Consider the following 126,180-nt stretch of genomic DNA (forward strand, 5'->3'; position numbering starts at 1 on the left):
GAACCAGTCGCACCTGGCTGCTATCACCACGCAGTGAGCCTTGAGGATGTGTCGGGACTCCATACGCTCGCTGGACTGGCTCTCTATGGGCTCGCCCTGTGTGTGGTCTACTACAATGTCTGAAGGCTCCTCTGTACGTTCACATGAGAAAGAAAAATATTGGACAAAACTCATGAATAATCCAGAAACTCTGCAGGGAAAATGAAAAGGGTGTAATTTAATGAACTGAAATATCTGCTATTTTTAGAGAAGTCAGCATGGCAGACAACTTACATCTATGTTTTAAAAAACTAAGCCCCTCCCCCCCCCCCCCCCTCCCCCGGCTATATAGGGTTAAAGGAATACTTTGTATATTGACCAGACCATTGATATCATTAATTAGTACGCATATTGAAAACAATAGGCACTGATTTCATGAAGTACTAATGACATTACTGCTCTTCAGCAACTTCTATAGCTTTGATTTTGAAATGTTTCAAGCGTTGTTTTCAGAATAAACGATAAATTAGTTCTTTGAGACAACCTGACATAAATAGAGGCTTGGGAATCAATGAACACAACCGAACCAGTTCTATTTCATCAGCCCCAAATGATTGCGACCATGATGAAGTATGGGTTTGTCTCCCCATTTTTCTTTAGTATATTAACAATAATTATCATTCTCAACATACCTGTGAAAGTGACCACCTCAAAGCACATGTCTGTGTTCACTCCAGACTGAAGCAGTTGCCCCATAGCCTTGGCCAGTTTGCTCTCCGACGAACTGGGTGGCACACACAGAGATTCTACCGTGTTGGGCTGTGGGCACAATATCAAACACACGCATACAGTCAAAATGACATAGGAACAACATAAATCATTTCATAATACCAACTAACATTTAGTAGACATGCTCAAGTGATGGAATATGAAACCAAATCAGACATATCAGCTTGATAGCCTTTTGCCTACCACTATTGTATGCTGTAATTGTATGCTGTGCTTGCTGGACTGTTAATAGACTTGCAGACAACTAGATGGCCAGGTTAACGGAAGATCCACAAGTTCATTTTAATGACTCTGTAACCCATCCATCACTAAGCAGTCACACATTTTAGCCAGATCAAAGAGTGAGAAAAAACAAGAACATGCACAAAAATACACAGCACATGAAGGGAAGTATCCCTTTTTACAAGTTCTATCACTCTTCATTTGTTGAATAAATAAAAAGTCACATTACCTATAAACACCAGAACCATGCATTTAACCATAAAAGTCAAACTATTTTCGAAGTTGCTTCTCGCTATTTTCCACTGCTTGATCCATCTTCTAGTAGCCTTCATAAAAGAGCATCTATTTGATCAAGTGAACAATGCAGTGGCATCACAAAAGGACTCTTACATCATAACTATAAAAAAAAAAAAAAATTGGGAATACGCATCTATCACTTACCCTTCCTCCCCCCTCTCCCCCCCCCCCCCCCCCACACACACACAACTCCCAATCCTGAAAAAGAAGCTCACAAACCCCCAAACTGGAATTCTTGCCTGTTTCCCTGTGGCCGGTTTGCCTGCAGACTCTGCCCCGACGGAGGAGTCTCCCATCTGCGACGCCCCACCCTCGCCCCCCTCCTCCATGGGTGTGGGAGCCAGGCAACCCAGCTGGACCAGTGCCGATGTGAAGGCATCCCTGTCAATGAGTGATGCTATGCGCTCCACAAGAGGCCGGAAGGTGTCGCGGTGGATCACTACCTTCTCTAACGACCACATCTGAAAACAAAAAATGGTGACGTATACATATACAACTTATATTTTTGTCCTGTTTAACCCTTTTGCACCTGAAGTATTCGTAGCTGCCCCTCTCCAATATCACTGACCAATCCACTACCATTTTAATGCTTGTGTGTGCATGTGTGGGGTGTGTTGTGTGGAAGTCTGTGTGTGTCTTTACCTCGTTAATATCATTGTCATATCACCCTAATATGCCATTCTCCAGTAACAGTGTGAAATTTTCTGGTTCCTTTGGTGAGCATAGATGGATACTAAGAATTTTTCAGGTGGGAAAGGGTTAATGAGCACATATGCTTTAATAAGAGATACTGTAACTTGCCATGGTATTTCACTGACATTTAGAGGAGTTCTCCTCCAAATGGGCCGCCATGTATTAACGAGCAAACATACCAACTTCGGTGAAACATTGTGGAAAAAGACCATGTTGGAGGATTAAAGGTAAACAGGATCATTTAATGCCAGTCTCAATCATTTGAATAAAAAAAGGCACCTCTTTGTAACAGGTCATTGCTGAGCTATATACATGTAGCTATACGAAGTGCCCCTCTGGACAACACTACCTAAACAATCCCATTAGTTGCCCTGTATATCAACCTGGTTGTCATGGTTACAAGCATAGCATACAACTGCCTTCAAATTGAAAATCTTTTTGGTAGATTACAAGTTGATGTTATAATTTATCACGGTGTAAAAAAGCTAAAATGTACTGCTTTCTATGACTGTAGAAGAGATGTGTATGAGCTTAAAGCACTGCACTTTTTCAAGTGCTTTATATCAAAAGCTCTTGAGGTGGTGCTAAGCATTATCACGGTAGAGGTGGCCCTTGTACGGGCGAACAACAACAGACTTTACATCACTCACCACTTTAGAGGTTCCCATCTTGAAGACAAACTTCCAGTTCTTCATGGAGAATCCCTCGTTGACCTTGGCGTTCAATTTGTTGATCTTCTGCAGGATTTGCGGAAACTGAGGAAAGACAAAATATACATAATTTGTTATTATTTTGTCTTTCATATCATCTTGAAGGCGATTTGTTGCTTCTTGCATAAAATGTTTAACCTGAGAAAAACTCTGGTTGGAACTGAAAACTCAGGTTGGTATGATGCTGCCATTGACTTAAAAGGTACTGTTTACCATTGGGAGAAGTGATTACAAAATGTTAAAGATATCACATATGATGCATATGTGTAGGTCAGTTGTATCACAAAACATCGTACCATGTAAAAAATTTGCAGTAAAGCCTAAAATATAAGGAGATATCATTATTTTTTCAATAAACCATAACTGTACATGGTTTAGTCTAGAGACATTTTTATTAAAACTATTCTTCACATTTTGTGTATTCAACAATACTTAACATTGATTATACTGATTTAAATTGTTACATTGGTTGTTCTATCCCTAACTCACATTTTAGAATTATTCTGAAGCACTAAAGCTGGGTTTCTGTTTCACCTGCAAATGGAAAACTCTGTTAAAAATCAATCTGAGTTTTCTCAGGTAAAAAGTTTTACACAACAGGCCCCTGATCTCAACTCAAATCTGGGTTTGTTTTAATGTAATAACCACTTTTCAAGGTACGTATGGCTGTGACATCTATTATCTCAAAGTCCTTCATAGAATGGGACTTTAAATTTAGAGTTAAGCTATTATTGGTATGACAGGAGTAATAAAGACCTTTCAAATATTGGAGTTTGAGCTTGAGATGGAGTTTAAGATGGAGTTCAGGATTTATTTTACATGGTCACCATAGAAGCATTTCAATGGTTAAAGCAAGTACTGGTAATCACAGATCGAACAACTCTATATCCCTTCAAAAGGATTAGGCAATGAGGATAGAGAGCCTTACTTGGGACATTACCACTGCTGGCTGCTGACTCAAACCAGAGACCTTCAGATAGTTCTTCAATGCACCCACATACTATAAAACAAACATCTTTACTTCTGTAAGTCTTGGGAAATTGAATCTCTTTTAATAACCCTCTGTGTGCTTTGAATGTTTACTGGCACAGAAAACTGCATAGCACTGCACGCATTGTGTAAAGTCCCTGGCACAAAAAGGATTAATGTACAATGATATCCTGGAGAAAATGAATTGTTGATTGGCTCCTGGTAAAAGATTTGTTGATAACCTTCCTACTGCTTCAGTTCTTTAGTTACATCATGATGTGTTCACATTTAGTGCTATTATCATCACATCACTTCCTCACCTCTTCCTCAACCTGCTCAATGTTCTTATTGACAGAGAAGATCTTGTCGTCCATCGACAGACACTCAAAGGCCTCCTGTCTCCACATCATGCTCTGGAAGAGTTCACACATCTTCTCGTGGGCACCCTTCAGCTGCTTCATTTCCTTGTTGTACATGGCCTGTGTGAACACACCCACAAGAAAACACAGTTCTCGTTCACACACAACACCTCAAAACAATAATTGCTGGGTTTCGATCACCAACACTGCTTAAGATGACATTTTCATAACTGGAAGTGAAAAAAGCCACAACTGCAAGATGACAGGATACTGCTGCAAAACTGAAACAGCATGACTCTTAGTCATAAATATTTTTCTTTTTCGTACTACTACCAATGTGACTTGCGATATTACGTCACAGAGATTGGCCAAAGTGTTGGGAGAAAGCCTGCAGATAACACCTTCTTAATAATGCTCTGCACATAGTATACTATCAGAGATTCATATTACCTAACGCTCAAGCAGCAGAATTGTGATGGTCTATTTCTGATCATCATGTCATGGTTCTTTATGCATTAAAACACCATAAAATGATTAACACTCTGAGACTAAACTAGATAGAAACTTATGTTTTCTCAAAGGAATGGTTGATAGTTCTGAACTAATATCTGAGGATTATTTCACACAGACAGGGTTGAGTGGAATTGGGGGAAGAGGGATAGCAAAGATATGTCCATGTGGTAATGTTATACTGTATGTGTGAGAGGATTGAGGTTTAGTGGTCGAGGCTAAGGACTCATAAACAGGAGGTCTGAGGTTTGATGCCTGCTCAGGAAGTGCTTAGACAAGAAATAAAAACCAGCACTCTCCATCTTCATAATGGGGTCAAAACTGGTAAATGGCACTGCTGGGCTCTTATGAGGGCAGTCCATTTGGAAGAGCAGTGCTAATATTTATGAGGCTATCCTACATAAATGAGACCTACATTCAGTGAGGCAATGTTGAAAGAGAAACACCACATATACATGTAGCGGAAAAATGAGCAAAGAAAATGGGATTCCATCGGGATTCAAAGCTGCATCACTTTGGTGATCCCTCACATTTATCCCCAAATTGAATTATCCTTCGGGTTTATGCCAGGTTTAAGTGTGCAGCGTGTGTATCACACACTAGCACACTGCTACAGCTTCTGACCATTCGAGCATTGAGAATTAAGGGTTTCTGGGACGAACACTGAACTAGGGCTTTCTATAGCTCAGTCGGTAGAGCACCGGGCTAGCAATCCGAAGGTCTCGGGTTTGAATCCCGATGGAATCCCATTTTCTTTGCTCATTTTTCCACTAATGAATTATATTCATTTCTGGTCAGTTTTCTTCTGTTTGCATTTGTTACATATACATGCAGTTACATCCAAACAAACATGAAAAGTTACATCCAAACAAATATTTTTCTGACAGAGCGGTTGGTGTAATAAACTTGATTTGATAAATAAATACACTTGTCGATTGAAGTTAGCTCAGCCATTAACAACAATAAACTGTGAATTTTTTCCACATCTGCAGTATACAACTTGTAAATGGACAGAGCCACTATCACCCACACACTTAAATTCCTTTATTTTGGGCACTAGATAACTGTCCACTCACATTTTTGACCAGCCTGTTGAGGTAATCCACAGTGGAATTCTTCTTCTTCTCCTTGGCTTTCAGCCCCCTTAGGATGGTCTCCAGGGCATTCTTCAGCATCTCAACCAACTCTGATGACAGGTCCAGGGAACGCTCCATCTGGTTGGGCGGGGTGATAACACATCAACTCTTTAACCATATAATTACGGACTGTGCCAAGAAAAGAAGGAATTAGGGCTTCGCTACTATTTCCACAGTACTTTCCACCAACAATTCTGCTGGCTGGGAAATTAATATACAGCTCATCACAGTCTAAAATGGAGACTTGCAGTGTGAAAGTGATATGAAATTTATGGATATAGATACTATGAAATATGTTAGCTTTCAATCCTGAATGGACATTTCGTGATTTGATTTTGTAGCGTTGCGTGTGATATGACCACAGGGCTCACAGGGGCTCAGTGGAGGAATTACCCTGCTACAGTCAAGTGCTTAATTCAGTATCATCATAAGCTGCAAAATCATTATTACGAGGAGCGTCATCATTCTAAATGTCCTAATCTCATCATAATCCACATTTCCAATCTCATCGAGGTCATCATTGCAGTTGCCAGTTACTCTCACCAGTGTAATTATCATCATCACTATCAGCTTGCTCATCTCTATTTTCATTGACATCATAGCCATATTATCATTCACATCTAATTATGGATATTTTCTAAAGATCATCACCATTCATAAGTTCAATTCAAATTCAGATCACTGTTGGCCATATTTCCATTCAGCCTTTTCTCAAACACAACCCTACGGAAATGACTGGATCAAATATACTCTAGTAAATCAATTTTATCAATCAACTGCCACAAGTTACAAAGTCACTGCCCCTGATTGGTTATGCAATGCCACTTAAATAGATGCATCTTTATATCTATTTAGCATGGACAACATTCTGGTAGCCAGAAAACTGTCATTCTACTAACATACACAGGGGCCCTGTTTCATAAAAGTTACTGTTCGTAACTTACGAACAACTTACGAACTGGTATCAGTTCATGATGTGCTGTACTTCTATAGCACATCAATACTTATTTCAATAATTCAGCACATGAACTGAGTCACCATTCGACGGCAAAGCTTCATAATACGAACAGCTTTATGAAACAGGGCCCAGGACTGCCAAAAGTTCCACATTACAACTTAGGGAGATTCCAAAGAGCAATTAGGAAGGATAATGCATAATGCATTTAAATACATGAAAATAATTCCAAATTCTGAGAGGCTTTTACATCTTCTTGTCAGGACATGAGGACAAGGAATAATTTTCCTAATATCACATCGCAAATTTGCTATGCATATTTTATACCACTGCTGCACAAACGCATCTTTCCTGTAACCATTTTCTACCATAAAAGTGTACAGGATACCGTTTGAAATATCATTCATATGCCAATGTTGCTAATCAAATTTCAGCTGGAAAATTATTCCCTGGAGGATATATCTCTTAGAAAAAAAAGAAGAAAAAAAAGAAACAGTTTTCAGGGGCCATACACAGAATCAGGGAAAGTTGACAACTCTGACTCATATATCAGCTATGCACTTTAACCCTAAAAAGACTGGGCTATTTTGGTAGCTCGAAAGACTGGGGGGGGGGGGGGCCTAAAGGGCCCCCCCTTAAGATCTCGGCCGTGGATCGCGCGATCGTCGCGGAAATTTGCACAATGGTAGTGTGCGATGTAATCTACAAGACCGTATATTTAAATTTTACAAAATAGTCTTGTTTTATTTTATTTTGATTAATTATGCTAATTTATGCAAGAAATCAAACTCTTTGATCTAAATCAGTAAATAAAGCTCCAAAAGTGCTCATTTTTCGTCTAATTATTCTTTGTGGCATTCTCAGCAAATGTACTTGAAAAAAAATTCGGTATCAAAATTAATTTCTTATTTATTTTATTGTTTTATGAATTTCTTATGTATTTCTCTGTTTTTTCGACCTTTTGTTTCTGTTGTTTTTTTTAAACAAAATTTGTGGCAGACACTTTTTGAAGCATAATACTCCTAAAAGAAATTAATTTTAGCCATTGAGAGTAAAAATAAGCATATTTATATGAACCATGTGAAAAAAACTCAATTTGCATTGACTTTGTACACAAAATCACATTTTTGAGCCATTTTCGGCCTCACGTGCATGTACAAAAAGTTATGTAACTTCAGAACCGTACCCCCGGGCGTCACAAATTTGGTGTCAAAATGTGCGGGAAACTCGAAAGAAAAAAGTCATAGAGCATCGCGGCGAGAGCATTGCGTGTTGCTGAGTAATCGCGCGAAATGTCGAGGGGGGGGCCTTTTAGGCCCCCCCCCCCCCAGTCTTTTTAGGGTTAAAGAAAAAAAAAAGCAACAAAAAACAAACAAATAAAATCTTAAATCTTATGTACACTCTGGAGATGAGATGTGTCTTATCAATAAAGAAGTCTTAGGACTGACTGTAGTTGTGACCATTATGATATAAAGACTGATGAAAACTACTCACCTCTGGGACAAGATACACTGCCACATCTTGCTTCTGACTTGGGGACACATCTCTGGTCAGCTGCTCACGGAAATTCTCAAAGAATTTGTACAGCTGCTCCACAAAACGGGGTAATCTGCATAAGAAGCAACAGGACCAAGGACGATGTTATGAAGTTTAAACTTAAACAGAAGGAAACTGACCAGAAATGAATACATACTACTGAAGTTTAAACCTTTCACATTTAACATTCTATGTTTATTTTGCATAAAAATAATCATTTAAAATACAATGAGAAGAGATGTAACACCTTAAAAAGTAGCTTGCTTGTCTAGCAAGGTACATCCTTTCTTTCAAATAATAACAGAGATAGATACTTGACATATGCTGTATATGAATTTTCAAAATGAAATGATATATCAGATTCAGAAGACAGCCTAGACTTTTATTCAGTGTGTCATTGCCATATGTCTATGGGCCATGCAGGCGTACATTTCTCCCTCCATTACTATACTCTGGATCTTGAATTAAATCACTCAAAAAAAAAATGGTGGAAAGTCCCGATTCGCAAAAAATAAGACTTGCTAAGTGCACGACATGTACAGTATACAATGGAATGAACTGAACTGAACTATACAATGGCATGGTGGCATTTCAAAGTCCCCTCAAATCATCCACGCGAGTCTCACCTTGACTTGACATACTTCATGACCTCATGCCTCTCATTCTTAGACATCTCTCCCTTCCTCTTCTGGAAAACATCACAGACCATGAGAAACTTGACTCCAGCTGAGGAGAAAGAGAGGGGAGAAGTAGGGTGAGGGGAAGGTTTGCAGTAGAAGAACCCAAAGGAAGCTATTGCTGCCCCTTATGCAGGGATCAACACTAATTTTTTTCTCTCTGGTGGTTCTTTTGGACCACTCAAATCTTTAGATTTAAAAATTTGTTGCCCATAAGAGAATGTAGTGGCCAGACATAAAAGAAAACATTATGACTCTAAGTTTCCAGATCTGGCAAACGAAAGGTAACATATTTGGAAGTTTGGTGGTCCGACATCATTTTTTGGTGGTCCCGGGCCACCAGGCCACCAGTAATGATGAGCCCTGTCGTATGACACTGTGTCCTCTGATCAACAGATGAGGGCAGTATTTGCAGTGGCCCAAAATCAGAATTTGTGTAAAATGACAATGTCTACATACACATGAAATCTGGTGCTTTTATCAAAAAATGCTCAATTCCCCTACTTTTTCAAACTGTGCCGCTCTCTGATCAGCACACCCTGTGAATCTCATCGTCAAAGGTACAGAAGACAGAAACAATATACCTTCATAGAAAATGGACTAACATAATCCCCTTCAATTCTTATGGCATTACTATGGCTTCCAATGCAGTACTGTCAGCCCTAAGTGGGTGTGTCCGACTCAAATTATGGCCAAGTTTGAGGGGTTAGACTAAATGTCAATAAACACCCAGTCTTGTCACGGCATTATAAGTGTGTTGGCATTATTTTCCTTTTTTTTTTTTTAATGAACACATGATTACTGCAACCACTCCCAATTTCTCAGAAGGCATTTGTTGCCTGCATACCGGTATTCGATCTTCCAGAATCAAACTCTGACTCTCTCTTCTCTTGGAATATGTTTTTGCTAACCAAGTCACTACTATTTATTTGTTGCTACACATCACGTACAGACATTCCTCTCATTACATTCTTCAACATACCCTTGGTAGGCATTTTCCAACTTCATAATTTGGTATTCCTTAGAACTATAAATTTCATGCAAGAATTCACTTTATAGTAACTTCAGGGAATCTACTCCTTACAAGCAATACTTCTAACTTTATGAGATTCCCTATACTCCACACGTATTAATTCTCTTATTTCTTGTATTCTACCATTTGCAAATTAAATTCTTGATATGTTTATGATCTACTTGTAAAATGTAGAATATGGGACAATAGAAACAAACAAACAAGTGCTGCATCTATGAAAAATAAATATTTTCCAGTGATGCTCTGGGATCTTACCAATTGCAGCTTCCCTAATGGCCTGCTTGAGGGCATAGACAAGCTTGGCAGGCTCTTCCATGAAATTCTCCATTCTTATGGAGCCCTCCATCGTGGTCGTCTTATTGCTGAAGATCTGGGCGAGGCGGTCTCCACAGGTGTGCATGTCATTGATGTAGCTGATGATTTCTGCAGCAGAGGTCGAAAGGTCACGCAGTCACGAGTTTGATGATTTTACAGCTAGAATTCTACAGAAGAACAATCTACAGCTTTGATAATTCATGAACTTACTTATAACTTTTTTACAACAAGAGCACTAGTTGTAGAAGTTGCAGCCATTGAACTGGAGAATCATTTTAACAGCCTCTTAGACATGCAGCACTGATCATGCAGTCTAAAGAAAAAGATACCACTACTTCATATTTTTTAGTTGTTTTCTTCTTTTCACACACCACAGGACAACGCATACAATTGTGAGGAAAGAGCTCATCTTGGTTTTGTACTTCCTTCAGTAACTGTCTTCTTCATATCACCTTCTCCTTATAGGCAACTGAAATGTCTCACAATCAAAACTTGAAAATTTGATGGTAATCCTCACTCTTACTATCTCAGTGTATATAGACTCCCACAAACACAAATTTCTAGATCACACTTTGCATTTACAACAATGTGTATCAGTTCTTGCTCTGTTTTGACGTCAATGATACACTAATGGCTACTTCCTAATGTTACCAGGATCTATGCTCTTGCATTACATCCTTTCTGCCACCTGGATCTTGGTGAAAATCCTTAAAAATGTGATTTTTTTCTCTCTCTCTCAACTTCCAATCATTTCCTGCTCAACTACCACTTGCTTTTCCATGACCTTTACTATTAATCCAATGATATTTAGGTTTAAAAAAAAAAAAATCCTTGCTTGGATATTCTAAGAAACTTGGAATCACTTTCCTTCAGTATCTGTATCTCACTTGATTCCAACTGTCCTATTACCATCTCATTGTCATATCAGCCACCAGTTTGCTGAATCCATCAATAATTCTCTCACTGTTAGGTCCATTATTCTAACATGACATATTTTGCGACAATAAAAAAACTATGGGCAGTCATAAATGGGTTGAACTTGAATCAATGACCTCCTGATTGCTTGACAGGTGTCATATCCACTATTTTAAGTTACAGATGTCGAAATGTGGACTACAGCAAATAAAGGAATAAAACAGTTTTGGCATATGCATCTGTAATTGAAAGCAGGGCTCGGGATTCTCAATGCCAGTTATAGGGTGTGTTCAAGTGTTCAAAAGCGAACAGAAGCAAACAACACTGTGCCATTGCTACTGTATATTTGGAGTGTTCGAGTGCTCGGTGGAGAAAGCGTACCTCATGAGTTATTTTTAGAGGTTGTCACATATTTTGTTGCAACAGGGTCATTCACCTGGCGCGCTTAAACTACTTACAGATGTCCCAAACTTTTGGTACTCTTTTGGAGCACATAGGGAAGTGGTCCACTTTTGGCTCAGTTCGGTTTGGTTCGGTAAGGTACACTTTAGGAGCATTCGAGCACTCCTCTGGCATGGGTTCGGTATGGCTTGGTTGGCTTTAGGAGAGCGCTCGAACACACCCGTAGATTGCCACATACAGTGCAAAGCTCTGGTGTCCCCACCACTTACGGTTCTTGACTGCAACATTCTTCAAGTAGAGCTGGCAGAGGTTGGCCAGCCGGCCGAAGCCGGGCAGCTTGCTGGCAACAGCTAGGCAGCGGCGAGCGGTCTCCTCCTGGATGCTCTCTGGCAGGCACTCAGTGTAGAGGAAGTGGAGGACAGCGGTCAGCACGTCCTCTGGGTGACCGCTCAGTGGGGGCGGGGTCTGGTCCCATGCTAGCTGGGGGCAACTTGCCTTCAAAATTACCTTGTGAACAGTGAACTGTGAGTGAGAGTGAGTGAAAGCAAGGGAGAGATGGATACACAATGAATGTCACCCTCTTCTGTTACCCTTTTACCCTACTTCAGCCAGAGGGTATCAGTGCTGGTAATAGCATGCTAACCCCCAGCACTAGGCATTTATTTTGAAGCTAGATATGGGATGAATGTGTAATTACCAGCATTATGATTCCACCCAATGCTGAAAACTTCAATGAGTATGTTTACACGAGTGATATGAAGCATTTCTGTTCTTACAACTGATCTGCACATCACAACAGGCAATACACACAACTGTTGAAGTATTGAGGGTACATGACTGCATAGCACTCTGGTGGAAACTACTTGGTAGTATCTTTGAACATAGCACAATATTTTACATGACTATGCATACACACAACACAATGGCTCTACAAGCCTATCTTCTATCAATAAAAGATGGTATACATCTCTTGAGGAGTGCTCTTGTCAGAGGTTCAGATAAATTGCATTAAGTGTGATAATCACCATGAGCTAATGAGGTCTTCTTCTTTTCTTTCCTGTCATTTACTTTGCTAAAAGAGTACTGAACCTAAGATAGCAACAGTGTTACTCAAGTAGAATATCCTGCTTTTAATTCAATGTAGTATGGCCAATACATGAATTATTAATCCAATTAACATTTCATGAATAATCAAATAATCACTACAATTTAGTAGTATCTATTTTCATTGGTAAAGCCGGGCCTTCATCATCTCCCTTTCCCCCCTCTCCCTTCTCCCTCCCCTTCTGGCCATTACCTTTCATGTCCATCACTGTCCACTGTAATGGTCAAATCAGAAATCAGAGGAGAATCCCTTTTGCGGGTATCAAATACTAAATCATCAATACCAATGAATCTTGAATTCAAACTCTGGTAAGCACTTCAACCTAGAGGTATTTATTTCCACCAGTCCAACAGGGTTTTCTTCATCCCCTCCCATCCTCCTCCCCCCCCCCCTTCTTTCAGTCATTACTACACCACTCTACCATTGCCCCCTACAACTTACATATGAGAGGAAAATCCTGTCTGCAGGTATTAAGGATTGAATTATCAATAAATTGAATACCAGTACCAATGAATTCAGTCTGATAAGCACACCTCCCCTCTTTCCCTTCCCCCTCTCCTTCCCCCTCTCCCATCCCCACCCCCATCCCCATCCTCCATCCCGACCCCCACCCCCACCCCCCCCCACCCCCAACACACATTACCTTACCTCTTTGCCACTGTCCGCTTTGATGGTTAAATCCGTGAAGAATCCGATATGTAGGGCACTCTGAAGACTGTATGGGGCCTCTATGGCACGTTCTATCTTCCATACCTGAGGAGAGAAAAACACATTTTATGCAGTCTTAAGCAGTGTGATGATACATATTATACATATTATATATATATATATATATATATATATATACATATCATAAGATTCCATTCCTTATCATGCTTTGATTAAATACCATATCAACAGTCTACAGCAAATGGGTGCAATTTTTAAACCTGGTTCTGCCCCTTTCTCCTCCCCTCCCCCCTAAAAGGACCAATACCAAATAATCTCACTCTCATGCCACGATATTCAATGCTGTATTTGCTTTCTGAAAATACTCATTCAACCAATCTGCAATAATCAGGGGTATGCTGACAGTTACACTCCTATGGATGCAATACATGGCAGTTCCTTATAGCTTTTACACAAAGTAAAGAGGAAAAACGACAAATACCTGAATGATTTAGAAAAAAGTTTTCCATATTATCACTTTTAGTAATAATAGGATTATTACTATTGATGATAACAATGATGATGATGATGAAGATGATGGTGACGATGAATGAATGATAGTAACAACAACAATAACACTAACGATAATTCAGCATCAGTAGGACAATGAAAGTAACTACTCTCCTACAAATGTCTGCATATCCTGCAATGTGAACACATCAATTCCACAAAATGATATGAGAGTCTAAAAGTTAATTGACATCTGTCATTGATCCAGCACTTCTTTGATTCTATTCCCTTTGGTTAATGTGTCCCTTTAAATATTCAAGCAAGTATATCACTTGAATTCAGAAGAAAGTGGTGTGGTGGAAACTAGCAATGATGCAATCTTACCTTGGAGCACTGAAAAGTGAAGTCATCTTCATACTTGAGATGCAGCGTGTCTGGTCTTTTCTGTGTGGCCTGTAAACATGCACAATGATATGGGTCGATAGATAGAAACATGTAGATTAATAGATGAGGTACATATCTATACCCTACATATATGAAAACATGAATACTTACACATCAACAGAAAGATAAATAGAGTAGCGAATCGATACATAGATTACAGACGTAGATGATTGACAGATGAATAGATCAGAAGAATATAGTAGACAGATGGAAAAATTGAATTATATACATGAGACAAAGGACAGATTGATGAATAAATTACTAGACAGATGAATAGATATGAACACAGAGAAAGATACACAAACATATGAAAAAGTGACAGATGGATAGATAGATAGGTGGACAGACTGACAGATAAGAAAGAAAAAAATATAGATTGGGACAGATAAGAGAGATACATACACATACAAGAAAAAGTGACAGACAGATAGAGAGACAGGCAGATAGTTTGATAATAGCTTGATATATAAATCAAAATAAAATATAGATGAGACAGATGAATAGATGCATACAGACATACAAGGAAGAGTGATATATATGCAGATAGACTGACAGATAAATAAGAATGAAACATACCGTACATTATAGATAGGTACAAATAGGGAGATACATAAATTGGTATTAACACGTACAAGAAAAAATGACAGATGCATATAAAGCTGAATACATACATACATGCATACATACACACATACATACAAACATATACATACCTACATAAATACATATTATATATGTATGTATGTATATATATATATATATATATATATATATATATATATATATATATATATACATATATATATATATATATATATATATATATATACATATATATATATATACATACATACACACATACATACATAAATACATACATACATACATAGGACCTACATTGTAGATACACAGGCTGATAGCCTGATCTAAATACAATTGAAGTACAGATAGATGTATTATTTTTTAAAGAGAGACAGTTGGACAGATAGAAACAGAAAGAAGGGAAGACAAAATGGATCAATCCTGATGGCATAATCTGGATATTACACTCTGCGCATATCTAATCATGTAACGTAATTAAAACATGCATTGAGGGAGGGAGACTGCTCTGTCTACCCCTTTCCACAATCATGTGAAAAATTCACCAGTGTTGCCTGGCTTTACATGCCACTCTCAAACCCTTCAATTCAATCATAAAACATCTAATGAGTGCACACCTTTCATTTACCGTGCCCTTTTTAAACTTGCCATAACGCAAAGGACATAAATCTTCATCTACATTGCACATTGGTTTCTAAACCGAGCGTGCTGGAAATGATGCTTCCTAATTCCATTTATACCAACGTTGCCCCATCAATTTTGTTGTCTTTCTGTCAACATCTAAATGGTTTGCTAATAGTGTCATATGCATCTCCTGGCCAAGTGCTGCATATGCCATAATGTTTAGCGAGTCTTATTTTTTTTTTGCGAATTTAAATTTCCCAACATTTTTGCGAGGGTTCACATTCACGATCGTGGATTACAATAATAAAGGGAGACATGTATACGTGCACGTCACATCCATGGCAAGGTCAGATTTAATAAGTTTGCGCACTGTTAAATTTACGAATAGTACCCAACTCGCGAAATTCGTGAAAATAAAAACCTCGCAAAATATATGACATTATATATATAATATAATAATATATATATAATATAATATTATATATAATATATATTATAATCATAAATATATGAGTATGTGAAAAATTATGACAGAATGCAGTTTTAGGGTTGCTTCTTTTGTATGCTAACCCGTGGCAAATGTAGCACAATGTCTTCATCTCTCTATACGGACTCTTTCTTGTGGACATTGCATACATTTGCATACTAATTTGCACGCTTAATGTACTGTCCTACGAAGAACTGACTGTAGTGTAATTATCATTATCATAAAACTCAACGCACTTTACCTGCATCTCAATCTTGTCTCCACTCTGGCTGCCAACAAATTTAATACTTTGAATCTTCGTTCCAGTAATCTGCATTTACGACACAGGGAAAAGAAAACAGCCAATAGCCTCACACAGATTCATTCAGAGAGGTGTCAATGTGAATATTTCTCCAGCAATGTCATCCTACCTGTCAGCTCTGTAAGCATTGTATGATTATTCATGATGAAAACAACATACACCTCTTGCAACTTCTGCAAGAATGCCTGCCACCCGTGCTACAAATCTAGAGACCAACTCTAAACATTCTTACATTGAAGTAAAGCAGTAATATCCCTACTCATATCAACAACTCGATATCCCCTCTGTACGATACAGTAAAGTAATTCCGATGGAAGAAGTTCTGTTTCGCAAACTATTCTGGCTTGACAAAATTTCACCACCTGTATATAACAGATATGACATCTGACTATGCAAAAATTCTGAACAAAACTGTGATAAAGATTCTTGGTGGAAAAGGCCTGTTGCATGATTTTCCTTGACATGCACACTGTACATGTACAGCATCTTATGACAGTGGGGTGCTTATTGCTATATGAGATGGTATTTGTGACTTGTGATTTTTCCTGGTACTTTCTCTAATCTATACACCTCGTATCCATCACTCTCTTCTGATATCAATGTATACTACTTACAAAGATTCTTGCTGTAAGTTACACAACTGAAAACAAGAATGAATAAAACTAAGAAAAGCCATAAGATTAAAGGAGTTTTGGTTTATATGCAATATTGTAAAAGTCAAGACTGTCACACAATATAGTGCAATGCCTTTTCTATACTTATCATGACATGCAAGGGAAACTGTGCTATTTTCTTTTCGAGAAGATTAGTTTCTACAAAATACGAGGACTCTGAATTCATGTTTGTACTCACTTCATAGAGGTCAAAGTTGGAGACAAAGAAAGGAACTTCGGCCAACCCAGGGGGGAGCTTCCATATTATGTCTCCGGTATCACTGAGGTGAAATTCCACACTGTTTTAGGCAAGCAAAACACATCAAAATAAATGAAGAATATTGTTGAGTTCATATACTATCCAATAAAGCCCTGTCTGTCTCTTTCTCATGTGTAAGCTGCAGAAAGAATATAATTCTACACATGTTGCCAGGCACTAGTACATTACCACAATCACAGCATGTACCATATGTCCTGGTTTCTAGAATTAGCCTAATTGGTGTAGATCCCCAACATACTACATGTACATGCAAGTACTGTGCATATTAACTGCTATGCCTACCACTGCATGCTCCCATAGAGCTCATTCATGAGTTGGCAATGCACCCATGGGATGAATCTGTGATTGGAGCTGGTGAAATAATCCACACAATATCCAAGTTGCATCTAAGTAACCACAATTTGGTGGATTTGTGCTGTATATTCTAATTACAATTTTCATTATTCATTGTTAGCAATTTATTTGGTAGGGTATATGTGTAACATATTGTACTAGTACTACTATAAGATATCTTAAGACAAAGTATCTCATTATGCTTGTAATGAGCTTTGAGCCCACTATGAGCCCAGTAATAGGCCCAGTATACTTGCATGTTAGAGGGCATTATTGTGGAGACCGTCAAATAAACTTATCTGCTTGAAGGACAAAGACCACCTCAACCCCTTCAAAAAATTAAATGAAATAGAATTGAATGGAGTGTGTGAATTGTATTCATACAAAGATAGTTGGTTGCGCTTGCCTGAGTTGGCAAGTTACGAATATCAGAAATATCCAGATTCATTGATATCAAAATTCCTGACCTACTGTAAGATAACAGATCACTACTCTAGGTGTAGACAAAGTAGCTTGACATCACTGCCTCATTGCAAGTTACATGTACATGCAGAAACTTACAACCCGCCACTTAGACCCCATGGGACAAAAGCACATCATATTCTGTCAGACAAAGATATTGTGTGCAACCTTTGTAGCCCACGAGGGAGTGTGTGTGGCAGAATGGCGGTGAGATCAGAGTTCACTTGCATGCCATACACACATTGAATATACACTTCCTTTGTCATGCAGATTGACAAACGATTGTACACGGGACAAAAGTTAGCGTGATAACAGCGTTGTGGGGTCAACAGAATTTCTCTTAAGCACTGGGCCATAACTATGAAATTATTCATCCTATTGCAAAATGCCAAAAACTGAAGATATTTTATCATCAGCAGTACATGTACGTCTACATATGTCTGCATCGTAGAACCTGGACACATTCAGTGGAGCCAGGCAGTGCGCACACATGCATCTACAATGTACCCTGATATATATCTGAACATTCAGTCTGCAGGTTTTTAATTGACACGTAATTCATGACACTGCTGGCAAAGAGAGTTCAGCTTTGTTACCACGATCATCTAATGCTTACGCATTGTACATTGCACAAATTTGTATGGCACTTCTAGTAATCTACAAAAATACTGATCGACTGGAGTCACCATGTAAATGTATAGCACAATGTATTTCTTCCGAACCACTCTCACAGAAATTTACATTACAGACCATCCTAGAAATACATCATTTATATTTTGACCAAGCACATTAAAAGTTAATAACTGTCTTTCAGTGAAAAGATGTGTTGCTTCCTTGTAAAAATGGCTAGATTAACAGGGACAGAGGGAGAAGTGTGCAGAGATAGACTCATTATAATTTAATGCATGTACACAACACCATTCCAATGGAAATGATGTACACATTGTATTAGAACCAATGTAAGCTTAGCCATATAACAGTAAGCTAGACTGCACAAGACAGAGCTCTCTGACTGTTAAAGGTGGTTTCTGAGAAATGACTCCAGCCATATAAATATAGTACTCTTGTTATATTTGCAGCCTTGTATACTAGTACTACACACACTGGTTTCAGTTTTCGGTAATAGACAACATGTACTCAAAGAAATATTCAGTAGCTGTTAATGGTTTCTCTTTTACAAAGAATATATTGCAAAGAGAAATATGGAAATCCAGCATGACTTCATCAAAAAGGTAATTTGATTAACAATTGCCTGTGTGCAATTCCACATGGAGCAACTCTCAAGTCTCAATGTTGACAGTTTTTGAGCATACCAGATACTCACAGTACATAACACAACTTTTAAAGAAAAACAAATACTGTATAATTGATGCAATAAATACAATGTTCTTGATATGGTGAGCATACATTAATACACACTTTATTGGATAGATAAGTTATTGTTTAGAGACTGCGGGATGGCAAAAATACACATCGATATCATATTATTATATAAAACAACAACTAGTATTTGCATAAAAAACTATTGAATGAAGATATCAATACAAAATATACTTTTTCCATTTTTCCAAATACATTGTACATGTACCAAAAAGTATACAAACTAATATTGCTGTTCAAATAAAGTTCATATTTTTGCTTGAAAAGGATTTTCCCATTAAAAAAAACCTAGTAAATAGATTGATCATCTGATCAGACAGTATCTCATTTACTGTGGAACATGTACAGTTGAATGTAGCACTTCTCTTTAAGATAAAAATATAGCAATTAGCCAATGAGCACACTTAGCTTAAAAAAAAATGCAAAGAAAAAAAGGCAGATATGATTAAATACATGTCTATTGTGGTTATTTTTGATTACCCAAAAACTGCAAAGTCACAAATCTGTTTGAAGAAGCTTTGGTAAGAGTGACTTTTCCCATTGATTTGGAATACTACTTATCCTCTCACACTGCAAGAAAAGATTTGAATCTTACATATAAGACTCATAAGATTCACAATGGTTCCACAAACTGTCTCACAGCCTACACATTGCTTTAATATGTGAAATAAATTGGCTTGACCCTTGAACTGGTAATCTTTATAATACAGAATACCGACTTTACTCCAGTTGCTAGGTACAAAAGGTCTACACATACTATGAGTCATGAATAACCATTGCATCATGGAGAGATAAAATTAAAAAAGAAAAATGCTAAGTCATCCATGATATATATTTTTTCTTGTACATGTTTTTAGAGGAAGCAGTTGTTTGTTCCTCAGACCGATCTAAAGACATATTTCTGATGAAACCAGAGGGAACCAGAGTCCTATCCATATAGTTGAGTCACCTTTCTTGAAAAGTCCTAAAATCTAAATTATACATAGAGTGAATGAAAATAATGTGTTTCTTTTCTTCTTCTTTTCAGGGACACAAGACTAGAGGACAGTGTGCAACTCCCAACTTCAAAATGGCAGCAAACTGAATCATCATACTGTATGAGGTTACACCCCAATCCCATAATATCATGCATTTGACCTGAGTAGTCAATAGAAGTTCTCTATGTAGCAGATAAAATGTATAAAATAGAATGTAGTCATGGATATTTAAAGGAAAAGCAAAAATGCCTTCACCAGTCATGGAAACTTAAAAAGAAAAATACAAGTATCTGAATTCAAAGTGATTACATACAGAAACAACAACACATGAGAAGCTTTTCTGTGGAAGAGGAGGGTACTTACTGATGATGGTTACTTGACTGTTCTTAATGTTCATCCAGATGATGATACAATATGATGGGATTTCTGTTTGTGCATATTAACAATTTTTACACGATCATACAAAAAACAATTTGAAATCAAAATTGACCATAAAGAGACTGGGTGACAAATTTGTGCATTGTGGCACAGACAACATCTGAGCTCATAAGTGATATTCAAGTGTGTGAAGCAATAAGATGGATATGATTTCAAAATATTTGAATCTGGACAGTTATTTGATCGGGTCAAAGTTTTTACCCCCAGGTGATCCTGATCTGGACAGTGGTGACTATTTTTAGCTGGCTCAAGTGAGCAATTAACATACAAATACAAAGAAAAAGAACATAAAAGAGAAATTATTACATCTTTTCTTCGATATATACGCAATACCTACCCCTCAAGGCCACTTGCGTGACTGTTGGAAGCATCTTTCGTTTTCACATCAATTCCAACAATCTGCAAAAGGAAGCAGGGAGATGGATTCATTATTTTAAACTGTTAACTTGTCTCCTGGCTAAAAAATAAGTTTGGTTTTTCTGTTTCCCCTCTGGATAAGGAATGGTTGAAGCCTGTTTGTACAATGACTAAAAGAAACAGACAGACAGGCACACACACACACACGCACACACACACCAACATACAGCTCAAGAGACATCATCTCCACTATCCACTGTATGGAGTTTAATAGACCTACAGTGCGTACATGTAGCAATCATGAAAATGCTAAATGAATTCTTTTTTTTGGGGGGGGGGGGGGAGAATTAAGCATTTGATGTTCAATTAGTAAATTGTAAGTACAGCTGTACATGAACATATGCCAAACAATGGAGAAAAGTTGCAAAGACAGCATATATATCAAAACAATCATACTAAACCGCAAATTGAAACTACTGGCCAAACTGGGTAATTTAAGAGAGTTTTGGGGTCAAAATGACACAGTGTATCAATATACAGCTGTAGTCTACAGAATGGTACTCTCACATAAAATATTTAAGCTTCTTCATGATGAAATCCTTGTCATACCTGGGTCATGAATAATTCATTTACAGTTGTAAGCATGGCCAGATGCATGGGGAAATAGAATGGGTCACATGTGTACACGGTGCTACTTGTTCACAACTTCCTGCATGTGTTCTTAACTCACCAACACACAAGTTACATACATGTACAGCTGTATGTACATTATACTGTGTGGCATGTTAATTCACAACAAGCTAATGTTTCAAGATGTGGGCCATCCTGCACTATCCTCTTGTAAACTTAACATACGTCGTAGGCCCTATTTAACAGTGTTAATTTGAAGTCACAAGTAAAGTGGGCATGGCCAGCGGCCGGCCCCTACTGTAACCTACACATTAGACCTGGGCCTGGATTACTGATTTGAATGCTCCATAAGCTAGATCGACTAGAGTTCTAGACCAATTCTATCTAGAGTAAAATATCCCGTTTGCGGCAGTTTAAGCATTGTTAAGGGTTTTTCCAACTTGTAAACAAATCAGGCAAATTATTTTCAACCATTTCATATATCATAGACAAGATTATTCATTAACCCAATTGTTTTCGTAAAAGAAATTAACTATTGACCAACGCAGTTTTCATGATTTACCAGGGCAAAACCCGGCACAATTTTCGCCGATAAGGGCGATATGCGACGTAGTATTTCTGCTTGCGGCACGATGTACAATCCCTATCCAATACGCGCGTGCTCCGCGATCTTTAGCTGAAACGCCTTCACATGTCTCGCGAACATTGCGTAAGCGCCAATTCCCATTGCGAAAGCACGTGAAAATAGCGTGCGCACATGCATTGGCCGCAAACAAGATCGCAATTCTGGCGGTGTTGTTGATGTCTTTCTTGTGTTTTTCTGAATTTTTTCGATGGTAACATCCACTTTCCAAAAAAAATGGCGGCCCACATCGGCTCGTGAAAGTTCTATTTTACGTGAGGATGTGTTTTCAAAGTCCATGAACATAGAGAAAACGACAAAAAATCCAGTTTCTTGGACCATTGTTTCTTAACTGTTATGATAAGAAGTACCGAAAATTTCATTTTGGATGCGATATGTTGTCATTTCGGTGAGAAAATTTCACTTTCGTCAGAGATTGTGCCCATTTTATCGGTTGGTTTTTGTTGATTGCTAGTGTGTTAGTATATTTGTAGTGTGCATGTAACAGTGCAGTGCTGTGTTTTATAGCGGTATATTACCGTGTATGTTGTACCTGCCGCGAACGGCTGCACGGCCGCTTACTGACGCAGTTACGCTAGACTTAGAGTCTAATGTTAGATGACATTTTTAGCCTGGAGTCAAGGCAAGCTCAAGGCAGGCAGCCTCTGAATTTTGCTCTTTTACCAAAAACTATTTAAATTACAATGTAGGTAGGCATCTACGATCTAGTCCGTCTACCACTTTGCATTACAAAATTTTACCAAGCTGTCCACATGGAGATTTCTGACTCTTACTGAAAACAAAAAACAAAAACAAAAACAAAAGCAAAGCAAAACAAAAAGCACATATTAACAGCCCAGCTGTGTAAAAATGCTGTGTGTGGAGGTGGATTTTTAATATAATTCCCCCAGTGCCAGTAAATTTATTCAGTATAAATCATGTAGCATGATTATGTAGAGGGCACCACTCCCACTGTGACTGCAGGGGGAAGCCCCATATGACACGATGCCGATGGGAGACCATATAGCCTGTACCCTGGTACTCACATATTGCACGATCGGAATTTCGAACAAAGAATCAATCTGCTTCTTTTACAATGTAGGACTCCATATTACCAGTCATACTAGTAGTCCTAGTAGCTGTTAGGTCCTACACATTCCATAACAAAACTATGACAAAAAATGTCAATCCACACTTCACTTTTACTGACGATTCTGGTTATGAATCCCTTGTTTGATTGTGTACGAGGTGTAACTGATTACAATCTCACAGATTAAGTTTACACAAAATCTACACCACTCTAAAGTTACTCTAACAGTTGTGTTTTGTACTTGGTACTTGACATGAATGATTTAATCTTACCTTCCATCCGCCATGAAATCTGTGATTGACGGAACACACAGCCTCAGCCATTTTTCACCGATTCTGGTAGGAACCTTCCACGTTAATAAGCAGCCTGGGTTCAGTGTGCCATTGACGACCTCAGTTCCGTGTTTGACGTGGAATGCTCCGACAAATTCAAGATTCTTAGATCTAGAAAGGTCTAGACTTAGCCTACACGGTGTTCACGATTTCGCAACACGGATGACTTGGCGACAATGACGAATATCTATAACACGTTACCGTACCGTACCCATGTCCAATCATACAATAACATTAACACGGCCGTACACGTACGGATCGACGACTCCCCATACCCCATCCCTAGTCTGGGCTCCGTCCCCTTTTCCTTGGTGCGACCAAGAGAGGGCGCAAATTTTCTGATTGCGATAATAGGGTAAGCACTATTTGGGCACCCGTCCCGCTTTATCATGAATATTCATCAGGCAGTAAGATACTGTACTAGTAAATGGCAGAACGCTGGATACGTGCAAAACGTATGGCCGGGAAATGTAAAAATCTCGAAAAATTGCATCAACGGGGAATGTTAAAACGTCTCGCCGGGAGATGGAAAAATGTTCAGTTTTGCCGAGAAATGTAAAAACGCTGCCGGGAAATGAAAAAAATATGTATTTCAACGGTATTGCGGATACATGTAGATGATGAATATTCATGATGAAGCGGGACGGGTGCCCAGATAGTGCTTACCCGATAATAGAGGGTAAGCACTATCTATCTGGGCATACAATCACGGCTACGAGTAAAGAGAGTCCAGAAGCTAGACTACCCCATCCCATACAACAGTCTGTTTGTGCTAGCCTTAGGTTCAGGCAAAACACGACCAGCATATCATAATTATAATATCATTACCAGTCCATGGAGATGCTGGTAAATGTGCACTCAGCCCTATGTATTTATATCGGGTTATTAAAGGGATAGGAAGTGTAACAAAAGGAGGAAAAGACCGGTATAAAGACTATAACCAGCTCTTCACCATCATCATTCATCATGACCATTATCATCATTATCATTTACCACGACCATGCACCACCATCATCATTATCATCTGAGTACGAGGAGAGTTAGAACCTTTAATCCTCGGTCAATTCTTGAGATTATGAGTTACTCGATACTGCATTAGGGCCTACATGAGCGGAGGGAGTGAGAAAGGCTAAAGCGGTCGGGCCACCCAGTGATCATCCTCGTTAATATTATGATGATAATTGTAATCATCATCATCATTATCATCAATAACAACAACAACAACAGCAGCAGCAGCAATAGTAACAAAACAGTAATGACAATAACCCACATAGGCCTACACGCGACACTTTCTGAATCATGTTCATGTGCAGTTCCTCTTAATCCTTTTGATGACATAAAATTGAACATAATAAAAAATTGTAACCTTCAGCTTCAAATTTGTGTTGCAATAGCCTGATATGATTTAGGGAGAGGGAATCAGCCATATAATGCAGTTATAGTATAATATAGTTTTCGGATGAGGAACATCCAATGAAATGTTTCTGAAGCTCTCAATACTAAGTCGATCGCAAATGACTCTATTCATGAAAATGTCTTATCTTGGACAGCTGCTTCGGCAGCAGTCTTGTAAGTCAAACACCCTGAGATAACATGACGGTTTTCAATAATCATGAAGGAAAGAGAAGAAGAAAAGGTGGTATGACGTCCAGTAGAGTGCAGAGATAGTAGTAGAAGTGCAAAGTATGGTTTAATAGTTCTGATAGTATACAAAATATAGGCCTATATAACTTTGCCTTGAGTGTTTCTGGTTAATTATGGGCAGAGATGACTCCAAAATAGTGTTATTCACTTTGGGGTACAGCCACGAAGTGATTAGGACTTTTGGAGGCACTGAGGCTTAGGCAGTGTATAGGCCTATTTGTTTATAATCCGATTTTGGATCAAGCATTTAAATAAAAGAAGGGGGAAATATGAGGCGAGAAGTCGTGTGGGACGTGTGATGTGGTGGATGCGATGTCGTGGAGGGATCCTACATTGACCGTAGGAAGTAGGGCGCGGTATCAGAACTGCTTTGTGACGTCACAATTATTTTGTTAGAAATTTTGTTATACGACCCCGTCTTATAAAGCCTTCAAATCAATCACAAGTCCCCAAATCAATCGCGACTTGCATTGCAGCACACAAAAAACTTGTCATTGATTTCTATCACAAGTCTTTATAAGACAGGCCTCACGGTGCGCGGTGTCAAAATTGCTTTGTGATGTCACAATTGCTTTGTAATATATAATACAGCGTACAGGTCCTACTATTTGGAAAATATAAAAAAAGTGACGTCATTTATTGCAAATACGAGCTACGCCACGGAGTGTCAAACATGACAACACTCATAGCTCTCTACGCTGACACAGCTGAAAATACTGTAATCACGTGAAGCTCTTTCAACCAATCACTAGAGGATAATAATTCTTTATCAAAATAGACCCTGTAGCACTTCCGAATGGGACCATCTATGGTTACAGCTCTTGCTATGATGGGTCCATCAGGGGTAGCCCCTGTGGTGGGGATTTCAAGCAGAGCCGCGTAGGTACTATGTATGCCTTGATCAACCAATTATTAGGGGGTTTTTTTTCTTTCTTTTTAGATTACACTAAATAGAAAGTCAATCTTGACCATGGTGTGCTGTAGATTACGCTGATTACACTTATAACAACGGACTGGCGGTAATATTTTTTTTTTCTCTTGTCCTACAATGAATAATCTACCTTCCGAAATTCTGGAGATTCATCAACCATGCCTTAAAAATGACATTTTAGTGTTGGAAATGTAACATACTTGCACAAAATATTCTTTGCCATGGAGAGAACTATAATTATAGGGCCTACTTTACCATAAAGGTTTTGTGGGATGATGATAACCAAAAAAACAACAACAAACAAACAAACAAACAAACAAACCACAAAACACACACACACACACACACACACACACACACACACAAAGTAGTCGCCGTCAACATTGGAAATAAAATCCTCTATAACATAGATATATAGTTATGAGCTCCCTCATGGACACATACTGATGAAGTTTTAAAAATGATATGGTTTAATTTATCAATACTGCAGTATTTTGACCATTTTGATATCAGTACTGCTCGGGCAAAACTAACTATTTCCGATAGGATCCCATCACTTTTCTTCGTCTTCTTCTTCTTCTTCTTCTTCTTCTGCTTTTTCCTTCTTAAAACAACAACAACAACAACCAAGAAAACGCTATGCATAGACATTTAGAGTTCAATGACTCTATTCTGGACTTCGAACCTGACACAAAATATATAGATGATCGAATGTTCCCGACCGGCTCAAAGGCTAGAGACTACTGCAGTATATACGGTTTTGTCCAAGAGATGGCGCTATTAGCCTGATGACGTTCCCTCTGATGAAGTCACCGTCGACGCTTCATGACAAGTTCGAGCAATACATTTCGTTACGAATTTGGCTCTAATGAATTGAGTAAATCAAGCAGACAGAATAGAATGAATTTTTATAAATTTCCGACCTATTATAGTCCACAAGAAAATCTTTGATTTTTGAAGTCTCGCCTGTCTTCAAGAAACAGTGCAAACTGCATGATGTGCTGGTGTTACCTCCTCACTCACCCCTCACTCAGATTTTTTTTTAAAGACAAAAATACATCTTGATCAAACAGTTCTAGAATTTGGGATTTGCAGACTTTGAAATATCGGAAGAATCCAACATTTGTTGCATTTGTACATAAAAATCAACAAAATTTTATTGTAATAGTAATAATCATTGTAACTCAGTTATGTTTGCTTCTCACTTTTGTGAACACAAATTGAAAATAAATTCAAATCAATCAATCAAACATCTAATGGTTGTGAGGGGATTTTTAAAGACATTAGATTCCTATATAGGGATTACCCTTAATTGATAATAAACTCTCTTGGAAATGTTGATGATATCTGCAAAGATATCTCGAGATTATACTGGTGTTATAGACAGAGTTTCATTTCGTTTCGTTTATTTCATTTCCAACACATATATGATTACAACATCTAAATTTTGAGTGCACGTAAAGTAATGATACAACAATGCAATGAAAAAACAACAACTATGAACCATAATACATATTATTATAATCTTATAATTTCAATACAAGTACAAGAAAAAAAAAACATGGTTGGAAATGGAAATGGGGACTGCTGAAAAGCAGAGCTTATAGTCTGCAGTCTCCTAATAAAAAAACTGTAGTTAGGAACTGATAAAACGATGCTAATAAAGTAAAGTATAAGACAGAGACGAAGTGCACACATACAGACACATTAAGGAGACAGCTCTCTTGTAATGAGGGGAAGAGCAAAGGTAAGTAAGTGTGGAATGAATGACAGGAATAGACACTACCTTCACAGTGGACAGAAAAGAGGGAGAAGGAAGAGGAAGATGATGGATCAACACCTGGGAGTGTAAAGTGGATTTGCAGTAAACGATATATGATTGTGGTAAAAATGGGACTATAGATTGAGTTTACAAAAAATATAACTCGTTCTGAAATGTAAAAAAAAGATAATTAAAATCTATTTAATTCAAAGGTGAAGGTATTCAAACTTAAAGCTTCTTTTATACTACTATCAAGAGAATTCCAAAATTTTGGATCAGAGAAGGAGAACACAGATTTAGCGAAAATAGTTCTGGCAAAAGTCAAATTATATTCACTGGATTGCCGGGAAGGATATAAATGGACAATGTCGTTTTTTTTGATGAACACATAGAGTCAGACACAAAAGGGAGAGAATTATTGTTAAGATTGTACATAAATCGTCCTAAATACAACGATACAAATCGTAAATCTTTAAGATGTTGTTTTCATAAAATAAAGCATCAGTATGGCATTTCCATGATTCTTGTGTCACTTCGCAGTTACTCTCTATACACATATGTTTTATTCCTCCCTGATTTTAACCTATTTTACAGTGGCGGATCCAGAGGGGGGCGCAACCGGCGCACGCCCCCCCCCTTTATTTTTCGTTAAAAACAAAAAGAAAAAGAAAAAAATGAAATGAAACCCGGAAGTGGCACCAGAAATATTAGTTGCGCCCTCCCCCCCCCCCCCCCTTTGCAGAATTCCTGGATCCGCCCCTGATACATTACGACTTCTTGGCACGAAGCAACACCTACGAGTATCAAATACTAGCACTTTTAGACAGATTGCTCCTGTTGCAAAAAAAAAACAAACAAACAAATCAAACAAAACAAAACAAAAACTCCTCATTTTTATTTAACTCTTTTATACGATCTAACACATGCATTATTATGCAAGAATATAAGCATGTTAAAAATTAAGAATCAATATCATTTTCAGCAGCTTATCTTTAATTAAAAATACACTTTACCTGTCTTATTTACTAATATGTTTCATGAAAATTTGTCCGTTCGTAAATATCTTATATACCAGGCGATCTGCATTTTTGGTATTGTTGTTATTGTTGTTGTTTACCTTTGTTGAGGTAACTGTCATTACAAAACACGTTTATTATGACCGTCCAAGATTTTGGAACGCACTGACAGATGTAATTATTAAAAATGTCCCTTCACTTGTTTTATGCGCAGAAGCGTAATCTTAAGTAGATATTACGGCAATCTAAATAAAATGTTTGTGAGTAAAAATTTCATGCATAAATATGATAAGTTTTGTCTATGTTTCGACCATCAGTCCATTGCCTGTTCCGTGAATCAATTATCATGTTGACATCTCTTTTCCTTTTACTTATAGGAGTAGCCATTGTATGAACGTGCCATTGAGTGTGTTGGAGATGGAGAAACTTGCTAAATGCTTTTTTTATATTTGAACGTAGAAACGATTAATTCTGCTAAACGCAATCTTCATTTCAGCAGAATTTGAAGAAAAAAAATCTCTTGCAAATTTCAGGATTGAAGCGAAACGAGTCGGTTACTCAGATAATATAAAACGCAAGAGATATAGAGCTTGATCGCAAAATCTCCAGGACAACATAAAATCTTGCTCAAGTATTTATTCTTTGAAAGCTTCACTAAAGCGGTACAGTGTATTTGATACAATCATATTCTCCCCACTCATAACGTTAAGATGTATGGTGAATGATTTTTTTCAATCTCTATTTTCTTCCTTCAACTGCATCTTGCACTCACACATGCAACTGCATGCACTGCACCCACCCGATCACTTAATTTCCTCCAAGAGAGTTGTATCGTTGGATAGCCCTTTTATGAGACCCCATTCATTTCAAGCTTAATCGCTTACTATGGCGGTCTCCTGCATTCAATTATCTCTGTTATTTACTGAAAAATATACTTTATATTTTATGTTTCTGTTTCTGTGTATGTATACTGCTCAATGCAATCACTTATGTGTATCTATTGGTGTACTGTTATCGATTTATTTTACTGCACTTGCTATTCTTTGTCTTTGTGCTTTTGAAATATTTGTAGTGGCAATTTGTATCTGATTGAATGCGGAAATAAATAAAATAAAATCAATCAAATCAAAACGGGTCCAGCGCCATTTATTAAACATTCCCAAGAAAGTCCATCAGCAGATAGGACAATCAGATTCAGCGATGTATACATCACTTGTTACAAAACAAGGAATATTCTTGACGTTATGATTAAGAGCATCCAATGTTTTCCTGTTATTTTTCTTAGCAGCTTCTTAATCTCATATATCTCAAATTAACACGAAGGGAGTTAACTCGTTTAGCGATCTAATCATATTCAACTTTATTTTATTAACTGCTCCTTTTCTGCTAACACTGCAAGATATTATAAAGAGCTTGCTTCAACAAAAAAGAAGAAGCGCTAAATCCATTAAAAATGATAGATTTAGCCCCTTTTGGAAGCAAGCTCTTCATTTATGTTCAACATTTTGAAAGAGAATCTTAAAGCTTAGTTATTGCACTTTTCTTGCTCTTCAGCATACCAGTAATCTGGTCATCAAAAATATCATCTCAACGGAAATTCGATGCTCATTTCATATCAATACTGCCTCCTCAGACCAGATATTTCTAATTCAGCTAAAATTCACAACACTTCTCATTTGTTGACTATAAAACTTGACTAAAAATAATTTGAGCTATCATCATGCAAAACTACAATTGCATATTGCACAATATGAATGGTAGCTTAATTTTGATTCCCCTCCAAGATCCTATATAATACACCAAAAGTGTATCATTCAATAGCAAACTATACTTTCTAATGTGACCAACCTTTTATTCCGTAAACAATACAATCGGCGGTAGATTTACTTATACCTGAGATATTCCATAATAAAATGTAGAAAACAGATTATCTTGCTTAAACCACAAACAACGATACTAGATTACTAGTATTTCGTTGCCATTTTTATTTTGATTCAATTGGCAAAACTGTCGGGCGGTAGCTCGGTGATCTAGTGGAGATGACGCCTGCCCGGAGATCAGGAGGTCGTATAAATAGGTTCGAATCCTGCTCGAGTACGTACGCCCATGATATCTTTTATCATGGCTACTACTAAAACAATAATCAATTCAGTGCTTATCTACGTCGATGTAGGACTAGTCGTTGCAATAAAAAAGAATTTCATGAATACATTTGAAAGTCACAAGCAATATCAACAGGTTACCGATCCGTTCAACTACTTTCTTTGAAGGCCGATGTGTATGCTGCCATCTGTTGTTCACAGCTGTGCGATTGTCGGCTTGGTAAGATAATCATTGCATAGGGACCTACCTTTGATGAGTCTCGTCGCGTAGATACGCTATTTATATAGGATAGCTCAATCGGCATTGATTGATTGCAAGCTCGACATAGTGCGCATTGTGAAGCTTTTTCACAACAATGCGAAAGAGCGTCTATTGATAAAACATGGTATGAAATCGATAAACTAGGATGACAATAGGGACCGTTCTCAAATTTTCGTGAGAAAATTTCCGAGGAAGAGTAAGATGTGGCACTCACAGAAGGTAAGTTAAGATCGCCACTTGTTTTCTTCCTTCTAGTACGTTAAATGCTTGGAGCTTACTTGTGACAGTACAACTCCCTAGTCCCGAGTGTACTAATACCTGTCGGAAGGAGTAACTTGCTTTCCTTCTCAGTTTCTCGAACACGTAGTCGAAGTCGTAACTTTCCGTGTGGCGTGGCCAGTGTTCTAATAGTCTAGTTCTATATGTGGCGTGTACTTATGAATAAGTGGCTGCCTTTATAAATAAAATAGTCTATGTGCTAGGATGTATGGCTTCCGGATGGATGGATGTGTTACCGACTGTTAATTGTCTGCAAATTTATGTTCATGTCTGGGAATATAATTGTAATTGCTAGACAGAAAGATCCGTCTGTCCGGAGGACTCTTTTATATTTTGCCATTAACGCTGTATACGGAGGGGATCTGTGAAGCCAGACGCAGTCTCCACGGAACATTCCCCGACGGACAGATACAGACCGATCTTTCGGTCAAGGAATATGCAAACTAGAAAACTAGTAGGCCTACTTTGTACTTAGATAGAAGTCTAATTTAAACTTTAGCTAGCTAGGCGTAGTAGATCTACGTACATTGTGTAGAGCTCCTAGACCTATTTGCTAGGTTCTTCTATCGTGATTGATTGGACCAGAGTAAATTTGAGGCAATTGTTAGAATAGAGCACAGCAAAATGGACTCTTAAGAAGTCTAACTAGATCTAGCTCTAGAAATCTTTAGAGCCAGAGAAGATTCTACTTCTAAGTTCTAGACAAGTTGTGTTGAATTGAAATGATGAGCGGGCTTGCATTGCGTGGTAGTTCATGTGTCCAAAGTGAAGTTGAACCTAGTAGACTGAAAAATCTATCTGTCTGGAGGAGTTTTTTTCTTCTTTTTATGACTCTCCTCCGTAGATCGTAGACAAAGGGGATTCTGTGAAGTCAGATGCAGTCTCCGCGGAACATATCCCCAACAAGATACAGACCAATGTTTCGGTCAAAGTTTAACCAAACCTAACCCTGGCGCGGGGCGCTGTAACCAGTAACAGCGCCCCAACAACTTGTATGCAATTTAGTGAAGTAATCAAGTGCACTGCGATGCTTGCAATTTAGTGAACGACTCATCAGTCAAAACGACACTTGGATTCGCAACGAAAAGCCACATGTTGTAATACCATATTGTTAAATATATTATACGCAGCTATATCCCTCACTATTACCTCCAAAAACAAGATTAATCGTCATCATCTTTGAGACCATCTCCGCAAGATGCGGTTCGCCATTTCGAACATATCACGTAAATAAAATGATCTGCGCATGCGCGAATGAATATTCATATAAATTCTCAGCTCAGCTGTCCTGTTTTTTTTTCCACACGCATACATTGTGTATTATAATATGTGCTACGTTTTATCCATACCCGATTGACAGCAAGGCTGTTAGCGCATGCGCTGTGTAAGCTGTACTACGATATGAAGTGCGGAAGGACTAAAACCTCAGATAAAATCTTTCACTGGGCTCTTATAACATATTGTATTGTAAATCGATTTCCGCGCCTCTGATTGTAAGTATCTTATCTAACAGTATGGCTACGAATTTCAGTGTAAAACCCTGTATTTTGGTCTCTGGTCACCAAAATACTAAGCCATATCAGGTGGTACTCATGTACATCAATAGCCATAGGGCTGCAATGCGACCGTGACTCGGTACGGGTTGGTGTTGCTGGTGCGGTTAAACCAAACCAAGCCCAAGTTGTGTGAGCTTTAAAGTTTAAACTCTGCAAAGTAATGTTACATATATCTTTTTGTGAGAGCTTGGCCTTGGCAAAATGTGGTCAGGTTGTAAACTCAAGTTTCACACATCAGAGAATGTTAAACTCAATTTACTAATACATGTACAAGAGTTGCTAAATATTTACTATTATATTGGCTGGTCACTTTTCATGCGTCCTCAACATTAGAAAACTTTCAACAAGGTTCAAAGAACAATATTGAAATTATGCAGAAAAGGCATAGCGTGGCATATTTTATCTAAATTTTTAGATCTTCCTTTAGAAAATTATTGGCTGTGTCCAATTCTTCAACCATTTTACCATTTTATGTTAACATAATAACATTGCCATTATTAGGCATTGGACACTCATTCAACTCAAACCATTGCATGACACGCATAAACAGTGCAACAATTGCCAAAATAAATGTAAAATGCATACAATAAGAGTCATTGATTTTTGTATTTATTTTAACATACACTTGTTGACACATATTTTCTGGTGACTGCCTTGCATGTACAGTGTATGTCTGAGACTGACACAAGGTTTACTGAACAGTGAACATAAAACATTAGTCTGAGACCCAATTCACATAGAAAAACAGACACTGGAAAAGCTAGCTATTAAAGGCAGTGTTGGTGGAGTAAATACAATGTACTTTGAAGTTGCCTTTTCAACTGGCTGCAGAGTGCTCATGGGGGGGGGGGGGGGGGGCTTGAGGGGGACACTGTTTGAATAGTTTTTGTATGTGTTAACATGCTGCTTTGTATAGACTTGTGTATAAAGACACCCCCTGGTACAGAACAAAGGACTGACGGGTATACAGGTGCTTGTAATTAGTTGTGCGCTCAATTCAGAAGAGAGCAAAAGGAATGTAAAATGTGCAGGGAAGTGTGGGCAAAACATTGTCTCAGTGAACTATTGGTTCTCAGTGCATGTGGATCTGGCCATGTTGTTGTGATACATTGATAATCAGCTCCTTCCATTTCATCACAAGCAATCTAAGGATGACATCTGTACCATCAAAGAAGGCTCAATTCAAGACATGTAATGTCCAAAAAGTGGATTTGAAGTTCAAAATAGCATTGTGTGGTGAAATGATTTGTTGGACTAGATGTGTTTTTTCATGTTGCTCTGAGATACTAGGCTATCCAAGTACTATATGGTATTTATATTACATGGATGTACTTTTCCATAATTCACACTTGATTATTATGTTTCATTGGTTGCATGCCAAAATGACGGCTCTTTTGAAACGTTAGGTCAACATTTTTTGTCTGTACAAGTATGGAACGAAAGCCATGGTTTTTGTTGTTGTTGTTGTTGTTGTTGTGGATTGTTCAAAACCTTTGAATGATAATATCTCCTTATTGGTTTAAACATATTCATCTTTTCCACATTATGTAGATGCTAATCTGACCAGCAATCAGTCGCCAAGACGTGGAGAAGTAGGCCACTCTAGTGCCATGATGCCAGTGTCAAAGCTTGCTGCTACCTCAGTCAGCATCATGAAGCACCCTCCGAGGACCACAGAGAACTTTGAGTTCAATCTCGGCAAGTCTCCTGACCTGCGCTGCCTGGCCTCAAGGGGCACCACCATCTGCACCAAGTGCGAGTCGTGCGTGGTGCGGACCCGCCTCATCGAGACACGGCAGTGGTTCCTCCGTGCCGGCGAGAAGAGCAAGAGGCGCTTCCTCCTGGGGCTGGTGCGGCGGTTCCATAGCGCCAACCTCTTTGCCTACGTTGTGCAGATTCTTAAGCCGCTGTGCGGGAAGGACTACCTTTACTCGCGGTCGCGGGCCAACCCGGGACTGAATGGAGACCACATTGATGCGGGGCACGACCGTGCGCTGCGAAACCAGGTCACGGAGGAGACGATACAAGATAGCTTGAGGTGGTTCTCAGCTGCACCTTACTGGAGTAAGTCCAACTACATCCTTGGTGTGCTCCAGATGTGCAGTGGGGAGTTGGTTCACGCCGTCAACAAACTGGCACAGACAATGCTGAACAATGAGAAGCAGAAGCAGATCATGAGGAATCGAAGTGTTGGTGAGTACAATAACATCTGTTGAATGTCAACTCAGTGTTTTTTCTGAGATCTGTCATTTGAAAAGGAAACAGTATTAGAATGTTTTATTTATTCTGCCCAATCTTTTAATCAATTCCCATTCTTATCATCTTGGTATTCTGTATACCTGTATGCATACAATATGCATCTTCAACTTAAATATCTTGCGAATTCTGCTTCAATTTCTTTTTTTTTTAACAACTCATTTTCAGTGACGACAAGGTGACACTGATACATTGTAACTATTGTAAATAGATTAACAAAATCATCAATAATAAATGATACTCTACTATATATTTTAAATTGGATTTGGGTGGAGATTTTGATATATCATGTAATATTGTGTGATATATCGGGACTGTAATTGCCTCAAACAAACAAACAAACAAACAAACAAACAAACAAACAAACAAACATCTAGGTATCTCTTCGCTGCAATGGTACAAACTACCATGCATTCTAAGTTACGGTACTGCAAAACTGTTATGTCAGGCAGTGGTTTGTTGAAGACTGTACAACGTTTTAAATACAAAGTTTGAATTTAAACTATTGATTAATTTTATAACTGTCACATAATGTCATAATGGATAAATTTTTACAGTCATCTCATGTTGTGCTTACATTGTTATTTAGTGTTGTTGTTGTTTTTTAAACTGGCAATTTATGTAGAGTGTCACTGTAGGGCAGAAACCATAACAATTCAGATGATAATACCTATGGTAACCAGGTGTTGGTGTGAGGGCAGATACATGAACCCCTACATCAGTAATGTTACATTATATACCCCTGTTAGGATATGAGAGGACTGCTGAATCCTGAAGCAAAACTGACTTTAAAGAAAGAGGAGACTGTTTGAACCATGTGTCAATATCCCAGCTTGACAGAATGTAACATGTTTTGGAGAGCACAATGAAACGGCTACTTCTCCGATTTGGAAAGGGATCAGCGGAGTTTGAAAAGGGATTAGAATGCTCTGGTGAGGTGTCAATGGAAAACAAAGGGGACCTAATCCCCTGTCCATTAGCATCATTCCGCGGAGAGAGCAGCAGGGGCGTTCTAGTTCCATGTTTGCCTGTCCCCCAATGTGTATTTGCCCAGGGTAACTTGCACTGATACATGAGATGTATCCATTGAACAATGGCTGTGTACAGTTTGCAAATGGTGCATGTAACACCCAGGGTATTGAGCAAATGTAATGGGTAGGACCATTTACTGTGCTCTCCCTCTCCCCCTCCCTACCCCCCCCCCCCCCCCCCCCCCCCCACTGATTGCTGGAATTAAACCACTGAAGATGATATCTATTTTACACATCTTTTCATTTTTTTATCATATCTATAGATCACTTCTATTCCGCTTTCTCATCCCCTCTCTCATCTCCCTCCAAATCTAATTGTCCCAGTTTAAAGTGTAAACAAAGGAAACATCCCTTTCTAAGCGTTGTATTTAGATAAAATCAGACTTAGAGATGACATGTAATGATTTTGCATAGTTTTGAATTCAACCCAGTGCAAGTTCGGGGGCATAAATGAACTTTTGAGCATTGTACAAATTTACAGACACACTTTGATGGTTCATGTATGAGACAAAGAAAGAGAGTTTGGTGAAGTCATGACAGCAATTGTGATTAAAACTTGATAATACGCACACACATTGTCTCTTCAAAAAGAAAGCCACGCAAAACAGACAACAATTTCTTAGTGACACATGCAACAACATACATTTTATCACATTTGCTCCAATTGTAGAACTGTGTCCAGACACAGACAGCCTATGAGAAGTTCTTATGAAAATGGTTATGATGTTGTTCTTTCTTACAAACTCGCCACACCATATCTTGATGCTCAAAATACTTAGCAATGTATCAATCATTATCTTAGTCACTTGAATCAAAACCACACACACAATAAATTGTCTTAACTCCACAGGAGAGTTTTCAGCCAGACTGCCTCATTAAGGTGAACATGATGTAAAATATAATCACATCAAAATTCTATATGTGTGCCAGTTGATATTTTCATGCTCCTTCTCTAAATCCCACAACTGCCACAAGTGATGTCATGCTATGAAGCACAAAGTGAGGTCATGTCACTTGAGCAAGACTTAAATGCATCATTGTAATAACAGTGATCATAGTTTGACAGTTTATCTCTAACATTGTATGACCCTGTTCTCATCTGAAACTTTATCTTGCAGACTATGAGAATGAATCACTGGTGGACACCGAATTCTCCTTCCAGTCCCACAAGCATCCAGAGACCAATCTTCTCCGGGCTGCGTCCAGCGTCTACTCCCACCCAATCAGTCCCTTCGGGGAAGGAGACTACCTCGAGCCAGACCATGTGGTAGTCGAGGACGAATCAGAGGACACCTTGAGTGAGGTGTCCTCCGGTTCAAGCGTCCATTCGCTGGACCCGACCCTCCGCATCATGGCCGCAGCGGACAGTGCGCTGTCGGGAGTGCGACAGCACGTGGACTTCATCCGACGCCTGCCTGTCCACCTGTCCAAATACATCCTGAGCTTCATGGAATACGGGGACCTTGTCAGCTGTTTTGAAGTGAGCCCTCACTGGTGCTACGTGGCCAAGGAGGTGGAGGAGGACATGAAGATGAGGCAGATCATCTGGGAGGAAGTCATGCTCATGCAGGTCAGTCTCCAAGTCCTCTGTGAGATCCGTTACCATGACTACACCAAGGCTTTGTTGACAGGGATGGACACAGAATTATCGAGTGACAAAACAGAAAGGGTAGAGTGGATTGTTGAGGGAGAAAGGCGGGGAAAAGGTTTCCAAATAACTTTCAGGGAGATTTGGGCGGTTGATAAATGCAAAGCTGTTTTGATTATGGGGTTAGAAAAGAGTGTGTGAAATGCCAATAGAAGTGAGATTGCAAATGTGTTGAGCCAGAAATGCATTGATAAACGCAGAATCATTTTGAAACACATTTTATAGCTCAGACCTGCCCACGATAACCACTGCAAGCTACACATCTTTGCTCTTTGGGTCAAAGTGTACAATGGAGCTGTACAGTGACAAGGCCTCCCAATTGATTCACAACAGAGTTGATAAATGCAACAACTCGAAAAGCACAATCCAAAAGATGTTTGCCAACAATGTGCTTTGATAGCGGGTATTGAAATGCATTTCAAACTGAGAAAAGTTGATTAACGCAACCAGAGATTAGAATGTTTCTGAGTAGAAAGAGAAGCAAAAGAACAGTTTGCTTTTAAGTAGCAATTACCCAGTTTAAGAGCGCAATTCTGAATTGTCATATCAAGGATGATACGACAGAGGCCTTTTTTGTTGTTATTTATGAGATGGCAAATTATCTTTGATTAGATAGCTAATCCTCCATTCCACATTTAGCAATGTTTCCTGTAGAATTAATTCTTTTCAAGCTTACGTGGCCCAAACCAAACCATACATTGTTGAATTTAGCATGTTGAATTTATTTATTTTGGATGTACGAGAGGCTATGATAATGTGATCACTTGTAAGGAATCAGGATGCCATTACTGTGAGCTGCATTGCCAATGTCCTCGTCTTCCCTTTTCTTCATCTTCCAAAAAAGAAAAAGAAAAAAGAAATCATCAAAGCAAAACCAAGAGTGCAAAGAACTGCATATTTCTGATGTTTATACAAGGCAGTAATCAAAAACATAGTTGAAAAAGATCATCAGATATAAATAATTAATCTATTTTACACTTCAATTATTTAAAGTTATATTTGAGAAAATTCATGGACTCATATGCTTATGCTCCAGTATGTATTACAGTATATGTAAGCAGCTATGTATCAGATGTATATATCAGATATTCCAAGAATTATGTTTTCATTTTCATAATATGACTCGCAAGCACAAGTTTGAAATTTCTTTACTGTGTGAAGTTGACAAGAAGTAGTCATTATGGTCAATATATAAAACCATAAAATTTGTCAAAAGCCTGCATCGTGATCATTGACAAGTAATGTCATGCATCATATTTAAGGGCTCCTCTGCGAAAGGAGGCAATCCAGTCTTTGCCAGCCACCTCGATATACCCGTCCCGAGGCTGGCGGGGGATTCTTACGACGTCCTGCTGTCCGACGACCCGCCGGAGGAGGTGAATTTCAAGAGCGACATCAGCCTGTCGACGTCGTACAGCGGACTCGTCACACACGATGTGGAGATGGAGGAGAGGAATATCTACTGCGGTGCCTACAATGTCATGGTGCTTAGTGACCAGTAAGAGTCCTTCTCCTTTTCTTTATCTGTCGTGTCTTCTTTCTCTTCATCTTTTAAAGAATTCTTGTTCATCTACGTGTCATCCAGATTTTGTCTTTTCTTTGTATTTTCTCCTATATTGTCTGTTTCATCTTTCCATTTCATCTTTCGATTGGCTAGCGTAGAACTTCATTTTTACAAACATTTCTATGAAGAATATCATCAAAAGAAAAAAAAGTATGTATAATAGCAGAGAGCAATGACCTACGCTCTTTGTTCATGCACCAAGCAAATATGTGTCATATTTTTTGGCAGAGGAAATTGTTTCTTGCGAGCTGAGAAATTAGTTGTCACTAGCAGAAATATCACTGCATTATTTACTAATTATCTTGCATGTGTTTAAAGGGGTCGTATAGTTTTGGTTGAGACCTAATTTCAGGTTTCTAACATTTTTTGGTGAGATAATGAGAAATCTCTTATGAAATATGAAAGAGCATGTAATTCCATGAGGAATTCAACGTTTATTTGATGAAAATTGGTTTTGAAATGGCTGAGATATCCAAAACAGAGCGATTCTAATATAGTGTGGGACCCACACTTTTTAACGATCGCTTTGTTTTACTTTTTATGCCTCCGCAACGAAGTGGCCGGAGGCATTATGTTTTCGGGTCGTCCGTCCGTCCGTCCGTCCGTCCGTCCGTCCCGTTTTGTTTTTGTCGATATCTCAAGAACCGTGTGGTGGTTTTACATCAAACTTGGTATGAGGGTATATCCTTGGGGGATAATACTTTGTGTGGGTTTTAGGGTCACAGGGTCAAAGGTCAAAGGTCACAGGTTATTTTGTGAAAAAAAAATGAAATTTCATGTTTTTCTACATATCTCGCAAATGATTCAAGGTATCTTCATGGAACTTAGTATATATGCTTGTACCGATGGGCAGTGATTATCTAGGGAAGTTGGGGGTCATGGGTCAAAGGTCAGGGGGGTCAAAGGTCAAGGTCAACTCCTCAAAATATCACTACTTTCCTTAAAATGCAATATGCCTGAAGGTTTGTTTTTTTTTAACTTGATGTATGGCATGTATTACCCAATATATATTTTTGAGGAAGTTTCTTGCCAAAAGGTCAAAGGTCAAAAGGTAAAAGGTCAAGTGAAAGTGCTAAATTGCACTTTTTCCTCCATATCTCAAAAGTAACTCAAGGTATCATTATGAAACTTACATATTTATGCATGTTCAACCTAACAGTGATTCTCTTTGGAACTGTGAGGTCAAAGGTCAAAGGCCAGGTTTAGATAATGCTATTTTCCCATTTGATACTGAAATTATACTTTTTCTCAATACCTTGAAAATTACTCAATGCATAAACTCATAAAAGGGTCAAAAGTCAAGTAAAAATCATCAGTTCCCCAAATACCTGCACTCTGACATTTTAATCATTCATCCAATTGAACCTAGTTCTAGGAAAGTGAACACTCAGCACATTTGTGTCAAACCTGTCATTTTAATATTTTGCCAATTGTGTGAAACTGTCATCACACATTGTCCAGACATTGTACTATAGACCTATTAGGAGAACCATGCATTATGGCGGAGGCATATCAGTAGCCGTAGCGATATATCTAGTTTTTGGATGTTTCAGTCATTCCAAACCCGATTTTCATCAAATAAACTTTGAATTCCTCTTAGAGTGGTATGCTCTGTACTATTTCATAAGTGTTTTCTTGGTATCTCGCAAAAAGTTTAAAGCCCAATTCTCATCTCCACCAAATACTGTACCATCCCTTTAAAGTATGCAGAGAGGGTGATTGTTTTGCAGTCCCATTTTAATAGATACATTCTGCTTGCACACATTGAAAAGGGACATTTGAGCTGAATAAAACATACCGGTACCTATAATGACAGTGAGTATGTCAAATTATTTTTTAAAAAGATAAAAGGAACAAAAAAGAAAAGAACTACTCTGCGATTTGTATAATTAGCCAGAAGAGCTTTAAGTACACATACTTTAAAGAGCTGTCTTCAGACATTCCTAGCTTTCACAGTTCACACATTGGCTTGATGAGTGGCTTGATAACTTACAGAGAGTAATCTTGACTTCATGTGTGAATTATGTGCTATTGAAAAGGGGCAATAATCCTGTCAAGCATTCTGATAACCCTTAACAAAAGAGTGACAGATTAATAGATACTTTTGAAAGTGTAATGTCACATCCAAGTAGCTTAATACCTGTAAATCTTTTTATTTCTTCCTTTAGGCAAGACATCAACCGAGTTGTCCACTACAACTTTGGTCAACTGGTGGCCATTGGCTCCTTTGACCGCCACGTGAGGTTCCTGGACGTGATCAGCGGTCAAGAAACGGGTCCTCTCATCACGGGCCACGCGGGGTCCATCAAGTCCCTCTACATCAACGAGGCCCGAGGCTTTGTCATCAGTGGTAGCTTTGACACCAGTATCAGGTAGGTGTTCCAGTGCAAGTTGAGTTGTCATCCAGATATATGTAATTTACGCTGCTGCATTGTTTGTACTTTGGAATTTGTGAGGTTAAGGATTACATACTGTATACGCCGAATATTTTGCGAGGTTTTTATTTTCGCAAATTGTGCGAGTCAGGTCCTATTTGTGAATCTGAAAACAAGCGAAAATATTAACTCTGATCCCAACATGAATGTGAAGTGCACACATACGTGTCTCCGTTCAGTGCTGTACTCCACAATCGCGAATTCAACCACTCGCAAAATCCTGTCGGAAGTCCTGATTTACAAAAAAATTAGACTCGCTAAATATATGGTGTATACAGTAGTTAAATCGTGCTCTGAGTCTTATTCATTCCTGTGATTTTCGTTTGTGTATGGCTGTCATAATCATGATATGTATTACTGCAGATATGGTAGATCATAGTAAATATGATATCTGTTATACAAGGTATATGAGTGTTCTTTAAATTGACCACTGATCTCGGGTAATGAGGGTTGAAATGAGGATCAATCAAATACTAACAAGTCAATAATGTTCTGGAGGATATATGTCTCTGTAGCACATTATGATAGAAGCATACAGCTTCTCTATGTGTGTGTTTCTATTCCTCTACATTCAATACTTAACCCCTGTGTGTACCTCATAGATGCTGGACATCGCTAGCGGGCGTCCTATGAAACACTTTCACGGCCACATGGGTACCATCCTCTGTCTGGACATGTATGAAAGACACTCTGGTCTCAGCAGCAATATCAACTTTTGGGTGCACATGCTCAAGGTCAAAGGTCAAAAGGTCAAGGTCAAATACATAAAATTTCACTATTTCCATCATATCTATGCAATGCCTGAAGATATTTTTTTTTAAACTTAGTGTATACATGTATTACCCAATTAAGATTCTCTGGTGAAAGTTTGGGTCATGAGGTCAAAGGTCAAAAGGTCAAGTAAAAATATCAAAACTTCACCTTTTTTCTCTGTACCTTGGAAATTGTTCAAGGTCTCTTCATGGAACATAGTCATACATGTACTGACTGGCAGTGATTATCTAGAGAATTTAGGGTTTATGGGTTCAAAGGTCAGGGGTCAAAGGTCAAGGGCAACACTTCAAATTTTACTAAACATTTCCCTCATGTTTATGTAATGCCAGCAGGATTATCATTTTTTTTTTTAACACTAGGTGTATGCATGTTTAACCTAATAGAGATTCTCTGGAAAGTTTTTTTTTTCCTTTTGTTTTTGCCTCAAAGGTCAAAAGGTCAAAGATCAAGTGAAAGTGCTGAACTAAGTTTTTCCTCCATATCTCGGAAGTGGCTCAAGTTGATCTTGAAACGTACTTCATATTTATGCATCTTTCGCCTGACAGTGATTGTCTTATGAATTTTAGGGTCAAAGGCCAGATGAAAATGGTATCAGTTTACTATTCAATACAGAAATTGCACTTTTTCTCCATACCTTGAAAATTACTCAATGCATAAATGTATGAATGGGTCAAAGTCAAGTTAAAGTCTGTAAATCCCAAATACATGCTCTCCTATTCATCGAATTAAATCTAGGTCAAGGAAGGTGAGCATTCAACACATTTGTGACAAACTTGTCATTTTAACATTTTGCTGATTTTGTGAAAATGTAATCAAACATTGTCCACACGTACTATTTAGACCTATTAGAGAATCATGCATTATGGCGGAGGCATACCAGTCACCATAGCGACATTTCTAGTTTTTTTTTTAGTACCAAGTAAGTTCTTCAGCCATGCCTAAAAAATAAAAGAGGCAAAGGGGGGGGGGGGGGGGGGGGGGGAGAAGGGAGAGAAAGAAAGAAAAAGAGAAACATGTGATGGTCAAAGACTTCAGTGAGCATATGTTAGCGATGTTTATTTCTGTCATTGAACCTTAATTATAAAGAGGATTTAATTTTCATATTTGGAGATAACTTGGATTTTTATATTTGGAGATAACTGGATTTGGAGATTGTTATTGTGTGTGTGTGCGCCTAGCAGCCGCCTGCACCCCTCTCCTCAGTCTTGACTTTTTTCTTGTGACACTGTTTGATCTACTGGATTAATTTTACATCAGTCTGTTTGGGATATCTTCCTGATCCTTCTGGCCAATTGTGGACTTATTTACTTGTTTACTCTTTATGGTGTATGAGCATAAAGATTTTATGTTTTCAATTCAGAAATTAGAGACCAGTGGCCATATTTCTTGTACAGTGACAACATGGCCTATTGATATGTGCTCAACCATACTACTGAGTGACACCCTTGGAAGTGAACAATGGTGTCTTGGAGGATTACACCCCTTGCTCTGATTCTTCTATGCTGCACTTTCAACTTCAATGAGGGCTGCTTGACTGAAGTTAAAAAAGGGTATACAGAAGACTCTTTGAGGTCTTTTGTTGGAGGAAGAGTCTTGTATCATACCAATGGTACAAGCAGTTTTTGCATTGAACTAATAAAACATGGCGACATCCATCCAAATCCAGGCCCTCTACAGCGAAGCAATTCCACACTCAGTCATGAACACAATGATTCATCACCAGCTGTTTTGTCTTGGCAGTGTTCGTCTAAAGAACACATCAAATATGATAGGGAAGAATTATTGAACCTTAGACCCCTTTCCGCCACTTTAGTGGATGCAACGTTATGGTCTACACTAAAGTCACTTGGAATATCTTCTAAGCGCCCCACTCATAGAGGAGTAAATAAGGGAGGACGTCGAATTCAAAAACAAATCAGAAACAACCGGGCTCCATCATCTCAAAGTGTACAACATGGAGAGAAATGGCATGAAGTATCTCATCTTTCTCAGTTTGCATTATGGAATGCGAGATCCATTTTTAAGAACAAGTCCCATATGATTTCAGACTTGGTGATTTCCCACAATATTGACATACTGGCTATACCAGAGACATGGCTAACTGGTTACGCCCGTGATGACCAGTCTTTGGCAGATATAGGAGCAACTCTCCCTTCTTATCAATTTCTTAATTCCCCACGAACTGACAGACATGGTGGTGGTATTGGTGTCTGCCTACATAGGAGCTTTAACGTACAAGATGAAAAATGTGAAACTCCAGAATCATTTGAATACATGAATCTTCTCCTCACTGGGAAGAAATTGCTGAAGCCACTTCGTCTGGTTGTTGTTTACCATCCGCAGAGGAAAAGAGATGGAAGGATCACTGCTCCAATATTTTTTCAAGAGTTTTCCACCCTTCTTGAAAGATTGATGGCTGAACCAAATTTTCTTGTCATAGCAGGTGATTTCAATTTTCATTTTGAAGATAAGAATGACCCCGAGGCATCTACGTTCTTGGACATAACTGCCGGAGCAAATCTTAAACAGCTCATTGATTTTCCAACCCATGTGAAAGGGCACACACTGGACTTGGTCTTGACCCGAACTTCCGAAGACATAGTCTGTCAGACATCATGCACTAATTATCTACCGTCTGACCATTCAGCCATCATTTGCTCTCTTTCAGTGGGCAAACCCGAACCTGTAAAAACCAGAATTCGGTTTCAGAAATTGAAGGACATAGATATTGTTTCATTTCGTGAAGACATTCTGCAGTCCAAACTGTATACTTGTCCCCCAGATGATGTAGATGAACTTATCAATCAATATGAGTCGGTACTTGAGAACCTTCTTGATAAGCATGCTCCTGTGATTAATAGAACAATTACATCTTGACCGCAGTCACCATGGTTCAACAGTGACTGTCGTGAGGCTAAGAAACACCTTAGGAAGTTGGAGAGATGCTGGCGTAGTACTGGGCTGGAAATCGATCATGAAATCTTTGTTCATGCAGCTGCAAAATATAATAAAATTCTACTTCAGGCCAGGAGGAAATACTATTCGTTGGAACTCGACGACTGTGGTCCTCGGGAGTTTTTCCGTAAAGTTGATAGATTGTGTCAGGCCAAATCTACTAGAACTTTACCTAAGGATGATAATTCAAGTCCATCCTTAGCTGACCGTTTTTGCACATTCTTTGCAAATAAAACTGAGAAAATAGTAACCTCCCTTCGAGAAACCTCCTATCGAGAGATAGCTGACATCGCGTTTCAGATGACTGAACAAAGATTTGAGGAGTTCCATGCTGTCACGGACGATCAAGTTCTCAGGGTACTGTCTGCTTCAAAGTCAACAACCTGCGGGCTCGATCCTATTCCAAGTGATCTTCTGAAAAAGTGCTCCATGGAACTGATTCCATTTTTCACCAAGATTGTCAACATATCCTTGACTCATGGCTATTTTCCGGACACGTTAAAGTTTGCTCACATCATTCTTCTGTTGAAATCAGACAAGCTTGATCCAGAATTCCTGAAAAGTTACTGTCCCATTGCTCACTTGCAGTTCCTTGGGAAGCTGCTTGAACAGTTAATGGTCTCCCAAATGCAGGATTATTTGATGAATAACAATTTGTTTGCTAGTGCTCAATCTGCATACAGACCTTACCATAGCTGTGAAACTGCTATTGTTAGAGTTGTAAATGATATTTTGTTAGCTCTTGATAGGGGACATGAGGCAATCTTACTCCTTCTTGACTACACAGGTGCATTTGATACCATTAGCCAACAAATGTTAGTATCACGCCTAAAAGAAAGATATGGATTTACCGGAAATGCACTGAAGCTAATCGCATCTTACCTTGAAGGCAGAAGTCATTGTGTAGTTATTGGGGACTCAAAATCCCAGGTTTATTCATCTACCCATGGTGTCCCACAAGGGTCGGTAATTGGCCCTTTAGCATTTACATTGTACTCTGCTCCACTACAGGACAACATTTCACATCACGATTTGAACTGTATGATATATGCTGACGATACTCAAGTTTATGTATTTATTGAAGGTGGTAGGCAAAATGATGCCATTTAGAAGCTACAGGCTTGCATTTCAGATATTAAGCATTGGTCTATTCACAATTGTCTCAAACTTAATGCAGATAAAACTGAGGTTCTTCATTTTACCAGTAGATTTAGACAACGTAATCAACTTGAATCTGTTACACTGGATGAAGGAGTTGTTAATACAATTGCAGACTCTGATAGAAATCTAGGTGTCAGACTCGACAAACATCTTGTTAATACGCTGAATTCTTACATAAATAATACTTGTAAAGCTGCATCCTTCGCACTCCATAAAATTGGAACAATACGACAGTACTTAAACCGGAAATCAGTAGAGAGACTTGTTCACGCTCATGTGATGTCACGTATTGATTTTTGTAATAGTATTCTGTATGGTCTTCCTGACATGCAAATAAACAAGCTTCAGAGGATACGAAACTCTGCTGCGAGATTGGTGACACATGCTCAAAAGTATGATCACATCACTCCTATTTTACATGAATTGCACTGGCTACCAATAAAGGTCCGTGTGCAATACAAAATACTGTCGCTGACTTTCCTGTGCTTACAGGGTCTGGGTCCCACATATCTCCAAGACCTCATCCAAAGGTATCATCCGACTAGAAATCTTCGCTCAAAATCCAAGTCTCTCTTAGTTTGTCCCCAGACTGTCACCAAATTTTATGGAGCACGAACATTTGCTGTAGCGTCAGCAGAATTATGGAATAGTCTGCCTGATAAAATCAAAGATGCTGAAACAATTGATTCATGTAGAAGAATGTTGAAAACATATTAATTTTTGCAATGATACGGCTCATGGCCATCAGTGTTTCTCAGTGTCAGCTTTATCTTAATTTTCTATTGTTTACTTACCTGTCCCATTTTCACCTTACTTCCTTTACTTGTATCGTTTCATTCTTAAAGTGCATAGAGACTTCTCCCTGAATGTGATATGCGCTATACAAGCACAGTTTATTATTATTATTATAACTTGATTTACAAGATTGAAGTATGATGATATGTGGACAGTCAATGCTCATGATGTTTTAAAACTATGCATGTGACTGTATTGTATGCATATAATGCATACAATGAGTTCAATGAATTGATTTCAATATCTTCTCTGTGAAAACTCCATAACTTGTCGAGAAACAAGGTATTAGTATTTCGAAAACAAGTATTATGACCTCAAAATGAATTCTGAACTTGACTGAATGTACTTAAAATTGTGAAAGAATTTAATTTTGGGAAAAATTTGTTATTAAAATCTGAATAGACTCTCGTAAAGTCTGTGATGAACACAAACAAACAAACAAACAATTCTCTTTCTCCTGACAGTGTGGAACTTTGAGAGTGGGAAGTGTAAACGTACCTTCAAACACCGGCACCAGATCAACGCCGTGGCCGTTCACCGTGACACAGTGGTCAGTGGCTGTGAGGAGGGCAAGGTCAAGGTCTGGAGCATCAAGGATGCCTGTCTTCTCAAGGTTAGCATCACCATGGCAACCACCAGAACTTTAGTATATATGCAGGGCATACTTGTAAGGCAAGGGCTGGGAAGTAGATAGATAGAATAGCACACCTTCATTGTATAGAATGAGTCTTCTTTCTCGTCATGATATCACAATGTTCCTGGTTGATACCTTTTGCACACTGCCGCAATTGCTTGTCACTTGGGGCAAACCACAAGGGGTCGACATCACTCGCAAGTTTTCTGGTGTGGGTATGCGGGGTGGACCCCTTCACTGGGTTAACACCCTGCTCTTTGCAAGGAAATGAAGTGGTATCTTGAATGCCCATGAATCACAACTCCCTCATACCTGGGTTCTCCATAGAATGTCCTATCCAAAGGACAGAGTGTTTCTGCCTCTTGCTAGGAAGATTGCATGGTTACACACATTGCTCAGCTGAACTCAATGGGTATTGAACCCAAGCCATTAATTTGCAAGGTAGATGCAGTACAAACTGAGCCACATCACCGCCTTGTGAAATGGGTGTGAAGACAATACATGCACAAGAAAAGATTTGTGAAAAGAAAAGTAGCTCTGATCTGATTGTAAATCATTGTGTTTTAAAGATAATAATTGAGAAGTGGAGTGGAAGATATGAAATGAAAAAAAGTCTTTGTAAATATACATACATAAATTTTCTTGTGCTGGTGGTCTTACTTAAAATGTTTTGCTTGATTACAGAAATGCAGAAACCTAGAGTTTGAAAATACATTCCTCAAGAGTGATATGATTTACTCAGAGCTGTATTCACTACTATGAAGTTCACTTTTCAGTCATTTTTAAATGTTATCCAAACAGGTGCTGTACCGCTCCCCAAAGCATCTGAACCGCTTTGGCCTGCCCAACCCAAACACCCACCAGGGCCCCATTGCCAGCGTCAAGGTGGACGACTGGCATATCATCTCAGGCAGCATGGATGGCTACGCCCTGGTCTGGAGTGCCCTCGGCAACCATGACAAATGTGTGAATGCACTACGTCACCCAAAGTGAGGATACATCTTATATTTAACTCTCTCGCCCCCTCCCCCCCCCCCCCCCCCCCCCCCCCATCCTGCTCCTGCCATCAGCTAGTTTGTGTACTATGTTGCCTCTATAATCTATGACTTGATTGAGATGTTTGTATAGTGTGTTACGACATTCTAAAATGATGCTATGTTTAAAGTTATTTGTCTTCCATCAGCTGTGGAGTAATTGGATGTTGCCTCACAATATTTTATTCTTATTGTTGTTGTTGTCATTTCTTCTATTTGTACATGTGTTTGAGGCATAATAAATGTAACCAAAAAAAATGACACTAGATTTTTAATTACTTTTAGCTGTACAAAATGTAACAAGATTTGTGATCCCAACCATCATATGAAAGATGAACCCTCATAGCTCCGATATAAATATTTGATTGAAAAGCTGTCTCAGCATAACACAAGTCTGTGCAGCACATTCTCATCATGAATTATTGAATATCATGAAAGGAGAAGCATGTCTATTTTGGGACAAGGTCATATTTTTTCCCTTTAACAGGACTGATTAGGTAGCCATAACATGAGAAACAAGAGAGAAAGACGTTTAAAGGGGATGGCTAGTAACCGAACAGTGGGAATCAGTGGGAATGCTGAGGGATGATTGTTCCAATCCTTGTCGGATTCATTTAAGAGTACATTATATATCTACTGTTGTGTGAAAATTATTTGCTTCAGAACGGTCTCATATTCAAGTAATGTGCAGATTAATGCCCCGTCACTGACCAGGGACGCTTACCTGGAAACATTAAACTGCACATTACTTGTCCAGGTTTGGTGGCTCATTGTAATTGAGATATGATCCAAGAACCTCCATCCTTCCACTCAGAACCCCTAGGCTACCCTGTAGTGATAATGCCCCTACATGGATCTATACCTCTCGCCACGGCCTTCCCTTACAGAGCCGTGCTGTGCGTCCACATGGCCTACCTGCGCCTGGTGACGGGATGCGAGGACGGCAAGCTGAGGATCTGGAACATGCTGACGGGCGACTGTCTGAGGGTGCTCCGGGGCAACAGCAGGTCAGACCCCATCGTGGCCATTCACCCCTGTGGAGAGAGGTACGGGTGTGTTGGAGGAGAGGGAGGGCTTGGTCCAGAGAGTGAAGTTTTCTTGGGTTTGCTTTATTTTGTGAGAGGATTGGGAAGAGCATGTCTTGCGTGATTTGTTTTAAGTAGTTGTAAATTTATTTATTGATGACTATTAAGTTTTCATAAATTTTGTCATAATAATAATGATAAGGGCTTTTTACACGTGTAGATTTTTGCTTAGTCCCGCAAGAACGGTGGGGCTAAGGGGGGGGGGGGGCCTTAGCCCCACCGTTGGTATGGGACTATCCTTAGCCCACTTTCTGTTTACACTCGTTTTTGCCAAAGTGGGCTAGCCCCACCGATAGTCCGGTACTATCTGGCCCTGCAAGATAGCAGGGTTAGCACCACAATTGCAGTGCTAACCCCGCAATTGCGGTGCCAAGCAAGCGATTGTAAACAGAACGAAAAAATAATCCTGGGCTAAGCGAAGGAGACGAAGTCCGACCCCCACTGACCAATCAGAAACGAGGTAATCAAGTGCTGCCGGTGCGTGCGTGTACGTGTACAGTGCACAGCGTAATCATGAATATTCATGTGGTTTGGAAAGTACCGGACTAAGAAATTCGAGTGTAAAAAGGTCAATTTTCTCCTTAGCCCCAGACTAGAGCTTAGTATGGGACTAATTGTAAAAAGCTGAAAAAATTGGTGCGGGACTAACGATAGTCCTGGGTCAGAGAAAGTACGGAGTTAAGAAACACAAGTGTAAAAAGGGCTATAGTGTAAGTGGCTACTTACATATAGCATACAGGTCCATCTTTCGGTGCCCATGGCGCATCAATAAAAATGCATGTACAAACATAGGGAGTGGGAAAGAAAATAAGAAAAAGGCTAACAAGCAAGCAAAAAGGGAATACAATTCTTGTCAACAGAGTAGATTGCAGTTATGTTATCATTAATGCAAGAGGAACATATGGGTTGTATAAGCATAAATGATATATCTATCCACTCTCTTATGACTGCCAGTTTGTAAGCTGGTTGTGCACATTGCCTGTAAAATGTAGCACATACAAATTTACCAGTGTTTGCCGTGTCATTTTCAATCTGAGAGAATTGACTAGATAGATACCAGTTTGGACTGACCAGACAAGCCAACTAGAATACATGTTAACTAACAGTACACTTGAGCATTGAAAATAACCAACTACAGCATGACAGATGATTTGAATTTGAATTGCCAAGATAAAACAAGATGTGTTCCTTTCTATTTTTGTGGTGTAGGTTGCTGTTGCAGACCATCACCAACCTGCTGATGCTGTGCTTTGAAGAAGTGGAGTGGAATTACGGGCAGAGCGAGAAGATTGAGCTGCTGCGCTACAAGAACCGCTATGGGGATGCTCCCCTCCGGCAGCAGAGCTACTCATTGGTGCGTGCTCAGCGGGGACAGCTGGCAGGAGCAGCGAACCAAAAGATTATCTCCCATAGTGCATCGCAGAGGGACGGCAGCAATGTCGTTTTGACCCACAGTAGCCGGTCCCTCAGCGACAAGAGTCTGCAGAAGGCACGGAAAAATCAGGAGGTGTATGTCAATGTTACGCTGACGCAAAACGTGAAAGGCCCCCTCTATCGCAATGTCCAGGGTCTACGGCAGGCTGCCATGGATGACAGAACAGATCTGGGTCTCATGGAGGTCAAAGGGCAGACCTCCACCTACCGGGTGAACTCACGCCCACCGACGGGCCGATCCAAGTCCAGCGTTGCTCTTTCAGGTCAGGGGTCATCGGTTATGGGGTCAAGACCGTCTTCGGGTGCAACTCAGTCAGTGAAAATGTCCAGGTCTGATGCTGCCACACCCTTTTCAAGTCAGTCAAGAGGAGCCTCTCCGGCCTTCTCCAAAGTCTCCTTTACAGATGGTGGAATCAGAGGGGAGTCTGGCAACAGGCGCCCAACAACTGCCATGTCTTCTCCCAGTGCTCAATTGAAGTCAACCAAATTTCGACTTCCACAGAGAGGGCACAGCGCTCCGGTTAGACGGGACAAATCACCTTCTGATGCCGTCTCGCTGTCTGAGGCCAAAGCGTTGCTCAGGTCGCAGCAGAGAATCGCCAAAGAGGGCATCACACGCGATCGCCTGCTCCTGACATGGGGCAACATGGAACAGAGCAAGAAGAACAGCGACATTGTCAACAACACCATTGCAAATGCCCTCCAAATAGACTATGTTGGCTATGCTGCCCCATCCACTACATACTCCACACCAAGCACTTTGTCCAGCTCCAATTCCTCAACAATATCCAGGGTACCAGCGAAGAAGAGTGCATACCCTAGGTCTCCTAAGTTACCTATTGCAAAGGAGATTGTAGTGAAAACCATTGAGCACATTCCACAAGACTTTAAACACAAGAAGAGCATCCATCCAAAGACCGTGGAGTCAACCGTCCCGAGAGCGAACGTGGTGCGGCCCCAAACTGCGCAAGTCGTGCATCGCTCAGAGATGAATGTACCATCGATGGCAGATGCTGGTGGTGGGAAGGCGTCCCTCCGGCGCTGCAAGAGTGAGACAGCGATGAGCTCGGCCTCAGTGTCGGCACCCCTGGCACATTTTGAGGTCAGTCACATAGTCAGCCCAGTGCGCAAGAAGAAGAGCCACGGCTGGACGACCTCCCACACCGAGCCAGTCACTATTGTGCCAATGCTGATGAGGCAGCGGGGAAGTGGCTCCACCACCACCACCAGTGGTGGGGTCAGCCCGGGGACGGGAAGCAGGACGGAGAGACCGAGCACCACCGGCCGGCTGAGCATGATCCAGAAGCCAGTCCAGGACCCGCTAACCAATCATGGAGAGTTCCAGGTCCGGACCCGACAACAGACCCAGGACTACTTGCAGTACGTGACGGGCATCCAGGAGAAGTACCTCCAGGAGCAAGACGAGGAGGAGAGAAGGATGCAGCGGAAGATGTGGCTACAGATGGCTAAAGGGAGACGATCCAGCAGTGTGCCACCCAAGAAGTCTACCTCCTCTAAGTAGTGAGCACCTCAATCCTGTCTAGTGCTCACAAAGGTACTTTCGATGTCTGTTAGTAGTTGATGTTGGTAATGCTTATGGTTAGTTTTCATGTTAGTACTTTTGATGGCAGGAGTCGCCAGAAATAAAAAATGTTCTTTCTTTGAGTTTGTGGGAATATGGAATATTAACTTTGATATGAACATTTGCAATAGCGAGAAGCTTTTGATATGTAGAAGCCTTTGATAATGAATAAAAATGCCCAAGACAGAGAAGTATATGACCAAGAACATGAGGGACCCTTCTTTATACAGAAAAAGAAGAATTGGTGTTGTAAACAAACAAACAAACAAACAAACAAGCAAACCTTACCAACAGTAACAGACAAGTGAAATTACCTGAAATGCCATAATACTTGGACCTATGACAATTCAAGAAGTGTGCACACCTTTTCATAAAAACAAGTAATCGGTTATGTAGGACATAAACAAGTTCAGCAGTAAACAGTGTAGGACATAGACAAGTTCAGCCGTAAATGAATGAAAATCAGGGGATTAGTAGTCGGTTCATTGCCATTATTTGACAGTGGAGTTTATCCCAAGGGAGAATTCTTATTGTGATGACACTTTGAGACAAAAATGGACAGGTCATTGGACACATAATGTTAGTATTATTGTTTTGCTCTCTATATTTGACATTCATTTAACAATTTTGCATTCTCTCAAATGACATTGTTTTGACAATTATTTTTGCATAAGAGGGTACCCTTTACAGAGTACCCCTGGTGTTTGGATGGGATCAGAACAAATACCTCCCATAAGGATAATAACCTGCCCACCTCTAAATGGATCAGTTTACTAGCATATATGCAACTTTATAGATGATGTTTCTTCCGTCGTGATATCTTTAATAAGCAATTCTGTTAATCTGTACCTCAAAAACATTTTTTGATCACTTGGAATCCACTTTTTGTACGTGAGTTGTTGCTACATCAGGCAAACCTAGGGAAAGCTTTCAGGTTGTCAAGAACCGATGTCAGAAAGGCATGCATGAAGTGTAGAGATTTGTTGAGTAGCGAACCCAGTCTATTGAGTGAAACCTACCCTTTTGACCCTATGCAAATTCTGAAGAGAGTAATATATTCATTATTATGATAGGAGTGAAATAAGCTGAAATGCCAAAATATTTGGACTTTGTGAAACTTGTAGAGATGTGTACACCTTGACTAAAACCTACAACTATGTACCATATTCCACCCTGTGATGCAAATTTAGAGGAGAGGAGAGTGTTCATAAGTACAGATTGTATTCATTTATCACAGAATATATGTTGCGATGCATACTTTAAGACAAAGTAAGTGGATACCCGGATTCAAATTCAAGGAAATTGTGATGTGTACTTTTTGTGTTCACAAGTGGGGGTTTCTATAGGTGTGATGTCACAGGTTTATGATTCCCATAGGCTACTGCACTAGAAGACTCAGTTGAAGAGGGGAATCTCATTTTATCAAGCTGCTTGGGAAAACTGAAATAACCTTGTCACATCTAGTATCGTTTTATTTCAGGGGAAAATCCCCCAGAAGAATAGGACAGGAAGAGAGCTGCCAAATTACCTCATAAATATTAGGTATCCCATTTTATCAGACCTTGTTTTATACAACTATGTTTCACAACTATTGAATTCTTGCAACTGTCATGGTACTTCCCAAAGTTGCTCAACTCTGCAGTTGTTATGTGTCTCATTTCAGAACAACAGCATCCATGCAGTAAATTCTGTCTAAGGACTTAACATCTTGCAATCCACAGAGAATAATTACATATCTTAGATTTACCAGTATTACATTGAGCTGGTATTTTGTCTCTTGGTGATAAGGGTTTGCAGCCAATGTGTCACACAACACAGTTGATTAATAATGCCCTTTACCTTACTACTGTCCTGAAGTTGAATTCATCATGGCTTTTCTCAAGTTTTGAGAGTAGCTCAAACGAATTTGATTAGGATGTTCCAAATTCCAAGTGATTTTGATCAGCTGATGAATTTTAACAAGTGCAATAATACATTTGGACATATTGTAAGTGTGTAGTGAAGTGTGTTATATGTACAGTGTTCATATGACTTTGAAACAGATTGCAGCCTAGAATTATGTACAGTAGCATCCACAAGCGAGTTGCTGTTCACTGTGCCATGTATGTCATGATGCAAAGATGAATATAATGTAAACTACCCATATACTTATCTGTTGTATTGTGTTGTAGAAATATTTGTGAGGCTGAGGAAATAATGTTGAGTACCTGAAACTTGAGCTAAGTAAAATGAAAGAAGAATACTTTATCATGTCACAGATAACAGACCATTTGTTATAAAACCACAAGGCTCACATATCTATAGATATGCATTGCATCATCACTCTAAAAAGCGGATACTTTGGTGACAGCAATGATGAAACAAACAGTTTTTTTCATGAATAGATACTTTCATTTTTGACACAAGTACTCAGATGCAACAGGCTACTGTTATAAGAAGAAAAAAAAAGCCCCATGTATTTTCTCTTAAGTTCCTCATGTGTGCATGTATAGCAATAATGCACGTAGAATACAATCCCACACTTCATCAATGAGTGCAGATCACAGGAGTGGAAGAGTTAGAATATTTTGGCCATGCTGACAGACTGACAGACATGTTGTGATTTGTGATTTATCATGGTGTTGACAGTGGTCCTCTCAGATCCTGTCAGTGCTATGATATAAAAATGGTAAATGGTCACGAGTGCGATGGTACAAGATTTCGAAAATGGTGAGAGATAGAGGCACTCTTTTCAACCAGGCAAAGCTGAGTTGTATAGTGCTCATTTTTCACTGAGTGCAAAATCTGTTTCATTGCACGAGTGAAGACCATACACTCTAACACCTTGGATGCCAACAGATGTGGTCCGCACAGATCCTTGAATATAGCACAGAAATGACAACCATTTTCCTTTAAAAGGCAACTGGTTCGTAGAGTCAGCTGTGTACTCGTATGTACGTATGTGAAACAGATCAGTTGAAGTCTATTACAAAACTGAGTGACAAAATACGCACATGTAAGTGCACAAAATTGCACGGCTGAAAGAGACAGTGTGCGATGGCACTTTTAAATGAATTTCATGTGATGGGCAATCAACCAATCACATATAAGCTACAATCTATTTAGGTGTTGTATAATCAATTCTGTCTCTTCCTAACTCTGCTAGAGTTGGTATACTATCAAAGAGAGATCAATTGCACGTTTGTAAAATATCTTTGTCAGTCTGATTACATCTTGCATACATTGTTAGTCAAATTTGTGTGCTTCAGATATAGAGCAAAGTCAAGACCCCATGAGAACGATGCCCTATCAGTGTACATGAAATGTTCAGCATTAACATTGAAATGAATTTTGTCTTTTCACCAATCCATACAGACTTGCTGTAAATGAAATTGACCTGTGCTGTCACTTCTTGCATGTAGTTAGTTCTCATTTTGAAATCTTAGTAGTGATTTCATCACAAGGACAGGAAGTTGATTGTGTGAAGTGTGTGTGTTTGCACGCCTACTAGTATGCCTCGGCCTCAAATTGGAGGAAACAAATGTATTTTTTCAAAATGTCACTTGGTCAAAATCTGCTATGCAATAGTGTCATCTTTCTTCTTCCAGTTTGTTCCGTGTAAGATCTATGCATTTACATCAGTAGTCATACTTTTCACTCATTATGATCACTCTCCAAAGAAATGGTGCCTTTCATAAAATTTAAATGATTCCATAACCTCCCCCCCCCCCCCCCCCCCTAGCAGAAATTATCCGTGACCTTTTCAAAATTTGTGATATCTTGTTTTGGATAAATGTCAAGATAAAGTGAGTACATGTACTGCATACGTCGTAATATATTAGCGAGTCTAAATTTTTGCGTATTGGGACTTCCCGACTATTTCGCAAGTGGTTAAATTTGTGATTGTGATAGTGAACTGAGGAATGTATTTGTACACGTCACATTCATGTTGGCATTAGAATCAATATTTTTCGCGTGTCTTTGAATTCACGAATAGCACCTGACTCGCAAAAGTAAAAACCTCGCAACATATTTGGAGTATACAGTAGTTTTGAAGAGCTGCGTACCAAGTCTCTCCTAGTAAATCCTGATTTGTCCTTTGAATATCATGTACAAACTCTTTTACAATTCCCCGATGAAAGTTGGCTCGAGTAAAAAAAAAAAAGAAAAAAAGAGAGAAGAGCATTACAAGTGAATACACAAAATGAGTAGTTGTTCTCTATCAGGGGTTCTAATGGAAAGTGAAATGTGTTAAGTGTAAAGGTATTGTATGGCTGTTTATTTTAGAACAACTTTCAGTTTTAGAATTAGATGTAGTGCAGTCTTCCTATTCACAGGGGATGCTATACAAACTCAATAGCAGCCCTTAAAATGGGCTTGTTAAATCATGCATTTTGTAGTACTACGTGTAATTTGTCTTTGGTCATTGCCAAATTGACAAAACATGACTTTGATCTTCGCTTTGTGAATGTCAATCATCCAGCAAGAGAAATAATGTGCTTTCCAATGTAGAACAAGTATACGCTATATATATACTTCAACAGCAGTGCTCTTATAAATCAAAGTACTTATGCAAGTAATATAACTTCAACATTCCTTGACCATATGCACAACAATGTGCTCTTTATTTATGCAAGTAAAAAGCTGTGTCATATTGTCCTGATAATGTGACAGCACAGTGCACCAAAGTTGTAGAAAGAGAAGCATAATTATGAATCTTTACTACCTAATAAATTTTCACTTTCAAACATTCCTGTAGAATATTCCATGTTGTCTTTGATTTGTGATTCATTGCATGAAATGCAACAGCAGTTAAAGAAACTATGTTCCATATATAAGTAGCCACTGTTTGCTGCCTATGGGTTGGTGCCTTATGAAGTTTCAATACAACTGCACAATAATATTGCTGTCTCTTATTTTTTTTTTTTGTACGGAAGGCGAGATAGTCTTGTGCCCTAGTCTGCTTCTGACTTAAATGAGCAGGGAGTCTAATGCACAGGAGTAGCGTATGAGAACTGTTCACGGCAAAAGGAAAGCATCAATCAAGTACATGTATTATCAACTCTTTTACCATTCTGTGCAAAATGCAGTGACAAAAATAAGGTAAGTGTGTATTGCCTAGGAATATATAGTGTTTAGAAATGCAATATGCAACTGTAGAAGTAGAAATCATTGTACTGGAAAGAAGCAATATGGCAGTATCGGTAGAGATTACTGTCCTTCATTGGCAACACCATGGACTTGTCCTACCTTTGTTGACAGTACTGATAAGTGGAGAGTTTGGACTGTGTAAATTTGTTAACCTGCTTTGATCCTCAGAAGAGATAGTTTGCACCAACATATGCCTCACCCACGAATAGAGGCCAATCCAAGTCAGAAGAGGCTTAATTGGGGTGTGATTCCACACAAGTCACTTTGCAGAGATGCCAGCTGTTGTTGTTTTATCTGTATTATGTACTGTTTTCTGCCCCAAATACTGCAGGCTTCATGGAAAAAACACTGTTTTCAGTGTCTATTAATGGAAACAATGTCTATTACAGGAAAGACAAAAAATCGTGTTTTTTTTTTCACTTAAAATATGCATTTTCAGCCCTCAAAATACTACAGTGCTGTTTTTTTAATACAAGGTTGGTGTCCCTGCTTTTGCCATTACCCTCCTCCAGTAAGGGGCACAGACACTCTGTCTCATTAATGTAAAACAATAGGACATGTGTTGGCAAGTAACAACTGACACAACCCAAAAGGTCCTACTCCATGTCTTGCTAAGATTAGTGTGCAAATCCAGTGAAGGGATCCATCCTCCCCCACACACATACCAGTTTAAAAAAAAAAAAGGAAAAAAAAGAATGAATACTGACCCTGAACAGTTCACCCTAAGATGACACCTTCTCAGATGGAAAATGAACAAACAAACAAACAAACAAACAAACAAACAAACAAACAAACAAACAAACAAACAATCAAACAAGCAATTGTCAGAAAGCTTGACCAGTCCGACACATCATGCCACATTAATGAAGTTGAATGGATCCAGGAGTATGGTGGGTGGGTGATCTGGGTCCTGCAATTGACACCAATCTTTCAGTAAACTGAAGAGAAATATATCCTAGGCACCAAACTTTCATTCTTTACCATCTGTCTTCCAGACTCATTTTTACTTTAGAACTTTAGAACAAAATTATGTCTGTCTTGAAATGTTTAGCACTTTTTCCTTTCCGATTGTTTGAGCACAAGCCTGATTGAAGCTTGTGTGTGGTATTCAGTTTGCTCTGTGAAATAGAAAGCAATACTGCAAACTTTCTTTTTCTGTGAATACAAATGCAATCATGCAATGTTGGACCTTTCATGAAATTGAATGTTGGACCTGTTCTTTAGTATTCTCTGAATAATAAACTCACATGAAAAAAAAAATTATCAGTTTATGCGCAATGTCTCTTTCTTTGAGTGTTTGGGTGTTTCCTCTCATAAAAGTACAGTGGAAACTTGATATAAAGAGATAGCAAAATACCTGATATAGAAATTTTTTTTTTTTTCTGGTCTCATGCAATGACATCAGTTTGCTTTGTTTTATTTTGTTTATTTGCTACTGAACAAAATATCTGATGTAACAAACAAAATGTCCTGGTCCCAAGGACCTTGTTAAAACAAGTTTCCGCTGTGCATTTTTGAAATCTTATCAATGAATTGTGACATTCCTGATAGATACACACATACCAAAAGGGAACATTTTATCATGTAAGGCAGTTGAAAGGCATCTAGAGCTTAAGCAAACTCAGATCAAAGTTTACGTGATGCTCTTGTTCTCTACTGTGCATGGCTACAACTCAAAACATGTCTCGAATTGATTGAGATGCACTTATCTAATGACAGTGCCTCAGATTTAGTTATCATAAAATTCCTGTGATTGATTATAGTATACTGTATGTGGTATGATTATCAAAATGCATACATAAACAGTAGTGGGTCCAAAGGGGGGGGGGGGGGGGGGGGCGAACCGGGTGCGCACCCCCTTTCTATTTTTTACGCACCCCCTCTCATTTTTTGTTAAAACAAAAGAAATAAAAAGAAAAAATTGGGGGGGGGGGGGGGAGTGCATGCGCCACCTTTAATTTTGTAAAGGCGCCTCCCCTTTACAGAATTCCTGGATCTGCCCCTGATAAATACTGGTCAGTGATTGGCCATAATGCAATCACATGACTAGTGCAGTCAGGATCAAAACAGTTATTGCGAGCAATCACGCCATGTCAGGTAATATACATGTAATTCCAAAATTTGACTTGCTGCTGACAGAGAGTTATATTTTTCCCTTGAGACTGAAGTTATGCATCAGATTAAATGTAAAATTGTCAAAGCTCTACATGTATACCGTGGGAGGGGGACACCAACATTCCACACTTTCCCCCTCCGTCCCGCCTCCCAGTCGCTTCACTCCCTCGCAATGTCTCACTCTAAACTCTCACTCAAGGTTCGCACACCTGCAGGTGGTAGAGCACAAATGGTAAATGGTGTCTATATACTAACTTGAATATTGCATCCCCCAGAGCTACCAAGTCTCACGCATTCTGTGTGAGACTCAAGCATTTAGGGGCCGTCTCACGATCTCACGCATGACACCCATTTTTCTCACGCATCGGGCGAAGTCTGCAACTTGGGCCTATAATAATGAGCATAACTCAAAAGATTAAAGTGATAGTTGCAAATGAAGGTATATTTCCCTTTTGTCTTTCAAAATAAGTACAAAATAGTCAATTAAGTATGCACCTGATTGCACCATTAAGAGCTAAAAATGGAAAAAGCTCCCTACCGTGGGAGGCCGCAGGGGGGAAAAACCCCTCCCACACCCTCGCTCGCACGCACATTCGCATGCCGAGATGCTGAGTCATGAAAATCTCACTCATAAATTTTTTTTTGAACTTGGCATCCCTGCATCCCCATGTGATTATGCAGTGAAATCTCCTTACCCTCTTGAAAGACACACGATCAATAGTCCACTTACTGTCTTTGGCAAAGGGCTGTACAGCGCATTTATTACCAGCAGGCGAGACATATGGTCTCCTGGTTTGACAATGTATACATGCAATCACTGGGTTGAAAAGTGGGATATTGAGACATAATCATAGAGATACACTTTTTTGCCTTCATCTCACATTTCTTCAAAGGCAATATATACCACTTACGTAATTTTGAGCAGACAAGTATAAACTCTACTTGCAATTTATGTCACAAAAGTTGACTCAAACTTCGATGTGATGGTACGACTGCATAAACAAGAAGTATACATATACAGTAGATTTTCTTACTTAACAAGATTGACAGCTGCTTTAAAAAAAATGTAATCATGAACTTTGAAAAAAAAAGACACTTAACACATCTCTCATAGAAGCTGCCATAATACTGAGATCAAGGTTATACGGACATGTATAAAAGTTCATACACTGCATAGAAAATACATTTATCATACTCAAAATGAAAATGCTTGGAACACTATTAAAAAAAAAAGAAGAAAAAAAGTGGTAAAAATGCAAATGAACCCAAAGAACATTCCTGCACTAACACATCACTGTCTCAATGAATCACAAACATACCCATTAAGAAATCAACATATACCATGTGCAAATGGGCAAATCATTTAGCAAGATAAAAGAATAAAACACACTTGTCTCTGGTGACCAAATTAGCTGTGCCATGTCTGTAAAAGTTGATATTTGCGCATTACTAATTTTTTGTGCTCTGCTGGGTAAGAAGTGTTTCGCGTGTTTTTAATTCCGCGGAATCCATACATCAACTACTGGACTATTATTATGGCAAGCAAAAATATTCATGTGCTTTTATTTTTGCGCTAGTTTTGGGTTGCACAATATGTGCGCAAATTTCCACTTTTACAATACATGATTTTCACAAATGGCATGATCAACATTCCTCCTACACGCCATACTCATGAAAATTGTGTAACACTAAGCAGTTATTCTTTCACTTCGAGCAAAGGTTACAGCAAAAGTGGACATGTTGGCGCATCTCACAGGACATGAAAAAAGCCACAGAATAAAAGCGTGCAAAAGTTGTTGTTGTTTTTCTTTTTTTGCTTGTACACTGTATATGAATATTTACTTTCACATCTTTGATTCTGCTTAATCATAAATATGCACAATTCATCTTGTCTGGCCGATTGCAAAATAATCAGGGAAATGGGTGTTTCAGCTTTTGTTGGCTGGGAATATCAAGGACCAGTATATGGAGAGTGTACAGTCGAAACTTCTACTACTCCCTTACAACTTTTTCAACTTTACACTTATAACAGCATATTATAAGAACATAACACATGAATACAGTTGTATTATCAAGATCTATGTATTAACAGAAGAAATCCAAACTATGTGGTGCAATTATATGCACATACCAAATACATAAACAAGTAACAATATCCAGTTCATGATAAAGATACATTGTGTACTTGAGTGACAATACTCATATCGGCGTACAACGGTAACTGGGGGATGACTATAACATTAAAAAAAAAACACAAAAAAAACAGAAAATTAAAAATGCAATTGTGTTTCTCACAACTAAACTTTACTTTAAGAGTTATCAAAGGGACACCGTGTCATATGACTCTGCATTTAATACTGAAGGCTATCTTCTCTTCAAAGTTTGTAAACATAGACAGACTTCCTCCTCAATGACACTTTGAAAGACAAGTGCAACACCCATGAGATTCCACATGTTTGTATAATTGCCCACTTTTGAAGCAAAAATATTTAGTAAATGGTACATAGATGAATATCTGGCTCCATTACATAATCAATACTTGGTGGTATCCTAAACTTAATCAAAATTTTTCTTGAAATGACAATGCACAAAATCCAAGTTTCCAACAAAATAAATTTTGGAAGACACACTTTATGGCAGGAACTGTATCTGGCTTTTGCATATTACCGTCTTATCAATTCACGTCACGATTTATCACGACAGAGAATGCAAAAGCCTGCCATAAAATGTCAGTGAGAATATTGATGACATCACCAAATGTGATTTAGATAACACTAAGTGCTGCTAGATGATAAAGGCCTCCGTGAATACTGATACTAAATTGAACCATGCTAACACACAGGCAAAAATCATGACCCAAATACGTGGAGCCTGGGCAAAATTCATGGTGTTTACAAACAGTGGCAATGTCAACCACCTTTTCTATCTGTACAGGGCAAAAAATACATATGCCATTATCATACAATAAATAGGGACTTTGATATCTACATGACACACATGTAAAGCAAGGCACAGACTGGCTAATCAGAGTGCAGGAACATCGAAAATGAAACTAAAAGTGTCCTCAGTATCTTTGTGTACGTCAGAGGACGAGGGTGAACACCACTTTGTCAATAGACTTCTTGCTCTGTACAAATATTTCATTAAAAAAAAAGAAATTAAACGTGTGAAATAGGAAAGCACAACGTTAGGTTGCCCTATTTAGCAGCTATACTGGAGAGATGTTCATAAAAAATTTTACAGGAGCAGTACAAATACATCCATGTATTATCTTGGCAAATATTGGCAGGAATATTGAAAGTACCAAGGGGGCAGACATTGGATTCAAGTTCTTTGCTCCAATCAGGTGGGATTCTCAGGGAAGAATCATCTAGGTCATGGAATACAACGTATCTGATATGCAAACAGTGCAGCACTCACAAAGCTAGAACAGACTTTGTTCAGAAAAAAGGGAAAAATTGAAACATTTGACAGAGATGTGCGCACTTTACGCTCACTGCCTGGTTTTGGTCATACTAGGCAGACCATAGTGTAGAAACAAATATGCATATTTGAATTCTTCTTTAGCCCTTTACACGCTATGAGAGCTGAAAAGTCTGTGCCTACAGATGTAGATCCCCTAAGGCAGATTTCCACAGAAATGAGAATTGTTTGGTTTTTGCCAGAATCATAATCATTTCTACTGTGTATTGACCAAGAAATGGAAGACATGCTCATGCTCTAATCTATAGGGGGACCTAAAACTCACCCTAAAGCATGCCGCACACTATACGACTCACGACCTTACGACTGACAGACTTTGGATCTGAATTAAACAAGCGATGTTTATTCTGAGGATATCAAGATTGATTTTGGATTCAAAGTCTGTCAGTCGTAAGGTCATGAGTCGTAGAGTGTGTGGCAGGCTTTACACTGATACCTCAGAAACATCATTGGCACAACAGAAACCAAAAACAAAGAAAAACAAAAAAACAAAAATGAAACACCCATGGTACCATTCAGAGTCCAAACAAACTAGCATCCCTTGCTTATGATACATTGTACATGCATGTTTGGTCTATGGCACAGAACAGGAAAAATTTCAGTGCAAGATTTACTGCACAATTTCATCCATTTAGCTGGACTGTAAGTTGGAAAACCCAGTATAAACTAGAAATGTCGCTATGGCGACTGATGCCTCCGCCATAATGCATGATTCTCCCAATAGGCGTATAGTACAATGTCTTCACAATGTGTGATCCATGACAGTTTCACATAACTGGCAAAATATTGAAATGACAGGTTTGTCAGAAATGTCTTGAACTGGGTTTGCTTTAATTTTCTAAGAGTGCAGGTACACATATTTGGGGAATTGAGAATTTTTACTTGAATTCTGACAGACCTTTTTATAAGTTTATGCATTGAGTAATTTCCAAGGTATGAAGAAAGAGTGCAATGACGGTACAAAATGGATTTTTTTTTTCTTTTTTCTTTTTTTTTGGGGGGGGCATTGAAACCTGGCCTTTGACCCTTAACCTTTGACCTTTGACCTTCCGGCTGGAAATTTCCAGGGGAATCTTCATTAGGTAATGCATGTAATAAGTTTTGAAACTAATAATGCAAGCATTGCATATACTAGTATATGAGGGAAATAGTAAAATTTTGAGGAGTTGACCTTGACCTTTGACCCCTGACTATTGACCCATGACCCCTAAAATTCCCTAGATAATCCCTGCCAGTCAGTACATGCGTATGTACTAAGTTCCACGAAGATACATTGAACCATTTGCGAGAAAAGTGATAGTGCAACATTTTCACCTAACCTTTGACCTTTTGACCTTTGACCTTATGACATGAAACTCTCTCTGGAGAATCTTTACGCAGTAGTACATGTCCACACCAAGTTTCAAGAAAATACCTTTGGGCATTGCATAGATATGGGGGAAATTGCAACATTTGTAGCATTTGACCTTGACCTTTTGACCTTTGACCTCTTGCCAATGTCACTAAAATCATATCAACTAATTGTCTCATCATACATCATCCTTGGACCAAGTTTGGTGAAAGCTGCTTCATCCAGTTTTGAGTTATCACGTAAACAGATAAATTTTAGGATTTGACCTTGATCTTTGACCTTTGACCTCTGTCCAATTTCACTGAAAAACAAATCAAGGAATTGTCCCATCATACATCATCCTCCAACAAAGTTTGGTGAAATTTACTCCATCCAGTCTTGAGTTATCGCGTAAACGGATACAGTTTCATGATTTGACCTTGACCTTTGACCTTTGAACTTTAGCCGATTTCACCCAAAATCTAATCAAATAATTGCCCCATCATTCATACTTGGACCAAGTTTGGTAAAATTCCAGTAAATATTACTCAAGCTATCGCGTAAACGAAAGCGTACGGACGGACGGACGGACGGACGGACGTACGGACGGACGTACGGACGGACGGACGGACGGACAACCCGAAAACATAATGCCTCCGGCACCACTTCGTGGCGGAGGCATAAAAATTAGCACCATTAATGCCTATTAAAGTCTCATCCTGTGGAATTAATGAACATAACAACGCAGACACCTTTTTTGGGGAAAAAAAAAATCACTGATGCTGTTTTCAAGAGGAATCTGAAAAGTTTAAATGAGTATAAAGTACATCAAGTGGGTAAAAATTAACACAAATTTAGAATGGCATTAAGGAAATGTCTGATCTACAAAATCCACATAAAAACTTAAATACATATTATAACTCAATTCAAGGAAGACAATGTTGGTAGAGCACAAAAAAAAATATTCTTATAATATGATTCTGTCACTCAGATTCTTTACACATTATACAGAATTACTACTGCAATCCTGATACTGCATAATGTCAGAGTTTTATAATCTATACAAACTTCTGGATATCATTCAGTGGAGTTATTTCCTGTGGCTAAAAAGTAATTTGAACATTATGTGCACAGCTTGTTACTACGTTTGTGAAACCTACACCAAAGCATCAGGAAAGCTTCATAGTTGCCATGGAAACCCTTTCAGCAGGAGACATAAACAAAATTGAAGAATGCAACAAAAATACTGGTCCATTGCTTGGGTGGATCACCTAATGATCCACCCTTTGATGATACAGACAAGCACTAATCCTTTAAGCACTAATAGACATGGTAGTGGTTGCAATGTTGATATTTCAGATAACCAATATCTAAATATTAAAATGAGCATATATAATATACAAGAATCTCTATCATCTAATTGGCTAAAAGCCAGTCTGGTCAAATGTTTTTCTTTTTTCATTATGGTGACATGATCGACATGTCCATATAGTATGGTAACATTGTTATTTCCAACCACTAAAACAATTTTTGCCAGCAGCAGTACAGATCCAAGATTTCGTTTGTCAAAGTTACAGGCCCCCTGACAGAATTTGCAATTTGTAGAGCTATCCCCACCAGAAGAAGAAGTATAAAACATGCAATGAACATCAGGGGACCGTCAATTTCTGGTAGTGATCAATTTCACTAAAATTGCATGAAGAAATATATGTTTGAGGAGTCCTACATGCTTCTCTGACACTGGACAATTCAAACATTGTTAAGATTGCACTTTACCATAAACTTGCAAAACAAGGTTTACTCATTGATATCATGACCTGTTTCCCCGACACAGGCTAGGAAGACATTTCTAGTTTGATAGAATACTGTAAAACCAGAAATTATTGTGTGTATGAAACTTATGCAAAGTTTGTGATATGCGAAGACTCAAAAAAGCAATGTATCATGTAAAAGTTTTTGTTGATAAACAATGCATTAGATGCAAGTCACCAGTCTGCGAAGGTTTCATGTAAAATTGCGCAAGTTTCATGGCACAAATGTTTCTGGTTCTACAGTACTTGATGACACAACGATCGATGTGATCAGTTATAACATTACACATGACTTGCATATATATTTTTTTTCTCTCTCTCTTGGTTAATTAACCCTAACTGCACTGGGGGGGGGGGGGGGGGGCCTCGGAGGCCCACCCCTCGACATTTCGCACGATTACTCTGCAACACGCAATGCTCTCGCCGCGATGCTCCATGACTTTTTTCTTTTGAGTTTCCCGCACATTTTGACACCAAATTTGTGACGCCTGGGGGTACGGTTTTGAAGTTACATGACTTTTTGTACATGCATGTGAGGCCAAAAATGGCTAAAAAATGTGATTTTGTGTACAAAGTCAATGCAAATTGAGTTTTTTCACATGGTTCATATAAATATGCTTATTTTTACTCTCAATGGCTAAAATTAGTTTGTTTTAGGAGTATTATGCTTCAAAAAGTGTCTGTGACAAATTTTGTTACAAAAAACAACAAAAACAAAAGGTCGAAAAAACAAAGAAATACATAAGAAATTCATGAAACAATAAAATAAATAAGAAATTAATTTTGATACCGAATTTTTTTTCAAGTACATTTGCTAAGAATGCCACAAAGATTAATTATACCAAAAATGAGCACTTTTGGAGCTTTATTTAATGATTTAGATGAAAGATTCTGATTTCTTGCATAAATTATCATAAGTAATCAAAATAAAATAAAAGAAGTCTATTTTGGAAAATTTAAAAACACGATCTTGTAGATTACATCGCACACTACCATTGTGCAAAGTTCCGCAGCGATCGCGCGATCCACGGCCGAGATCTTAGGGGGGGGGGGGCCCTTGAGGCCTTGTGTGACCTTGTATGCGAGGTTTTCCGCGAAAACACAGTAACCTGATGCATCACAGCTGTTCTTCAGCAGTGTGCTCCTACAGGGATGAAACATCCATTGCACAGTGCTCAGTGAAGATTCAGTCACATGATGAACAACCCCTCATAGTCACTTGTTCTTGGTTGAACCCTCTCAAGCCCATTAACCTCAAAGCACCATTGATACTGTGTACAGCTATGTCACCCTACATGACGAGAGAGTCGAGACAAATGCTGACACATGGCTGATGGGAGTCCAAGCGTGGAAAAATGTTGGGATTTTATGCTCATTTTGCTGTAGATTTTGCCTCTGGCAATGTCATCCTACTTTTATAATAATTGGTTGATTATCGCTTTGACATTTAAGAGTCCAGATTGTCTTCTTACAGCCATCACCACTGCACTGAAGAGCAAGCATCAAAGCACATCCTCTTGGAAGCTGTGAGGTTGGATCACCATGAGCAAAGCTCTTCATTGATAAGTGTACATGTGTCCATTCACCTCAGCAGAGACATTCTACTGTTAATGAGTACAGAGAGAGGACATTCCAGAAGCGCAGGAGGCGTGAGCAGGGGACGGTGGTCAAACGTTGATACCACTGACCAAACACTAGAGACCTTCGTTCTTGGTCACTGATACTTGTGAGGAAGTTGGACGGAAAGATGCGCGGCCGATTTCAATGCACTGCAACATCTGTGCAACTCCAAACAGGAGAGTCAGGGAAAAAGTCAACGATGCATGGTGGCATTCATCCATCCAAGAAGCATTCCTGTAGTGGAGGCAGTCATGCTATGCTTTGTCCTCTCCAGAACACTGAAGATGGATGGAAATTGCGATGTTCACACACCTAAACACATGCACGCACACAATACCTGCAGTCTCTCGATCATAACCCATAAAACTTTGAGGATCGGTTCATGATTGGCTTCTTCTCCCTGGAGTTCTTCCGGATGCCTAGGAAGCGCAAGACGGGATTGTCGTCTTCCATGTCGCTCTCGCTCATCTGGAAGTCAAAGTTGGCCACCTCGATGTGCTTTAGCCTGTTCCGCTGCACCTGCTGCAGGAAGGCCATCACACCTATGACTGTCATTAGAAGCCCGGCAACCACGGCGATGGTGATGGCAGTGATGGACTGGGGTGGAAGAGCTGGAGGATCACAAAAATACACAGAGATATTACAGATTTGGTCTTTTACAATGACTCATTCAGTCATTATTTCTCCTTATCATTTGATGCAACTGATTGTCCATTACAGTGCACTCCCATTATAGCAAATATGGTTAGAGTAAAATTTTTGTTTCAATGAAATAAAAATTCAGGTTCCAAAATTATCATCTCTTATACACTCTGCTGTCAAGGAACAATGAAAGTTTGTTGTAACAAAAGAAAACTGCCTGTCCCGAGGACTTCGTTATAATGGCAGTACACTGTAATTCCTATCACATTACCACTAGTCTTTTTCAAGTTTAGCTGGCAAATTACATTGGTTTAATGAACTCTTGCAAAATATACCTGCAATCATCGCAAACATACAAGGAAGGGTCAAGCTCTTTTCTTCAATCATATTGAAATAGTTCTAGGACATAATAATGGCTGGACTTACAAAATAAACCCCAGACACTATTTCTCCATCCCCCTTTGGAGGCAAAAGGTATACAAACTTGAAGGCTCTCAAAACTCACATGGGGTGTGGGCCTGGATGGCTGAGACATTGCCGGCAAAGCTGACATTGTTTGTGGCTGCGACAATGAACCTGTACATGCCTGAGGTCTTGAAGTGGTATACAATGCTGCTGTAGCAGCTCTCCCCCTCCACAATGCCACACGTTGTGTTGGTCTCATTGATGTGTTGGTCCGTTGGTTCCAGCACTGTGAGGCAGAGGTTGATTGGTGGGCTGGAAGACAAAAAAGAAAAATTACCACACTTCAACGTGCTGGAATTCATCTAATGTACAAAGATATTTGTTACCCTTCAATATGCTGAGAGATGTGACACCCCAGCAGTCCAGGTATTCTATGAACACAGATATATTTAAAGAGATGGTTTAAATAGTTTGGTCTAGAAGGGGCTTCAGGTTTCCAACTTTTATTTGAGATGATGAGAAAACTCTTCTGAAACATGAAAGACCAAACAATTCTGAGAGGAATTTGGAAGTCATTTGGTCAAAATTGGTTTTGAATTGACTGAGATATCCAAAAACAAAGAGGTCTTTCTTTTACATTGTTTTTGGATATCTCAGTCATTTCAAAACCGATTTTCATCTAATAAACTCTGAATTCCTCTTAGAATCGTATGCACTTCAATATTTCATAAGTGGTTTGCAATTATCTCACAAAAAGTTAAAATCTGAATCCCCCATCTCAACCAAAACTATACCATCCCTTTAAAACCAAGAGCGCAACATATACTGTAATGTGCATATAAAGCTCTAACATATTTGTGGCACACCACCAGTAGTAGCAGTCCTGCCGCCTGTTGCATAAAAGTTTGAGTTGCAACTGTCTGCAAATTAAATCAAATTGCAAAAATCAAATACAACCTGCAAGTGATCACAATTCTGTTGCAAAATGTAAGATACGATAGATTACAATTGCCATTTGAATTTTTGTTCTTTTCTCAAAAATAAAACATGAATAGATTTATGTTTCTGACATACTTTTTTTTTATCAAATCTTCATTAAAGAGGCTATGAAAGTGTACCACTTATATGTGCAGAGAGATTTGCTTTTGTGGTGCTGAGGAAAAGACAAAAATCTTGTTAACACAGCAACATGAAACTTGTGCAATTGCCAAATCACACTGAAGATGAATATGATAGCAATGTACCATTTAATAATAATATGGCAAATTTGGCCACTCAATTGTGGCACTCATGCACGTCTTTGAGCATCATTCACTTCCAGGACTCACCTTCCATTGCAGGTGATATTAACGACTTCCCTGTTGCCAACTTTCACTGAGGGCGAGCTGCTCTTTATTGTCAAATTGGTTATCGCATCTGTAGAGGGTCAGTATTAAACAAGAAGGCAACGTGTCAACTGCATGTGCAAAAAAATTTAGTCAAAATCTATTCAGTCTTACAAGATCCTTATCCAGGAATCACTCTTCTATCTTCATGAAAGTGATTCACTCTTCTATTTTTTTTTTTTTGTGCCACATGCTAAATTGGGCAGAACTCATGAAATCTAAAAGTATTTGATACAAGAAACTTTCTGCTTAAAGGTCTAGTTTACCTTCGGGAGCAGTGATTTTAAAAATGTTCCAGATATCACATTTGATGCATATGTGCAGATCTGTTGTATCACAAAATATCCTACCATATAAAATTTTTGGCAATAAAGCCTAAAATATAAGGAGATATCGGTATTTTTCTCAATAAACCACAACTGTAGACGGTTTAGTCTGGAAGCATCCTTATCAAAACTATTGTTCACATTTTGTGTATTTAACAATATTTTGCATTGATTATATGGATTCAAATTTGTACAGTGGTTGCTCCTATCCCTAACTCACATTTTAGAACTACTTCAAAGCACTAATGCTGGATTTTTGTTTCACCTGCAAATGGTGAATTATGCCTTTAAACAAACATTACTTCATTTTAAAGCTGCAGTAGCATGCATGTATCTTGATAAAGTTGTTGGAAGACAGAACCAATTAATGATTGTTACTCATGCAATCTTACTGTCATGTAATGCTGACACTGGTAGGTGTATTTTGGAAACCCTACTAGAATGAAGATGTCTTACATTAAATGACTCCATGAGATTCATTTAGACATAATTTTCTCAAAACTGGTGTGCCTCTACTAATGTGCAATTTTTGGAACTCTTCCTTTGGCAACAAAACTGCTTTCATTTCAAGTAGCCTACTTGAGTGCGAGTTCCCTCTTATTACAGACTAATCTGGTAGCAGCTTTAGGTTGGATACATCCTGGTATCGCCAGACTTTGTTTCCAGCTGGTATGAATTAACAGACATCCATGTCATATGTATCAGGAAGTACAGAAGTATTCAAGCATGCTCTCCCCACCCCCCCCCCCCCCCTACAAACACACGCAGAAATGACAACAACAGCAACACACACATACAGCGGTATACAGTAACACACCTCTATGCAATATGTACACACTCACATGAGGAGAGAGGAAAAGGATGTAACATCATTAGCACAAGCAACAAAAAGGATTTCCTCTTTCTCTACACTTTGTAAACAGAAAACTCTGAGTATGTATACCAGCTTCTATGTCAGATGCACAGTTATATGTTCTATGGACAGCCGTTCAATAGTTACACTATCATCTCTTCAACATTTACACAGATTTGTCTTCTGTCAGTTATATAGATCATGGAATATCAAAATCCCAATTCCATAAGAATATCAAATCTGAGACTAAGTTTGTTTGATTACAATAATCCACAGGAAGACTTTGTTTGCTTGTTCATCCTTCTAGCCCACAAAATAAAGCACATGATTCCTTGTTAAATTTCCTTTGCAAGCTCACTAGAATTCCTACATGTAGCTTCAAACATTGAATGTTTTTCAAGCAAACATTGCATAAAACATAAATTTTCCTGTAAGCTGGTATGATAATGCAGTTAATTTGTGGTTCTAATTTCATTCACAAGCTCATTTGAATTATCATATAGCTTTAAGCACTGCCAGCGTATATGATAATAACTTGTTGGTCTCTGGTGACAAATGCAAATGTAGTCAATCTATATATAAGAGGCTGACACTCCAAGAGCGGTCGCAGATCTATGTTACACTCTAGGGTAACACAATTGCGAACATGTTCAAAATGAACATGTATAGATCACAGTCCCGGTTAATTAAAACAAAGACATACATCTTCTGTAGCAATGCATAAACTAATGAAATGTGCACATACAATCTGTTTTACTAAAGTGGCTACACCACAATTCTGCCATACCATACATAACATCATATCAATAGTCTTGGAAGTACCGGTAGTTCAACTTTACTATTATTTGGCATAGCAGAAAAACATGATATGGGATAAACTACACTCTAAGATTGCTGGATCACAAGGGGGGGGGGGGGGGGGGGGGGGGGGGGGGGAGAGGGGGGAGGGGGGAGTGACCTTTTGTGAACTTTTTTGGAACGAACTCTTGGTATCACTAGCACTGTATGAGTTAAGTTACTCTGCTATTAAACAACTTATAGGCAGAGTCCAAACATGCCATGGGGGGGGGGGGGGATTAGACAGAAAAATTAGGGAGGAGAAGAATAAAAGAGATACATGTACACAATGTAAATCAAAGAACTTAAGATAAAGCAGTACTCTAGATCTGCAACACATCAAAGACATTGTGGGTTTATGGAGAGATAACATGAACCAGTCGACCCTGTAAAATTCTTAGCCTTCATTACGGACATTATCCCTACATCCTGAGGCATTACAAAAGTTCTCATTAAGCAGAAAGACCTTCTGTTAAAGACATGGTCCCTTCATGTCTCCAGTCTCTATACACCATTGAAAAAGGGGGCATTATATCCCTGTACTGAGATCTTTCTTTCTCCTTGAGTTTTATCACACCTATTAAAGTCTGCCAGCGTCTGGGGGATATAAAATAGGATTTGACCAGGCTCAATACCCACAGGCCAAAAATCAATTTTAAACAGGACAAAGGCTATTGTGATGAAAGGCTAAGAGGGGATTACAATTAATGAATTGCTGGATCACAGGTGGGTTTAGGATGTCAAAGGAGGTGTGTGGGGGGAAGTGACCTTTTGTGAACTTTCTGGAACCATCTGGATCTGGATCTGGATGAATACGCTGAAAAACTGTGGATAGAGTATCACTCAGCACTGTGGTGTGATGTGCAGCTAATCACAACGGAGGTGACGCTGGAGCACTTCTTTGAATGTGTCAAATTTATGAATCTGCTTTATATTACTAGGCAGATTATTCCAATCCTTCGCTGTTCTATGGAAGAAGGAGTTGGTGAGAGCAGTTGAAGAACCGTATGAAGTAGAATAATTATCAGGATGATAACTTCGGGTTGTCATCTCTTACATCACTTTTAGCATTACAAGGAATAGTTTGTAGTAAACAATCATGTCAGTTCACCTCAGGTTGATGATGTAAAACAAAATGCACAGGAATTATAATATTTCGTTGGCAGATAAGAATAATCGGATGATACAGCATGAATTGATCTCAAGCCTTACCTAAAACAGTGATGCTCTTAGTCCAGGAGCCATTAAAGATTTTGCTGCTTGGTGTTACAGCTGTTGTATTGCAAGTAACATTGTAGACTCCCATTTTCTCATAGCTATACTCCAGAACAGGCTGTAGTGAGATTGTAAGAAATGGAGATAAAACAGAAATAAAGTGAAATCATATGGGAATATCATGATATTGCTCTGTTTGAGGGTGTTGGGTATCTTAACCCGTTGAGGACGGACTGATTTTGCATCAACATGCATTTCACATAGACACCTGCCTATGTGTAATCAGGACTCGTCCTCAATGGGCTAAGGGCATCGGTCCAGTGTTTGTATGTCAAACCTCAATATAAAGGAGATTCATGTACATGCATTGTACTAAACTTTGGGAGTTATACATTGTGTGAGCATTTTGAATGGCACTTTAATGGGAACACATAGTTTCCATATGACTGCAAAAACAGATAATTGCTGTTCTAGAATGGAAACAAAGGCATTTATAAGAAATGCGTGAAATAATGCTGAATGGTAATGCAACTTCACTTGGATTACAACAAAATGTAAAATATTACTGAAAAAGGTATGCTGGAAGTAATGCAGCCTCAGAGTATACCCAATTAGGTTGCTATGTGATGTTTTATATTTATACATTGATTACAACATATTGGGCCATAGCAGAATCCGTCACGCGAGAGTGGATCGCACGCAGCTAACAAGTTGCATGCGATTCAAAACTATTTTGATTATCATAACTATACTGGTAGCGGTCTACATACCCATTACTGACCAGGGAGGGCGCTTCAGAAATATAAGTCGGATACATTGACTTTTATTACTATACAGTGTCTATCTCAAAACACTCCAAAACAACTCAATATCCTGACAAATCGCGTCAGCCAGACAAGCTTCTTGATAGACCCTTTGGATCTACAATATGTATATTGCAAGCTCATTCCAGATTGAGGAAGAAGATGAATTTTGAGCCCATCAGATAACTATGTTTTACCTTTAAGCTATCAGCCCTTAGCTACTCTACTTACGGATGCTTCAAAGTACACCTGACCATCTCCCGTGTCCCATGTGTACAGAAATTCTGCCGATTCCAGATAGTCGCTGGGGTCGTAGACGGATGCAATCAGGGAGACATTGGCACCAGTCGGCAGGTTGCACTGGGAGTCACCCGTGGTGTTGCATTGTGGGTAGGCCCTCGAGGCAGCAAGAACCTCCCCGTTCATGGTATCTGTAAATAGCAAAGTGTAGAGAATGACATCTATAGACAGACATGCAGAGACTCCAACTCTCCCGTTTTCGACGGGAGATCTCCCGCCGAAAGCCCATTTTTGCGCAATGTCCCGTTCTCCCGTTTGAGATTTGATTTCTCCCGCCCTGGCTTTGTGTCTCCCGGTGGAAAGGATTTCTTACTTATTTCTATCGTATGTTGAAAAAATAAGCCTTAGATAGCACCAGAGAACATCTAGAATCCTAGGAACTTCGCGCTTCGCACACATCAACTTGGAGTCTCCCGTTTGCTAGGGGTTTCAGGCGGGAGAATCTCCAGATCAGAAGGTGCTTGGGGTTGGAGTCTCTGGACATGAGAGAGCGCATACAATATAATTTATTTCAATGATATAGAAACAAACACACACACACACACACAAAAAACCAACCAAACAAACAAACAACAACAAAACAAACAAATGAACAATTAATAAGCAAAACAAAACTGGTTAATTCTTACATCACATGCAATTAAACTGGGATGGAAGAGTTTGCAATGTTCACAATATAGCAAAAGGCAACTGTTCAGTGAAAAAAGGGGAAAAAGTATTATTGTAAAATCTTAAAAGAACCAAAAGCGCACCTCAAAATTGCTGTGGTGTGATAACATAATGTCCCTTACCACATGCGTGTGTACATCATCTTGATTTGATGACCTTCACTATCATGACAGTGTTCCCTTCTCTTGTTTGTTTAGCATCCTAGTGCCAAGATTACCATAATCTTTACAAGAAATATAGGAAAACCTTTCTTTTCTTTCCTGACCCAATAACAAAAGATGTAAAATGTGTTATGTACAAATATCAGACAAGGGAACATCCATAAAACCAAGTTCTCACAACAAGTATCAGATAAAAAATATAAATATGCCTTCTAGAAAAATGAGTTCATCATTCTCACACAATAATAGTAAGTACTCAGTATCTGAATTAGATCTTTCCATTATACATCTACACGTATAATATTCAGACGGGTTTGATGATTTGCTCACATACTGCAAATCCATTAGACATTTTATTGTGTTGATAGATTTTGCAAACATTTAGTTTTAAAAAATCTGCAACTTTGCTTTAAATGATATTCCTCCACATGATTCTAAGGTATCAAATGAAAAGTTTGGGAATGTGGTAGTGTCAATTAATGTGACAGCACGTTTTCCTGAAATTTTAATAGTTAAAGTCATGTCTCTAGCATGTCATTTCATCAATGAATTACAGCCACAGCTTGGCGACCCTATGATCATCTGGAGCTATGTATCCTCTAATGGCTTTGAAAATTAGTTTTCATGGAAAAAAGCAACATTGAAACTCCTGTGGTGTAGTCATTATCAGTTAATTGGGTGATTCGTGGCACGCCGTGTGTTTCAGAGGATACACAGAGTGGAAACTTTCCGTTTTACGTCATGATCTTTTATGTGGTCTGTGGTTTAGGATCACGACCAATGGCTCACCAGGAATCATACGCTGTAAAGCTCACATACAATTGTACACTGCATACAATTATGCCTTGATACTCTAAAGTAGACTGCAACGATTGCCAAATGACTCGGAGATCTCAGAAAACTGAGTGTATATAGGATGTGTTAACAGTTAACTTGATGATACAATAACTAATTGCAGTTCATAATGAACCAATAAAGCACAGGAATAGAAATGACATAATCTGATCTTAAATTGGGCCAAGCTTGCCTGGCTTTACACCTTGCATCTCACACTGGTCAAAATATATAGCATACGTACACTTCAACTTGGTGTAGATGGTTGATTCTCTACTACATGCCCTTCATTTCCTTTGTTGACTAAAAAGCGAAAATCAATTCCACAAGTTATGTCTGCCACGATAACCTATTAGTAAACATACATCGTTTAGTCTGACTGGGTTCATATATGTGGCAAAGCTTGCATATTGGATGTCAGTACCAGTGCAGCAGAAACCCAAATATCAACACTCAAAGTGAATTATCACCTGCAGTGTGTATGAATGTAGCGGAAGAAAGAGTTATGCATGTTACCATGGGCAACCACAGTAGGATTAGGAATAACACATGACTTTGCCAAAACAAGCAAAGTAATGCAATAAAATGAGTCACAAATCTATATGAGCCAGTTGTGCTTTGCCCACTACACAAGAGACGAGATGCTTTCAAAGATATTGAAACATTATCAGTTGTATCCTGGTATACAGTTCATTCAAATTATATTTTGCTTAAAATTTGACTGATCTAGGGGGGTGTTTCATCAATTTAGTCAGCACTGACAATTTCAGCAAAATCCTTGGTTTTGATTGGTTGAGATGCTCTGGTCACGGACAGTTACCATGGTGATTGTCAGAGACCGACAACTTGTCAGCGCTGACAACTTTCATGAAACGGTCCTCAGTTGTCTCTACAGTGTACATGTATGTGTATCTTAGGGTGCGTTTATAAGATTTTTCTGCTGGCCAGAAACAGTGTTTTGAAACACTGTTTATGGCCAAACAGTGATTCTAGCTCGAAAAAAATTCTTATAAACGCTCGCCGTGATTTGAAACAGTGTTTTGAAACACTGTTTGTAAACGCACAAAATAGTGCGTTTACAAACAGTGTTTCTGTAAAATCAGTGTTTCAAAAATCTTATAAACGCAACCGTGATCGTAAACACTGTCTATGTGACGTCACAATGCCTTGCGCGCACCCTGTTTGACCTTTTGCCGAGGAAAAACTGCGCAGAGTGAGTTGCGCAATGGCACAGTCTGAGCGAGAGCCCCAACACGCTCGGAGAAAAAATCTTATAAACGCTCTCCTAACGAAACTGTGATTTGAAACAGTGTTTCAAAACAGTGATTCAAAACAGTGATTCTAGGCACGCAAAATCTTATAAACGCACCCTTAGTGATGGGGGGGGGGGGGGGTGGGGGAGGGGGGATGAATAAAAACAATTTCCCTTCTGGGCTAACTCAATGGTTATTGTGATTACTATTTAATGGCAGATCACTCAGATTAGGCTATCTTGGCAACAAAACTTTTCCTTGTCTCATTAGAAATTACAAAAGACTTGAAAGCTATTGAAAGGACCAGTGTCAAGAAGAAAAAAGCTAAAATGTGAGATGAAAATATGCACGGCTATATGACCACAGCACTCATCTAAAAAGGCAGAGACTTCAACTCTCCCGCTTTTGACGGGAAAGCTCCTGCCAAAAGCCCATTTTTGCAAAATCTCCCGTTCTCCTGCTTGAGATTTGATACCTCCCACCCTGGCTCTGTGTCTGCTGCTTGAAATGACTTCTTACTTGGTCTCATCGTATGCTGAAAAATAAGCCGTAGATAGCATGAGAGAGCTTTTAGAACCCTAGAGCTTCCAGGGCCCTTAAGCGGTCCCTGGACCCCAGTCACAAGAAACTTTGCGCACATCAAGTTGGAGTCTCCCGTTAGCTGGGGATTTCAGGTGGGAGAATCCTCAGATTAGAAAGTGCTTAGGGTTGGAATCTCTGCAAAGGCACAATCCTGTATACTACAGCTATACTATCTTGTATCTAGTATGTATACTCAAAGGAGAGAAATATACATTAGTGTACACGTAATCGCAGAACCATAAGACTGGTTCTGTACTTTATTCTCACCAGTACCTTGAATATTAATTTCCTGCCTGCTGCAATACAGACACATTGCATTCTGTAATGAGTTTTATGGTCAACTTGGGGTGCGTTTATCAACTCCTTTTCTCGGCAGAAACAGGTTATCCAAACAGCTTTCAAGGAATTTTTACGAGTTGATAAACGCAAAGCTGTTTTGCCCTTTTGGAAAGCCTTTACGAAAGAGTACGTTTATCAACTCTCCTTTCTCGGCAGAAACAAGTTATCCAAACAGCTTTCAAGGAATTTTTACGAGTTGATAAATGCAAAGCTGTTTTGAAAGCCCTTTCGGAAAGCCTTTTTGAAAGCCGCAAATTTGTGGCTATCCAAACATGTTTCCTAAACAGGCTTTCAGAAACCTGTTTGTAAAAGCCTTTTGAAGTTGATAAACGCAAAGCTGTTTTGAAACGGCTTCGGAGTATTGTACTGCAGTTACGAACAATGCACGCCTTATATGACCTCTTCTCCTCGGGTCGAATTGCGCAATGCAGCTGTGCAGTGACAGGCCAGTTATCGTGTTCGCGAAGAGAGTTGATAAACGCAACTATTTTGGAAGCCGTTTCTAAAGGGCTTTGGAAAGCCGTTTAAACAGGGGAAAGTTGATAAACGCAGCCTTAGGCTCATGCCGCCACTCAGAAATATTTGAAGTACATGCTAAACTGGAGCTGCCTCACAGATAAGAAGACAATTGATTCAAGTGGCACTGTATCATGACTCGTCACTCTCAAAGGAAGATATGTCTTTATGATGGTAATTGCTTTTCGCCGTCCCTTCTTAGAAAACAAGCGGCACATTAATAGTACAGGGCTTTGGAAAGGGCTTTTGAAAGGGATATGGAAAGGGCTTTCGAAAGGGCTATCGAAAGGGCTTTAGAAAGCCGTTTAACAGGGGAAAGTTGATAAACGCAGCCTCATATGCACCTAGTGTAAGCGCTATTAATATCATTGTAGATACTCTATCTACAGAGTTGTATGCGTTTGAATTCTTTATTGCAAACTGCTTTTAGGTACCCCAAATTTCAAGCTTATTTCAGCCTACTAGAAATCCACCTGAATACACTGGTATATTTATTGACAAGTAGGGAGAAAATGAATACATGTATAAATTGACATTAGGGAGTTGTTTTTTTTTTTTTTCCATAATCTACTGTGATCGATAACCTGCAATAATTCATGTTTTGAAATCTTGTATTCCATTATGTAAACACGGAATCTCTTTTTCAAATCAATTCAGAACTGTTATGCAGACTTCAAAAGAGAATATGTCTTATATACATACTGTACAGTATACAATATCTGAGATATCTCGACAAGTCTATCTTTATCTCATTCAATGAATGTTGTATTTTGCTCCCATTACACTGTGTTTGTTTTCATACAATCTACCATTTTATCTTTATCAGGCTCTTTTGTCAGCATGTTAGCGTGTGTATGTATTTCACAGGCTCTGCAGTAGTGTTGGGTGAATTCTTGTGGAAATCGCATCAGTGTACGTACAGAGCGTACAGATGTCTAGTAGTCCAAAGATCATCTTTGTCCACAAGTGTAAATATTCTCATGCTGGTCCACCCCTTGGCCTTTGTATGGGGAAACTTTTCAAATTTGACCTCAAAGAGAGGGAGGTTTATGTCTGTTATATAGACACATCAAAATTCCTGCAGAATTGCCATATAGCGACTAATACAACAGTTTTGATCACTAATTCTTTTTAATGAGATTGATATTCTCACCTCAACATACAATGAAGCCTATACTTTTTAGACACTGATTTCATTTGATATCTTCTTCTTATCTCACTGGAGGGAAGAGCTGATGAGAAACTAAAGGGCCTGTGAAAAGGTCCTGCCAATCCAGCATTTATATCCTCCCATGCAACACGCTAACTCTTAAAACAGAAGATATTACTCATAAAATGTAATTGTAACTTGAAAGTGCGGACAGAGCACCTATCTCTACCACTGTAGCCCATGAACCCTAAATGTTGGGCAATTATACATATTATAAAAGCATATATGCGATATATATATGCAAAAAAAAAGAAGAAGTCATGAATGAAAACCAGTCTGGATTCACAGAACCAACACATAACCGGGGTCTGTGTCAAATCTTGTGGTACTGGGTTTCTGACCAGTTTTCCTTGGCATTCTCTACTTGTAATTAGTTACATTGCAGTTAGCAATGTGTAAAAACTGCTCCATCTTTTTATAATCTATGAATGTTCATAATACACAAAATTCTTGGATTCAGCTCACAATTACAATTGGCAATTTGTTTCTTGCTTGGTAACATTCTCTGAAACTTCTTATCACATCCCTGTACATGTACTACATAATGCTCATTATATGTTACTGCTAATACCATGTAGACACACAAAAGCAAAAAAAAAAAAAAAAACTGATGCAAAAAAAACAAAAACAAAAACAAAACAAAACATCACCTTCATGGCAAAGGTTAGTGATGGGAAGAAATGATTATGGTATACCTGGTGTGTTGCCAAGTCTACAGAGATAACAATATCAAGTAGATACTGTACAATGCACAGCTATTTGTATGTTATTTCCAGCCAGTGCTGATTAACCCGTTGAGAACGAGTCCCGAGTATACTCGGGCAAGCGTCTATGGGAAGTGCGTGTTGTAGCAAGATCAACCCATCCTCAACCGGTTAAGAGTGGGCAGGCCAAATCATAACCAATCCCAAGATGCTACTCAATGGATTATCAATAAAGAAAAGAACAAGACCAGAGCCTTGCTGTTTGCTGTATAATCTGACCAGAGTGCATTATACAAATTGTGAATGCCGCAGTTCTTAATTTGGAAAGAAAAATATATCAGCCTGAGACTCCTGTAGGCCTTCATACATAAGTCTAGCCTACTGGTATATATAACATCCATGAACTGTACTCTAGATCCAAAATACTTGTGACATATCCATAGATTCTTGGTTTTGTCATTACAACCCATATCCAGCCCCCATTAGGCCTACTAGTGTACTGGCATGTCACATTCGAAAGAGAGAGCAAGACACTTGGAATATGTCACAAGATTCCACGTATTCTCAGCACCAGTCATAGAAAAACCACTGCCTCCTTGTGCACAGTACCAGGTACAGCAATGCAACAATTTCTTCCGGCCATGGGTTTCCTTCTTCCTATGTGTCAAGGAATGTACTTCCTTTTGTTTTGTTTTGTTTTGTTTTGTTTTTTGCAACTTTCCAGTACACAGGCAAAGGTTACACATACTTTTAACTTGTTATTCTTTCAGTTTTAACTTTTGCTATATTACTTGGAGGTTCCAGAAAGACCTGGTAAATTTCCAGCCCACATGATAACAAACATTCATTACAAGTGTATCCTTCGATAACTACCATAAAAAATTGGGTTTTTTTACCTCTCAGATATTTAAAATTGCTATTACTGTTGTTAAAACTGTCATCACTATTGCTATCATTCCTTTTTATAATCAATAATATTACTAGTACTATATTGCTACTGTACCACCATTGTTTCAGTTCTACCAAAGCTACCATTATCATCATCAATCATACTATCCAAATTCATAAATTCTTTGAATTCTTGTGTACAGCTGTTTTCACTGCAACTGATGGACAATTGCTCTCCATCAATATTTAGAAGCACCATTCAACCTGTGTTTTGGTAGTAGCCATGATATAAGAAAAAATGGGGGGGGGGGCGGGGGAGGGGGGATATCTCGATTGCTAGACAGGTGTCATATCCACAAAAGCTTGGTAATCTGGACGCATTGGAGATAGCTGGTTCAAGCCAACCTGAGTATGTACATGCCCATGACCTCTCTCTCTCTTTTTTTTTTTTTTTTATATCATGGATACGACTAAAACACTAAATAATTGGTCTGTAATATGTCAATTAAGGGCAATACAATGTATGTCAATCAGCTGCGATCAATACCATCATTGTTTTCCTCATTATTTTTTAAGTATTACACTACAGTAACAATGATATACGAACCTGTGATAGCAATCGTTGCATTGCCTTCTGCCAAGAGGTGCAATGGCAATTCAGGATAGACCTTTACATGAAATGTGTACAGCCCTGCCTCATAGACCTTAGGTTCAAATTCTATCTGCACTGTGGTTGTATCGCTCTTCCCACACTTCACATTCAAATAGTTCGGGGGCCCCGTCCAAGTGTAGCAGAATGATGTAGGTGCGGTTGATTGCTCGCCAAGGTTGCTGGCTCTGAGGACAGCAACGAATGTACCAGTCGCACCACGGACCACAGGCCCATCACTGGTCACATCCAAGTCATATTGGTGTTCAGATGAGGCTGTGTGAGGAGGAGAATGACCAATGTGAGATATCCACAAACCACTTGTAACAATACAAATATGTGCATAATCTCATTTTCATCACACTGATTATACATTAGGGTTTGATAGTAGAGTGGCCCAGGGCCACTAAAAATTGAGGTTTGGTCACCAAATTTTCAAAAAGGTAGGTTTGATCGCACAACAAAGATTTAAATTGGATTGATATACCCTGCCATTCACATCAGCACAGAAGAGGAGAGGAAAAGGGGATAAAAAAGAGAAACAATGGAAACAAAAACAACATAAACAACAATAACAACAAAAATGGTTTGCTGCACAGATGTAAACTGTAAAAAGGCATGTCAGTTGTGTGCAATGTCCTCTGTAAAATATCTATTTTAACAACAAAATAAGGCTGATTACGGGGAACTTGAACATGACGCATGATTGCACTTTAATCCCCTATTCAGACCTATAGAGATCTGTTCTTCTATAGTGTCCATCTGGATTTTCCAGGTTTTGCATCATATTTAGAGGGATGGAGTCACTGCACTTCTAATTAATCCTACTTTCTTCTGTAGTGCCAGTCCAGATTTTCCAGGTCTTGCATTGATTACAACAACACCTACCTCATCACGAGGCATGAGCGCCAACTTTGGAACGGACAAGGTGCACCAAAGCGTCTATCAAGTTCACACTCACAATTCAGTGGAGCACGACAACAAAGGTTTACTAATCAGCCATAAAGTGGTTCTGCTGCATTGAAAACACCCTAAACCCATCCCTCTCCCCAGGTCTGGCCAACTCAACCATCGCAAACAATGCCCCAAAGTAATAACTTTCTCTATACAACATTGTAGATACAGTGTACACCCGACTGCACTCTGTCGCGCAACAATGTCCTTTCACGTTAAACGGTAGGCCCTCAATCCATCTCCAGGGCCCCGTTTCATAAAACTTGTCATCAGTGACAAGTTGTCATAGTTGTTATAAGCTACTGAAATCCTTGCATCTGATTGGCTAAGAGCAAATTTGTCATAGAAGTGTGGCAGCTGTCACTGATAACAAGTTTTATGAAACGGGACCCAGATGACCGACACTCAAAATGTTTTATCAGTGACCTCAGTGGAGTTGCTTTTTTTTTTTTCCTTTTATACCTATGGGGATGTAGATCTACAAGTACATGTACACTGTGTGTTTACAATTTGAACAAAATGTTTTATAATTATTTTGTCAAGCTATAGGTTATCCACGTTCATCCTGGAAAGTATTAAGAAAGCTAGACCAGTACTGTTAATAGTTACTTTTTTCCCTTAAAATTGATAAAACCTAGCTACTAAGTAGACAGTGTACCTAGACTTTACACTACTCATCATCCAGAGTTACCAAGTCTCACGCATTCTGCGTGAGACTCAAGCATTTTGGGGCCGTCTCACGATCTCACGCATGGCACCCATTTTTCTCGAACGCATTGGTCGAAGTCTGCAACTTGAGCCTATAATAAGGAGCATAGCTCAAAGGATTAGAGTGATACAACATGTAGTTGCAACTGAAGGTATATTTTCCTTTTGTCTTTCAAAATAAGTAAAAGATATTCACATAAGTATGCACCTGATCGCACCATTAAGAGCTAAGAATTGAAAAAGCTCCCTACCATGGGAGGCAAAAGGGGGGAAAAACCCCTCCCGCACCCTCACTCGCGCACACATTCGCTCGCCGAGATGCCGAGTCATGAAAATCTCACTCATAAAAATCTTTTGAACTTAGCACCCTGCATCATCAGCATCAATGGCAATGCTCCTTGCTCCTGTGCATAGATCCTCCAAAAGATTATGGTTAGCCCACAAAATGTCCCTATTCCTCTCAAATCAAATATCTATTTAGCAAAGTCTACACTACAGTTCGGGAAACCCACTCACAAGGGGGGCCCCTCCTTATAAGTAACCCGTCCCCCTTATAAGTAACCCCGTCCCCCTTATAAGTAACCCCCGGGGCACCCCTTATAAGGAGTCTCCACGCTTTTTTGCAATGCAACGCGAAAATGAAAGGACTGCGGCAATTCGCTTGATTATGTCCATAAAGCTTCACAAGTTTCCTAGTTACTCACGAAATTTGAGCAAAATCGGTTTGAGGCATCATATCTAAAACCATGGATTTAAATGCGATGTCAAACGACCCATGCGAATGCTGAAATGCGAGCGATTACTGGCGTGAGTGTCGCCAGGGGCGGCGGCGCGGCAATGCAGACGTGGCGACTGAGTACGAAAGTCTCCGTACTCAGTCGCCACGTCTGCACTCAAGCATTGCCGCGCCGCCGCGCCTGGCGACACTCACGCCAGTAATCGCTCGCATTTCAGCATTCGCATGGGTCGTTTGACATCGCATTTAAATCCATGATTTTAGATATGATGCCTCAAACCGATTTTGCTCAAATTTCGTGAGTAACTAGGAAACTTGTGAAGCTTTATGGACATAATCAAGCGAATTGCCGCAGTCCTTTCATTTTCGCGTTGCATTGCAAAAAAGCGTGGAGACTCCTTATAAGGGGTGCCCCGGGGGTTACTTATAAGGGGGACGGGGTTACTTATAAGGGGGACGGGTTACTTATAAGGAGGGGCCCCCCTTGTGAGTGGGTTTCCCGAACTGACTGTCATCCGTCCTTATAGTTTGACTAACGTTAGCAAATTGGTTAGGTACCGCGGTAGTACATAGGAGCTGAATCTTGATCTTTTCTATTGCACAGTAAATTAGAGTTTAGACTAATAAAGTTATAATCATGATAATTGATATATCTACTTACTGACCATCTACCGATAGTCTCATTTCATTCTCGACGATCCACTATTAGTTTTAACGCTAGTTTACTAACCTTGTTCATGTAGATCTACAGCAGGACTCAGCCGGCGCAAAAATGTCGGTCGTTTAACTTCTGCTGCCTGTACAAAATGTGAGGAACAATCAAGCACTGCAGAAACGATGAGAAAGAAGCTCAACAAGGTGGTCGTCAGAAGAGTGGTCATCGGAAACAGATCCATTGCCAAAGTCATTCCCCTGCTTGCAAGTTCTGAAATTTGAACTGTCGATCGTCTTGTCTGGATCTAGACTCGAGATTTAATACGATTGCAAGTGAGTGTATTTGACCATGAACTTATCAAGAGCACACGTTGGCACTGGGCATGAGGAGGAGGAGGCAACGTCAAGTGAAGAAAACCGGAAACCGTCAACAAAGTTCTAGGATAAGTTTAGTCCAGTAACGATGTCGGTTGATGTCATGTCAACATTATTAACACAACACTCAACAGTCCATTCAATCCTTCGAGTCCGGTGGTAATTTTAATGACTCTTTAACCGCAGCAGCGACCCCATACGGACAAATACGTACCGTAAAGGTTACTGTGTTACAGCGCCCCGCGACGGGGTTAATGACTCTTATAAGTTTTTATACGTAGCTAGATCGCCGGTTAAACTTTAAGTTTGAGCTTCTATAATCAGTACCCGAAACAGAACATCAGTCGGTAGGTCTAAAAAACCAGTGGCTCTGTATTATAGCTCGATCCTCTCATTTTACACTTCTGGAACTAAAGTTCAACTATCAAATGATGGCTTATGCCCAGCACCATTCTAACGGTAATAGACCGCTAGACCGCCGCTCGTTATACTAACCATGGCATTACATTACACAAAACAACGTAAGACAACACGCATGAACAGCGTGAATAAAGAATAGAGTGAGGACAAGGACACATCCAAGCACCCCTCCCTCCCCTCCCTCACGATGTCGCACATGTGACTGAATTTCCTTGCTAGTTCTTGATTTCAGAACCTCCAGATCTATGTATTGAGTCAAATGATCATGAATTATACAGAATCAATCAATTGTCAAAGATATTTTACATACGTATCCGAGAAAGAAAATGAAAAGTCGATTTTATCTTGAGTCAGCTTTTAGATATATCTTTTCCTGGATTACAAGTAATTTTTACGATCAGAAGATAAAATGAGTCTAGTTTAAAGAATAGCATTACTGTTTACTTTTTGTGATCTAGCTGGCGCTCGACTGATTAGCGTGAAAAATTTAAGCGGGACGTTCATTGTCTGGCCTATTCGCGAGGGTAATTAGCGTGTAGAATTACGTAACAAAACAGTACTGATAAGCCATGAGAAAAGGATCTGTTCGTTTCAGCAAAATAAAAACTGAGGTACAGGGTACATGTACTAGGCGAGCCTTATGCAGTGGGTGATGACGGAGCAACTTCAGGCCCGTAACTCGAGGGGGGTTCAGGGGGTTCGAACGAACCCCCCCCCCCGCTAGCGAGTAGCAGGGTCCGCTTGACCCCCCCCCCCCCGCCCCCCGCCCCCCGCCCCCCCCCCCCAAAAAAAAAAAGAAGAGAGAGAGAGAGAGAGAAAAAAAAAAAAACTTCTTCCCAAAGCTCCAAATACGACAGAAGAATGATTTTGTAAAGATAAAACAACAAAAACAACAACCAAAATAAAGCAAAAACAAAAAAAAATCCGTACAAATCCCCCAAAGGTAACTTGCTTTACTTCCTATATACGAACATGTTCAGAAAATGCTCACACTGATTTGTAAGTTTTAGCAAGGAGGTATGAGAACCTCCTTGGTCTTAGCAAGCTTTTGGATTATTGTCGCATGATCTGTTATTTTATGTACAGGGCAAGCCACCATAACAGTGTGCTATAGCATTGTATGATTTAGGTTCCTACAAGTACAACGAACTATGAGAAAATACAGAAATAGGGGCCTATTGCTACCGTATACTAATTTAGAGTATTCAACAAGTCCTCAGTTTGTTGGTATAAATCGATATCTATAAGGCTGTCACTATATCTCGATTAGAATTGTAAAATTTAATAACCAAAAAATGACAAGACTTCCATGTTTTGTAAGCTGAAATATAAAAATTTTCGGCTCGCTCGCTGCGCTCGCTCGCCAAAATTTATCAAATATTACATTGAAATCACCCTCAAAAGACCCCTACATGTCGACGAACAAATTCTCACACTGATTTGTAAGTTTTAGCAAGCTTTTGGATTCAATTGTCGCATGATTCTGTTATTTTATATACAGGGCAAGCCGCACCGGTATGACGATATAACAGTGTGCCAGCATTGTATGATTTGCAAGTACAACGAACTAATGAGATAAGTGCAATTTTTCCTATACACAGAATTACATATATGCAAATTTCGGCTCACTCGCTCGTACTAATTTAGAGTATTTTTTTCAAGTCCTATAACCTAATCGGTCTGTTGTTGGTATAAATCGTTTAAGGTCGTCACTATATCTTGATTAGAATTGTAAGATTTAATAACCAAAGAATGACAAGAATTCCTTGTTTTGTAAGCTGAAATACAAAAATTTATTACATTGAAATCACACGTCAAAAGACCCATAAAATACGAACGTGCTCAGAAAATGCTAACACTGATTTGTAATTTTTGGCAAGCTTTTGGATTCAATTGTCGCATGATCTGTCAAAACAAACAGGGCAAACCACAATGTGTGCCAGCATTGTATGATATACAAGTACAACGAACTATGAAATAAGTGCAATGTTTCCTATATACACAGAAATATACAAATTTCGGCTCACTCGCTCGTAGGCTAATTTAGAGTATTTTGTCAAGTCCTGCAGTTTGTTGGTATAAATCGTTTAAGGTCATCATTATGTCTTGATTAGAATTGTAAGATCTAATTACCAAAAAATGACAAGAATTCCATGTTTTGTAAGCTGAAATACAAACATTTTCGGCTCGCTTGCTGCGCTCGCTCGCCAAAATTAATTAAAAATTATTATACTTAAATCAGCCTCAAAAGACCCCTTTTAAGTGCTTGAAAAAGCATATGGACTTTTTTTTTAAAGTCCCTATATATACGGGGATGGAGTTGGGGTTGAACACTTTTTAAGAAATTTAGGGGCGCATTTTCTCTCGTGCCCCGGGCGCCGTTTTCCCTATACAATGTATATATATAGATACGCATATAGGTATAACCCAAAGAACAATTCAGTATAAAATTATAGGCACGAAGATGATTAGAGACTTTCTTCATGGCTCATACATGTGTTCAAACCGAACTATTAACGGTGAAAAAATTATTGTTTTTACGTTTGAAAATACCACTCCCAGCGTGAAACAGTATCCCGCTTGGTTGCTTAACTCCCTCAGAAAGGTTCACTATTTCCAATTTTGAACCCCCATAAAAATCCTATATATCGGGCCTGAACTTAGCTCAATGTTTTAGATCACGGATAATAACACGAGGTGCTTGTAGTTCATGTTTTGGATGAAAGAGAAATCTGTACCCAAGTTCTTGATATCGTTGTATAGAGAATTAACCACAGAACAATCATTCTTTGGATAATTTAAATCATCAAATTTCCTTGATTCAGAGTATTATCTCTATATGCCCGAAGATAAAAAGGCAACTCGAGAAAAGAATTATTTGTGTACATGAAGAAGTAATCCAGCAGGCCTCATCTATAAAATAGGTCCCTGTTATATCTATTTCTGTTTTCGTATTCTGAAATCCATTTGTCAATCGTGCAAAACTTTATTTTTGTTTTGTTTTGAATTCAGTCAATCAAGCCAGTATACTTTTAAACAATATCTTATCTATAGGTTACCTATTTCATTATCATCATTATTTAAAATCATTATATACCATACTGATTGTACTATTATGATTATCACTATTATTGCATTACACATTATTGTATTATTGTTTACATATAATTTTGGCAAAAAACTTACTTCATCGTATAGCAAAAATCTATAGGCCTACATTTTTTAAAACTAAATTTACGTTCAGGCAAGGGCTGAAATAACAAACGCTAATAAAAGTCCAAACGTGAGGAAATCTCTTTATGTTTGAAATAGTCATAAATATCAAGGGTGAATTTGTTTCACTGGATAATTCCATAAAAGTATAAATCAACTAAACTAAGGATCACGTCTTCACTGAAAGCTAAGTTAAAACTTGAGATTACTCTTCTTTCATCATAAATTTATGAACAAAATAGCCTGTTATTCAAACGATTAAGAGTGTCAGTCTATGATATAGTTCAAAGGAAACAAAAACATGCATTATTATAATCATGAACAAGCTATATGTATATATTCAGCTCTAAATTCGACCCTTTTTATCTGCTTATGTGTGTTCACCAACAAATAAACTAATGACATTTTGATACAAACGATGCAACTAGTATAGATAAAGAAAAAGAATCAACTGTCTCAAGGAGAAGATTAGTCCAAGAAAGAATATTATATAAGGTATATAAGGGTGACAGAGAACTGACAAGAACTGGAGTTATACATAATCGATAGAGTTCTTTGACAAAAACATAAAGAGAAGCGCACCTTTTGTTATAAAGACTATAAATGGCTCTAAAAGGTCTTCTTCTCCGAGCGAACTTGGAATCTGCATGGTTGTGGGGTATTACGGCGACTTTTTTTTTCAATTCACGCATTGACGGCGTGACCATGCAGAGAGGTGAGAATTCTCCCTCCCACCTCCCTGGCTGGACTGCAGGACAGTAAAATGGGGACTTCCGATTTAGTAGTGGGCAATTTCAACGATCAACGGAGTTGAAAGACGACACACAAACATATACCCAACAAACGTGAAACTGACGGCAAGAATAAGACAGTTCCATTTGTGTGTGTGCGTGTGTGTTTTGATAAGATACATGCTGTAAAATTCTCGAACGATTTGGATAGAACTTGTAAGTACTGAAGTACCACAGTACTTGCCGACGGTGGGCCCACCTGCTCATGAAGAGCTACTATGATTAATTGTCTTCGGAAGTTTCATTTGAGGACAAATTTCCAACTTTGTTTCTATTTCTCTCTTTTATCATGTTTTTAAGGACTATTTTTTACTAATCTTTTAATGTGATTCTTTTGCGACATGATACATCAATGCGTCTAATGTATTACGCCATTTTCATCAGATTACAATAGTAATGACATGGAGTCCTCCTGGCCTAGGCCGATACATTTCAATCTGGTTCCTCTTCAATTTTTATCTAAAGCCCGCAAACTTCTCGTGGCACATTACGTGATATCTTATGCTGTCAAGAACTAAAATGAGAGACAGGATTATATGCATCAAAGAATTATACTTTTTTATCATAAAGAGACAATAACTAAATCATATCAATTCTAAATGTTGGGACATTGTCCCTAAGCTTTGTTAGGCCCATTTCATGACATATCTCTCAATTTCGAGACTCGCCTCTTGATGGGCAGAAACATGATACAGAGGAAACTAACAACCATGCGAGCATCCTCTTTTGCAGAAACAGTGGAACAGGGCACCGTTTCATCAAAGTTGTCAGCCCTGACAAGTTGTCAGTCTCCGACAATCACCGTATAGTAACAGTCAGTATGACAGAGCAGGGAGGTGAGACCTCCCTGGACAGAGCATCTTAGCCAGTCAAAACCAAGGATTTTACTCAAATTGTCAGTCAGTGACAGACAGAATACACACTAAAGTTAGTTACTTCAAACATGTCAAATGTAACACAACTGAAAAAAAAAGAAGTAAAATTCCCTTCAAAGTAAAAAACATGTGCACCCGTCTGCGTTTTCATTCATTGTTTTGTTTTGTTTTGTTTTCAGGGAAGGAGGGGGGGGGGGGGGGTGTTCTCCGACTGTGAGGGGGATCCCCAAATAGCGTTGCCTCACGCGCGCACATGAGTACTGAGTACGCTATGCATCACAGTGCAGTGGGATCGCGGAGGGACTCCCTGATGTGTGTATGTATCCCGCGTCTGCTGCGCTGGCTTTCATGGTCATGGGCTGGAAGATCATCGTTGGCTGCTGCGTTTTGCAATGGCAATGGCTGCGGTGAAAACAATGATTGGTAGATGACTTCTTCTCAATGACCAGGCCGCATAAAGTGACGGTATTGGTCACAGCTGATATAGAAATGGAATTCTTGGAGAAAAGTTGGCATGCTTCCTTTCTTCTGCCCAGGTCGGGGTCGGTCGTTCTGCGAGACTTGATGTGTAAGCCCGCTTCGGATCGGGGCGGCAGCTCCGCGCAAGCTAACGAAGCCAAGCCGTAGCCTAGGCCCGGCGCCCGAGAGCTCGCACACCACGCCGGGACTCGTGATTACGGACTGCGACTTCAAGTTTATGATATCAATAGATGATGGCGGCAAATTCCCTCTTCATAGACCACAGCAAGGAGCTCCGTCCATTGCACGGCGTCAGTGCGGTCCTTGACGGTCTCGGCTCTCATCACCCTGGGCCCGTGTCTCTCCTCGATAGTGCCAGCATTCGAATAGCAAGCAATCTAAACTTGACACTGGAGGCATTGAGGGTTGTTCCGTACACACTCTACCCATCTCTGCTCTCAGCTAGTTTAGCAACGGGACTCTGCGTAGCCACCAAGGCCATAGTGTCTTCTTGGCCTTACACATCGATCAACTCAAAATGTCTTCAAAATAGGAGTTGGTACGAGAAATATTTCTTTTTTCAAATGCTTAATATGAATGTATTTTCAAAAAATCTTTCTAACTATTCACGCTGTATTACTATTAGGTATTGCATTAATTATAAGTATCTATCAGAGACTCGCCACCAACCCAAAGCATCTTCTGGGCCCCATTTCATAAAGAGTTGATTTGATGACAACTCTTTGCTGGAATGACAATTGTCATGGTAACGACAAGAATCCAGCTTCCTGATTGGCTGTTAGCTGTGGGAAGTTGTCATTCCAGCAAGAGTTGTCATCCTAACATCTTTTATGAATGATCATCTGGAGATTCTCCCGCCTGAAACCCCTAGCAAACGGGAGACTCCAACTTGATCAAGCGCGAAGTTTCTTGCTGCCGGGGTCCAACTCTAGGGTTCTAGATGTTATCTCGTGCTATCTAAGGCTTATTTTTCTGCATACGATGACACTAAGTAAGAAATATTAAATTTCAAGCGGGAGAAATTAAATCTCAAGCGGGAGAGGGTGAGATTTTACAAAGATGGGCTTTCGGCGGAAGATCTCCCGTCGAGAGCGGGAGAGTTGGAGTCTCTGTAGTATACTAAGTTTTAATTCCAATAACAATATCAAATGTGACAATGCACAATTAAATGTACAAATATCAACTGTGTGTGTGTGTGTGTGTGTGTGTGTGTGCGAGGTTGGGAATTTGTCCGTGTTGTTCTTGTTCATGTATGTGTGTGTGTGAGGGTGTGTGTGTGTCTGTGGCAGTTCCTGGAAGCAGAGCTAGGTCAAGTATAATCGTGGCGTGGGGCGCTGTAACTACAGATATACGGGTTGGGGTCGCTGGTGCGGTTAGGTCAAGTAATGGTAATATTTTGTGCACAGTCAACAAAATCACTTGGATACCATCGTACATCATGTTGTCTACAAAAGTGCAATACAACAAGGTACTATAATGAGTCTTCATGGTGAGACCATGTACAAGAAATATACTTAGTAGTTTTGCCTGCATTAGCCTGCACATACATGTACCTGCACATATACTCCGCAATGTAATGAAATGTATTATTCAAGAAAACTAATGAAATCAATTTTTTTTTGTCTTCTTTCAAGCTTTGACTATTTTCTCAAATATTCTTTTCAAGGTTGGCAAGGGCCAAGAGTCTGGAAGAATGCCACAACCAGATCGCTGTGACTGTTGCCATGGCAATTGGGAGCAGAGAGAACAGAATTCAAGATGTTGACATATCTTATCTTAATCTTTGTAAGTGAAGTCTCTGTAATTTGAGTCAATTGCTAATCATGTTCTAATCTTGGTACATCTGCCTAAATGTCAGCTCAACTTTTTGGCACAAATTATGGCACTATAAAGAGTGTTTCCATCGTAGTCCACCAACACACAAATTCTAGTTTCACTAGCAATTACTGAGTGGGAGTGAAGTCAATGAACTTTCTTTCTTCTGTAATTGGTCATGGGAAAGATTATGTAGAGTGTGAAGACCTCATAACAGGGGTGGATCCAGGAATTCCAGAAGGGGGGGGGGGGCACAAAGTAAAAAATGCATTTGTATAAAAGGGGTGCATGCGCCCGCATTCATATTTTTTCTTTTATTTCTTTTATTTTAACAAAAAAGGGCATGCCCGGTGCACCTCGCCCCCCCCCCTTCATCCTCCACTGCTATAAATCATAAACTTTGAAAAACACACTCTATGAGTAGGAATAAACAAAGTGGAAAGAATTGCAGCCTTAGCCAGCTTTTATACCACTCACTCCAACAAACTTTAGTGAGTCTAGAATGTGTTTGTTTTTGTGGATGGTACAGTACATTGCATAAACCTCAACTTACCTGGTATTGTATGATGGGATAAGAAGTAAAAAAAAAAAGAAGGGGGAGATGATTCAGTCATAATGTATTGCATATCTACTTTACCATACAGGAGATACTTTAGCACAGAAGATTAAGAATATCATATTTATGTTTTTTTTTAAATACAGTTGTTTTTTCCAATAAGATCGTGAATGAGTATTGAAGCAATACTGTAGATGAAATTATGTCACAACTTCAGTGATTTTCTTCGTTATTGTACATTATATAGTGCAGTGGCTTATTTTTTGATAGTTAAAGTATGACATACAAGTACAGCACACAGGAAGAAGCCACTTCATGCACTTATTTCTGATGAACACATATCATGTACTTTAATTATATCAAATATAAAGAAATCTCAATGAAAATCTCCCGTGAAAATTCATGCTTGTCTCCTGTCACACAGAACTTTCCCCTGAACCTGTGAAATATTTCTAGTGTATTGTACAGCAATTAATTGTTGTTACGGAAAAATTAAATTTCAGAACTGCTGTATGTCTTACTTCCATTCACAAGTACAGTTGAACCTCTCTTATCCGGCCTCCCTTTATCCGGATCTCTCTATTATACGGACGCAATCTCGCCGTGATTTTTTTTTTTTATAATTACTCGAGGAAAGGGGGAATCCCAACTCCTTGAGAACTCCTACACAAACACACATGAATTACATATTACTTCCAACATGATTAACATACATTACATCAAATTTCCTTCCAAATTGCTTACCTTCAGACATTTTAACATCCCCTAACATCCCCAAATGTAACAATGAAAACGTTGCATGGGCTACATCAGTACATGTGTATGTATATGTACATGTATAAAGCATTGAGTCTCCCGTATCCGGCCAAATCCCTTATCCGGATGAGCCCCGGTCCCGACTTGTCCGGATATGAGAGGTTCAACTGTACAAGTATGTGACACACACACACACATACACTCTCTCTCTCTCACACGCACACACTACACATATAGTGTGTATATTATGTTCATAGATATCATTTCCTTAATTTTTCTTGTTTCAATTACTCTTGTGTTAACTGTCTCATTTGCCCATTAGCTAGTGAATCAAGGGAGCAGTTCTTAAGAAATCTTCTGAAAGGACGAGTTGGGGAAACATCACCAGTTAGAAAGAAGCAGAAAAAGGCTGTGTACATGCATCAGTCGCAGACACGCAAGGGTATGTTGGATCTGCTCCTTGATAATTTTCCAATGAAGAGTTTGCTTTTTTTCTTCAGAGAAGCTGTTGTGAGGTTTGGTTGAACGCTGGATTATTGATTCCCACTTATGCTGGTTACAATAGATCTGCAAGAATCATTGAAACAGCATAAACAAAGTTCCAAAAATTTTACTTCATACATTGTAATGTCAATTCATCAACAAAGATATGCACAGGCATGCAGAGGAATTTTGAAGATACTACAATATCTACCAGATATACCAGTACATAAAAGCTATTGATTGAGTATCATTCGCTTTTTCAAATATGTGACCCTGCATCGCAAAATAAACAAAAAGTCGCCAAACATGAAATTTTAGTTAAGAGCATATTCTGGAAGAGCAGACTTTAAGCTTTAAAATGATGTATAACTCAAATCAAATGGACTCTCCTAACCTATCTCAATATTGGAAAGAAAGCACACACTCGGGAAAAGTGTGAACTGAGAAAAGAGGTTCTTAAGTACAGTGTATATTCAAGCGCTTAATCTTTATTAAGCCACGCTGGCTGTGCGATGAACGGGACAAAAAACAGTATGTAAACCATGGGAGTAACAACAATGAAGGAATTATCAGATTAAAGTGAAAGTGAACATGCCTTATTAACACATTCTGTCCATATTTAATGCCAACTTTCAAAGCAGTAGCATCATCCTTTCAAAAGTTATTAGAGTTGACAGTGAAGAGTGTGTACTAGGTTGACCCATTTCACCTATTTTCAGTCCTCACACAAAATCAGTGTGTGCAACTTTATGTTCGTTTTGTGATGCACGGTCACATATGAACTGTATTATTTCTATAAAATGTTACTGGCCATCATGTTACTTGATACATCCATTGTTGTGATTGTGGCATTATTTACCTTTATAACATAATTTATGGTGTTTGCACAAAAAAAATATATATGTAGGTTGTTGTAACACGTGATGAAGTAAATAAATTGGCAATTGTCCTAACACCACATGTACATTTTTTTTTCTCTCTGAAGATTTCACTGACCTCAGGATCACCATGAATCTTTGTGTCGAGGGAGCAGATATTGAGCGCCACCTACAGTTGCACCGTGAACTGTTGGCGGCCAGAATCATTGTCAGAAGTAAAGAATTTTGTGTGCGCTATGCCTCTGCTGATAAGCTGACAGAAGTTCTCCAGTTGGACCAGAGAGAGGTATTTGATACTTGATGGAGTAGTCCCTTGTTGCAGCTCTTATGCAAAGCTGTGCTGGGATGATGAACTTTGGTTGTGGGTCATAAGTAGGTGATCATAATTTGGCTATAATCTGACTAAAGAAGAAAGAGGGTGGTCATTGTCATTGACAGCAACTAATCAGCTGTAAGCAGTTTTTAAAATATGTTTGAGTAGTGTGGCTGCAATAAATTAGAATTTGAAGTTTTGAAAGTCTCCTTGCAAAATTGTTCCTGTGGGCATGTACGGAGTGACAGTCATCTCTGATACTTTATACTTTAATTTCTGTGTTAATACACTAGATTTTATTCTGTGTGTTTTTTTTTTTTTTTGGTTATTGTTCAATTCTACATGATTTGTAGACATGTGTGGTAGTCAATATTGCTTTTACACTAAAAAAGTTTCAAGTCTATTATGTAGTTCATACAGGTTGAAAGTGTAATAATCGCATTGTGTTGACTCTTGATGAGGACACCATGACATAGTTTCCTCATCAATATTGATGTATTAGCAACGTTTTACTTGCCTGTTCTTATCAGGAAAACATTTTATTTTCTGACATTTTAGTGGACCTGAGCCAACGAGCTAGTGGTGGTGTCAAGATTTCATGAAATCTGATTTTTCTCTTTAAAAATCTGTTTTTTTGAAGGATATTTTATCTACTTTTTATGTCAATAATTAGCATTTCTGTTGTCATGTTCCTGTACTATCCTGTTCGAACATGATGCTGTCGTCAGGCAACTTGAGGGGATGATGTTCATCTTTTCCTGAAAGATGTCTTGAGCACCCTTCAGGCAAAATAGTTGTAGTCTTGTGAGTCTACCTCCCAAATGTGGAGTTGTATGTTGTCAAATCACTGGCTCTATCACTGAACTGCTTTAGTATCCCTACCTTGCATCCAATTAAGAAAATACTTGGGCTCCATGTAGCTTGTAAGTGGTCACTTTCAAGGTTGGGGTCTTGTGATACATTCTCTTACAAGCTTTGTGTAGTTTAGGTCTGTGGGGGTCCACGCATATGCTCAGCTTCCAGTTACGTTTCCTGCTGATTGATAGCAATGAGACCCTGGCAGTAAGCATCATGTGCTGTTAAAGAGCAGGAAGAAGAGAGAAAAATCTTGTTCGGTGTTCATGGTACAGTGTATCATTCAGTAATAGTTCCTTGGTCTACTTCAAATAAATTTCAATATTTCTTGGTGTAGACTCTGTTGTATGAAACACAAATATGTTCTAAACAATTTTGTTTAAAGATAGGTGAAAAATACTTATTCATGCTTCAGAATGTGGTTCATTTTGTTGACCGATATGTTATAACTTTCTTGTAGGGCACAACTGCATTGCTTATGGACTACAACGGCATAGGGAATTCAAATCTTGAGCGAGTGTTGCGCCCTGTGCAGAACTACAGCCTGCTGACTAGACTATGCCTGAAGTACAACAGAATTGATATCAGAAGTCCCCATGCTGCCACTGCCATCAAGTCTCTTGGAACACTACTCTTTGGGCTTCCTTCATTACGCTGCCTCGGCCTTGCAGGTAACCGGCTCTCACGAAGTCTCCCAGAAATCATCAGCCGAATACAGCAACCCTTGATGCTCTTGGACGTCAGTAACTGTATGCTGACTTTGGAGGATCTTGACTACCTCGCCCGCTCTCCTCATTCCGAGCACTTGCAACATCTCTTGTTGGGGGGAAATTTTGCTGTTAGCCGCAACTGGGGCTCTGTTGAACAGTTGCTCTGTAGGGCCTCTGGCTCTCTGGTTGAGCTAGATCTGACCAATGTTTGTCAGGGTGCTACACAAACTGATGTCCTCTGTGGCCTGGTCAAATTGGGGCCATCACTTTTGAGGTTGAAATCTTTAGAGCTCCAAGGCAACCACCTGACAGTGGCAGAGCAGGTCGACATAGTCCTGTCTTTTGTCAAATGTGCATCAATGGCTGCCCTACGTCTGTCGTTCCCCCTGGAGAGTAAAGGTGAAACGTGGGAAGGGATGAAAGGTCGTGAGTTGTCAGAAGCGCTGCAGCCTCATTCAAAGTCAACGGCAATAGAGTGGTTCACTCTCACTTGCTGGACCAAGAGGGCAGCAGTCAATCCCAGCTACCTAAACGAGGGAAGTAGGTTCATGACTGTTATCATCTATGAGGAGGACTTCCTGGGAGCCCAGGAATTCCACTTCCCTATCTCATGACGATATTTCAGGTTATAGCCTTCAAGGTGGTAGCAAGCAAAGACTTATATTCAACTGAAATACATGCTGATCAGCTCAGCATGGTAAATGGAAAAGGCAAGGTATTTCAACATATGAAATATGCTCCTGATTTGAAATGTTATGAGAAAATGTGTACATTTTTTGTGTGGAAGGGATGTTGTTACTTTTTTGTATTTCATAGTTAAAAACTTGGTGTATTATGGGAAACTGTCTAGAGTGAGTGACTGATTGAAGGAATTTTTGCATATTGTTGGTTTCTTGGGAAGCAAGTGTGCAAGTAAATCGCAGAACTTGTTACATACCCCTAAAAAGACTGGGGTATTTTGGAGGCTGAGTAAACGGGGGCTAAAAGGCCCCCTCAGGTCTTGTCTGTGGGCCGTCCAATTGCAACCAAATTTGGTACTGGTATACACATAGTTCATTATGTTTTCTAGATATGAATCAAATTGATATTATTGTATACTCGTTGTGTTGATTGTTGATTTTATATGATCGTTCGTGTGTGCAGTATTTAAAGCACCGTGTTCGCAGGGCCAATAACCTTCACAGAATCTGTTTTTGTTTCAGTTCGGGAACTTTATTTTATTGTACCAAAGGTAAAATACAGAGTTAAATTCACCAAGAACAAATGTTCCAGTTGCATCAGATGCAATGTCACAAACTGGGAAAAAACACGAACTGAACCGAAAAATAACCAGGACAACAAGCTAAAAAAAAAAAACCAAACCCAAGGTCAGCAATGTCCTCGTGTCCAATAAGCTTCAGAATTGGACAAGACTCGTCTCATGGACAACAAATTATCGTCTTTTGTCCACTGACTGCGACCACCTCAAAATGCACTTTTTCCGCCAGCCTCAAACATTGCAGTCTCTGCACATTCATAATTTTCCCCAAAAAGGTGGCAAGCGTGCCTGACCACTTTCCCCTACTTTTTTATATCATTCCACCTTTTTCTCATTTATTGTTATTTAACTTTATATTACTACAAACATAATTCTAATTATTTTGGAACTCCTTTTTTACTAGTACTATAATCAATCTCCTCTTGCATAAATGTATAAAACAAAATGTGAAACATCAAAGAACTACTTATTACCTGAGGAATGATATTTTACATAACTCATGAATTGTGTGAATGGGCTGGCTCAGGGAAAGTAATGTTCATCTATGGGTGAGGTGGTCATCCACACATTTTGGGGCCAAGAGGTCAAACTACTACTTTCCTCTCATCACATGACCTCAATCTCCTCCCAGTCCAGACACACACTCTCTGCAGTACACGCAGCACTGAACGTGCTCTATGGGAGGCTACTCTAATCTTGCAGACCCTTGTACTACTGATTTAAACACCTACACTGTGACTTGTCGATTGCAATTCCCACTTCCCGTCACCTTCCCTGCCTGAAAGACATTCGTCCCCGAATGTCTTTTAATGTCTTTTAAGAGGTAAGACTATTCTTTCATGTGAATTTGCAATCTTTTCCTGAAATTGGGTGCTTTTTTATATTTAAGTGTCCATTATAGTCTAGAAAACCCTGTTCAAGGTTATATGTAAGAAGGTGTTCATTACCAAATTATGTTATTTCAGGTTTGAATAATGTGATATACTGATGCAAATTAGTTGTTAATAAATATGTATATCACTGATTAAGTACATGTTATGTAGACAGTTGTAATATTTTGACACTTTTTATTGTAGATCTTATAGAATGATCCATTTCAAGCAAACTTGAATGACCAAAAAATTATAAACAATCTCTACTAATCTAAATATTATAGCATAATTATGCATTTCATAACTGATGCAATTTTATGCATTGTGCCCTATTACTTCATGTGATGAGTAAAGACAAAACAAAAATGTTATAACTTTCTCCATTTCAGAAGTTATGAATGATTACCTGTTTTGATCACCTTTTTATGATTGGCCAACAAAATAACATCTGAGTTCCATCTTACACTTATACTGACTGGATAATGTGGAAACTGTATGCAATGCAACACAGAGAAAAAAAAAATATGTACATGTATATCCAAATCAAGATCAGTATCAAGATGCTGTGTGACTTCAGATATGCACAATTTGGTATTGTCAAAATCATGTCCTTTCTTTCACCTTTGAACAATGCAGTATGATATTGTATTCTAAATCATCCACCAAAGTTATGCAAATAATGTTTTGTTTTACAATTTGCTAATTATTCATATCATGCGTACTGGTAATATCATAATGTTCCATAATATAAATGAGAAAACAAAACAAAATGTGATAACATTTTCCATTCAAAAACTTATGAATGACTACCTTTACTGATTCAACTGTTTATAATTGGCTAACAGTTATCTACTTTCAGTTTCACTTGTCTTTGAATATTATAACTCATCACACGTTTGAAACTAACCCTTATTTCAGGGATTATTTAGGAAAGATTTGAAAACTACCCCCGAATTCAAAATACACATGTACATGTATTTTGGGAAAAATACTGAAACACCTTCTATTTCAGTGATTTTTCAGGATGAGCTCCTAAAATACATGTATACATGTTCTTCTTCCCCCCCCCCAAAAAAAAAACAAACAACAACAACAACAACTGGGAACTTGCATGTGGGACAGATGACCACTTGAGGGGAAGGGTGTAGAACTTTGTTATACAATGTACTGAATTTGTACTGCAACTTAAGGTAATATGAACACAAAGATGAAAAATAAAGACAACAGTGCAATCACCAAAAATGTTGATGAACCCAGGAATGAATGGCAAGCATTACCAGTCCATTTATTAAGTCTATTGTGAAAACATTTCCCTTGAGATGTTAAGTTCATGTACAGACTAAACTTAATCAACATCAAGGTAAATTGTATTCGTAATTATACAATCTGTTTTTATCCGCGCCATGAAAGGCGAGTGGTACAGTAAAATCCATCTTGCAACAAGGTAACTTCATATTTCTTCTGCTGTGTATGCATGTTGGTTAATTGAGAGCATGGAAAATCTTCTAGTGGTGACCGTAAGTACTGTACTTCCAGGGTATGTATTTGATTGCTCATAACATGGAAGAATATCATCCAGTATTCACTAAAGTACAGCTGTATAGAAAATTTGCAATTTTTCTCAAAATGTTGTGCCATTGACTTCTCTAGAGTCAGCTACACGACTGCATACACTCCCATCAATGAATCACAGTAAATAGAGATGTTTGAACTGAAAATCTTCTGTTGATGATTTATTTTTGTCTTTTTTACGAGATGTTCTCAAGATTGCAAGATTGCACAAAATACTGCTAGTATAACAGCACATGATGTACCCACTTGTACTGTAAAAGTGGATATTTTCGTGCAACTTATTTTTGTGCTGTAAGATGAGTTTCGTGTGTTTTTAATTCCACAGAAACAAGACATCAAGTACTGGAACATACGACATGCAAAAATATTTGTGTGCTTTTATTTTTGCTCTAGTTTCTGGTTGCGCGAAATGTGCGAGAATTTCAAAATACACTACCCACTGACACATGCTAAACTCTTCTGTGTACAGTACCACAATATTGACAAATAATGTTACATGTCATAAGAATGTGATTACATTACTTCTATGTACAGGGCAAACAGGACACATGTTTGCACTCCTACGACATATGTATAGAATCAATGTGCTTTTAAAACTCTACAACTCATTTCACACAGACAAGGCAAGCATTTACAAATTTTGCTTCTTCCAACCCAATCACAAACATAGATCTGCAAATTCTTTGCTATCAAAACACTTCACCCACACACTATTTACTCTGTATAACACTTTTTACTAACCCAAAATCAATGCTATCAAAACATTTATCAAAAGAGCACACAGGTCTCTACCTATTATAGTACAATTTCACATACATCAATGTATATCACAGACTGAATACAATGAAAAGTTCTATCAATTCAATTTTGAAAGACAAAACTGTGCTACAGTGTACAATAATACATATCGGTGCTTTCTCATGAAACAATAATAGTAAATGTATCAAAATAAAAGGTGAGATTATCATCCAAGATACTTGCTTTGAATGAAAGCAGTGAAACAAGACACAACTACGGAGAGAATTTTGGTAGCAAGGTCCAGCATAAACATGTACTTAGTATTGAAACCACGAGAGTGTTGGCAAATGAACATGTATAACCTCCACAGCCATCTTTATGCGTACAGATCAAAACGCTCGATAGGTCCCTAACTCTGCCTCTGTTGTAAATTTTTTTCCAAATGTGAAATGTTCCATTTTTGGGGAAAAAAGAAATACATGTACTCTCCCCTTGATTCCGCAAAAGCCAGGTTTCAATGTTAGTTGTCATGATTTCATTATACCTATAAATATTGTCAATACAAAAGTGTTGTCCAGTCCCATATATAATTAATTGTATGGTATGGTAATGCACAATGTCATGGTTGCATGTTGTAGGAAGTACTCATACTGTGTCTCCTTTTAGAGGAAGCATTCCAAATTGCCATTTTGTGTGTTTTGACATGAGAAAGTTACAGGAGACTCTTCTGTATAGATTAAGGTGCTTTAAGTGAATTACATGTAAATTGAATAGGTATCTCATGTACCTATGACTGCATATTTCATCTTTCCCATGTTTGAAACACATTTCAATACCCACTATCAAAATGCATTTGTGAAGGCCTTTCGGATCGCCTTTCTTGAGTTGTTGCATTTATCATTTCTGTTGTGAGTAAAGAGGGGGACCTTGTCAATGCACGGCTCAACTGCACAGTTCGACCCGAAGAGCAGAGATGTGAAGTTGGCAGTGGGTGATGTGGGTAGGTCCAAGCTATAAACACATTTCAAAATGACTTTACATTTGTCATCTCCTCAGAACACGTTTCTGGATCAAATACATATATATACCATCACACTTTTTTTTTGCCTTTCAGAAAGGTGTTTCTAACCACATGATGTGTTTGTCTACTGCCCAAATTTCCCTGAAAGTTGTTTTGAAGCTTTAATTGTATGCCAAAAGTGAGTTGATAAATGCATCTCACATAAGAAAGGATTTTTGTTCCAGTGTCTGCTTGATGTCAGTGATTTATGCTTCAATAACAATAACCCCCCCCCCCAAAAAAAAAGAAAGAAAGAAAGAAAGAAAGAAATAAATAAATCATGAGTTGTGGTCATACTGCATTTAACAGCTAATGAATATTAGTATTGAAGAACTCTCAGATATGATACCAAGATGGCCATTATAAATTACCTTCGCGCACAATAATGTACCAGGATTGCAGTCGTCCCGAGTTTCTCATTAATGGCTTATAAATACATTTGTTTCCATCTTAATGGGTCTGTTTGTCCAAAGATCACTGCCCTCATTCAAAACAATTATCCTCGGTAGATGTACCTTCAAAGTATTGCTATATAGTTAAATCTTTTTTTTTTCATACAAAAACAAAGAATGGTAAAACAGACAAACAAATGGAGTACTGAGCAAACATGAAACAAATCAAGGTCTTCTAAATTGCAAATTGACAAATAAGTACTTAAGTTCAATGAACACTGCAGCTAATACAATCCTTCACAGCACCGGCCATAAAAACTTAATTAGGGTATCAGAATGCTAATGGAATCATTATGGAGGGAATGATGATTTACAGCTATTAACTATACAGCATAGGGTAGTTGGTAAAAAATAGAGAACAAAATGCCATCGAATTAAATACATGAAACATATCTTATGTCTTTGAAATAGAGTTTTGCATGAAATGTGTTGTAATAATCCCTTGTTCATTTGAGAAATAATCTAGAAAAGTTGAAATGAATACATGCACAACAGTAAAAATTGTCTTAATCAGTTTATCAATGCAGGTGTACCATTACAAAGTCTTAAAAATGCTTTCATTTTCTAGCACTATATTCTTTCTATGACATTTCTAAACACACATGTCACTTCTCCTTGCCACCATACAGTCTCACTAAAATTCCCAACTTTTAATTGATGCTCCATTTAAAACTTATGTAGGGTGGTCTACACAGACATCAATCTTAGCTCATGTTCAACAGGTCATCATCAAGAAACATTTATAATTGTAATAGCTACTCAATTAGGTTAATTTACTCAGTAACCTCACACATGCTTGAAAGAACGAACTATACATTGTATATTAAAGCACTGCACACATGGAATGAAAGGTATATAAAGATGTATCAATTCTTACTGACTGAAAATATTCTGATGATTAAAAAACAAAAAATCAAGGAGGTACAGCACAATTAGTAGATAAATGACTGCATACTTTACTCTTATCTTGGCACACTACGCATATCTTCTCAACGCAGTTAAGGTGTCGATATTTTAACTTTTCGGGCTATATATAAATCATCAATCTCCAGCAATCTACTTGCATCTAACTAACATCTACCCTCTAACAAGAATACACTCGGGGTCCTGTTGCAAAAAAGTTGAAATAAAACATACAAAGTAAATAAGAAAATCAAACCCAAGTCTCCAAGCACTCGATTCTGATTAGCTTATACTTGGCTTGAGTTTGACCCTCTGACTTCTGTTTGATTGCATCTTTGCAACGGGGCCCAGGACTTCCAGACACTATTAAAGACTGCACTGCACAAGAAGAATTTGGATTCCTGATCTTTTTGTATGATCAACTTTGATGGACCTCTGCGACAACGTATGTAAAATACAAATCGTTGCTGAAACGAAAAGACCTTGTATCTAAAATTTTGGAGAAAACAACTTTTTTGGATTAATGGTCAGATAATCGCTTTAATAAGTGATGTCATGTCCAAATCTAAACTGTCTCACCCCAAAAATGAAGCCACCACGGCATGTCAAAGGGAAGGCTCTCCCATTTGATATGGTGCTTTGGCTGCCATGTTTTTATGCTCTCCTGAACATTTGCCATTTTGTAGATACAAGGTCTTGGAGCGACAAAATGTACCTGGATTGAGTGAATAGTATTTTCTCCTTCCTACACTACCAGTGCTTTTGGACATCAAATATATGGGTGAATTTTTGGCCCTCTTCAAATGCATAAGCGTGGCTCAAAATAAGCTCTGCCTTCTGGTAGCTATGACATTATCTACAATTTTTTCTTTTCATTAGTTGAAGGGATTTTTAGCACAAGTTCTTCATTATAGTAATACACTCTCTTCTTGTTTTATAAATGTATAATGCAAGTTATACACATGCTTTTCCTTTTCTTCAAAACCATGTATACATGCACATTGAACATCTTGCTGTTAATCAAGACAAAAAATGTACAAATTAGTTCAAATTACAGTCTGACAGTTACTGTTAAACATACTGGTACTTAAATTTTCGACACAGGGTCTCATTAACATCGCGTGTTACCTCTTTGCTGAAGTCTACTATCAAATTGTAGCACTTCAATACCCATAAAGGACAAGTCCACCTTCATATACATAAAGATTGAGAGAATGCAGCAATATTAGTAGAACACATCAGTGAAAGTTTGAGGAAAATTGGACAATCCGTTCAAAAGTTATGAATATTTTAAGTATCTGCGCAGTCACTGCTGGAAGAGAAGACTACTACAGTGTATGATGTCACATGAGTACAACTATATAAGGAAAATAAACAGAGAATTTCACAAAACTTTACTTTTTGAATAAAGTGCACAGTTCTTCGACTTGCTACTGACGTATGTTAAGGGTAATATTATTCCCCCTGCCTTCTGAAAGAGAGAAGTTGAGTGTTCTTTTGCTATGGGAGAAAAATGGAAATATGTTGAATTTTCTTTATTCTTCCTTTAAATCGTTGTACTCATGTGACATCACAAGCTATAGTAGTCTTTTCATCCAGCCGTGACTGAGCAGAAACTTCAAAAATTCATAACTTTTTAACGGATTGTCCGATTTTGCTCAAACTCTCACTGATGTGTTCTACTAATATTGCTGCATTCACTCAACCCACATGTCTATGAAGGTGAACTTGTCCTTTAAGAACAATGTACACAATGAGTATGGTTCACAATCAATCAAGATATTCAAAATTTTCTCTTACTTAAAGCACTATGCACTTAAAAACAACTTTCATCTGCGTAAAAAATGCCTGACATCACAAAATCACTAAGGCTTTCTTGACTACACTATCAATACATTGTCAATGCCAACTAGTCACATGAATATTTACGTGTAACAATCAACTTGATAATCTAGATATTTATCTGTACTTTACAGATTTATGAGGTCGGCAAGATGAAAAATAGGGCAAGAAGAAGAAAAAAAAGAGCAAGATGGCTAAGATCCATTGATGGTTTGATTTAAAATACTGTGTTGTTAAAAAGTTTCTCAAGCATGTAGTTTACGGGTACATGTATTACACAATGTGTACGTCAACTTCACCAGGACAGACTATTCCCTCTATGTAACCTTGCATAAAATACACAGATAACAGACAACCTAACACACACAAGTCGAAATTGCCACTTTTTTGCTAACTACGATTTCAATAAGCATTTTCAATAGAACATATTGCAACAAATAGATACTTACTACGGTATAATTATTATGCAAATGTGTAGTACGGTACCGCATGGAATGAACCCTTGTTCTGAAATTTTCAAGCATTCAATCTGTCATGCATGCACAAGGTGTATACAACAATTTCGAATTTACAAAAAAAAAATAATAATAATGGGGGGATTAATTGAGGGTGAGATCTATCGCTAGTTATAAGTATTTATCTCATGAGCAAATCAAAACAATCACAGTCTTATTGAAATGCACTAATACATGCTATGCAAACTTTCCTGATCTTGTGTACAATGTAACAGTACTGATACCACTCAAAAGTTATTGACACTCAATGGATTCTACCAACTACTGTAACAATGTATTATACCTCATGTATACTCAAATAAAATTTTGCAAACATCACAACATTGGCAAGGAAGAAGTTACATGAGAATTGACGTAAAGAGGAAATTTACATTCTATGAATAATGGGGATAACGCAATAAATCTGGGAAAATTTGAGTGACATTAGATGAAAATTAACAAAAGAAAGATACAACCCTCAAAATGTATTCAGGCCACTTTATGAGAGTCAACCTGGTTACATGCACATGCATGCAATGGGAATTACTCGTATCTTCTGTTATGGTGTCTAAAATGCCAGTATTTTGACATAACGGTATTTCCCTCATGTTCTAAAGGGAATTTACGAAGGGCATTCTACCATAATAGCCCTTCTGGGCAAAAAAGTTGAATAAATAAATTGAAATTGACTGGAAATTTAATTTCGTGTACACATTACACACTGATTCAACATACATTGTAATTACTATAGCCATGTAACAAAACACACATACATGAGACTAAAATCAATATTCCCAGGCAATGAAATCTTTTGTTTCTTTCTCCGCAATGATATCATTCGCAACCAATTTCCAAATGAAGCAAATTGACTATGTACCAACACTTTTAAAAGGCGGAGGCAAATCCTCTGGAGTACATACTGGAGGCAAATCCTCTGGTGTACATACTGTGCATTCTGTCGAGGTCGACGCTCACTTATACTGTGCTTTGTTCACCAAATAGCAAGTCGCTGGAGTGCTTTCTTTACCAGCTGACACAGACATTTGGAAACTGACTGCAAACAAATACAGAATAATCACTTGTAATCCCCTTAAAATATCTATTGTGTTGCCAGGGCTTGGCTGTTGGTCTCGGGCATTGTTATTAGTGAGCGGGCTGGTTAACTCTAAATAACCTGCCAAGTTTGAACAACAAAAAAATTATCTGAATGCTGCTGAAAAAAAAAAAAAATATGGCAAGTTACAGCAAAGTGGCTGGCATATAAAGGGATAAGCATTGTGAAATCACATGGCATTTACAGTACCCTGCAGCAAGCACTATATAGAATGATTTTAAATCCCCAAAGGAACTTTGTCAAACTTGGTTTGGGATTGGGAGTTGGGTTGAAGATTAGAGAGAAAAGGATTGGAACAGCTTTAGTGTCTGGGTTTCAGAGCAGAGGTAAAAAATAGGGATAACAATGGGCAATTCATGCATGTTTTAAGAGATAAGATAAGGACAGATGAGGTTTAATCCCACGAGCCAAAAAAACAAATAAAAACAAACAAGAGACCCGGGGGTTACACGCTCACCTGAGTATCGCAAGTTCACCTTCCATGCATTCTTGCAGACTCTTACATGAGAACATTGGAAACTTATGATGAGGGTAGCTTTGAGAGTGGAGGCATGGTGTCCATTTACATATTCCATCACACTGGTAAACATACCTACCAAGTACACTGTACTTTATAGAATGTTGGATTATGCAGCTTGGGGAAAAAAGACTTAAAGCCCTATCACTTTTGATTAAAACTAGAGAAAATATTACTGAATATTCATTAATTTAGGAGGTTTGGACCCCCTGGGGCCCCCAAGGAAAGCATGGTGCCCATTCAAACACTTTGAAATCTTATCCCCATGGGAATGCTACTTGCTAAGTTTGGTGAAAATCCATTATGTTGTTTTCAGCAAGAATATGAAAATTTAGGCCCGCATTTGGACCCCCTCCCCCATCCCATTGCTTCCTTGGGTCCCAAGGGGGTGAAACAACAAACTTGAAACAACAGTCATCAATATACCGGTACTGACTTATTGCATCAACTTAGCTCAATCACTTCTGGTTCCAGAGAAAATCAGAGAAAATCTGTCCCCCAGGTGGGGCATGGTGTCCATTTGATAGAATTGAGATAGATTCTATCCCCCTAGGGATGCTACCTGCCAAGTTTGGTGAAAATTTGTGATAGGGTTTTCAAGAAAAAGATGAAAATTTACAATTTCGGTCCAAATTTAGGTCCCATGGGGCCCCCAGGTGGGGCATGGTGCCCATTTGATAGAATTGAGATTCTATCCCCCTAGGGATGCTACCTGCCAAGTTTGGTGAAAATTTGTGATAGGGTTTTCAAGAAAAAGATGAAAATTTACAATTTAGGTCCAAATTTAGGTCCCATGGGGCCCCCAGGTGGGGCTTGGTGCCCATTTGATAGAATTGAGATTCTATCCCCCTAGGAATGCTACCTGCCAAGTTTGGTGAAAATTTGTGATATAGGGTTTTCAAGAAAAAGATGAAAATTTACAATTTAGGTCCAAATTTAGGTCCCATGGGGCCCCCAGGGGGCTTGGTGCCCATTTGATAGAATTGAGATTCTATCCCCCTAGGAATGCTACCTGCCAAGTTTGGTGAAAATTTGTGATATAGGGTTTTCAAGAAAAAGATGAAAATTTACAATTTCGGTCCAAATTTAGGACCCTGGGGCCCCCCCAGGTGGAGCATGGTGCCCATTTGATGGGAATGAGATTCTTTCCCCCAAGGATGCTACCTGCCAACTTTGGTGAAAATGCATAATAGCATTTTCAAGAAAAAGATGACAATGAACAATTTGGGCCCCATTAGGACCCCTCCCCACCCCCCTCCCCTGGGTCCCAAAGGGGGCACCCCTGATTCCGCCATGAACAAACTTGAAACTACAGTCATCAATGTACTAATTCATAGTATTGACTGACCTCTATCACTTCTGGTTCTAGAGATGAAGATTTTTTAAGATTCCTTAATTTCGGGGGGTTTGGGCCCCTCTGGGGGCCCCCCAGGTGGGGTAAGGTACCCACTTGAACAAATTGAGATCCTATCCCCCTAGGGATGCTACCTGCCTAGTTCAAGGGGTTCTGAAGAAGATGAAAATGTAAAAAGTTTGCGCACGACGGAAGCCGGACGACGCACAACGGACGCCAGACGAAGAGCGTTCGCAATAGCTCACTTGAGCCTTCGGCTCGGGTGAGCTAAAAACCCTAAACATCCAGTCACACATTAAGTTGAATCATCAATAAATCAAACTTCGCAAAATGCTGTAAAATATAAGTCCCTTTAAGAGCTGGTAACTTGGCAAACTTAGTGCTGTAAACTTATTTTTTAATTGAAATATCAGAAAACAGTGAGTGAGTTGTGCATGGAGAGAAGGGGCGGCAGAGGAAACCAGGCTTACAGTCAACAGAGCTGGCGCTATGTTTTTAAAAGTGAGGGGCCCAGTTTACATTATTTTCTAATGCCACTTCCAGATTTAACCTGCTGACAACATAAAAAAGGGCTTAACCAAAATTTTCTGGTGCCACTTCCGGGGTACAAAAAGTGAGGGGGCCTACGTGGTAAAACCCTGAATAAAATAAATAAGTAGATAAAATCCTTGGTAATTTCATACCATTAGATTATGAGATGCTGGTCTTTTTGCTTTCATTGCTAAAATATGCTTAACATGGTGTTATACATTAGGTGCATCCTTCCAAACCTTGTAAATGATACATTCTATGAAAGCAACGCTGCTGTTTACTGACTGATGACTCTGGAATCAAAGTGGTAATCATTCCTCCTCTGCGTCCCTGATGGCATCATGTAACCACTCCTGCTCCTCATTATCCTCTGAGTCGCTGCCGAACACCCCTCCCTTCATCTCCATCTCCATGTCTGATTGTAGGAGCTTGGAGTACATGAAGCGCTTCTTCACAGGCAGCCTGCATGCACAGATAATCAGAAGTACTGTCCATGTCACTGCTACCACAGCAACGACAACAAAGAGCATCTTGACTTCCAGTGCTCCATACAAAAAGCCCCACATGATGCCTCCCAGGGCAACACCCACCCCCTGCTCCAGAGCCAGCAGAGTTCCCTGTACCATCTTCCCCATGCCTGGAGGAGACGCTTCATTGAGGTACGCCAGGATGCACCCCCTGATGGCTGCTCGGCTGAGCGAGTGGAGAATCTGAATGGGAACGGCAGCCCAAGGTGCCCACAGCACTGAGTAGTAGAGCTGCTGCACTCCTAGGCAGGCAGTTCCCAAGGCCAGCAGCCATACATTCCCAAGCTTCTGGACCAACCAGGGAGTGAAGACAATGGACATGGGCAGCTCTGTGAAGTAGGCAATGGCAATGGTCAAGCCCATTGTGGTCTCCAGACTCTGCAAGTCTTGCATCAGCCAGAAGAGGAAGATGTCGCTGCAGGATGATACCAAGGCCGTCACGACCAGGGTGCTGCTCATGACTGCGGTGTGGCTGTCATTGTAGAGGAGCTTGAAGCTTTTTAAAAATTTGCCTTCCTGCTGAGACTTTGTCTTGAATCCGAGGGGTACTGCTATCCCAGCCAGGAACACCACACCAATACAAGCTGCACTGGCGTAGAAATGAATAACCATATGGTTGGTTTCACCCCACAAGTAGCATGCTGTGCTGTCCACAATGGCTGCTGAAATGAGCCCCATGATGGCAAAGATGGGTGTGGCAAGGATCGTTGGTCTTTTGTATTTGTCCAACTCATCAATGTTATCCAGCTGGTGATACAGTGCAGTGTCACACATGTGCTCTATGGGTCCTGCAAATAGCTCTGTTACTCCAACTAGGAACAATGCTATCCAAAATGTGATGGAATGTGTTGAACCTGATACTTTGTCACTGGGTTTGGTGTGAACCTCTGGATTACCTGTTGGAAAAACAGCGTCGTCTCCAGTAGTGTCATTAGCACCTGGCTGGCTGGTCTGGAGGGTGCTTCTCCTGTGCCTTTTATTTCTGTATTCATGGCCAGTCATATGAGGGTGCTTGCTGTCTCTCCCCAGCAACCAGTCCAAGACATCTTCACTGTAACCGTCACTGATTATGTCTTTCCTTGGATCAACAGTGTCCTTGTCCATGTCTGAGTTCCATGAGTGGTACCTGTCATACTCTTTGTCTGATTGGCTCTCCCACTTCCAATCTGGGCGTCTTTGATAAGAGCTTTGATATCGTCCATCACCTGAGACACTGTGATCTTGTTTATTCCGATAGCGCTTGTTGGACACGAATGGCTCATTGTGCCTGCTAGAGTACTGTCGATTGCTGTTGGGCCAATACTGATTTCTGACAGGGGTGCTAGAAGTAGGGTACAGATTTTGGTTGACAGGAACACTGTATGAGGTATCAGACATAGGCTTGGCATGACTGTCAAAGAAATTTTCTGTTTTAGGCCTACTGGCAACTTTACTGGCTGGTCGTGGTTGTGCCCTTTCAGGAGTAGTCGACATCTTTTGATTGGACTGTGATAAATCGTCTTCAAGAGGCAGATTTGATGGCATTACATGTGTTGTGCTCATTACTCTCAAACTCTGAGACTTTGTAGAAGACACCAGATCAGGACTTGCTGTTGTGATGAGACGACTCATGGGATTACTTGTTACTGGTGCTTGAGAAGGGGTTGACTCTGTGCTAGCCAGCTTTGTGTGATCAATGAGCTCAATTGCCTTTGTGAAATTACTTGACATGACATCTGGCTGTGAAGAATTAGAGCCAACTGTGCTCTGCTTGAAGCCAACACAGAAGCGAGCTGACGCACCTTTACTGACAGGAGGTACTATTGAGAGACTCAATACTCCTGTGAGGTAGAAGAGAATGGCCAGGAGCAGAAAGATCCTTGCAGACTTGAATCTCATTAGCCATCTCCCTAGACAGGATGCAGTCACCGCTACCAGAACACTCTTGCAGCCAAGAATGACCCCCGTCTGGCTAGCCCTCAAACCTAGCTGTCGCAGGTAGATGGCCAGAAATGGTACATAGCAAGCCCTGGCAGCAGAGAGGGCAGTGAAAAGGGCCCCTGTCACGAGCAGCAGGACTTGCAGATTGATTTGCTGTTGCTTGGCCATAGTTCATCACTTCAGTAATCCACATCATATGCACCATGCCATTTTTTACTCTGTGTAACATGTGAACTGATCATCATTAAATTAGAAGTTTGAGGTAGTCATCCAGCTCAACTTACACAGGATTACAGGGCTGAACAAGTATTCCATCACAATGCTTTTCATATGAACGGAGCACAATGCCGTAGAGGGTCAAGGCTTGGCTTGGATGTGGTTAGGCACTTCTGCCGTTTCTTGTTTCTTGACAAGACCTTACCAGTCCATGCTAGTGGTCCATCCAGTCACACACAATGTCCTCAGCTTGTGGAAGAAAGAAAATGACTTTCTGGAAAACCACGGTTGATTTGGTCAGTCTGAAAGAAAGCAAACAATTCTTGTTTGAATTCATCATTCAAGTTTACTTGATTACTAGAATGAATAAGATGGAAAAAATGGCTGAAGTAATCAAAATTACAAATTTCACATGCTATTTCTTTTTTTTAAAGTAGTGATGTTGGTTGCAGAGTAGTTCTACCATTACATACTTGGGCCAAGGTAATGATGCCATCTTTATTCAATGCACAACACTTTCATTGCTTTGTGCACAAAAACGTCATGAAAATTATGCCCATACAGCCAACCCTTTTTCTCCTGAAAGTTATTACACTTGTACTAATACCAGGTTATAGCAACACAACAAAAATCTTAGACAAAGGAACCTGACTTTTGTTTTTGAAGTCACTTTTTTGTCAAAAAAGAGGTAAATTTACACCAGCGAGACTCTTGTGGGGTTGTGTGATATGTCACCATCTATCTCTTCATAAAGTAGTTTATACATGTGGTTCCCAGTTTCCCACTATTCATCAGGGAGTGACATGTGAAATGTCAAAATTCCTTTATTCATGTGTTTTCAGTTAAATTACTTTCATTACTTTAGGGACAATTTGAGCATGGTGAAGAATTATATTTTGTGAAAGTTATATATACCAAGACAAGGACTAGGAGCTGTGAGTTGACGGTGAAGACGTCAAACTGCTCAGAATAGAACAATGCTATGTTCTTGAGTGCTATTGTACTTTTGTATCCATGCGCATATCTCAAATTATGGAAATTCAAATTGTACCAATATCACAGGATATTTTAACTACCTCATTTCCATTCACTCACAAATTTGAACCAAATCAGTCAGCGTGGACACTGATGTCCACTTTCAGGTCGTTGCTCAAAACAACTCACTCTTCACGAGCAATTGCAGCGTACAGTGCCTGCACAATCTTAAACTGAAGTTGGCTCCATCTAATATTAGTACAATTGTATGCAACGAATCTTTTAAGTGATCAGGAGCCTCATCCCCATCCCCCCAAAAAAATCAAATGTGTACAAATTTTTACCTATGGCAATTAGGCCTAGGTCTAATTTGAATTCACGCTGGTCATGCTCAGTCAAAGAGGCCTTTGGGGCATGGGGCGAGATGCTAAAAATGAGGCCCCCTGTTCACTTCTCATCCATCTCACATCTGACAATCAAGTGACATAGGACCCTACTATAGTCATGACTCATAGATTGTCGTCACACATACACACACACACACACACTCACACAAAATCCACTCTGGTGTGCTAATGTTACGGTCTAAGCGTTAGACCACCATTGGAATAGATATTGGCATATTGCAAATGCATTTTGTAATGTACATTTGTATCATATCATAATATTCATAAAAACACTAGCGTTAGTAACGTTAGATCTATTCATATTTCATTCCCTACTTGTATGGTAAGGGTACCACCTATCGGCAGTGTACCTTGCCATCGGCACCCTGCGTATCATGGCTGTTTGCGTATAGAACGAAAAGGTACGCGCGGGATTAAGTGTCATTAGCTATATAAAAACAATAAAAACGAAGAAACAAAAATCAAACTAAAAAACAAACTAACAAACTAGCAAACTAAACACGTTTTAATTACACATCCGCTCAGTAACGACAGCATGGCTGTGAAATTCACGCGTATTATTACCTATGGAGGGGAGGGGGTGCCGATCGCTACTGTCCTCTTTAGTTTTAAGCTGCACAAAGAAAACGCATTGCATGCACTAAAATTGCGCTGTCTTTATTTGTTACAAACTCAAAAAGCTGCATCACTTCGGTGATCCCTCGCATTTATCCCCGAGTTGAATTATCCTTCGGGTTTATGCCAGGTTCAAGTGTTGTGCGTGTGTGTCACACACAAACACACTGCTATAGCTTCTGACCACCCGAGCATTGAGAATTAAGGGTTTCTGGGACGAACACTGCACTAGGGCTTTCTATAGCTCAGTCGGTAGAGCACCGGTCTAGCAATCCGGAGGTCTCGGGTTCGAATCCCGATGGAATCCCATTTTCTTTGCTCACTTTTCCACTAATAATTTTATTTTTAAAACGGAGATTCATGATCAACGAGACGGTCACGACATTCAAAACTGCAGTATTTATGGCATATTTGAGGTAAGAATTAGGCGAATTTGTTTTATATTTTTAGAATAAACAAGCTACAGATCCTTAGGGTGACGATAGGTGGTATAGCCAGGTGCCTGCACCTCGTCAGGGGCCCGAATACCGTCACCCCGCTTAAAATCGTTTTGAGCGCACTGAACAAAAATGTATGCCCGGGACTGTGTTCTGTACGCTTGAAACTTGGCAGGACTACCACAACCAAGCAAATTGTGGTGAAAACCGAACAGTTTTTCGCGAAAATCTGAAATTTTAATAGGGCTATAGGAATACGTGTTATATGTCACCCGCACGCATCTTTTACGTGTATGTCTATGGGAACATCACGGTCACCTGCACACGTCTTTTACGTGCTAAGTCTATGGGAGAGCGGGTGACGAGTTGCGGGCCCCTTCCTTAGCGCGCAACTTTTTCGCATCGTTCGCCTTTGACGACGATAGCTGCAAATTTTCAATATCGATCAGTGAACTTGTGATTCCATTGGAATTTTCATCATTTTTCCCGTATGTGAGTTGGATTTCAAAGAATTTCAGTGGCGAAATGTGATTCAATTATGGGCAAACATTAACTATGACGAGGTGCGGGTCACCCAAGTATAGGCAGTACATAGTGGCAGGCCAGTGCAGTGGTACCCTCAATCATAGATACTTCAAATTCAGGAGAATGTCTCAGCTGGAGCCTCAGCTCAGTCCACAATAACAAAAAATGAACAGAATGATAATCAATCCATGATTATGAATATGATGCTGCTGGTCTGCCTGTCAGTAAGACTTAAATCTAATCTGACTAATCATGATTCGACATTGTATCAACAGAACAGGATCCATCGATCCAGAGATCGTGAGGATCCCCAGCCATCATAGTAATAGACAGGTCCAGGGCAGAGCAGGGCCAGGGTCTCGTTCTACAAAATTTAGTAATCTAGAGCTCTATATAGACCTCTATACCACTCTTCACGTATCTTTGTACGTTTGTGTTGCACTGGTGCAATTACAATTGCGAGAAAGGCACCCACCTTTGCTTTTAGTCTTCCTCAGCAGGTGAAAAATACATCTGCCTGTTAATAAATTGCCAGGTCACATCAGTCAATCCTAGCCTCCTTCATCACTTCTTTTGCAGCATCTCGGCCGGAGCCATATGTGGCATGCATCAGATGTGTTGTTTGTTTTGTACACTGCTTGAGTTCAGTGGTCGGTTGATACTATAGCGCAAGTTGGCCTTACGTCTTCACGAGCAGTTGGAGTAGCGCGCAGCGGCGGCAAGTTTAGTTCGGTGAGTAGTATTCACAAGTACTTACGTTGGTGGAGTACGCTATGATTATGCGCTATCAATCTCCAAATTCGCTTGCCCTCTAAACATGTCTTCTGGTCCAAATGCTCGTACAAACCAACGTCGCTACACGAAAGCGAAATGTTAATGGCAAATTGCGTAATCGTTGGTAGCGGTCGGACAACTGACATGCACAGCCAGCACAGATGTTAGGCATTCGGACTGAGTGCTCACGGTTACATGTGCATGCATATGCGTGCCTGTGTGTGTGTAGGACACAGAAAATTCAACACACACGTGTACGGACCAAAACACAGTGCACAGAACATGTGTTTGTGCCTTCTCATGTCAGCTCAGCACAACTAACACTACACAGCACTGCTATTTAGTGCTAACGTTAGCTGGTAATAACAACCGATTTCCCAAAGAAAGTTCCGATAATTTCAGCCGATACTATAGCATAGTATTAGTAATCGTCAGTGTTTCATCATTTGCATTAACAAAGTTAGGTATTTATTAATTATTAAATTGAAATGGCATCCGAAGGAGATATGGAGGAAGTTATGGAAATTGTCGATCCTGAAAACAGTGATCAAGACGGAGAGGAAATTGGTGGAGACTCCAGTCATAAACAAGAACCAGGACGACGAGGGGAAGGCAGAGTTTACTTGCCCGGTCGTAATGAGATGGAAGAGGATGAGGAGCTAGTGAAAGATGAATCTGCCTATCACATGTATCATCAAGCACAAACAGGTAATGCCTCTTTACCATAGCAGAATTGTCTTCTTCATTTTGATGATTGCAGTGCTTAGACATGTTAGACTTTGAGTTTGAGTAGGTAAAGATTAGACTCTGTCCCTAACAAATAACCACTATAGTATAGAGTTTTAATAGAGGGTCTAAAAATTTTGAAGTTTGAATTATATAGCACACTCACAACACAGCTAGCCCGACCAGATGCTGTTAATATGCGTGCTACTTACAGCGACTGGGCTGTGTATAGTTAACTCACAGCAGATAGTTTTAAACAGTTAAGTAATTGTATAAAGTATGTAAGTTGTATTAAAAACCTAGTGAGTTTGTCCAAAACAAGGTCATCAGCCTTGTGGGGCCTCAAGTCACTCTCCTACAAATGGTCAAGAGGTTTGGTCATATTATTCCGCACGATTGCCTCACAAAGACTGTGATGCAGGGGCACTGTAGAAGGTCAGTCCGGGAAACCCGCTCATGAGGACTGCTCCCACGTACGAGGACTGCCCTGCCTCATGAGGACCGCCCCCACGCACTCATGAGGCCCGGGGGGGGGGGGGGGGGGGGGGGGGGGGGGGGGGGGGAGGGGGGGGGAGGGGGGGAACGCCTCATGATCAGGCCCCCCCATTCACTTCTATTCATCTCACATCTGACGTATAAATTGTCGCAACTTTGCACTGGGATTTTTTGTTACACACACATGTCCACTATCCATGGTGAAAAGAAGAAAAAATCCTGTCCGTTTTTTTTTCAAAAATCGAGTTTTAATCAACCGATGCAGAGCGCCCATCAAAACACAGGCACCAGCGTGTTCGCACAATGCAAGACTGCCACACTAGCGGCCTGATCCGACTAGTCCTCGTACGCGGGAGCGGTCCTCATGAGCGGGTTTCCCGGAGTGAGGTGGACACTGCCGTGGGCCGACAGAAGAAAGAGCTGGTTGGACAATGTGAAGGAATGGACAGCTCTACTCTTGTAAGCTAGACCTCAAATCTTAAGATATACCACATACAGAGATCAGGTATACATGGATACAGTTTCATTAACTGAGTTTACTGAGATAAATTGCTGAAACCAGAAACTCTTGGAACAAGACACATGTACATGTGCAGGGACCAAGTGCAATATTTTGATTATTAGAATACGCGTACTTGATGTAATTTGTTTAGCGTTATGTTTCTTGTCTTTCAGTTATGTATAACATATATATTTATTTGTCTTTACATGTGGAATTTTGAAATGGAGACTGTTGAGAAGATTTTTATGCCTTAGTGCATGATAATAAATGACTTGAATCTTGAATCTTGAATGCAGAGGGATTGCCCATTTAGCTGTGTCAGCATGGAAACTGCTGTTTTTCCGTGGTGTCACGAGAGTATTGATGAAATGAAAAATGTTCATTTGAGGAAAACTTGTTGAATGGAATTAAATGAAAAGAAATGACAAAGAATATGGAGAGGTGTGTCTTGTCAAACATTTGTGACAAAACATAGCCAATTTATCTTAAATAAATTGAAGTTTTCACTGAACAACAAAATACCTCGCAGTTGTTTACCATGTTACACTTTGATAATCCAGTAGAGCGGCAAGAAAGAAAAGTTATTTTAACGTATAATAATAATAATGATCACGTACTGCACATCGCAAAATGAGGCTTTACTCTGTTCTTACATCATGCGGTGCAGTTGAACTATCAGGAGTTCAGGACATACTTTTATCAGAGAGTTATACGGAAACTGAACACCTGCAATATAACATGGCGTGTTGCATCCTATAGCCTGATTAACGAAATGCCAGTGATCTTATTTCAAAACTGGACCATGTCGTACTGAATAGAAAAACTTTGAGAGCAAGTGAAATATTTAGAGTACTGTGGTTTTTATATAGTTATACGTGAGAGTTTGAAATGCATACAGTAAAAAAGATCAGACAACCCTTCTCCCCCCAACAAAAAATAAATATGTATAGTTGAACACGCTGCTAAAGGTTCAATCAGTCCAAGCAAGTACCCTGTGAGGGATAAACCTGAAATACCCTCTCAGGGCTATTCAGCGGCTCAACGAAGCGTTGCGATCGTTATCTCTATTCTCATTGCCGGTCGTTCCGATTTATGACTGGAAATTCTGCGGATTTTGCTGGCTCGTGCGAGCGCTGCACGCTTGCAGTGAGCTGGGTGGCCTTGTACACCCACATGCAGGCCGGACAAGTCGCAGCGTCACATACCAGCCGGGGAGATACCACACACAGTCTTCACATCCACCAAGTATTGTAGTAACCCGCGCTAAGATGGTTTCAACAATTTGCACAAATCGTTAAACCACACTAAGTGCACATAGTCGTTGCATGATGATACCACGAAAAATAAGCAAAATACACAGTCCCCCCCCCCCACACTCACGTACGCATACAAGCACAAGCACCCACGGCAAAAACAACAAGGGTGTCAACAACATCAAAAGCAAAAACAAAACGAAAACTGGCATCATTCAGAACGTGTTGATTTCGAGTTTCAAGATACAGTTGTGACTTGTATCTTGAGAATAACGTATAACCATTTTTTTTCTTTTCAAATCATGTTCATGATGTATCAATTATTAAATCTGTATTTAATAGTCACATCCAGTATCAAAACGTACCGCTCTGTGACTGAGAAAACAGCCATCTGCAGTGTGGACATATTAATATATACGCATCTATAATATAAGAGTAAGAACATCTTCTATAGACGATCAAACGCAATTTCAAAACCCAGTTTTGGCAACTGAATGGATTTCGTTCTCCTACCTGCCCGTGGCCGGTACACTCGCCGAACTGTAAAGACGCGATGGTATCACACATCTCCTCAACTGGAACTACAGCTGTATTTTCAGTTATGACACTATCACAGTCCCAAGTAGATATAACACAAAACGCCATCTTAGTCTTCAAAAAATGTTATCGATGCAGTCATGACAGCGTATATTCCATACCATCAGGGAGGTGGAAAGAGATTTGAATAATTCTGCCTAGTTAGTGCACAGGGATAAACTGAACCGTGTATGGTCTCAGTGGCAGCTAGCTGACTGGTATCGAGGAAACCCGACTAAGGAATTAAGATAAAAACACAAAAACAACATTACTCCCCCACCCCCACCGGTTGATTAGGGCCTGGATGGTATGTGTATGCAGGGAGGTATGTGTTTCACAGTGATTTTCCACAGCAGACACTGCCGAGCGAGAGTGCAATGTCACAGCACTTTCTCAAGATCGACGCAGGGACGTAATCAATGCACATTTGATTTTTCTGATAAACTGCGTTGATACCATCTTTTAATGTCCCCTGAAGATCATACTATAAAGATGTAAGCATTGATTTCATCCTACATAATGTGTTTCCAAAATTTACAGTTGTGATTACATGTACATTATATCGAATGTGAGATGAGCGAGCTTCCTTCGTACAGCAGCCAACGTAAGCCCACGAAAGTGGCAACCAAGCAAGCAAGGCGAGCCAGAGAGCAATACGATCACCATTCCACGTGGGCTAACTGCACGGAGGAACGCGGTGTGTGCGCGTTTTTCTGTTTCAGTAGCGATAGCCTGAAAAATTCAGGCCGGATTGAATGAGGCTAAGGGGACAAAATTTTCGAACATGTTGTGCTATGACAGAGAGCGTGTGAATTTTGCTCCCCGCGGATTATCCTTAAAAAGGGTCTATGAAAAGAAAGACTAATAATCTTCTCTCTAAGGGAAAACGAGCGCAATCCGCGGGGAGCAAAATACACGGTGTGTGTTTAAACACACGCATGTCGAAGCGGTTTTGTCGGTTCCCATAGACTTTACACGTGAAGGCGATTCTCTTGGCACTGAGCCAAGTTCGGCGAGCTCGCTCGGTTCTCCCGTTTTATCCTCTATAGGGTATTTCAGCGTTATCCCTCACAGGGTAGTTGCTTGGACTGTCAATAGAAAGAGAAAATGTCTCTTTTGTTCGCTGTAAACAAACAACAATAGATGAGACCAAAAGAAGAAAGTAAATGAACCGAGTCTAAATGAACGAATACACAGAAAAGCAGTCAAACACAGAGTCTACTTGAAGTAGATGCTAAATTTGACAACTGTGTCATTTTCGCACGTACACCCACTTTGTTGTCCCTATCATGTTTGCCGTGGTATTGAATCATGCAATGTAATCCTAACTATAGAAACAAGAGAAACCTGTATGACATCTTTATCATATACAAGAAGAAATGATGAGATACTTCGAGACAAGTGAAAATGTTCTGCTGGTAACTCATTTCATTGCATTCTACTGGTTATGCCCTCACAAATACAAATACAAATACAAATACAAATACAAAGTCGACAAATATTAATCATAATAAATCATGTACTTCATTTAATTTTGTTATATTTGATGTATTTTTTCATCGAGAAATATGAAAAAATAAATCGAAATCGAAAAAAATCGAAATACAAAGAAGAGAGAGAAAATTAACCTATAGCCGATATCAAAGGGAAGTGCGCCACATCATTCTGAGCGTGTGCGATATTACTGTCATATCAGACGCGAGCGTTATCCATTGTCATCTGAAACGTATCTAACATGATGATGTCATAATCTGGTGGTATATATAATATGATACACATTTCAATATCGCTGCGCCCAGTGACATGTAGTCGTGAATGATTTCCAGCCCTGCCTCATTTCAGTGGACTACTCAACTTGTGTAACTTCGTCGAAGCGAGAGAGCTTTCTTATGTGGAGAAGAGACACATGTACCTCCTCCGTGTCTTCACGCAACTATTTCATAAACACAGGATCAAACTTTTGACTATAAAAACGATTGTTGGAGTTGACGCAGATCATGTCTAAGGAACTACTTTTCAACATGCTTCTGCTGATGTACCTGCTAAAGCACGCAGGTAGGCTGCTATTTGATTTTGTCATTCTTTTCCTTGTCATACTGTCAAAGTGAGTTTTTTCATCCTTTTGCTTTTGGTTGCTTTTCGTGTCCAATTTCTGATTTTCGATTTCGTTTGTGTGTGTGTGTGTGTGTGTTGCATTTTGTGTAATGAGGAGTTACTGCAACGGTGAGGTGTCACACTCGATCCCTTTGAGGTCTTACAATAATTGTATATTATCATGTGACTTCTTGTCATCAGAGGATATGATGATATTTGGTAATAATGTCTTGCGGTGCCAAGATCTTCCATACACAGAAAATGGCACTATGCAACATCGCATTTCTGCCATTATCAGCTACTGTATGTCGACTTAATGCACGAAAAATAAGCCGATGGGTTTTCAACTCATATAGCTAAAGATAAACAGATAAGTTTTGAGTAGTATTTTGAAGCTAAAGTGTCTACATTTCCATGAAAGATGTTTCCTTGAATTTTACATGAGCAATGGAGACTTTTAATAAAACAGGTAATTAGTTTTGAATTAAAAAAAAATGAGCAACCAGATTCCTATGCCTTCATTTTCAGAAAATCATCCCATGTTTTTCTTTATTTCTGTCGGATGATTGTTTTCATCATTTCTTATTGATCTTTATGCACGGTAAGTTTTGCTGGTGCTGAACATGTTGTTGGTTAAATATTATTTCGATCATCCCTATTCGATCAAATGACATGCAAAGCTAAATATGAAGCTATAGCTGTATCTCAATTAAAATGATACTAGGTTTTTAAGTATCTATCTTTGAAATTTTGACCATATCACTGAAGTTCATTTTGGATTCGAACGAATTTTTGATCACTGCTTACACACTCATGTCTTATACCCTTGGACAAGTTTATACGAAACGTTGCGCTTGCCTGTGATACGACCGATATATCTGTGATTTTTGTTCATCTATTTCGAAACACAGAAAATTACGTAAGACTTGTTGGTAAGTCAGAGATGACGAGCTCGCTTAAGAAAACATTGGACTTCAGTTCGTAACACATAGCAATGTCCGTTAGCGTTTCTTTGAAATGAGAGAATGAACTTTTTTCAGTACTTATCTCTCGCGACATTTTAGCAAAATTTGTCTGTTTTCTCGAGACTTTTTGAAGGTAATGAAATGCCTTTGTTTTACATAACCAAAATATGCAGTGCCCATCGTGTTACCTTTGTTTTGCTCTCGAAATGTTGACGTAGGCCTGGGTAGAAGACCAGTCAAACATAAAAAAAGGCTTTAGAAAAAAGATTCGACGGCATTTTTTTTTTGTAATGCTCGGCTCTCATGCTGAAAGTCTCGCAAAAATACTGTCCTGGGGGCAGGTCGGCTATCAGTGATGATCCCGAAGCGTGTGCTAATGAGTTCCTGGTAGTTCGAGCTGTCCGACGCGCTCAGGCCTCGCGTCGCCCTTTTATTTTCTGCGTTTATAGTGCCCATGAAACGATTCTGCTTTCTTAGTTTGTTTTGTTCTGTTTTGTTTTGAGTTTGTTTGGTTTTGTTTGTGAGTTTATTTGTTTGTCTGTTTGTTTCTTTGTTCGTTTTTATTATACTTTTAGTCGCAATCAATCAATATGGATATGTATGTTTTACGTTTCTTAGAATCCCTGTTTTCCAAATATGCACAACAACATCTTCCGCGGAGTGCTACCACCAGCCCCCCCCCCCGAAAAAAAATCAAGAGCAGACCCAACCCCCAACCCCCCATCCCCCCCAAAAAAAGAAATATGGACTATTTACAGTTTTTCATCTCCAGTATACACGCCCCTTCTCTTGAATTCTCTTCTACAGTGCGTATTAAAAAAAGTAATCCAACTTTGGAGGGCTACTATTTCATAATAGTCAGCTATGGAGAGCTCAATGTTGGTTGTGAGGAGAGAAGAACTCTTCGTCTTCCCATTGGTATCTAATTATGCTGACAAATGTCATGCATGACTTAGCACATGAACTCTAAACACAACGATAACAAACTGCACTTTTTCCAAGTTTGCTTATTATTGTGAAGGAACAATGAATGTCTCACTGCATGCATGGAATGGATGAGATCTGTCATTGAAAGTGGCCAAATAAGACAGCCTGCCTGTCTATTTTATATCGAATGCATGAAT

General features: G+C 39.2%; 4 protein-coding genes and 1 pseudogene across 4 annotated transcripts in view; 2 read left to right on the forward strand and 3 right to left on the reverse strand.

Moving 5' to 3' along the window:
• Positions 1-23,881, reverse strand: part of LOC139720710 (uncharacterized) — a 36,569-nt gene extending 12,688 nt beyond the window's left edge. Inside the window, exons 1-16 of the mRNA XM_071632064.1 lie at positions 23,711-23,881; positions 21,077-21,138; positions 17,069-17,168; positions 16,157-16,225; positions 14,145-14,213; positions 13,251-13,355; positions 11,767-12,019; positions 10,121-10,288; positions 8,782-8,881; positions 8,114-8,228; positions 5,605-5,742; positions 3,980-4,138; positions 2,631-2,735; positions 1,527-1,748; positions 672-798; positions 1-131 (exon numbers count right to left, since the gene is read on the reverse strand). The exon at positions 1-131 is cut by the window's left edge and continues 41 nt beyond it. Coding sequence (XP_071488165.1) covers positions 1-131; positions 672-798; positions 1,527-1,748; positions 2,631-2,735; positions 3,980-4,138; positions 5,605-5,742; positions 8,114-8,228; positions 8,782-8,881; positions 10,121-10,288; positions 11,767-12,019; positions 13,251-13,355; positions 14,145-14,213; positions 16,157-16,225; positions 17,069-17,168; positions 21,077-21,138; positions 23,711-23,761 — 1,974 coding nt within the window. The 5' untranslated portion in view covers positions 23,762-23,881. The remainder of the gene's footprint in view (positions 132-671; positions 799-1,526; positions 1,749-2,630; positions 2,736-3,979; positions 4,139-5,604; positions 5,743-8,113; positions 8,229-8,781; positions 8,882-10,120; positions 10,289-11,766; positions 12,020-13,250; positions 13,356-14,144; positions 14,214-16,156; positions 16,226-17,068; positions 17,169-21,076; positions 21,139-23,710) is intronic.
• Positions 23,882-34,932: 11,051 nt separating this feature from the next.
• LOC139720711 (F-box and WD repeat domain containing protein 10B-like) lies at positions 34,933-53,650 on the forward strand (annotated as a pseudogene).
• A 15,872-nt stretch (positions 53,651-69,522) lies between these two features.
• On the reverse strand, positions 69,523-87,324 carry LOC139720712 (transmembrane protein 130-like). The gene is made up of 7 exons (XM_071632065.1): positions 86,899-87,324; positions 83,729-84,046; positions 75,897-76,096; positions 74,860-74,980; positions 71,575-71,662; positions 70,347-70,558; positions 69,523-69,810 (listed from the first exon to the last, which is right to left on the reverse strand). The coding sequence occupies exons 1-7, from the start codon at positions 87,074-87,076 to the stop codon at positions 69,551-69,553; spliced, it is 1,377 nt and encodes a 458-aa protein (XP_071488166.1). The 5' UTR covers positions 87,077-87,324; the 3' UTR covers positions 69,523-69,550.
• Positions 87,325-93,143: 5,819 nt separating this feature from the next.
• On the forward strand, positions 93,144-99,956 carry LOC139720747 (leucine-rich repeat-containing protein 14B-like). Its single transcript, XM_071632102.1, has 5 exons — positions 93,144-93,514; positions 94,643-94,761; positions 96,426-96,545; positions 97,572-97,750; positions 99,093-99,956. The coding sequence occupies exons 1-5, from the start codon at positions 93,207-93,209 to the stop codon at positions 99,954-99,956; spliced, it is 1,590 nt and encodes a 529-aa protein (XP_071488203.1). The 5' UTR covers positions 93,144-93,206.
• Positions 99,957-111,461: 11,505 nt separating this feature from the next.
• On the reverse strand, positions 111,462-118,319 carry LOC139720714 (uncharacterized). The gene is made up of 2 exons (XM_071632066.1): positions 118,147-118,319; positions 111,462-115,014 (listed from the first exon to the last, which is right to left on the reverse strand). Exon 2 carries the CDS (start codon positions 114,662-114,664, stop codon positions 112,361-112,363), a length of 2,304 nt encoding a protein of 767 aa, XP_071488167.1. The 5' UTR covers positions 114,665-115,014; positions 118,147-118,319; the 3' UTR covers positions 111,462-112,360.
• Positions 118,320-126,180: the final 7,861 nt, after the last annotated feature.

The sequence above is a fragment of the Diadema antillarum genome, unplaced genomic scaffold, assembly GCF_040938485.1.
Source record: "Diadema antillarum isolate AM-2024a unplaced genomic scaffold, OU_Dant_1.0 scf00000132, whole genome shotgun sequence".
NCBI lineage: Eukaryota > Metazoa > Echinodermata > Echinoidea > Diadematoida > Diadematidae > Diadema > Diadema antillarum.

Coding starts and splice junctions, on each gene's coding strand:
- LOC139720714 (XM_071632066.1), bottom strand. CDS start 114,664: ATGGCCAAGCAACAGCAAATCAATCTGCAAGTCCTGCTGCTCGTGACA.
- LOC139720747 (XM_071632102.1), top strand. CDS start 93,207: ATGATGGCGGCAAATTCCCTCTTCATAGACCACAGCAAGGAGCTCCGT. Junction 96,546..97,571: donor TCAGTCGCAGACACGCAAGG/GTATGTTGGATC, acceptor TTCTCTCTGAAG/ATTTCACTGACCTCAGGATC. Junction 97,751..99,092: donor TCCAGTTGGACCAGAGAGAG/GTATTTGATACT, acceptor ACTTTCTTGTAG/GGCACAACTGCATTGCTTAT.
- LOC139720712 (XM_071632065.1), bottom strand. CDS start 87,076: ATGACTTTGGCAATGGATCTGTTTCCGATGACCACTCTTCTGACGACC. Junction 76,097..83,728: donor TGCAACGATTGCTATCACAG/GTTCGTATATCA, acceptor TGCTATTTACAG/ATACCATGAACGGGGAGGTT. Junction 74,981..75,896: donor AGGTGTACTTTGAAGCATCC/GTAAGTAGAGTA, acceptor ATCTCACTACAG/CCTGTTCTGGAGTATAGCTA.